This window comes from Erpetoichthys calabaricus, chromosome 3 (assembly GCF_900747795.2).
Source record: "Erpetoichthys calabaricus chromosome 3, fErpCal1.3, whole genome shotgun sequence".
Lineage (NCBI taxonomy): Eukaryota > Metazoa > Chordata > Cladistia > Polypteriformes > Polypteridae > Erpetoichthys > Erpetoichthys calabaricus.
The window spans coordinates 274,421,539-274,543,219 of record NC_041396.2 but is presented as its reverse complement, the minus strand read 5'-3'; the positions used below and the strand labels follow the sequence as shown (position 1 = coordinate 274,543,219).

Sequence of the window (121,681 nt, the reverse complement as noted above, 5' to 3'; positions counted from 1 at the left end):
GGACTCTGGAACCAATCTCCTTGAGAGGGGCTGGACTCTGTACCACTCTGGAGTTGCCCCCGGTGAGAGGTGCCGAGCGGGTGTGGGTATACTTATTGCCCCCCGACTTGGAGCCTGTACATTGGGGTTTACCCCGGTAGACGAGAGGGTAGCCTCCCTCCGCCTTCGGGTGGGGGGACGGGTCCTAACTGTTGTTTGTGCGTATGCACCGAACAGCAGTTCAGAGTACCCACCCTTTTTATATCCCTAGAGGGTGTGCTAGAGGGCATACCTTCTGGGGACTCCCTCGTACTGCTGGGGGACTTCAATGCTCACGTGGGCAATGACAGTGAGACCTGGAAGGGCGTGATTGGGAGGAATGGCCCCCCCAATCTGAACCCGAGTGGTGTTCTGTTATTGGACTTCTGTGCTCGTCACGGATTGTCCATAACAAACACCATGTTCAAGCATAGGGGTGTTCATATGTGCACTTGGCACGAGGACACTCTAGGCCTCAGTTCGATGATCGACTTTGTGGTCGTGTCGTCGGACTTGCGGCCACATGTCTTGGACACTAGGGTGAAGAGAGGGGCGGAGCTGTCAACTGATCACCACCTGGTGGTGAGTTGGCTTCGATGGTGGGGGAGGATGCCGGTAAGGCCTGGTAGGCCCAAACGTGATTTGAGGGTCTGCTGGGAACATCTGGCAGAGCCCCCTGTCAGAAGTAGCTTCAACTCCCACCTCCGGCAGAACTTTGACCACATCCCGAGGGAGGTGGGGGACATTGAGTCCGAATGGGCCATGTTCCGTGTCTCTATTGTTGAGGCGGCTGACCGGAGCTGTGGCCGTAAGGTGGTCGGTGCCTGTCGTGGCGGCAATCCCCGAACCCGTTGGTGGACACCGGCGGTGAGGGATGCCGTCAAGCTGAAGAAGGAGTCCTACCGGTCCCTTTTGTCCTGTGGGACTCTGGAGGCAGCTGATAGGTACCGGCAGGCCAAGCGGAATGCAGCTTCGGTGGTTGCTGAGGCAAAAACTTGGGCATGGGAGGAGTTTAGGGAGGCCATGGAGAACGACTTTCGGACGGCTTCGAGGAGATTCTGGTCCACCGTCCAGCGTCTCAGGAGGGGGAAGCAGTGCAGTGTCAACACTGTATATGGTGGTGATGGTGCGCTGCTGACCTCGACTTGGGACGTTGTGAGTCGGTGGGGGGAGTACTTCGAAGACCTCCTCAATCCCAATAACATGCCTTCCAATGAGGAAGCAGAGCCTGGGGACTCAGAGGTGGGCTTCCCCATCTCTGGGACTGAGGTCACCGAGGTGATCAAAAAACTCCTTGGTGGCAGGGCCCCGGGGGTGGATGAGATACGCCCGGAGTTCCTCAAGGCTCTGGATGTTGTAGGGCTGTCTTGGTTGACACGTCTCTACAACATCGCATGGACATCAGGGACAGTGCCTCTGGATTGGCAGACCGGGGTGGTGGTCCCCCTCTTTAAGAAGGGGGACCGGAGGGTGTGTTCCAACTACAGAGGGATCACACTCCTCAGCCTCCCTGGAAAAGTCTATTCCGGGGTTCTGGAGAGGAGGGTCCGTCGGATAGTCGAACCTCGGATTCAGGAGGAACAGTGTGGTTTTCGTCCTGGTCGCGGAACAGTGGACCAGCTCTACACCCTTAGCAGAGTCCTGGAGGGTGCATGGGAGTTCGCCCAACCAGTCTACATGTGTTTTGTGGACTTGGAAAAGGCGTTCGAGTATGGAGTACCGGACCCCCTGATAAGGGCTGTTCGGTCCCTGTACAACCGGTGTCAGAGCTTGGTCCGCATTGCCGGCAGTAAGTCGAACCCGTTTCCAGTGAGAGTTGGACTCCGCCAGGGCTGCCCTTTGTCACCGATTCTGTTCATAACTTTTATGGATAGAATTTCTAGGCGCAGCCAGGGCGTTGAGGGGGTCCGGTTTGGTGGGCTCAGGATTGGGTCACTGCTTTTTGCAGATGATGTTGTCCTGTTTGCTTCATCAGGCCGTGATCTTCAGCTCTCTCTGGATCGGTTCGCAGCTGAGTGTGAAGCGGCTGGGATGGGAATCAGCACCTCCAAATCCGAGACCATGGTCCTCAGCCGGAGAAGGGTGGAGTGCCCTCTCAGGGTTGGGAGCGAGATCCTGCCTCAAGTGGAGGAGTTCAAGTATCTCGGGGTCTTGTTCACGAGTGAGGGAAGAATGGAGCATGAGATCGACAGGCGGATCGGTGCAGCGTCCGCAGTGATGCGGGCTCTGCATCGGTCTGTCGTGGTGAAAATGGAGCTGAGCCATAAGGCAAAGCTCTCAATTTACCGGTCAATCTATGTTCCTACCCTCACCTATGGTCATGAGCTATGGGTAGTGACCGAAAGAACGAGATCGTGAATACAAGCGGCTGAAATGAGTTTCCTCCGCAGGGTATCTGGGCTCTCCCTTAAAGATAGGGTGAGAAGCTCAGTCATCCGGGAGGGGCTCAGAGTAGAGCCGCTGCTCCTCCACATCGAGAGGAGTCAGATGAGGTGGCTCGGGCATCTGATCAGGATGCCTCCTGGACGCCTCCCTGGGGAGGTGTTCCGGGCACGTCCAACCGGGAGGAGGCCCCGGGGAAGACCCAGGACACGCTGGAGGGACTATGTCTCCCGGCTGGCCTGGGAACGCCTCGGGATTCTCCCGGAAGAGCTAGAAGAAGTGGCCGGGGAGAGGGAAGTCTGGGCATCTCTGCTCAAGCTGCTGCCCCCGCGACCCGACCTCGGATAAGCGGAAGAGAATGGATGGATGGATGGATGGATGTTATTGATTTGTCATTCTGGGGTATTTAGTGTGACTTGATGTGTGGAAAAAAATAATTTAAACAATTTCAGCATAAGGCTGCAACGTTCCCTTGGAACCCAAAACCTATTTCTTTATTTTTCTTTATTTCACACACCTATTGAACACCAAATACAAGCAGTGTTGGCTATACTTCACACTACTGCATAGCATATACCATCCCAAAATACAAGTATGGATGATGTACATTTTCCATTGTTTAGATATTTTTTTAGCATAGTGCTTAAGTGATTTGCTCAAGACCACATGGTGAGTCTGAGGCAGGAACTGGACTAGAAATCTTGTGGTTTGGAGTCTAGTCCCTGGTCCACTACGCCATACTGCCTGCCTGGTATGCAGCAATAGATTTAGATTTAGATAGATACTTTATTAATCCCAAGGGGAAATTCACATACTCCAGCAGCAGCAGCATATTGATAAAAAACAATAAATTAAAGAGTGATAAAAATGCAGATATAACAGACAATAACTTTGTATAATGTTAACGTTTACCCCCCTGGGTGTAATTGAAGAGTCGCATAGTGTGGGGGAGGAACGATCTCCTCAGTCTGTCAGTGGAGTAGGACAGTGACAGCAGTCTCTTGCTGAAGCTGCTCCTCTGTCTGGAGATGATACTGTTTAGTGGATGCAGTGGATTCTCGGTAACTGACAGGAGCCTGCTCAGCGCCCGTTGCTCTGCCACAGATGTTAAACTGTCCAGCACCATGCACACAATAGAGCCTGCTTTCCTCACCAGTTTGACCAGGCGTGAGGCATCCTTCTTCTTTATGCTGCCTCCCCAGCACACCACTGTGCAGAAGAGGGCACTCACCACAACCGTCTGATAGAACATCTGCAGCATCTTATTACAGAAGTTGAAGGACGCCAGCATTCTAAAGAAGTATAGTCGGCTCTGTCCTCTCTTGCACAGAGCATCAGTATTGGCTTTCCAGTCCAGTTTATCATCCAGCTGCACTCCCAGGTATTTATAGGTTTGCACCATCTGCACACAGTCACCTCTGATGATTATGGGGTCCATGAGGGGCCTGGTCCTCCTAAAATCCACCACCAGCTCCTTGGTTTTGCTGGTGTTCAGTTGTAGGTGGTTTGAGTCACATCATTTAACAAAGTCCTTGATTAGGTTCCTATACTCCTCCTCCTGCCCACTCCTGATGTAGCCTGCAATAGCAGTGTCGTCAGCGAACGTTTGCACGTGGCAGGACTCCGAGTTGTATTGGAAGTTCGATGTATATAGGCTGAACAGGACCGGAGAAAGTACAATCCCCTGCGGCGCTCCTGTGTTTTAAATAGGCTTTGCACTGTGCATGAATAAGCATTTAAATGTCAAGTGAATTTGGAATAGCAGCCTGCCATACGAGGTGCGTTTAGCTTTTCATGACATGCACTGTTTGTAGGTACAAACTGTTGGTGGTATGTTTTGTAATATTGTGGCACCATCTGCTTGATGATAACGCTATCATTTTATTGTTAAAAGTACACCAGAGCATTCTGAAATATTAAGCCTCCTTGACGCTGAGCCCTTGGATCACCCAGTAAATGCCAGGGAATCTCACCTGTAGGCTTGGCTCGAGGGCTTACATGTTCTACGACTATGTAATGGCCAGTGTGTTTTTCAACTCTGTCATGTGCTGGGCTGATAACATCACTTTAAGAGAGGCTCACCAAATCTTAGAAGTTCATTAAAAAGGCAGGCTCAATTTTGGAACAACCTCTTAAGCCACTGGAGGTGTTACTGGAGGAGAGATTGAAGACAAAACTGAGTGCCATTAAGATCAATGCTGCGCATCCTCTCTCTGGCACAACAGCATTGGGCATTGGGGAATTTTAACCAACAAATTATTCAACAGTAGTGTGTCAAGAAACACTACTGGGGCTCCTTCATACCTATGGCAGTGTGTCTTTATAGTGCTTCACTATAACTGTATCTGCTCTTTTTATCTTTAGCCAAGTCAGATGTTTTTCTTTTAGTTTACTTTCCTTTTAGTCATTCTGATGTGTATTTGAGAGGGGGTTGTTGTTTGTTATACTGTAGTATAAAGTGACCGGGTTAGACAGAATAGGAAAGGCAGCTTTGAATTGTTGGGGTTTAAGAAGTAAATACCAACAAAAACAGTGCACTGTAGCACAACAAAATAGACAGCTTTAATATCCCTCAAATCAGCATTTTCTCAGGATCATTGAACACTCGGCACAACAAGTCAGGTTCTGTATCTATCTATGTTTTTGTAATTCTCTATGTGAACCATTATGCAGGTCTCTTCCTGCTCATTGTTCAAATCTTCTGTTTTTGATCAGATTACTGTGGTTTAATCCTATTATGAGCACAAGGCTACCAATGTTGTGGGCAGTGATTGGCAGGTGGCCCCTCCTCTTAGGGGATCACTAACAAGACACAAGGAACATAACAAAGGCAGCATAAATACATAGACTAAGCAAAATATAAAGAGTGATGCACATAAACAACATAAATCAAAGTATCAAAAATTAACAAAAGTATAAAGTAAAAATACAACATGAAAAGCCAGCCACCTCCAGTAACAAGCCTCTCTATAGATCCACACAGAAAGTTTAACTGATTCTTTGACCATCTACCATCAGTCTCTCATTCCCCAGATGTTCTAAAACTGCATGATGCTTCTCAGTTCTTGCACCTAAGCTGTGGAGTGAGCACCCATCTGATAACCCATTTGGCTCTCAGTCTACTGATGTTCATGTGCTTCTTGATGAACCAACTCTTTACAAACAATTTTGGAATGGCTTATACTTTCTTAATCTGGGCTTGCATTGATATTTGCATTTATTTTTTGTCAAGCAGATTTGATTATACTGTATTTTGATCTCTTTTAGCAACTTCTTGTTCTTAAAGTTTAATTTTATTCTTTACTACTTAATCTTGTAGTTAGCATTAAAACTGTGTGTGCTCCAATTTTCCTCCTACAGTTCAAATCAGTTGTCTGTTATATTAATTGGTGGCTCAAAATTTGCTTGTTAAAAATGAATATTGGTATGTGTACTGGTGTGCAATGAACTGGGTTTCCATCCAAAGCTGCTTCCTACCTACTAACCAGTGTTGCAAGGATGTGCTCCATTGTCCCACAACTCTGGAACTGGATTAAGTGGTGTCAGAGATCATTTTTCTAGCTTACCTGAGATAAGTAATACCACACTAGGACACAAGCTGGTGCTCTTGCTATTGGTATCGTTTTATTTTCCATCCACAGCTCAAAGAAGATGCCCAATGAGGGCAACTGAATCCACCCCTTCTGGCCAGGTGGCCTCTCAGTTTGGACTTGGGCCAGCCTCACAACAGAGCTCTCAACTGAAGCTACACCACTTACCTGAGCTTACCTGAAATTTTTGAGAAGGCAGTGCAGCCTGCGAGTTTATGTTCTGTTTTAGTGCAACCGTGCCCCTGTTTATTTTGATGATTTTTCCAAAGTTGTTAAAAGGGGTGATTTACGCTTTGGACTGGTGTCATTCCTCGCTCAACCACAGTGGGATTAATAAATTAATTAAAATTTTTAGTCAAAGTTTTTCAGTCCCTTTCTGAACTTTTAAGTTCCTCACTACTGTACCCTACATTTGGCAGATAAGGCAACATTCATTTTTTTGGTTCTATGAAATTAAATGTATTATTATTTCTGTTTATTTAGTAATATTGTTCATTAGTTTTTGTTGTATGTCTCTGAGACCTATATTATGAAATAAAGACTGAAAAATAGATGTTTAGATTTCAATAAAGAATGCAAAAAGCATTCATACAAAAAACATTTATTTGTTTTATGATTCTTTCCAGCATCAATGTTTTGCAAGATACAGTATTTTTTCAGTCACATATACAAGTACACAGAATCAAGCTAAGGATTAAACAATAATCCCAAAACATGTCTTGTTTTTACTGCTTCAGAACCCACTTCTGCATATTTTTAGTGGAGCATAAAATTTACATCATGAGCCAGTAAACACCATATAATAAATTAATAATCTGGCTTTCATCCATCCATCCATTATCCAACCCGCTATATCCTAATTACAGGGTCACGGGGGTCTGCTGGAGCCAATCCCAGCCAACACAGGGTGCAAGGCAGGAAACAAACCCAGGGCGCACACACACCCACACACCAAGCACACACTAGGGACAATTTAGAATCGCCAATCCACCTAACCTGCATGTCTTTGGACTGTGGGAGGAAACCAGAGTACCTGGAGGAAACCCACGCAGACACGGGGAGAACATTCAAACTCCATGCAGGGAGGACCTGGGAAGCGAACCTGGGTCTTCTAACTGCGAGGCAGAAGTGATCTGGCTTTCATTTGGTGGACTTTATGTAGTTGTATGAATTAAAAGCATGAAATGAAAACACCCTTTTTAGGATTCGGCATGATCCAATACTTTTTAGAAATTTGTGACAGATGATTAAAAGTGGAAGTGTGGATTATGTAATCAGTACTGATATGAGTGGTTATTAGCATCAATATTTATGGAAGTAGTTAATCAAAGGTATTTTTAGGATTCTAAAGATACAACAGATTTGAGGGTGTGGGTGAGGCAGCCTTTTGTCCAGTTTCTCATTGAATTATTTTGCTTCCAGATCAAGCGGAGAGAAGGCATAAGGCAGAATCTCTTTCAATGTTGTCTTCTCGCAAGTTCCGTCCAGTTTAACTAAGTATAGATCCCAGTGTGGAGTGAACTGTAATTAGAGACAAGGAAAACATGTTATAAGGAGAAATAGGAACCAGAAATTAAGCCAAATGATTGATATGTCTTTTCTCCGCTGTTTGATCCTTTTATAACATTGGGGTCCCAATTGGGTACAGGGCTGCAATGAGAACCTCCGCATTGTTAAGGTTTAAGAAGACAAGTTATTGTGTCTTTATCTGTACACTCAGTTGACTGCATTATTAGAACACCTGACATGGTCTGAAGTGTTACTTGTTGTGTGGAAGGAACACTGGAACATTAGAAAGACCATTCGGCCCAACAAGCTTTTTGACTATTTGCTAATACACCTGTTCTAGACAGTGGGTGCTGGATCACATTTTATCTTCTTTGATCATTTTTCCAGGTGAGAGTCGTGGCAGCTGGATCTTTTCTTTAGCAATTATACGTTAAACTTTCTGGCCTGTAGTTGTTTGGATCAGCCTGATCACTCTTTTATACAATAGGATAATATTTGCTAGCCTTCAGTCTTTAGGAATTTCACCAGTGCACAGTAATTTTTGGAAAATATGTGCCAAAGGTTTATATCTGTATTCAATAACTTCCTTAAGTACTTGAGGATAAATGTTATATGGTCCTGGTGATTTTAATGCTTTAGCCCATTTAATTTAAGCAGTACTTGACACTCCTTTGTAGTCCCTGTTAATTTTAGGAAGTTATCAACTTACACATACAAATTTGCAAGTTCAAAGAATTGCTGTTTCGTTGTCTTTTTTAATTCTAGCTCAGCCTTACTATTCCTAGTACTATTCACTTAATCCTTGACCATTCTTTTGCTACTGAAACATTGAAAGAATCTCTTTGGGTCATCTTTCACGTCTTCTGCTCTATCCTTTTTAACCATTCCTCTCATATACCCTACTATGAACATTAGAATGGGTAGGATATGTGATTAGTGATTTGGACAGTGGTATGACTGTTGGTGCCACATGTGGTGGCTACAGCATCTCAGAAATAGCTGTCTTCCTGAGATTTTCATAGTCACAGTCTCTAGACATTTATAGAGAATATTGTAATAGATACAGACATCTAGTCAGTGACAAGTCTGTGTGCAAAAACACATTTTTAATGAGGGAGGTCAAGAGAAAATGGTCAGAGATTTTTTTAGGCTAGACCACACATACTCAAATAACAGCTCTTTACAACAGTCATGACCAGATCTACCAGCAGGGTGACTTGGGTGCACACCATAGAGCCCTACTCACAAAAGGGCCTTCGCTTTTGTGAGAGATGAAATGCCTAATAACAGGAAAAGTCCAATTACAGGCCCTTACAGCAATCTTCTATCCAGCACACACCGCTGCCTCACTTTGATCAACATGATTACAGACTGATCTACTCAGACCTATAAATCTTTCAAAGGAAAAATATGAGTCTAGGCTGGTTGACATAGCTGGGGCAAAATCAGAGCTGTCTGATAGGACACTTTTATGACTTTGTACATTTTGTGTTACTTGGCTACAATAAAAAAGAAGTCAACATGGATGGTCATTCAAAATGAGAGCCCAGTGGTGCAATTAAAACAAAAAAATTAAAAAAGATAAGACGCAAAAGACACTGTTTTGCTGAAAACTACACCTAACATTTAAAAGGAATAATGACTTGAACAAGTACATTGAACAAGATATAAATACTGCACTTGAGACTAATGAGAATGAAGTTACCCATGAGAGGGCTGATGTCACCCTTTTAGTAGCTTGCCATCAATTTACAGTCTAGTTCTATGGAGTCGCTAATATAAACAAGAAGAACAATGTGACAGACAACACCACCACTGCAGGAGATAAGATGCACTACACAAGACCAGACCCAAAAAAAGACCTCCGTTCTGGTCTTTTGTTTTATGTGGCCCCAAAATACCCTGTTACCACAAAGTGGCATAGACCTTTTTAAATATTTAACTGATGTCCGCTAACTGTGATATCAAATCACTTGGAGATTTAATGTTGTATTCATCAGTATGTTTGTTACATTTATTGCAACACACAAATGAACAAAAATAAGGAAGGTAAATCTGATCCAATATACAGTTTTGGACTTTATTTCTACTTCAGTCTCCATACATGATTTATTATTGACATATGTAATGTTCATAATTTGTGAATATATGTGTGTGCCTGGTGAGGGTGTCATCAATGGGGATAGTGACATGAGATGAGGAGGAGCCTTTTGAGCTTTGACACCTTGAAGCCTGTGGAGGTCTTAATTTAAACCTGACAACAGTGATGTGCAGATGGGCACCTCTCAGTATGCAATGCACTACATGCTGAAGTGGATAGGCTACAGTTGAAGGGCAATTACTCACAAGGGAAAGGAATGGATAACCAATCCAGAGGACAGCTGATTTTCAATTTAGTGTGGAAAATGTAGCTTCTGTATTTAAACTTCCCATTTGGGTTTGCCCTTTAAGTCCAGCTCATGCTTTTCTCCTTCAGTGTTAACTTGCATTATCGGTTTGGGATGCTATGGACAACTCAGTTAGTACTTACCTCCATTAACACCTGTCTGCATGCACCACATGGCCCGATAAAGTTGTTTTTCATGTCACTACAAAACAGACACAATGTAGAATCTGTGACCTAATGCTACAAATAATACCAGTGACATTTCACAGAGATTAGAATGAGAAACCCCTTAGAGGCAGTCATGTCATCATGACTCAGCCTAGGACACATTATGACTAGCTGCTTCGATAGATAGATAGATAGATAGATAGATAGATAGATAGATAGATAGATAGATAGATAGATAGATAGATAGATAGATAGATAGATAGATAGATAGATAGATAGATAGATAGATAGATAGATAGATAGATAGATAGATAGATAGATAGATAGATAGGTGAAAAAGCACTTTTATCTGTGAAATAGCCATGGCTGAGTACAGTTCTTGATAAGTTAGTGATGTAATGTTACAAGATTCTCTTCTCAGTATATATTGTGAAGGCTAGGGGGTGCCAGGTAGCCCCAAACCCCAAACATGAAGACAGACAGATGATAGATAGATAGATAGATAGATAGATAGATAGATAGATAGATAGATAGATAGATAGATAGATAAAATGTAATTCTTATTCTTATTTTTACAGAAGCTCAAGAAGTATTGTAGCAAACAACAACCATCTTCAAATCACATAAGAATTGCAAAAAAGGTGAATGTTTCTGACTTAGTTTAAGATAAAAGAGCAGTCACAGTCACAGTTCCCAGTGCTAGTGTGTCAGAGAGAGAATATGCAGCATTATTCATAAGTTTTGTCTTCATTGTCTCCTTCATTATTACCTCCAGTGGTTGAGAGTGCAGACTCACTAAGCTGATTTGGATAAAAGTGTGAGTTAAATAAAATAAATAAATGACTGAGTTCTCCTGACATACTTGCTATCATGGCATAAATCCTATAACATCATTGAGAAGTTGCATCAGGCTGAGGATGAGTCACCAACAAAATGAGTTGACATCCCATCATTCAAATGGATTGCTTCAGAATCTGCTGCAGGGGAGCCTATAAAAACTGCAAGCCTGCCAAAAGACACATGAACACCAATTCTAAACCATCCTTCCAAGAACAGCAACGTAACTAAAAGTGACATAAAGAGCAAACAATCCATTGGGTTGGTGCAGGCAAGCACCAGCCTAGTGCTACTGTATGTACAGTAGAGGCCAAACACTTCCATCCACCTTGGCTACAGATATCCAAACTCAGTGTTTCATAATTTCACACATGTCATGTTACTACACCTTACCCATTTTAGGTCAATTAGGGTATCTACTTTATAATACAGAATGTAACAGACAGCTTTATTTCAGCCTTTATTTAGGAAATCAGATTTTCAGTGTGTCAAAGGTTTACATACACCAAGCTGAAGGTGTGTTTCAACAGCATGGAAGATTATAGAAATTGATGCAATTAAGTTTTGAAGCCTCTGATTGGCAGATGGTCTTGCTTGAGATAATTAGGAGTGCACCTGTTGTTGCATTTGAAGGCCCAACCATTTAGAGCCAGTGCCTTGTTGCCTTTGATCCCATGGAAAACTCCAATCAACTCTGCCAAGAACTCAGAATAAAGAGGTGGACCTCCAAATTTCCAATTCGTCTTTAGGATAAATTTCCAAATAACTGTAGGTACCACAAGCTTCTGTACAAACAAACATATGTAAATGCAAATATCTAAGGGCCACACAGATACTTCATCGTTCAGGAATGAGGCACAAATTAATTCCCAGGTATGAATGAACTTTGTTGAAAAAGGTTCAACTAAACCCCAAAAGAGCAACAAAGGAAATGGTGAAGAAGTTGGGAAGATCAGGTGCCAAAGTAGCTACATCCACCATTAAGAGAGTCCTTAATGGACTGTCACAAAAAGTGGAGGCCTCAACTCTAACACCAACATGAAGAAACCAGAGTGAATTCTGTGGGTGATCAACAGGACAAACAATGGTCAGATGAAACAAACTTAAAACTGTTTCGCTGTAATGATTACCACTATGTAAGGAGGAAGAAGTGTGAGGCTTTTAAGTCAAACAACACTGTTTCTATTATTAAGCATGGGGGTGGCAGTGTTGTACTGTGAGTATAAAGGGACTGGGGCACTTCCGAAAAAAAATGGCATCATGAGGAAGGAGGATTATCTAGAACTTCTGAAGCAACACCTCAAGACTTCAGTCAGAAATTTGAAACTTAGACGCAAATTTGCTTCAATCAAAACAATAATGCTACTTATACCTCCTAATGTGTAACAAAATGGCTTAAAGACACCAAGGTGACAATATTGGAGTGGCCATCATGAAGCCCTGACTGGAATCTCATAGTAGATGTGTGGGCTGAGCTGAAAAAGCCATGTTCTGTTGAGAGGAATGAGTGAAAATTCCTGCCACGTATTGTGAGATGTTTGTGGAAGGCAACCCATTTGATTTTCATTTGATTCAACTTAAGCAATTGAAAGACAGTGTCACCAAATACTAACAATGTGTGTAAACATTTGACTCACTAAACATCTGTTATAGTAAAAAAATCTGAAATAAATCTTTCTCTGAGCTATTACTTTTGACATTACCACTTATGGAAATGAGGAAGATACCTTGATTGACTCATCAGAGGGTAACAGGACATGTGTGGAGTTTTGAAACACTGAGTCTGAAACTCTTTAGCCAAGGTGGATGGAAAACTTTGGCCTCAACAGCATATGTTCAAACTTACTACGTTCATTCTTGTGTCATGACCCATTATTTTCTACTATTATGTCTGGTCTGCTTCCATTATGAATACTATACACAGAATAATTTCAAAGGTTAATAATATGCATGTGTTGTCACATACACAATTAGGAGAGAGTTTCAAGGCTCTTTAAATAGCTGTAATATAATGCTGACCCAGGAGGGGGCATTGTTGGTGTTATGCCTTTCTCTTTCTCATACTCGGGACAGCCCTGATGTCATTTCTGTTCCTGCCAATAACCCTGCCTCCTCCCATCATGAGACCTTTAAAACCTAGAGCAATCTAAAATGAATTGGTCAATAGACTCTTGTCTGCAAAGACACTTCATCCAGCCGTCGTGCATGTTTGCCTGTTGTCTATGTTTATTCAATTTTTTCAGTCATTTTGCCATCAGCAATATACAGGTTCACTATCCAGTGCCAATCCATTTATCTTTTTGTGTCTCATTTTGTTACAGTGTCAAAAGCTGTAAACTGGAAAATTCTGGGATATTTTTGAAAAAACCTTATTCGAATGTGCTTGTGTTCTCTATTGCATGAAAAACTGACTGTCCGCACTGCTCCTGCTGGCCATACACCTCCACTTTTGCTTCAGTAGGCAGTGTTAGCGGAGACCAATATTCACTTTATGAGGGCAGATCATTCTGCAACAGTACATTTAACATCAAACTCCAGAGTGTTGCAGCAGGCACTCTAAAAATGATTAAGCTGCAGTTCAAGTTAGGCTGACCTCCCGACTGCATCACAAAGTATAACTTGGAATGACATGCAGGCAGATGGATGGTTGGGCCATCTGTTGTGATCAAAGGGGGGGGTTATGTGCTGGAAGTTGAACTTTGCCAATTTGAGTAGCTCAGTTCACGACTAGCAAGAACTCCCAGAGGTTGTTGCCCTCAAGGATTAGTTTTCCTCTTCTTCATAGCTTACTGTCCCTTGCATACTTTACCAGCATTATATATAAACAGATGTGTGTAATATTGTGAGAAAAATTTTGTGAACCTTTTGAAATCTGCATGACCTCCACTTCCACCACCAGGTGAGCTCCCTGAAGTGCCATGGAAATTCAGATAATTGATGCTGGATACACATCCATAGGGCTAAGAGGCAGCATTGCTAACCATTAGACCACCATGCCATCCTTTATATTAACCTGCTAAATAAAAAGGGTGAATTACCAGTTGATTGCCATGGCACAGAACTCTCTGTAGCCTTCAGAGATGGCTTTCTGAATAGCAGTTCTTTCTGCACACACTGTGAGGCCGTAAGATGCATTCTCCACATTGCATCCTAAGGAATGAAAGAAAAAGGAAAGACATGTTTACTATCAGTGCAGTGGCATTTGGTAAGAAAACATCATTGAAGAATTCTATGTCACCTGCGCCCACTTGGAGCTTGCACGCTTGGGGACTCTTGATTATTAATTAAAAATATGGAATGTCACAAACCCCTCTCATCACAAACTCGACCAAAAACTTGCAGCTGCTATAGTCCTACAGGATCCAAGTTTGACACCCTGATCTACTGTATATCTCTCATGCTTTTAGAGCTTGACAGTGAAAAATGACTTTATCTAATAGGGTGATGCTGATAATCTTTTGTGGGCTGAAGAAATAGGAGATGTAAAAATGAATCAGATAAACTTTTAGTAAAGCTTAACGGCATTCTCTGAAATGGCCAGACAAATGTCATACGACAATCATAGTAACTTACCACTTTGAGTAAGGAACTGAATGTTGCTCATCAAACTTTAAAAGCTTTGTAAAGGACTGGCATTGAGCAGAAGTAAGAGAAACATCCATCCCTTTTCTTAACCAGCTTATCCAGGACATGGTTGCAGGAAAACCACCTGTACAGGGCACCAGTCTATTGCATGGTGATCACGCCCACACACACATCAGGTGGCAATTCAGCAACACCTGTTTACCTAACAGACAGACACAGACACCTAGACAGGCAGGGTAGTGTAGTGGTTAAGGCTTTGGACTTCAAATTCTGAGGGTGTGGGTTTAAATCTCACTATTGAGACTATATAACCATGAGCAAGACCCTTGACCTGCTAGTGCTAAACCAAAAGAAATGTAACCAATTGTATCATAAAAGTTGTAAGTTGCTTTGGATTAAGGTGTCAGCCAAATAAGTAAATGTAACTTGCATGTCTTTGGACTGTGGGAGGAAACCGACCCAAACATGGGGAGATCATGGAAACTCTCCACAGGGAACACCTGGAATATGAACCTCTGTCTCCTTGTTTCAAAGCAGCAGCAGTATGACTATACCAAGTGATACGTACAAGTTTATTCCTTTAAGTAATATAAAAGCATGTCCAAAACCAGAGAAACTACATTTCTATAGTTTTTTTTCTTTAGGCAGCATTATAGCGCACAGGCCTCTATTGATCAGCTTACACCTACTAATAAAAGGAAAAACACTGCACCCTTGTGGTTTACTTCTGTCTTATTTTATATTTCCATCCATTCCTTTTCTAAATTAGCTTTGTCTTATTCCATGTATAATTAGTGGAGCCAATCAGGGTAGGAGCAGTTGTAAGAAAACAAGAAGAATCCTGGATAACACTCAGTCCACCAAGTACACATTCACACTCAGTCCCTGGGCAAATTTAGAATTGTCAGCTAATCTAATACATGCATCTTTGGAATGCCGGTGGAATGAGACCAATCGAAAAAGAAAACAGAGATACGTGCACTGGGAAAATGTACACATCAGACCACTGCCTGTATTTATCAAGTGTCTCAAGGTAAGAAAATTGTAGTAACTGGCTCAAAAATCTCAGAGGACTGTAAATTTAGGAATCTACTTCTAACTTCAAAAGGATTTTGGAGAGCTCGTCCTTAACTGTCCTAGCTCACTAGGAGCTTCCAGAAGTTGATGTTCAGGTAGAGATTGGTTCATACATATCAGGAAAGGTTTTGAAAATGCTGGACAATAACGAACTCATAAAAACATACAGTGGTGTGAAAAACTATTTGCCCCCTTCCTGATTTCTTATTCTTTTGCATGTTTGTCACACAAAATGTTTCTGATCATCAAACACATTTAACCATTAGTCAAATATAACACAAGTAAACACAAAATGCAGTTTGTAAATGGTGGTTTTTATTATTTAGGGAGAAAAAAAAATCCAAACCTACATGGCCCTTTGTGAAAAAGTAATTGCCCCCTGAACCTAATAACTGGTTGGGCCACCCTTAGCAGCAATAACTGCAATCAAGCGTTTGCGATAACTTGCAATGAGTCTTTTACAGCGCTCTGGAGGAATTTTGGCCCACTCATCTTTGCAAAATTGTTGTAATTCAGCTTTATTTGAGGGTTTTTTAGCATGAACCGCCTTTTTAAGGTCATGCCATAGCATCTCAATTGGATTCAGGTCAGGACTTTGACTAGGCCACTCCAAAGTCTTCATTTTGTTTTTCTTCAGCCATTCAGAGGTGGATTTGCTGGTGTGTTTTGGGTCATTGTCCTGTTGCAGCACCCAAGATCGCTTCAGCTTGAGTTGACGAACAGATGGCCGGACATTCTCCTTCAGGATTTTTTGGTAGACAGTAGAATTCATGGTTCCATCTATCACAGCAAGCCTTCCAGGTCCTGAAGCAGCAAAACAACCCCAGACCATCACACTACCACCACCATATTTTACTGTTGGTATGATGTTCTTTTTCTGAAATGCTGTGTTCCTTTTACGCCAGATGTAACGGGACATTTGCCTTTCAAAAAGTTCAACTTTTGTCTCATCAGTCCACAAGGTACTTTCCCAAAAGTCTTGGCAATCATTGAGATGTTTCTTAGCAAAATTGAGACGAGCCCTAATGTTCTTTTTGCTTAACAGTGGTTTGCGTCTTGGAAATCTGCCATGCAGGCCATTTTTGCCCAGTCTCTTTCTTATGGTGGAGTCGTGAACACTGACCTTAATTGAGGCAAGTGAGGCCTGCAGTTCTTTAGACGTTGTCCTGGGGTCTTTTGTGACCTCTTGGATGAGTCCCTCTGCGCTCTTGGGGTAATTTTGGTCTGCCGGCCACTCCTGGGAAAGTTCACCACTGTTCCATGTTTTTGCCATTTGTGGATAATGGCTCTCACTGTGGTTCGCTGGAGTCCCAAAGCTTTAGAAATGGCTTTATAACCTTTACCAGACTGATAGATCTCAATTACTTCTGTTCTCATTTGTTCATGAATTTCTTTGGATCTTGGCATGATGTCTAGCTTTTGAGGTGCTTTTGGTCTACTTCTCTGTGTCAGGCAGCTCCTATTTAAGTGATTTCTTGATTGAAACAGGTGTGGCAGTAATCAGGCCTGGGGGTGGCTACGGAAATTGAACTCAGGTGTGATACACCACAGTTAGGTTATTTTTTAACAAGGGGGCAATTACTTTTTCACACAGGGCCATGTAGGTTTGGATTTTTTTTTCTCCCTAAATAATAAAAACCACCATTTACAAACTGCATTTTGTGTTTACTTGTGTAATATTTGACTAATGGTTAAATGTGTTTGATGATCAGAAACATTTTGTGTGACAAACATGCAAAAGAATAAGAAATCAGGAAGGGGGCAAATAGTTTTTCACACCACTGTATCAATTTCACAGAGATGGAATAATATTCATAACAAATCTTGTATATTGTGTGATTACTCTATCTACATGGAGAAGCCATGCACTGCTGCTGAAATAAAAATGTTGGTAATGTTACGTTTAAATTGACACTTTGCAACAGCAATGATTTGGGTATGTCACAACCAACCATTTCTCAAATTTTGCACCAAACTTTGAATGCCCTTACAATGTATGAGGTAATTTACAGATTCATACATTTCCTCACCACTCCACGTGAAAAATTATTAAAGCAAGCTGCATTCATGCAAACTGGTATGCACATAAAGATCATTGCCCCAAGTGTGGATGAGCATGCATCTGTATCAACACTCAGGTGGTCATGGATGCAAACTGCTCTGTAGTAGCCAGTATATTACCCTGAAGATAGGCAGGGCTGGATGGGTGATTATCACCAAAATGTTACACAGGTACACTGAGCTCAGCATTCCATGAACTTCTGGAATATCTGCATTACACTTTACAAGCCCAGGAAGGTTCAAGAAGGTAGAAAAAGAACCCCAGGACAATCAATAAATAGAGCCTTGTAGAAGTTAAGGGGAGCATGGCATGGCACAGTGGAAGATAATCAGGAACACAGTAAGAATGAATGAGACTTCACAAACAGCATTGTTGCTAGTTTCAGTACAACTTACTTTCCGAGACATTTCCCGTGGCCATAACAGCAAGAAGGTGATTCTTCTGAAAGCAAACATATCCATTATCGGGCTGTACTCTCATTCAGTGTGTGTGTTTCAGTGTTTCCATCTTGGTGACCATTACAGTACTATTCTTAAATGGAAACAATTATATGCAGCTTAGTACAACTGGGCAGAGTGGTGGCTCTGAAGCTAGGGATTTGTGCTGGTAATCAGAAGGTTTCCAGTTTGACTCTCATTAAATGCCAGAAGTGACTCTACTCTGTTGGGCCCCTGAGCAAAGCCCTTAACCTGTAATTGCTTCGTCCTGGGTATGATGTTAATCTGCATCCTGCAAGCAGGTCCTCCAACTTGCAGGGAAAACTTGGGGGTTGGTGGCAGGATTGGCACTCCACCCACTGTAAAAAAAACTCTCAGTGTTCCAGTGTGGTGCTGAGGTGTCACCCATTGTATGGCTGCACTCGGATCTCAGTCTGGGTGGCTTGCTGTGTGGTGGATGTGGCAATGCACTGTAATCAGTGCATGCTCTTAACCTGTTAGCACAAAATCCTAACTTATTATCTTGTCCATTTTCTTCTTTAATTATTATTATTATTATTATTATTATTATTATTATTATTATCTTTGTTGTGAAGTGTTATTATCAGAAAACTATAAAATGTCATCACAATTTCCAAGGAACCTGCAAAATACCTTCATAAATACGACTTTGTGTTTCAGGGTGTGAAAAATTATGATGTCATTCAAATGTGAACTCCTTCTCCTAGTTGGGAGTAAGAGTACAACGCTTTATAAATAATTCACATGTCCTACTCTGGGGTAGGACAAATTGTTATCCTATTCAGAGTTTAAGTGCAATTTCTAGGAATAATTCTGATAAATACGGGCCCAGATCTTCATTTCTGCTCCTTAGAAATGTGAAGCTGCTTCAGTTAACACCTGTGCCATGATACTTCCTTATGTTTAACATTTTGAAAATTGGAAAGAGGTGGTCCTTACATTCTAACCTAAAATTTCATAGCAGTTTACCTCCCTATCTAGTACCTATTGCGCATTTACTTCAAATCCAAATAAAAAATGGAAAGTGGTCATTAATAAAAGAATTCAGTTGCGCCATTAGCAAAGTGTACCATCACTGTGCACATTACCAGTTTAACAGAAAAGAAAGGAAGGGTAAATCAATTGCATGAAATGTTGCACCAGCAACTTCAAGGACACCTTTGTAAGCTAAACAATAAGCATCAAAAGGAGTACAGATGAAAAAAGTGGGGGTAAATTAATGCAGTACATGAATTAATAACAATTCACTCAATACTTTTTGTGCAAAAAAAAAAAAAATCACAAAAATTTCTTATTCAATTACAGTGTATTGGGAAGCCATTGTCTACACCTCAACATCATCAGGGCAGGACACCGCTGTATTAGCTATTATAAATAGTTAAATCTTAGCTTGCTATTTTGTCTTTTGAAAGTGATTAGTGTTAAGTATAGGCGACAACTTCATGGAAAACCCAGTAGATGGTACACTTTGCACAGAATTACCATCAGTACAGAGAGTACTATTGTTAAGGTCAGAGTACGAGGAAACCACACAGTGGAGGTCCTGGCAGCAGCTGGGAGAGGTGGGAGCTTTGACAGATGAGTGACATAAAAGGGTGTCAGGACAACTGCTAGACAAACCTGAAGAATGACTAGTAATGAAGAGACAGTGTGACTGACACTGGAGGACCTTGATCACTCGCAGTGTCGCTCCCTGTGGTCTTACAACTGGAGAATCAAGGTGGTATATTAACATCCACAGCAGGTCACACAATAAAGTGATCATTAACAATTACTGGTATCCCTGCAGCTTTCTTTCTTACCTTTTGGTCATTTCCATACTACAACATTGTATGGGGCACTGCCCACAGGACTGGCTCCAGGCACAGACTCCAGTAACCCCAGACCACCTGGGGTACTGTTTTAAAATGTGTGCATTGGCATCATTAGGGGCTTGTGAATTGCATTGAATCCCTTCATCTAGAACCTGTTTGCCTTGGGAAACCCTACAAGGAGCTTCTGCCCAAAGTAGAAGAAGTTTCTACTCAGTACAGACCAAACACAAATCAATACTACCAACATGCTACTATATTTTACAGATAAAGAACACTGAAAGGGTTGTCATATCTATTGTCTTTTTAACACTATCCATAAACAGATCAATTCTGAGATGAAACTGGGTTTTCTTTCAGTAGAGATGTCGTTTTACAGGCTACCCTATAGAAGATTATTGTATTCCGAGAAGGCTGCATTTAAATAAAGAGAACTGCACAGTTGAGAACATCATTGTGCAAGGAAAGGTGGAGAAGTACTTAGCCCAGACTCTGCACTTTTGGCTTGAATCTGATGCTTGGTGGTGATGCCTGCAAATTCTTCTCCTGTTTGCGTGAGCAGGTTTTTTTTTTTTTTTTTGTCACTTTTATGCTAAAGATTTATGATTTCAAATCAGTCCTGTGTGAGTGCTGGTTTGTGCATGAGTGCTAGGTCACATTGTACATTAGTAAAGATGGTGACTACCCCAAAATAGTGTTGATGTTCAGGCACCTTCTAAGAATTAATTAAGGTATGCCAAAAAATGCTGCAGGGTCCAAGGGCTGACCCAAGCAACCCAGAAACAAACTAGTGGCACCAGGGACAGAGAACATTTTAAATAATCCAAAAAGACATATTTTCTCAGATAAGAAAATGCATTGAGCATATAACAGGAAATCTGAAAAATCTGGCTATATTAACTAAGCTGAGCTTGCACTGTAACTGTGTATGAGCTGAATTATGAAGATCGCTTCTAAAACAAAAGGTGAGTATATATAGAAACTCAGAAAAGAAACAAGAAATTTCATCCTTTCAGATACAAATCATTGAGATAATTGATGAAAATCAAAATATAAATTGGTGGTAATGTGAGAATATAATTTTAAAAATGGGTTCTTTTTGCATTGTCATTGTTAGTTACCAAACTACTGATCCATCTCCCGATAAACCTCCTGTCCTTACTAAACTCTATCACAGGCATCTGTTATACCTCATCTGGAAAATGTTAAATATGCCTTTCTGGAAAGGAACAATAACGTTAGACTTGAAGGTGGTCACTTTTCAGTTTTTAAGTTCATTGCGAAGATACACTTCACTTTAGAAATCTAAATAGAACAGCCATGGCCTGCAAGAACATTGGCCTATGTATTTTGGCCTCAACTCACCTTGAAATATTTTGCCTTCCTTGGTTAGCAAAGCAGCTCCAACTGGATATTTGCTGTATGGACAATAGGCTCGGGCTCTTGCTTGCTGACATTTTAAGATTAACTCTTTCACAACAGGATCTGAATGATAAAACAACAGTGTGGTTACTGCTTGCAGCCATTTTTGTTGTTCACTATGGGGTCTCCCAAAGAAGCATTACAGTAAGTAGAGTATTTTATAAAAACAAACAAATAAACAAATAAAACGCCTAACAAGTTTGTAGGCATTTTCTAGTTATAGATGACCCATAATTATAATGTACAATAGATGCCCAATATCAGTGTATATAATTGGCTTAATGGTATTATTCTGCACATACAGTATGTGCCATTATAATTTTTCTCACATTATACTAAACCCCACCACCTCATGCACTTACTTACTTACTTACACCAAAATATTTTATTGAACTCATTTCTGCTTGCTTAAAATAACTAATATATAATATAAGTAGAATGGTTGGAGGACTGCTTTGCAAAAGTCAAAGATACAGCCGATCATCTATTGCCATGAAAATTTGATTCTATCATTACCATATTTATTTAACTATAGCTATCCATATTACTAACCGAGAATGCTAAACCGGATGATGGACGCAGGCACATCCGGCAATGGGCCGTAGCTGCAAAAAGACGTACTGCGCAGGCGCAAAAAGAGTCCGCGAGAGTCGGCTGAGGAGCCGAGAAAGGCGGACAAAAGAGGGCGAGAGAGGCGGATGAGGGGCCGCGAGAGGCGGACAAGACCACAGAAAAAAGGAGTGAGCACAGGAAAAATGGAGAAATGAGGAAACGCAGGCAAAGCACGAAACACATTGCACACGAGACTAGACCCAAAAAAAAAAAAAAAAAAAAAAAAAAGAGGCTCGCGCACAACAGCAAGGCACCCCCCCCCCCTACAGACACCGGACGGGACACACACCAAGAGGGGGATTCAACAAGCCCATGGAACACAAAAAAAGAACACAAAACCACCCCACAGACCCTACAAGCAAGGGACGGGACACACACAAACAGGGGGATTCAACAAGACACAGAAACACAAAAAGAAAGAAGACGCTCGCGCGACAACAATCCTCAACGCCCCCCCCCCCACACACACACACACACATCCATAAGAAGTGACACCCAAAGCCACATATTCTAAAGTGAACATCAACACCTTCACACTAGACAGCATAGGTGTCAGCATTGGTGGATCTCCTTACAATAAAGCACTATTAACCGTTCAACTGCAGAAAAGGAAACATATTAACAGTGACTGCGATCCTCCTTATTACTTATCCATATTTCGCATGCTGAGAAAGAAACAAGTCATGAATACACGGTCACGGGTACAAAACGAAAAGGAAAGGATAACAGGAACAAACACACGAACACGAAAGAAACAACAAAATAGACGGCTATGCAGCATAGGTGGATCTCATTACAATAAGGCACTATTAACCGTTCAACCGCAGAAAAGGCTCCATATTAACAGTGAGTGCAATACTCCTTATTACTTATCCATATTTCTAAAAGAAAAAATGACTCGACTCCAAAAACGCAAAGCTCAACTAAAGCTTCTAACTAACGATGTACCTAAAAGTAAAAACTTTATGAACTGCATTAGATCCTACAATAGTTCATTTAATATGCACAAATCTACATCCTAGATCCACATGACGCAAACTATCAATCAAAGTGCTGCATCGCAACAGGCACGGATTCAAAACGAAACACCTCCCGTCTCGGACATACGTTAATGGAAGCGAAGGCTACAACGGGCTTCTCACACAGCACAGGCAAATCGATTACAGCTCCAAAACAACACGTCCCAAATACTACACATGCAACAACGCGCCTCTCAAACGGCACAAGCAAAACATACACCAGGAAAATTCATTCGGATTAATGAATGTCATTTGCAATCATTGTCATTCAGTTCACTTCCCTCAAGAAACAACTGGCAATACAAGTTATACATTTACACGTTGTTGTCAAAAGGGTCAAATTACACTGCCTTCTTTACATTCATATACTGAATATCTACAGAAGCTTATAACTGATGATGTACCTGAAAGTGAAATCTTTATCAACTACATTAGATCCTACAAATCGGAATCCACTATGAACATTAACGGTGGCACTGCACGTGACATCCGTCTTGAAAAAATGTTGTTTATTGATGAATGTTCAATGGCATGAACAAACGTTTATGAATAATAATATTCGATTTGGAGGAAAGGTACTTTTATGAGGAGGAGATTTTAGACAGTGATTAGCTATTCTTCCAGATGCCATGCACTCAGCTATTGTTCAGTGCACCTTAAAATACGCAGACAATTGGCATTGCTTTCAAAAGATACAGTTAGTAAAAAAGATACGATGTCCAGAACCAGATCATAACAATTGCTTATTACAACTGAGAGATGGTACACTCACCAATACAGATGGACTTCAGACACATATTATTACAATTCCTCAAGCCTTTATCTGCGACGACTTAGTTACAGAGAGATTTGGAACAGCAATCTCATTAGACCAAATGCCCCTTTTAACACGACGCACTATATTATGTCCAAAAAATATTAATGTGGAAAACATAAATACCCAAGTCATTCCATTACTTCCTGGAAAGACACAACTCTTTCTAAGCTCTGACAAACTTGACTCTGATCACAACAATAACCATCTTAAATGACCTTACAAGTTCTGAGCTGGAATTACCTTTTACACTTAAACGGCATGTACAAAGAAATTTTCTAATAAACCTTTACACTGTGCCACACACTTTATTGTTTGCTTTCTATTTGCATCATCTACACTGTCACACTATTCTATATCTCATTCATACATCACGCTCTTTGTCATTCCCGACACCAGGGGTTGGCGAGCGAAGCGAGCAGGGGGCGGAGCCCCCTAGTATTTACCTAAACAGTTGTCAATCAGCCAACCATGGGATATGGGAAGAAAGCCAAAGCACATGAAGAAAAACAGACATAGAAAAGATAAGACCATACAAACTCCATATAGACAGTGAGGTTTTTGGATCAGTGAGGTATCGCGGCTAACTTGTGGGTCATTACAATTATACAATATAACTGTACAAATCAAATTAAAAAATGTAACTGTTGTCCCCCATTGTTATTACAAATAACAACCTGGTGCGAATCACAACCCCCATTCATACATGCAATTATTCCCAAGAATTTACAGGTAAATCCCTGCACCCTTGAACTGAATAGCGTCACTGTATCCCCCCCCATAAACATAGAAACACTAGACGCCTCATGACCAGCAGCATCGTACATTGATGTCGCCACCATATTGCGAGTGGCACTGCTGTGGAGTGAAGTAATGGATAAAGATGCCTCACGCATGTGCTGCTTGGGATTGTACAAACTGCTGTACTCTCCAAACCAGATCACAGGGATTACATTTCATAGGTAAGGCTGAACAATTGTTTTGGTTATATTTGGCCATTAGAAAATCCCGTTTTATAATCTTAACTTTAGCTACACCAGGCTAAGCTTGCAAAGATATGCATTTATGTGCTCAAGTGAGCCTCCAAACATCGTTTTGGCTAAACTTATTTAGTCACTAACTATGTAGATTGTTGTTAGCTGTTAATATTTCTCAAACTTTGAAAGTTTCCCAAAGAAATCCACCTCAGGAAGCAGTGGGAGGTAGCCCTTAGACTAGGATTTTGAGAAAGCTGTCCTGTGATGTGTGCCATGCTAGTTTGGTAACAGATGCTGTGTCGGCATCACATGATCACAGCTACCACTTGCTCACATTAAAAAACAAAGGAGGTTTGATGATTCCTTCTGAGGGTACAGTCAAGGTGGTCAAAGTAGCTGAGCATGTTATCCGACAGTCGACATTAGGGCAAGCTGTCAGTGTATCTTTGATCAATCAGTTTGTTCGGGCTGAGATTGGTTCAGATGATGTGTTTTTTCTCAAAGAGCACATTGAGGAAACACAGTTTGAAATTGACAACGATCATTTTATGCTCATGTCTTTAGTTGTGTCTGTCTTCCACAAACTAAGGCTGCACCATATTGCCAGACTGAATACTCTCAAATTACAGAGTGGCAACATACGGAAAAAACTATGTAAGACAGTTCTGTTTCATGGATTTTAGATCCTATCCTGTATATATTTAAGTAACCACATTGTGTGTGTGTGTGCGCGTGTGTGTGTGAGAGAGAGAGACTGAGAGAGGAATGAGTGAAATATTTTCAGAAATTATTAAGCCAATTTGTATACAATAAAATTGTTTATTTTTGTCATTGAGTGTATCATTTCACTGTTAAAAGAAACACAAACAAAGATAACTGGTAGTAACAGTGCAAAATTCACCATTGGTATGCCAGTTTGAAAAGATAAGTTTAGACGGTAGTTTTAAATTGTGTTATTGAATCGAGCTGACGAATATGAGAGGGAAGAGAATTCCCGAGTTGAGGAGCACTATGAGAGACGCTCGAGCTCCCATAGAACTGAGTCTGATGTGCGGTACAGAAAGTAGAGCTGCAGATGAGGATCTGAGTGAGCGAGAGGAGTGTAAGTCTGTTGGAGATCAGTGAGGTTGTTGAGAGCTTTAAACGTTAAAAGCAGTATTTCGGTATTGTATTCTGTAGTTAACAGGGAGCCAGTGAAGTTGAGAGAGAATATGTGAAATATGTTCAGTGGATTTAGAACAGCCAGTTATTATCCTGGTAGCAGAATTTTGAAGAAGTTGTAAGGGATGGGATAAGTTTTTGTGGGATGCCAGATAGAAGAGCATTACAGTAATCTATACGTGAGGTGACCAGGCCATTAACCAATACTTCAGTACTGTGTTGCATAAGAACAGGACAAAGTCTAGAAATGTTTCGGAGATGGAAGAAGGCAGTCCGAGAAATGTTACTTATATGGGAGGAATTATTTAATAATAATAATTATTATTATTTAATAATTGTCATTATTAGTGTATAAATTGATATTGCATTTAAACGATTCGCCAAAATCTGTTGTGTGTAAAGGATACTGTTTTAAACGTTATTGTTTTTTCATCAGAAAACCCGGTTTCCACGTTTACCTGTATTAATTTAAATGGCACTTTTGCCACCCGCAATATGGCGGACGCGCTGACGTATCGTGTCGACTGGGCAACACAGTGAATGCGGCGTCTATCTATATATGTCTATGCCCCTCCCAACGGCTACATTACTCTATGAACAATCTGAGTAGGCGTGCCGAGTGAACATCCAACCAGGCGGAAGAGGCGTAAATTGTACAAAGCCAATCGCAAACATGTGGAGGCGGGGCGTATTCCTCATTGTGGAATATACCAAAACATTCATTTAATTTAAAAAAAAAAAAAAAGAAAAAAAAGAAAAAAGAGTTAAAGACCATCGCGCACAACGCAATGATCCTTCAAAACACTCAGATGAACTTTCGATGCTTGCCTTAAGATTCATGAAACGACAGGACATGAAACAAGTGCCCCACATGCCTAAAACTCCTTAATGAACGATGAAGAAACACTGATCGCTTTAATTGTGCGATCCTTCGCCTGTATTATCCTTGTTCACATAGCGGTCACACAGCGGTAAGGAATACATGAAAATCTTTTTCGACTGATGCAGATTAATTATTGCGCATATGCCGTACATGTAATCACATGCCAGTCAGAACAGACAAAAATGCGTATATTGCCACATATCCGCTGTTAACGGATTTTTATCTAGCGTTCCTGGCAGTTGTAAACGTTTTAGGTTAGTTGTATAAGCAATATTATTTTCCATTAAATGTTTACTTTAGCCCACTGCACCCAACACCACTTGCCTAACGACTGCGTGTGACATTATTCAACCTACTGAGTTTTACGTACCTTCCATGACTGGCGCCTCTCGTTACCTCAGCTCCTTTAGCTAAATGAGCACAACACTGTTATACACAGCGATGTCAAAACTTTATGATCTTAGTGAACAAGCCAATGAAAACCAACTCCGGGTATTTCAGTCACACGTTTGAATCAGCTACGTCCGTTCTTTTTTTTAATATTTAACCTCAACATTTATAAGCATTGTAACCTCGCAATAAGTTACATATAAAGCAGGGAGTACTGGTAGAATTATTTAAATGAGAAAAGAAAAATGTCAGCAAAGCAAAAGTCAAGTTTGAAAAAATTTTGGCAAGTTTGCAATTTTAAGAGGAAAGCAAAAAGATGTACATTTTTAGTAAGAAATGGGTACATAGTACATTAATCTATCTAGTGCTTCTCCATTTTCAGTTTTTATTCAAATAGGCTTTATTGTAATGTGCACTTTTACACTGAAGTACAATTTCAAAATCACTATAACATATAATGCATTGAATATAAAAGTATAAATCAACCTTTACTTTATATATTTTAATTTTTTAACTTTTCAAATTCACATTAGAGATGTATATATTACTTTAGATAACATTTAAGAGAAATTTAGTTTTATAAATGAATGAACAAATGGCACAAGGATTGGCACCACTTCCTACAAGGATCCAGGGTTTGAATTCCAGCCCTCATTAATGCTGATGTGAAGTCTACATATTGGTGATGTGTTTTTCCTCCAACACCCTTAAAAGCATGAATGTTTAGTTGATTGGCAATTGGCGTGAGTGAGCCCACCGATGGACTGTCTAGGACTGTTTCATGTCTTCCACCCACAACTAATCCTTGGGAATCTGTAGTTGTAACTCACAGTATCAGTGGTTGAGGGACAACGACACAGATAAAAAAGATATTAATAAAAGCAAAGTGCCAGTTATTTGCAGATAGGGTCAAGTAATTGTTAAACAGAGGTAAATGCTATGAGTAAAAAGCAAAATAAAGTGCATGTGTCTGGGTACAGCATTTACATCAATCGATCCATTATTCAACCCGCTATATCTAACTACAGAGTCACGGGGTCTGCTGGAGCCAATCCCAGCCAACACAGGACGCAAGGCAGGAGAACATGCAAACTCAACGCAGGGAGGACCAGGGAAGCGAACCCAGGTCTCCTAACTGTGAGGTAGCAGTGCTACCCACTGCGCCACCGTGCCACCCACAGCATTTACAGTGGCTCCTGAAATAAACAGTGAAGAAGACAAAAAAACAAAGAATTTTCTTCATCCACCAATAAACACTGAAATCCAAAAAAAAAAAAATTCAAATAGGTACAAAAATAAAGCACATCACCAAAACCCAGACTACCTCCACAAAAATCCCAAATAATCAGAGCTGACTCTAATATCTCTCTCTATATATTGTAAGAACAAGACAGAAACAGTATGAAGGGTTGGGGCAACCATAGGCAAACACTGTATAACTGAAATTGGAAAAAAAAAAAACGTAATTAGCAAGCATTGCAGGTACGTCTTTTCAGACGGGAGTCTAGTTATGATGGCCTAAGATGGTGGATATGTACAAAAACAAGTACTAACTCTAACTAAACCAGCCAAAGGACAACCTTTTGGGGATGCACTACTGTTTCATATGTATAGCCATTGCCTGGTCAATCCTAGTACATGTCTCCTGAGATATACCAGTCATCAGAGACAATGAGAAGTTCATCATATGTCACATTCTAATCAGGTGAATGCTCTCTGTATCTTCATTCATTTGCACATGTGCATGCATGATGCTGGTTCACTCCTACCAGTAAGTATTACCTTGAACTCTCTAAAACATACATAGAATTTTGTTCCTGGATCCAGATATGTTGACAACTAAATAATACTCTTCATCTTTCTTCCATAGCACTGAACGACTGCCACAGCATCAGTCCCTTTAACCCCTGAGGCACACATGGCCAATTTGTAGACCTCCAAATGGCATACATCCTCGAGGGAACTACACGCTGGTGCACATACTCGCACAGCTACCGTGTTGATCATCATTGTCCAAACTTGTTAAACTTCAGATAAATATATTTAACACCAATAACTATTTACAAAGATAACAGTTATTTAAACTATACTTGTATTAAATCTGTGACTGTCATGTCACACACTTGGTCATCATGGATTATCAAATGTAGAATGATGGGCAAAAATGGCAAATCTATTTATGTAAAATGACATACAAGATAATAAACTATGCATAAAGTGAAATACACTCTGGCTTCCTGTCAGTTTGAGAAATATTAGGTGGGGTTGAAAATGACTAGACATACAGATAACACTGGACAATGAGGAGTGTGCTTCCTGTGTGTCTCTTATGGATTTGTACTGGCTGATTAGAAAAATTCTCTTGCAATCAGTTATTTTTGTTGTTTCCTCACACATTGTAAGTAAACATACAGTACAACAATTATAACATTTGTGGTACTGTTACTAGGAATGTAAAATGATATAACAAGAACGGGAATGGTACGGTTGAAGAGTCTTATTACATTAAAAAGAACTGGTCATACCATAATTGCTTCAATGTGTGGCACATAAACCACTTGTTGACCCAACCAAAATATTTTTGCCTCCTCTTCATATAAAACTTGGACTGATGAAAAATTTCCTGAAAGCGCTAAACGAGGAATATGAAGGACTTCGATATTTGAGACAGATTTTTATATTGAATAACTAATGCCAAGATTAAGGAAGGGCGGCACAGTGGCGCAGTGGGTAGCGCTGCTGCCTCACAGTTAGGAGACCCGGGTTTGTGGAGTCTGCATGTTCTCCCCGTGTCTGCGTGGGTTTCTTCTGGGTACTCTGGTTTCCTCCCACAGTCCAAAGACATGCAGGTTAGGTGCATTGGCGATTCTAAAATGTCCATAGTGTGTGTGCTTGGTGTGTGTGTGTGTGCGAGCCCTGCGGTGGGCTGGTGCCCTGCCTGGGGTTTGTTTCCTGCCTTGCGCCCTGTTTTGGCTGGGATAGGCTCCAGCAGACCCCCATGACCCTGTGTTCGGATTCAGCGGGTTGGAAAATGGATGGATGGAAGGTAGTGCAGCCAGAGAAAATCTCATGGAAGGCAATCATGGAGGTTGTTGAGAATTTTTTTAACAGCTACAGGGTACCAGACTAAGTCCAGCTGGTTGACAACACACTTCAAGCATGCAAAACCATAAAGTGCAACAAGTTGCTAAATTATTTTCTACATTCACACTTGGACTTCTTCACTGCTAATCTTGGTGCAGTCAGTGATGAACATGGTGAAAGTTGTCACCAGAACATTGTAATGATGGAAAAGCAGTATCAGGTCAAGTGGAATCCATCAATGATGGTCAACTATTGTTAGATACTGAAATGAGAGGCATCAGATGCTTGGTAAAAATGAAAGCTTTTTAGCTCAGTTGAACTAATGCAAAAAGTCAAACATCTTCAAAAGACTAAAAACACTAAATTTAATGCTTGATTAATTTTTCTCCAAATTTCTACATGATATCGTTAAATTGCAGTTGTCTATCATAGTCATCAAATATTTTTCAGGTGTCAAAACATTTGAAAAACTTTATTATCCAGTGTAATTAATTATTTTTTAATATAGTATAATTCATATTGATAAAGACAGAAGTTTCAAGGTAAACTAATTATTTAAGGTAAAATAGACAGAAGTTTCTACATAAGGTGGTTAAACTCAGTAACTGTGGCACCTGAGAGTTTTAAGGCTTGTTGATTATCATGTGCAACTAAAAATGTCACTGTAATGTGAACACATGACAATCTTCTTCTTCTTCTTTCCGCTGCTCCCATTAGGGCTCACCACAGCGGATCATCTTATTCCATATCTTCCTGTCCTCTACATCTTGCTCTGTTACACCTATCACTTGCATATCACTTTTCTTAGGCCTTCCTCTTTTCCTCTTGCCTGGCAGCTCTATCTTTAATATCCTTTTCCCAATATACCCAGCATCTCTCCTCTGCACATGTCCAAACCAATGCAATCTCGCCTCTCTGACTTTGTTTCCCAACTGTAATGTGAACACATGACAATAATGACCTAATAAACCCTATAAGTGCTGTCCACATTTGTAAATATACCAGTCAAGCCATTATCAAACAGCTAATCCAGTTTAGAGTTAGTGCAATGTAGTAATAGTTTTCAACCACAGTGATCTCTTCTAGGGATGGGAATCGAAAACCGGTTCTCCCACTGTTTCAATTCCTTGGAATTGTTTGCCATTTTTGCAAACGATTCCCCTATCGATTCCAGTCGCCTCGAATGACATCACCACGTTGCGTAGCGTCATTTACCCAGCAGGAAACATGGCGCCTAAGCGGCACAAACGCTCAAAAGTTTGGTTATACTTTACGAGAAAGGATGACAACAGGGCAACTTGCAATACTTACAAAGTAGATATTTCATCAAAGGGAGGAAACACTACGAATATGCAAAAGCATTTGCTCACAAAACACGCGATAACCTTAAATGAATGTCGTGTTTTTGATCCGCTCCGGACTAGTGAATCTCAACCCAGCAGCAGCGGTAACGTTTGCAGGTCCTCTCCCGTTAATACGGCAGGTAACTAATCAACTAACATTGCATATTATGTTAGCGCGATTTGCCTTATTGCAAAACCTGCTATTACTGTGCATTGCATTTAGACGAGAGAGACAGACAGAGTCTGACTGGCTCAGATGCTGGCAGTTCTCGCTGCAGTCTGCAGGGAAAAGTAAAATGACACAGGCCAGGATAGACGAATGTCACCGAGCAGTGACTAAGTTTGTGGTAAAAGGCTTGCACCCATTTGCCACAGTAGATGCCCCCGATTTTCGGTAAGTGAATGTGTTTAATTGTAGGCTAAGTCAGGGAATGTCAAAGTTGCATGTTCTCCTCTTACCAGATGTTTCATCCGTTTCCATTTATATATCTTTTAGAGAAATGACAAAGACTCTGAACCCTAAGTACAAAGCCCCAAACAGAGACAGTTTAACCAACCACTTGATCCCTGTTTGGTATGTGGTTGAAAAGGCAAATCTGATTTCTGAGCTGAAGTATGTGTTGAAGGCAGCCATCACTGCAGATGGATGGACAAGTTTTAGTCAAGATCATTACCTCACAGTAACGCTGCATTATGTCAGGAATGGCCAGGCTCAAGAAAAAGTCCTCAAAACCAAACCAGTGTACCAGGCACAGACAGGGACAGCTGTAGCAGAGGAGATTGATGAGATCTTGGAGGAGTATGGTATCAAAGACAAGGTTGTGGCAGCCACTGTTGATAATGCGGTGAAACTGATGTTTCCCTCATCTTAGTGATTTGTTTGTTTCAATTTACATCTGGTTGTATTGTGTTTTATTGTAGTTTATTCTATTTATTTTATTTATGCTTATTGTAAGTTTAATGTAAAGCACTTTGGCTACAGCATTACTGATGTTGTTTTAAATGTGCTCTATAACTTAACTGACATTGACAATTACATTGAATATTTCAGCCCTGGAAGGTATACATGTTTATCACAGGGAATGTGACTAGGATTGTAGTTGAATCATGATTATGGCAAATGGCCTGGCATGTTGCTGTAAGACTTGACTGGGAGGATTCACGAAAGGAAAAAGGATGGAGAGGGAGAGAGACGGAGAAAAGGACCAGTTTGCTTCACTAGAAGCAGCTGCGTTTATATGGGACATTCCAGTTAGAGAATGCTTGGATTAACACTTATCAATGTGGTCTTTAAAAAAGGGGAGACAGGCATATCCTCCATGTTCCCACCACAGCTTATTGCACTTGGTGTGTCCTAACAATTAATTTTTGGATTTAAAACTAGATGTTTTCTGCTTCAGTTCTAATAACTTTCTTTGTAATCCTGAACAGGCTACTTCACCTTTCTGGGATCAAAGTTCAAATCCTTGGAAAAAGATAGCACTAAAAAGTATTTTGTGGTGACAATCTCTGTGGAAAGGTTTAACCACCCATCTACGATTCAGAAGAGCAGGTTCTGTATCTTGATATCTAAAAAAACACAATCGTTGCTTGTTGTTGTAAAGAAATAATATTATATCACTTATCTTAAAATTCCCAAACATGCTTAATCCAATTTAGGGTCCCAACGTAGCCAGCACTGGGTACAAAGCAGAAAGAAATCTTGGAGGAAACACCAATCCACTGTACACAGGAAGTGTGTGAAGCAAGTACAGATTTATTATATATGTCATTCTTGTGTCATGTACATGCACTTTAAACATCTACCAGATCAGTGAAATGTTAGACGTTAATGATATCACTTGGGACATGCATGCGTTTAAGCACCCCCTTTGACTTTGAGCTCCACTGAATCAATTTGTATGATTCATTCAGGTCATTCCAAAAGAACGAATCACTCACCAGTCGCCCATCATGAGAGCATAGGAATACTTCAGTTTATGCCTGAAGGCCCATTTATACTTGGGAGCAGGCAGCTGCAGACGTGATTGTGCACTGTGGATATACACCCTTGTCTAGGAGGCAAACTATTATAGCCACTTTATACTTCATACTCACAATGTGTTCTCAGAAATTAATGCGACATGTGCGCAAGTAGTACCAGCAAAAATGAGCGGCGTGTGTGTGCAACTTTGTACGAGACGTCGGCATCGTTGTTTACTATCAGCAAGTTACAGCAAGCCACAATGCAGCTCCAACACGATCAATCTGTGTCCTTCGGTGTTTGATGAATGGTTCAATGCGATGAAGAAAATCATCAGACTTAAATGCTGACTCACGCACATGTCGCGTTAATTTAGGATCCTGCTTAGGTCCAATAGGTTACCACCTACTAGGAAAATGAGCCTGGACTTGGCCAAACTCCAAGATCAGGCTGTTTCTAATGTGTTTGCATGCAGTTTGTGTGAGGAACTTGCAGATCTGGGTGTGACTGACAATCCTAATGTAATAAGAAAGACCTTCTGTGACAAAGACCCTGAAGGTTGCTGAGGGTTGTGTTGGTGTTACTGGTGTTCCCAGAAGGTGTTTCGGGCACATCTATCTCATTTAAAATTGTCAAATGTTTCCAGGGCAAGATACAACCTGAGAACGTTGCAATCAAGTTCCAGCCTCACTGGGTCACATGTTTTGGGCCTGCACCAAATTAACATCATTCTGGACAAAAAGTTTTAGTGCCTTTCAGTCAGCCTTGGTGTCACAATCCCTTCTAACCCATTAACATCTGTGTTTGGTGTTCTTCCAGATGGGCTTAAAGTGGAGAAGGACAAACAAACTATGATCGCCTTCACTACACTATTGGCACGCACTTATTTTATTACTGGAAGAATCCTAATTCTCCTCTTTTAAGTCAGTGGGTAACTATTTGTATGGAATGATTACAATAAAATCAATGAAATTTAAAAAAAAAAAAAAAAAGGAGGTGTTTCATCTCGCAGGGCACCCTGGATATCATCAAGATGAGTCGCAGCACACGGCTCAATGGCAATTCTGGACTGTACCGGGAACTGAGAAGGATGGCTGCAAGGGCTCTGAGGGCAGATAAAGAGGTGTTTGTTAGAGGAATCTGTGAGCAAGTGACACACCATCTGTGGTCTAGCAACCCATGTCCTGCTTACAGAAGAATCAAAGCATTCTGCACATCTGAATCTGTTCCTCGAAGTCACAGTCAGGGTGGCTGATGGAACGGTCCTTACAGATGACACTGCAGTTGTGACCCGCTGGGCTGGCTACTTTGAGCAGTTGTTCAAAGCTGATCCTCTGGCTACGCCGTTGGATATCTCTGGGTCCATGGTTCTTGAGGCTGATCCTCCAATTAGCTGGGAACCACCCAATCTCACTGAGATTGCACAGGTGGTGAACCAGCTGAGGGGAGGAAAGGCTGCAGGGATCTGTGGTATCCGGGGTGAACTTGTTCAGGCTGGTGGTAAGGCTGTCCTCCTGGCATTGCAAGCAATCATTGAGGGAGACTGGCATCATTCCAACTGACTGGAAAACGGGACTTGTTGTCCCTATCTGGAAAGGGAAGGGTGATTGCCTGGATTGCAGGCAAGGGGGATAATACTGCTCTCGGTGCCGGGTAAGGTCCTTCCTAGGGTCGTCCTCAATAGGATCCATGATCACTTGCTCCACTACCAATGACCGGAACAGCCTGGTTTTATGCCTAAGAAGTCTACCATCGACCGCATCCTGGCACTGAGGATTCTCATGGAGTGCAAATGCGAATATCGGCAGAGTTTCTTTGCAGCCTTTGTCGATTTTCATAAAGCATTCGACTCAGTTGATTGAGCTGCCCTGTGGGACATCCTGAGGATTCACAGGATCCCCTCGTGGTTGCTGGATATCATGGCTAGCCTATACACTGGTACTGTGAGTGCTGTGCAGTGAGGAGGTAGAATCTTTGTGTTTTTCCCAGTTGATTCTGGGGTTCATCAGGGGTGTATTTTTGCTCCTACTCTGTTCAATGCTTGTATGGACTGGGTTTTGGGCAAGGTCGTGGGGTCCAGCAGCTGTGGGGCTTCTGTTGCTGAAGAAAGATTCACGGATCTCGACTTTGCTGACGATGCTGTGATCTTCGCGGAATCAATGGAGGCTCTGATCAGGGCATTCAAGAGACTGAGTGAGGAGTCTGAGTGTCTGGGCTTGCGAGTGTCCTGGATAAAAACCAAGATCCAGGCCTTTAATGACCTCTTGGGCACAGACATCAGCAGTGTGTCTGTCTGCGGAGAGAGTGTCGAACTTGTCGAGAAGTTTACTTACCTTGGCAGTGACATTTATGTCTCTGGTGACTCTTCCTATGAAGTCAGTAGACGGATTGCTAGAGCATGGGGGGTCATGAGGTCGCTGGAAAGGGGTGTGTGGCGCTCCCGATATCTATGCAAAAGGACAAAGGTCCAGGTCTTTAGAGTCCTGGTGCTTCCTGTCTTGCTATATGGTTGTGAGACATGGACGCTATCCAGTGACCTGAGACGAAGACTGGATTCCTTTGGTACTGTGTCTCTCCGGAAAATCATTGGATACCATTGGTTTGACTTTGTGTAGAATGGGTGGTTGCTCATTGAGTTCCAAATGAGCCACATTACCTGCATTGTGAGGGAGCATCACTTATGGCACTACGGCCCTAGGGTGATCCAGCTCGTAAGATCCTCATTGTTGGGAACCCGAGTGCCTGGGCCAGGCCAAGGGGTCGCCCATGTAACACATGGGTGCGGCAGATAGAGGGTCATTTCCGGAGGTGGGGACTGGACCGCGTGTCTGCCTGGGCGGTTGCCAATCGGGATCCTGAGTTGTTTCGTCGTGTAGTGGGTGTGGCAATGCACTGTACCAGTGCATGCTCCCCAACTTGACTTGACTTGACTTCTGAATAAAAATTAAACATGCTCAGGATTGTTTAGTGACAGTCTGAGACATATTAATTTTCTCATAATCTTTTCACTAGCTTTTCTTTAATTTTTTATATTTAGTCGTATTTGTCTCTCATTTCACTCTTGATATCATGGGAAGCACAATGTTAGCTAATGACTAAACTGTTACTGGGCTGTGTTGTGTTATACAAGATATCAATCAAATTAGTGATGAGACAGATCAGAGATTGCCATAAGTCAAAAATGAAAGTAAGGGTCAATACCGAGTGACAGAGTGCAAGTATTAACAAAGCCAAATGGTCAGACAAAATCAGGTAAAAAATGGGGGAAGCAAGATTAAATACCAGTAGGTCAAAATAGAAAACAGCAAAATAAGACGCATGAAAGGGTTTTTGTGTCCACAAACGCGAAACAGTGAACTTGCACAAGCGGATGTCCATTTAATCAGGTGCGTTGTTAGCGTCAGGGTTGTGACTCCACCTCTAACGGCGCTGGTGTCTTACCAATGGGAGATCAAAACAGAGATGCCCATCAAAACCAAAATGGTAGCAGAAATGATAAAAAATAAATTATGATACTCTAAACCACACGATATAGCAAGAAATAAAAAAGAATTAAATTCCTTGCCTTCTAAAACCCCATATGGAATGTCTGAAAAATGCAGAAAGTTAATACTAAATGAGCAAAAAAACAATTAAATAAACCATACCACAAACCATTACAGGCTGGACTCATGATCTATCAATTAATTGGACAGGTGGGTCTTCAAATCAAATGCTTGGTCATGTTTGAGGATGTTGTTTTAGTTCACGAGAGTGTTTTCCAAAAGTGGTTTATTTACTAATATTTAGGTAGAAATGCACGTGTTTGTGATGTTGTGAGCATACAACTGGATGAATTGATATAAGGATTACACAACATGAGGAATACATGAGAAATGGATGTTTCTGATATCGTTTCCTGTTGTCCAGCGTTAGTTAACCATTGATGCCTACTTTACCAGAAACTTTGTTATCTCCACTTTGCATGAAAACATAAAGTTAACAGTTTTTTTTTTTTTGCAGCATTCCTTCAAATATATTGCAGCTCAAGCAGTTCAAGAGAACAGGGTATTATAGTGAGTCTATGATAAGGAACTGTACAGATAGCTATGTGAATAAATTGATCACCAACTCTTGAAGGGGCACAACAGAGTGGTGGTATCTGGCTTAGGATAAGGGGAGAAACACATGAATTTGGAGTTCCTTCATGTCCCCAGGAGAAATTTCATATATTTTAAGAGTACACCTCTTAGGGTCTCTGATTTGGACTAAGCAGGCTTCAGAATATAAGCACATGGATTTCCTACAGGATAATTGGAATGAGAATGAGTTTAAACATATTAATTAAGATTGAAGGATGTTTTAAAAAAGAAAGGAACACAAAGTACAACTCAATAAAAGCACAAACCAAAATCCTGCTAATTTACTGGGCTGGATGTTAGTAGAGCATTTCTCCATCTGCCAGTGAGCATTTACCCCATTTTATCTTACAATAGTAAAAGCTGAGTAATCACCGAGCAGTATTTTATATTTTTCCTATGGTTACTTCTGTAGATTTTACATTTGCCATGCCATTTGCTTGCAAGCAGCCAGGCACTCTTGAGAAGCTTCACTTATTTTCTAGGAATGCTCCTGGCACTGGTTCAGTTCTTTTGTTAGTGAGTCATTCAGGTCAAGTTCCTTTTTTGTTAATCATTTTCCATTCTCTCTTTTTTTAAGCCTTTTACTTTCATTTAATGATAATACATTTACATATTTTTTTTCTTTAAACCTGCTAGATGCTTTGCTTGCTTCCTTTTTACTTGTGATCTCATTGATTTTGTCCATATTATGAATGTTGGCGTTAGGTGGGCTGGTTTAAGTGTTTCTGCAACTGGTGAACTCCAAAGATTTTCATGCTTAATGGTCTCCAGAGTTTACTCAGAATGGTGAAAAAAACAAACAAAAAAATATCCAGTGAATGTCAGTTCTGTGGATGGAAATAACTTGTTGATGAGGGAGATTAGACGAAAATCATCAAAACGGTTGGAGGTGACAAAAAGGCTACAGTATCTTAGATAACCACTCTGTACAATTGTGTTGAGTAGAAAAACATCTCAGAATGCACAGCACTTCAAACTTTGAAGTGGATGAACTAGAACAACAGAAGACATTATAATGCACCATATCATAAAGCAAAACTAGTCTCAAACTGGTTTCATGAACATGACAGTGAGTTCAGTGAATTTCAGTGGTCTTCCCAGTCACTGGATCTGAGTCCAATAGAACACCTTTGGGACATGGTAGAACGGGAGATTGCCTCATGAATGTGTAGCTGACAAATCTGCAGACCAAATCATGTGAAAATGGACCAGACTCTGGAAGGAATGTTTTCAACATCTTGTGGAATCCACAAGAATTGAGGCTGTTTGGAAAGAAAAAAGAGGCCATACCCAATGTTAGTATAGTGTTCCTAATGAATTGCTCATTGAGTATATATAATAAGTGAGCTAGTGGTAGGATATGAATCATTTAATTTGATAATGTCGTTCATGCTATTTCAGGAGTGACAGTCTTACTACCGTACTTGGTCTTAAAAGTTATGGTTACTTTATTATGTTAAGTCAGAAAACAGTATTTATTAGACATTGTATGTATATCCAATTAAATATTTCATTAACTATATGTCTTTGTAACTCTAATGGAGTGTTTCCTCAGGGGTTCTTCTTTATCATGTTAGTGCATTATGGCTGTACAACCCTCCCAGCATGAAACACGAAAAAGATGGTGCAGGACTCAAAATGATCAGTCAGCCCACAGCTTTACTTTGGTCTGGCACCCCACTGTAGGCCTTACCACTTGCAGGCAAGCCCAAACTCAACAGGTAAGCTTCATGCTGGCCTAAGTCCAAAACAGTGCCAAGGCTTTAAAATAGTAAAACATCAAAACGTCCAAGAAAGGGAAAGGAGAACCATTAAAAAACCTCTAACACCAAAATAAAACAAAACTTCTTTATGTAATGCTTGTGCAAGGCAACAGCACTTTAGAGAGAAAAAGGAATTGGAAGATAGCAAGAGATGTCTAAATACATTCAGGGGTCGGGGCTGGGAAGACGAGAATTAAATGTAACCCGTATCATAGTCACAAAACTGAGTGGTAAATAATAAGCCAAAAAGGGTTCATGTAAGTACAGCCAAGAAACACAAGATGTAAATCATAATTAGAGGACAGTAAAGAATGTTGTAAAAAGTAGAATCAAAAACTTACAACAGAAAATGGCGCAAAGTATTTTTCTTTTAGGCATACAATCCTGGATGAATTAGGTACACATGGAGCCAGTTTTTTAAAACGGTATGCTTTTGATGTCATGACATGTGACCTTCAAGAACAGTTTTTCAGAAACACAACCTAGCAGCCAGTCTCCAGCATGATAGCGTTCATACAAAAAGCAACATGGTGCTGCAGAAGAACGTGTATTATTTTTAACAAACCACCACTAGGTTCCTGTCCTCAGAAACTCCAAAAACTATATTATGACACTTTAATATTTAGATATTTATTCAGATGATTTAAAAGGGATTGGAGAAAAAAAGGCAGGAGCAAAAACGCTACAATCAATAGGTTTGCCATTTGGGAAACGAAAAGTAAAAAATTCCAATAGATTGCTAACCAGATGGCAGAACCTGAAAAATAATGGAGTGCTCAAACGAATGGCCTGACTGAACGATTTAATAAAATCCTAAAACAGATGATTTGGCATGTGGCCCATTACAATCCAACCTCCTGGGATACGGTAGTACCTTTCCTCCTGTTTGCTGTACTGGAGGTCCTACAAGCGTCCTCTGGGATGAGCTCTTTCGAACTATTGTTTGGCTGCCGACAATGCGGGGTGTTGGACATTTTTCAGGAAGAATTAACATGTTTGTCGACCAAATCGTTTCACTGCAAGAGCAGATTACCAGATTGTCCTCTATTGTGGTGGAACATCAGCAGCGCAAACAGGAGGCACAAAAATGGAATTAAAACAAGATGAGTAAACTCTATGAGTTTAAGAAGGGGGATCGTGTGCTGGTGTTGATCCCATCCGATTAACATAAATTCCGGGCCAAATGGCAAGGGCAAACAGTGATAGAAGAGCGCATGTCCCCAGTGAATTATAAAGTCAGAGTTCCCGGGCAACGGAAACCCGTACAAATTTTTCATATTAATCTTTTAAAGGAGTGGCACAACTGTCACGAAGTCCTGGTCATGGCCGCCGTGGTCCCCCAGACCGAGATTGCCATTGGGGATGATTTAACTGACACCCAAAGAGCGGAATTGCAATCACTAATTGAGGGGAACTCGGATGTCTTTTCGGTAGTGCCTGGCCGGACGACAATCGCAGAACAGAAGATTGTCAATCCGTCCGGTGTTACTTTACAGGTTGCCCCTATCACCTACCAAAGGCAACAAGGAAAGAGATACACGAGGAAATCCGACAGATGCTCCAATTGGGCGTTATTCGGCTGAGTAAAAATGAATGGCGAAGTCCAATTGTAATTGCCTGAAAGCCAGATGGTTCAGTTTAGTATGGCTCTGTATTGATTTTAGGCGTTTGAATAAGATTTCCAAGTTTGATGCATACCTGATGACATGTGTGGACAAGTTGTTGGAAAAGCTTGGGCAGACTTCTTATATCTCCAACCTAGACCTCACGAAGGGTTATTGGCAGGTCCTCTTGGAGGAGTCTAGTTATGAGAAGACCATGTTCGCCACTCTGGACAGGTTGTTTGAATTTATGGTGCTCCCTTTTGGTCTCCATGGTGCACCGTTGAGCTTTCAGCGAATGATGGATCAGATCCTGCATTCCCATTCTGCATACGCGGGTGCCTATCTTGACAATGTAGCCATTATCAGTAACAATGGGAATCTCATCTCGTCAACCTTTGGGCAGTGCTTGACAGTTTTTTTTTTTAGCCAACCCTAAAAAGTGCAAGCTGGGTATGTCGGAAACCCATTATCTGGGATATTCCAAGGAGAAGGGTTTACTCAGGTCTGAAATGGACAAGGTGGGCGAGGTGCTTGCGTATCCACATCCCGAAACACAGAGGCAGGTTCATGCCTTCCTCTGGCTTATGGACTACTACAGTTGGTTCATTCCCAATTTTTCACATCGAGCCGCCCCCCTCACTGACTTTACAAAGGGCAAAAAGAATCATAGTGTTGTCTGGACCGACGCCTGTGAGAGAGCTTTCTCAGACCTAAAAGCCGGTTTATCATGTTCCCGGTTCTGTGTAATCCACACTTTTTTGAAGGAATTTATTCTGCAAATAGATGCTAGAGCTTTCGGTTTAGGACCAGTGCTCTCACAATGTTTTGAGGGGGAAGAACACCCCATGATGTTTCTCAGCAGAACGCTGCTACCCACGGAGCATAATTTATTCAACTATTGAAAAGGAGTGCTTGGCGATTAAGTGGGCAGTGAAGGCCCTCCGTTACTACCTCTGTGGATGACAATTTACCCTGGTGATTGACCACAGCCCACTGCAATGACTGTACAACCAGAAGGATATGATTGCCCAGCTCAATCGGTGGTCTATTAGTTTGTAGGCTTTTGCTTTTGATGTTCTCCACCGTCACATGGCTGCACACATCAATGCTGACGTTCTCTCCCGCTTGGCTTAGACGGTCGCTTTGCCCACACCGGTATGGACCAAGCTGTGAGGTTTCTGAAATCTTTTGGGACACCCCCAAATGGGATGACATGCCAAGTGCATCCCGAAGCGCTATTATCACATCTGTGGAAGATTGCTTGTCCGTTGCCGTGAAAGCAACTCTGAGCTGATCGTGGTTGCGCTATAAGCTCCTGTCATCGATGGGTGATGAAAGGAATATTATAAATGCAGGGAACAGTATTACTGGGCCACTAAACTGGCTATGACCCTGCTTGACTGCTGTGTTTGTGTATAGGAGATTGGTAGATCCCACTACAATAAATAGTGGTGTTGTTCCTGTTTCAAGCTGAATAAAGCTGGTTTTGCTAAAGTACTGAGACTCAGCCTCATGTTTTGCGGTGCAAGACAGTCACTCATGTGTCACTATATATATATTGACTGGGAAAGCAAATTACATGTATTACAAAGAGGCCTTGAGTAGCAGTATTTTTGTTGTTTATTGTGTTATTTTTTGTTTGGACGATTGAAGTAAACAGGGATGACTGGGTTGGCACCCCAACATTTATTTTGTGTCATGAGCCATCCCACACTTGGATGACCACAAACTGCACAAGTGTTTTTTGATATATATTGTCTAATGTTGTGTTTAATGTATGGTGTTGCATAGTCCTACTGTCACTAGTCATTTGGAGACATACAGAAAAGAGCTACATTGTACTTTGTACACATGACAATAAATTTGAATATGAACTTGAAACTGCATTTTTCATTTCTGTGTTATCACAGCCTGTTCTGGCAGAATGAGGCAGAAGGCAGGAATTGACCATGGATAGGCACAATTAAACTTGATTTTACTGATCACTTACTCTAATCTCTATCTCTTTGGGATAAGTGATAAACCAATAGCATTTAGAGGCAGCACAAATTTGAATCCACAGATTGTGATGCAGCAATGCTAACCCATTGTGCCATTCTACAAGTAACAATACATTTATAAATTAAAAATCAAAACAAAAAAAAAACAAAATGCGGGCATCATCACTTTTTTATTAGGACAAGATAAAAACTCAAAAGGGCAGAAACATCCTCTTTGAGCAATGCACCATACATTTACTTTAGTCTCCATAAACTTAAATTTTAGCATTCCGTTAACTAATTTTGCATTGCCTAAAAACTCAAATGGTCTTACATTCCACTGCCTTTAGAATATTTTGATTGTTATGCCAACTCCCTACCCCCACCCCCCTGCAAACTGTTTTCCATTCCATCTGTGACTATGGGGTAGTCCTCTTTATTTGAATTAGAGGAGGTATGCTGGATGAATGTCACACACAGCTACAGTATTTTGCTTAACACCTGGATCTCGAGAGGCATAATTAGTATACATCAGCAGGCTTGCTAATCAAATTTTAGGTGCCATCTGTGCCAACTTTTCCATGGCATTGTCGTCGATGCGCATTTCCTGCCAGCCCTCTTTCTCCGTAACATTCTGTGCACCATGACTCTTGTAAAAATCTATAGAAGGCTTGTTCCAGTCCAGAACAACAAACTGAAGCCGAGTGCATTTGTTGTCCCAGCCAATCTGCACAGCAGAAAGAAAGAAAGAAACAGATAGGGAATTCTTTGTAAGACAGCAAAAATATGAAATGAAAAAGTGAAAAAAGAACTGGGGGACAATCTAACCAAATAACAAGTCTCATAATCTTTCAAGAAAGTGATAAATATTCTTGAAATAGTTTTTTTGTTCCAACCAGTTTTTAAAATTGGAAGCTAATCCTACTTGTGTTATGTGATCTTCTTTTATAATGAAATGGTGTGTTTAAAACCTTGCAAAACCTGTACATGTGTGACTCAGCAGGAATGGAGGCTGAGGTATTTTTAATTAAGCCATGAGTTAATAAACACATTTTTTTGGATTTTGTGCAGTATAAGACACATTTAGTCATTGACACAGAGTAGCGCCCTTCAATTGTCTCTCCACACACATAATAATAAATCTAAAAGCATAAGCATTTTACAATGAATTATATAAAGGTGATGCAATGGAAATTCTCACTTTTTCACATGATTTGAATATAGCAATCCTACATGGGAAACTCTTATTCGCTGCTTGTACTTGCCATCTTTTTTTTCATATGGGTTGAGACCATATGTGAGGTTTGGGTTGTGGACTGACTAGTAAACTGAAAGGCTTAACTCCCAGCTTCATTGCCAGTAAAACGTACAGAACTTCCATCCCTAAAAGAATCCACTGCTCAATCACATGATCACCTATATCTTCATTAATGATCCTGAGGTACTAAGGAATTAAATACAACAGGGAGAGGGAGAGGGAGAGGTGGATCTTCAATTCAAGAAGTCATTCTCATGAGCCTTTAGGTTCCTGTTTATGATGTGCACTCTGAGTACTCTGGAGGAATATGTTTAACATTATTTTGAGCATAAGACTGCATAACTGACATGGATTTTGTGATGCGAGTAACGTGAGATTTTTCTTCTTTTTTCCATGAGTGTTTTTCACAATGTTTGCCATTGTACAGTATTGGTTACTATTGGTTCTATTGTATCATCAACTTTTTTCTCTCCACTTTACATAAAATCACAAGATTAAATTTTTTTCTTAGTCACCGCTACAAAGTACATGGGGTAAGTAATATTTAAACTCCTCCATTTGGATCAACTGTTCCCACACATCTGCAGAGAGCAAGCCACTGTTTTCCAGGAGAAGATGGTGGCCTTAGATTTGGACATGCTAATTTTCACCCTGACTGTGTCACACTCAGCTGAGAACAACCCTGTTGAAGAGGAAAATCATCTGATAAAAAGCAGAGGTTTCCAAAGTAGAAAATATCTGAAGATCTCCTAGAAAATCCTAATTAATACAGAAGAAAGGGTATATGTTCACTTTAAAGGCACTTGATTTGATGCCAATACATGGTCCAAATAAGATACTGCTGCAGATTATGAATCTAATACTTTTGTTTCACTTACCAACAGTTAACCACTGCTGTACTCAGTCATAAGCCATGTTCAAGATCCTTAAGCATGGCATATCCTGGATTGGCAAGGAAAAGGAGCACCCTTATTGCTATTATTATACATTTAGCACACATGTTAATCCAAAGTGACTTCAAATATATATATACATACATATATATATTGTGGCGGGTAGCTGAGGGCTGACGACTAGAAGGGCCGGGAGAGGGACTATACCTCCCTCAGACCATGAGAGGGCAGCCACCCTGGCTTGTATGGGGGCTACGGGAATTGAGCATGGAAGCTCAACCCTATAGGGGCCTGTCAGGACGATTGTGAAGCCCTGGACATCAGCACCTCTGGGTGTAGTGAAAGAAATACCAGGGACACCTGGAGTGCTTCTGGGTGCTCATGCGGCACTTCCGTCACAACAGGAAGTGCCACAGGAAGCTCATCAGGAGGCACCTGGAACATATCCGGGTGGAAATAAAAAGGGGCTGCCTCCCTCCAGTCGTCAGCCGGAGTCGGAAGGAAGAGGACGAAGCTTAGAGGTGAGGAGTGGAGGCAGTGAAGCAAGGGAAGGATCATTGGAAGGCCCGAACTTTGAGGGTGATTAGTGCAGTGGCACTGTGTGCTGTGCAGGACTGTGTTGGGAACTGTAAATATTGTAAATAAAATGTGTGTGTGTTGGAACCATTGGTGTCTGACTGTCTGTGTCCTGGCTGAAGTGCCACAATATATATATATATATATATATTGATCTAATTTAATTTTTTTACATTTGGAAGGTAGGCACTTTGGTACACACTCAAATTAATCAAAAGCGCAGGGGATTACAGCAGCATGTACAGTGGATTCAGAAAGTATTCAGAGCCCTTCATTTTTTTCACATGTTGTTATGTGACAGCCTTATGCTAAAATCATTTAAATGATTTTTTCCCAACATCAAGCAACACATTATACCCACTATGACAAAGTGTCAATACAATTTTAAAAAGTTTTGCAAATATATTAAAAAAAAAAGTTGAAAAAGCACATTGACATAGCTGAACAGATCATTTGCTAGGACACTTGAAATATGGCTTAGGCGCATCCCATTTTATTAGTCACCACTGAGATGTTTCTACATCTTGTTTGAAGTACAGCTGTAGTCAGTTCAATTGACTGGACATGATTAGGAAAGGCCCACACCTGTCCATAGAAGGTTTTATAGTTGACAATGTGTATCAGAAAAAAACAAGCCACAGGGTTAAAGGAATTGTATGCAGGGTTTAGAGACAGGGGTGTGTCGAGGCACAGATATGGGGAAGGCAAAAAATAATTCCTGCAGCATTGAGGATTCCCAAGAGCAATAACTCTTATATAGAACTAGCAAAATACCCGCGCTTCGCAGCGGAGAAGTAGTGTGTTAAAGAGGTTATGAAAAAGTAAAGGAAACATTTTAAAAATAACGTAACATGATTGTCAATGTAATTGTGTTGTCATTGTTATGAGTGTTGCTGTCATATATATATACATATACACATATACACACACATATACACACATATACAGATATATTATATATACATATACACATATATTTTTTATATATATATATATATATATATATATATATATATATATACACATACATACATACATACATACATACATACATACATATACACACATAGATGCACTTACAATAACATAGAATTCAATATAAACAACATTAACATCATTATCATATGAGAATATGAAGTAATATATAAGAAGCACATTTCATATAAATATAAATTATTAAACAGTAAAATCTTCTTCTATAATTTGCTACCGTGGCTTTTCGTTGGTCTGTCCAGGATTTTAAATCACCTGTAGCTTGCAAACCGTTTCACCTATTGACTTGAAATGTGGTACACATATAATACGTCACGTCTGCTATCCGCTTTATGGGTGATGATTGTATTACTCTTTTTATGTTTATTTTATTTTAGAATCAACTCCTATCTGCGCACACCAGGGCGGCCGTGGGCAGATGCGTATGGTGTATTCACTCCATGTTATCGTGCATTGCGCTGTCACTGGTATTTTGATAAAAGAATTTGAACAATATATAAGAAGCGTATAAATTATTACACAGTAAAACATTAACATTTAAGAAGTAAAGTTATGGTGTACTTAATAAGTACTAATTATCCCAAACCATCATCTTTGAATGTTGCAAGACTTTCGCCTTGTATGTAGATCGGGGTAATTACATTCATTGCATTCCTAGTCTGAATCACAATCTGATTGTATGGGTGGTTACCTGGCACTGTAGGGTTGCCACCCGTCCTTTAAAATACGGAATCGTGCCGCGTTTGAGAATGAAATTGCGTGTCCCGTTTTGAATCAATACTGGACGGGATTTATCCCGTATTTTTTTTATCATTTTTTTTTTAAAGCAGCGTGTCATGCAAATCATCCCACACGCATTTTATGAAGATGCCTCCTTTCCTACTTTTGATTGGGTAATACTTGATGTCATCGTTAGTTTGATTGGTCTTTTTAACTGTACAGTGAGGAGGGCGTGTCTTTTAAGTAGAGTCTGCAAAGTGTTGGCACTGAGATGTGGCGTTAGCGCCATAGTTGAAGCCCCTAACGTTGTGGTCAGCAAGTCGGCTAACATCCGCCATGTGCCGTCTTTCAGTTGCGAGAAGCAGATCATAGAATGGTTGAAACTGTTGCCCTTAACGTTGCGCCACGGCGTGTGGTTCGTTTATACCTCGTGTCTTCTCATTAAACTTTTATCTCGCGAATATGTTATTGCAATCCGCAGCGGGAGCGTTTCTATAAACTTAATTTAAACTTACGTTTTACACCGTGCTTTGTTTCCCTTATGAACATGCTTGTATGCTTCACTCGCTCCGTTCTCAATTGTTTAATTAATTTTTTGCTCTTCGCTGTTTGCGGCTGTTCCTCCATTTCCCCCTACTTCGTTCTTTTATCTCGCGAATATGTTATTGCAATCCTTAACGGGAGCGTTTCAATAAACTGATTGAAAATATTTTTGCATTTACCTTTTTAGTAAAAGGCGAGCTTTTAAGCCTGAGAAATCGCCCCGTAAATGCACACGTTTAATTGCACATGTGTTAATATGTATGCTTACACAGTATTAAAAGACAGTCAAAAATTAACGTCATTTACCTTCGTTCCCGCGTGTGACTCGTGCTGTAAATCTCTTCCTTGTTTTTAGTTCACGTGATTACGTAGGAGGCGTGATGACGCGATACGTGACTCCGCCTCCTCCATTACAGTGTATGGACAAAAAATATGTTCCAGTTATGACCATTACGCTTTGAGTTTCGAAATGAAACCTGCCTAACTTTTGTAAGTAAGCTGTAAGGAATGAGCCTGCCAAATTTCAGCCTTCCACCTACACGGGAAGTTGGAGAATTAGTGATGAGTCAGTCAGTCAGTCAGTCAGTGAGTGAGTCAGTCAGTGAGGGCTTTGCCTTTTATTATTATAGATACATTTGGAACAACCAGGACTCTTCATAGAAGTAGCCACCTAACCAAACTGACCAATCATAGAAAAGGCCCACGGTATGAGAGGTGACCTAGAACTCTATAGTTCCTCTGACTGAGCTCCAGAGAACCTGTGTGAAGATGGGAGAAACTTGCAGAGGAATAACCATCACTGCTACACTCCAATTATCTGGGGTTTATGCACAGTGGCAAAAGACGTACCTAAAGAATTCTCAGACTGTGAGAAACAAGAGTATCTGATCTGATGAAACCAAGATTAGCGTCATGTCTGGAAGAAATCATGCACCGCTCATTACCTGGACAACACCACTGCCATGGTGAAGTATGATGGCTGCAACATCGTACTGTGGTGTTGTTAGTTAATAGCAGGGACTAGGAGAGTAGACAGTGTTGAGGGAAAGTTAAATGAAAGAAAGTACAAAATTATCCTTAACTAGCAAAATACCCGCGCTTTGCAGCGGAGAAGTAGTGTGTTAAAGAGGTTATGAAAAAGTAAAGGAAACATTTTAAAAATAACGTAACATGATTGTCAATGTAATTGTGTTGTCATTGTTATGAGTGTTGCTGTCATATATATATACATATACACATATACACACACATATACACACATATACAGATATATTATATATACATATACACATATATTTTTTATATATATATTTTTTATATATATATATATATATATATATATATATATATATATATATATATATATATATACACATACATACATACATACATACATATACACACATAGATGCACTTACAATAACATAGAAATCAATATAAACAACATTAACATCATTATCATATGAGAATATGAAGTAATATATAAGAAGCACATTTCATATAAATATAAATTATTAAACAGTAAAATCTTCTTCTATAATTTGCTACCGTGGCTTTTCGTTGGTGTGTCCAGGATTTTAAATCACATGTAGCTTGCAAACCGTTTCACGTATTGACTTGAAATCTGGTACACATATAATATGTCACGTCTGCTATCCGCTTTATGGGTGATGAATGTATTACTCTTTTTATGTTTATTTTATTTTAGAATCAACTCCTATCTGCGCACACCAGGGCGGCCGTGGGCAGATGCGTATGGTGTATTCACTCCATGTTATCGTGCATTGCGCTGTCACTGGTATTTTGATAAAAGAATTTGAACAATATATAAGAAGCGTATAAATTATTAAACAGTAAAACATTAACATTTAAGAAGTAAAGTTACATTGAGTACTACTGCAGTGCCTTCGGGTATACCTCATTTTTTCTTTGCCCATTACATGCTTAAATGTATACATTTTTTGGTGTACCTACCCGAGAACACGCGACATATAACCGACCGTGGGAGAAGCATGGATTTTAAACACGCGTTGAGTTCATCTGCTGGTCTCCCTCGTGGAATAACTGGTAATGTTTGACTAAAATGTACAGCGAGTAAAACGACATTACCTCCTTTTTTTTTTTTACGATCTCTGAGATCTTGCTTTTTTCGGTTCAAGGCTTCATAAGCTCTTTTATGTTCCATGGTGTACTTAATAAGTACTAATTATCCCAAAACATCATCTTTGAATGTTGCAAGACTTTCGCCTTGTATGTAGATCGGGGTAATTACATTCATTGCATTCCTAGTCTGAATCACAATCTGATTGTATGGGTGGTTACCTGGCACTGTAGGGTTGCCACCCGTCCTTTAAAATACGGAATCGTGCCGCGTTTGAGAATGAAATTGTGCGTCCCGTTTTGAATCAATACTGGACGGGATTTCTCCCGTATTTTTTTTATCATTTTTTTTTTAAAGCAGCGTGTCATGCAAATCATCCCACACGCATTTTATGAAGATGCCTCCTTTCCTACTTTTGATTGGGTAATACTTGATGTCATCGTTAGTTTGATTGGTCTTTTTAACTGTCCAGTGAGGAGGGCGTGTCTTTTAAGTAGAGTCTGCAAAGTGTTGGCACTGAGATGTGGCGTCAGCGCCATAGTTGAAGCCCCTAACGTTGCGGTCAGCAAGTCGGCTAACATCCGCCATGTGCCGTCTTTCAGTTGCGAGAAGCAGATCATAGAATGGTTGAAACTGTTGCCCCTAACGTTGCGCCACGGCGTGTGGTTCGTTTATACCTCGTGTCTTCTCATTAAACTTTTATCTCGCGAATATGTTATTGCAATCCGCAGCAGGAGCGTTTCTATAAACTTAATTTAAACTTACGTTTTACACCGTGCTTTGTTTCCCTTATGAACATGCTTGTATGCTTCACTCGCTCCGTTCTCAATTGTTTAATTAATTTTTTGCTCTTCGCTGTTTGCGGCTGTTCCTCCATTTCCCCCTACTTCGTTCTTTTATCTCGCGAATATGTTATTGCAATCCTTAACGGGAGCGTTTCAATAAACTGATTGAAAATAGTTTTGCATTTACCTTTTTAGTAAAAGGCGAGCTTTTAAGCCTGAGAAATCACCCCGTAAATGCACACGTTTAATTGCACATGTGTTAATATGTATGGTTACACAGTATTAAAAGACAGTGAACAACGTCAGTTACCTTTGTTCCCGCGTTTGATAAAAGGTGAGCTTTTAAGCCTGAGAAATCACCCCGTAAATGCACACGTTTAATTGCACATGTGTTAATATGTATGCTTACACAGTATTAAAAGACAGTCAAAAATTAACGTCATTTACCTTCGTTCCCGCGTGTGACTCGTGCTGTAAATCTCTTCCTTGTTTTTAGTTCACGTGATTACGTAGGAGGCGTGATGACGCGATACGTGACTCCGCCTCCTCCATTACAGTGTATGGACAAAAAATATGTTCCAGTTATGACCATTACGCTTTGAATTTCGAAATGAAACCTGCCTAACTTTTGTAAGTAAGCTGTAAGGAATGAGCCTGCCAAATTTCAGCCTTCCACCTACACGGGAAGTTGGAGAATTAGTGATGAGTCAGTCAGTCAGTCAGTGAGGGCTTTGCCTTTTATTATTATAGATAAAAACCTGCTTCAATGATTTCTGGACCTTGGCTGAAGTTTTACCTTCCAACAGCGCAATGACCCTAAGCATAAAGCAAAGACTACACAGAAGCGGCTTAGGTATAACTCTAGGGATGTACTTATAGTAAGTTGTCCATCCAGAGCCTAGTCCTGAACTCAATTTAACTTCTCTGGAGAGACCCAAAAATAGCTGTCCACTGATGAAAGGACCTGAGAAGATCTACAGAGAAGAATGGCAGAAAGTCCCCAAATTCTTGTGTGCCAGTCCCAAGAAGACTCCAGGCTATAATCTCTGCCAAACGTGCTTCAGCTAGTGAGGAAAGGGTCTAAATACTTGTGTCAATGTGTCAGTCTTTTATTTTAACAAATTAGTAAAAATTTCTAAAATCCTGTTTCCACTTTGACAATCTGGGATATTGAGTGTTGCATGATATGGGAAAAAAATGAATTTAAATAGGTTTAGAACAAGGCTGCAACTTGGCAAAATGTGAAAAAAGTGAAGAAAACCTGCTGACTTTGGGATGTAGAAGGAAAACTGAAGTATTCAGAAGAAAAACCCATGCAGAAATGGGGACAAAGTGCGAGGTCTACACAAAAAGTGACTGGCCACTGTATTCAAACCAAGAACACTGACTCCATACAACTACACCATCATGCTGTCCTAAACAGAAGCATTTAGACAAATATGTCAGTTATCACTAATACAAAAGCAAAACAGCACAAGTGCAATGAAATGAAATGGAATTTGTGAGTTTGGGTTATTTGCTTTTTATCTTTCTTTTTATTAATTAAATGTGCTAAAATCAAAACAGTCTAAATAACATTTTGTTTAAATAAAGAAAGAAAGAAACTTACCTTTGCAATACCACACATCAAAGCTTTCCCAATTCCTTGACCTGCCAAATAATGAAAAGAAGAGTACAGCTAAATAAATGGTCACTTAATAGAATTCCACTCAACCATTTTCTGGAGTTATTCATTAAATTACATGTTTATTGTGGGCTACAGCCTATTCTCGTTGCACTGGATACAAAGAAGGAAACAGCCATGAAAGGAACGCCAGTGCTTTGCAGGGCAAACTAATTTTATGAACCTGTTTAGGGTTATCAATCAACTTAGCTTGTACATTCTTAAGATGTGGAGAAACCAGAATAAACAAAGAAAAACTACATAGACACTGGGAAAACAATACACCCTTATTATATAGTCAAAAGAACTTGACAGATGAGAGGAGACCATTCAGTACATCAGGCTCATTTGGTTAGCTAAAATATATATTTTCCCAAAATCTCACCCAGATACTTATAAAAGATGTTAATGTTTCAGCTATGACAACATAACTCTGCAGTTTCTGGTAGACTGTCATAAATCATTTTGTAAAAATTGTTTTCTGGCTTGGGCTTTAAATCCACATCATCATTTGAACCAGTGTTCCTGAATTGGTATTTATTTTAAAAAATCTGCTGGGTCAGCCTTATTGATGCCTTTGAGAATTTTGAAGACTGGGAATTGATCCCCATATAGATTATCTGCTTAAGACTAAAAAGTTTAATTCCCTGAGCCTTCAGGAACAGAACATGCCCCCTAGTCCGGCCTCTACAGCTGCTATTTCTTTCTTGTAGCACAGTACCAGAACTGGACACAGTACTCTAGAACATAATACAGTATGAGCACAATATCCCTTGATTTACAGCATGTTTAATAGTGTTTACAATAAAATCTACACCCTACCATCTTTTGTCCCGATCACTTGCCTCTGCACTGCACTATACATATCTTGTGTGTTGATTGTCCATTTGCTTTTTGCTTCTTACAGTTTTGCTGAGATTCATAACACTTGTTTCGACTACATTAACAAAGTTACTGTGGTTAACACTGTTGCTTCAAAGAACCAGCATCCTAGGTTTGAATCCTGGGTCTAGAAAATGTCTGTCTAGATTTTACATATTCTCTTTGTGTCTGTGTAGGTTTTTTTTTAGATACTCTACTTTTCCTCCCATGTCCTTAGGAAGGTCATATTAAGTTGACTGTCAACTCCATATTAGGTCCTGATAAGCTATCCAGGGCTGTTTCCCACTTTGTGAACACTGCTACTAGGAGAGGCTCTTTCTCATCATAAGAAAGAGTTAGATTAAATGAGTTAGGGATGTAATGTTATGCACAGTTGTCGATTATTTTAACTTTGCAGTTGCCACACACAGGCATTTCCACTCCACTGGTCAAACTGCCAAGATCTTTCATCTGGCTGAGTCACACATAAGAACATAACTAATTTGACAAATTAGACCATTCAGTCCATCAGGCTTATTTGTTTAGCTAATTGCTATCTTTCTTGATGGTTGTCAAGGATTCTGTTTCAACTCCATGACTTAATAGTTTGTTCCAAATTCCCACAATTCTCTGAGTAAAGAAGCACTTCCTGTCATTCAGTCCTAAATGCACTTCCTCTTAATTTCAACAGGTGTCCTCAAGGAGACGATTCACTGGAATTCTGTTAGAATCATCATTTCATGAGTTTGCTCTGTTTGGACATCAGTAGTGGTACCTCTTCATTGAGACTTCCTGACCCTTTAGCCTTTATTTATTTTAACACACATTTCCTCACTGGCAGAGTGACTCCAGCAACTTGCCAACAATAGCACTAATATTTTAATTCTTAACTTATAGGTTATTTTCTGCTTTCTAGCAGAGCACACTGTCACTGTCTTCAAACGTCGTCTGAAGACACACTTCTTTAAACAGCACTTGGGGGACTAAAGTCCCCATATTTTTTTCTACCCTTTCTCTTTAAAAAAAAAAAAAAAAATTTGTACTAAACTTACTCTTTTCTTCTAGCATGGTTTTGTGTACAACTTGGTCAGCGGTAACTTGTTTAATGACAGTAGATTTAATCCTAGCCTAAAAAGACTGAAGAACAGTCGTAGACTACTAAGCACTGTTGTAAGTCGCTCTGGATAAGAGCGTCTGCTAAATGTTGTAAATGTAAATGTATATACAGTAAACAACCCTTCTACCCCTCCACCCATTTTGTAAACCTGCTCATTGCAGAGTGGAGAAAATAGTCTCAAGTTATGGTACAAGGAACCTTATCAGAATTAGGTGATGTCCATCATGAATAAGAAAGAGAAAACATTTTCTATTTTCTTATACAGCAAATTACATAGTAGCATATAAACAGCATATATTTAAAACCATCCATCCACTCATTTTCCAAACCTCGTCATTGCAGATTATGGCTGGAGACCATCCTAGTAGCACCAGGCACCAAGCAGGACACACATCTGGACACAATGTCACTCTATTGTTGAGCACACAAACACACAAATAAGCACTATTTCATATTGGGCAAATTTGAGCCAGGAATCAACTTGGCCTGCAACTCATTGGCATGTTTGAGGGAAAAAGAGTACTGAAAGGAAACACACATGAACACAGACAGAATGTGCAAAATCCACATAGAGAGTCGCACTGTCTCCTCAGAGACAGCGGCACTATTTGTTGGGCAGTCATAACATTCCACGAATGAGCTAGACAGTCACTGTTAAAATTTTTTAGGACTCACTTGAACAAACTCTATTAAAGAAGTTGAGCTCACTGCCTCATATACAGTGGCACATAATGTCTGGAAACATATGGAGTGTACAGTTAAGGGTATGTGATTGCCTACCTCGGAAATTGGGCATCACGTACAAATCTTCCATGCATATTGATCGACCTTTCCATGGGCTGTAAGCAAAATAGTACATACTATATCCCACAACAGTGTGTCCTGAGAAACAAAACAAAAAAAACAAAAAGAAATGAATGATCTAATGTGCCGGCTCACATTACTTGCTTTAATCTTAGAAAGTAAAAATATATACAGTATATTATAGATTAGTACAACCTGCCAATTTATCTTTTGACCTTTTTCTGAGTGATCGAGAGTTTACACAAGAGACATGGTAGTGTAGTCTAGTGGTTAAGGCTTTGGATTTCAAACCTTGAGTTTGTGGGTTCAAATCTTGCTACTGGCACTGTGTGACCTTGAGCAAGTCACTTCACCTGCCTGTGCTCCAACTGGAAAACCAAAAGAAATGCAACCAATTGTATCATAAATGTTGTAAGTCACCTTGAATAAAGGCATCAGCCGAATAAGTAAATGTAAATGAGACACATGAACTCTGTTATATTTACTGTTGTCCTGTGGGATGATGTTGCCCTGACATTTGAACCCAACATGTGGATATAGTTATTGTGCTTTCCTGGGGACAGCTTGTTTAAATTAATTCATAAAAAAAACAAGTGTATAACACAAGGAATCAAGAGTAAGACAATCAAAACAACATAAAACACTTACAAGCCCTGAACAGAAGTACCTTTAATTGCTGGATTATTTTCTCTGATTTGACAAAATTTTATGGTTTTGCTTTGTTTTTTCTCTTTCATACTCAAATTTCTGACTACTCTTATTTCCTTGCAGAGAACTGTTATCTTCCTATTAAGTGAAAGGTGAGCGAACTCCGAGCCAGCAGGTTATAGACTCTAATATAGAGCCCTCTAGTGGCTGCTTGTATCCATTAATTCATACTCCAACCAAAGATTATATTTTCTTTATATGTAACTTACCCCATGTATTTTGTAATGGTTTCCAAGAACAAAAAATTAAACTCATGTTTTCTTTAAGAAAGGACATAACAAAGTTTCTGATTAAACAGAAACCATTAACAGCTGTGACTTACAGATGGTCTTGGTGGAAAACGGTCAAACAAACTGTAACTGCCTTTATTACACTAGTAGCATGTAGACTTATCTTGCTCACCTGGAAGAATCCTAGTCCACCTCTGTTAAGTCAGTGGGTAACTGATGTTATAAACTATTTGAAATTGGAAAAAATCAAATTCTCACTTAGAGGATCTGTGTAGAACTTTTTCAAAACCTGGAAGGATCTAATCAATAACATTTCAGAATAAGCTTTTATATTTGGGAAAAGGATTCTCCTCCCTCTTTTCTACTCTTAAAATTTTACTCTCGCTGTTGGCCTTCCTCTTTTTCTTGACTTGTTTGCATGGAATGTTACTTGCTTTTAATAAATTCAATTAAAAAAAACACAGGACCATAACAGCAAGCAATATCAAAAATGTTAATGAAAAAAATCTCACATTATTCATGTTGCATAATCCACATGTCAAGTCATCCACAAAATGAAAAACATGTTTATTATTTGCTTAAATATTGCTAAATAAATAACTCTGGAATGTGAAAGTAATCCACAAACAGGAAGCCCCTTCACACGGGGTCACACTATTGAATTGAAGATCTGTCTTTCCCCCTTTCCAATGAATGCAGTGGTTAGGTGGGTCTTCAATTCAAAAGTGACTTCTGACCAATGAATCAGGGGGGATTCTTCAATGAAGAATTCTAAAAGTGTGCCCACATGTTTAAACTTTGCTCAGAAAGTAAGGTTCTTTTTTCTCAATTTCTTTACTCAATTTATTGAGTTGTAAAATGAAAAGTGTGATATGTTCAATTATTCCTGAACTAATTTAGAAAAATGTATTGTTAATGGTGGAGCTCATTTGAAAAATGTTATTTTAAAAATGTTACATAAGACAAGATAAATAAACTGCATTGATTAATTGTTTTTTGACTGTTCCATTCCTTATCCCACCCCTGACGTAAATGACCATCCTCTCAGAAATCACCATATCTTCACGCTGCACCTCAAAAACTGATTTTTCAGCTTTACAAAAGCTTAAACTAAGCATTTACACTGGCAGTGATATATCTCAGGAATTTATTTCCTATTTTGAATGATTATTGTTGCTTTACTAACCATATGTTTTCTCTCCACTTCTCTCATTTAGTAATAATTATGTGAGATATATGCTCAAAAGGAAACAAAAACATTTACAGTTTTTATTATATGGCAACTGTTATTTGTCATTTTTATGGTTCTAGTGTCATTATGGTGATATTTGTCTTTTTGGGTCCCAGTATTTTCCTATTTTTGTCATCAGATTAAAAAGGTTAAGAACCCCTGCTTTACCCAGTAGAACTCACTACTCTAAATTAGACTTCCAGACCCATAATGGGACCAGCTACATGGAGTTTGGAGGCATATTATTACTATTATTGCAAATAAGGTTTACCCCTTTATGCAAGGTGACTTACAAGATTAGGATAAAGTACAATTTTTAAGGTTCTTAGTTTGTGGTGTTGACAACTAGCAAAACTAGCAAAAATAGTTACCTTCCTTAGTTCTTTTGTCTTCTGGGACTTCAGCTACCAAACATTTAAAAAATGGGTTTTCTCCAAATCCATCTACTTCAAGCTCTGCAAGAAACAATTAGATATAAAACCTAAAAAAAGACCTGATGCTTAATTCATTTCTGGAACAGCCCAACCTGCAGGGGAAAAACAAGTTTGAGTTTTGAAGGTCCCTAAAGTCCTGCTGTCTACTACACTACTTCCATGCGTCTGAACAACTTCCTAATGTTGGTGTGAAATCTATCCTCTTTCCATCTGTGCCCCCGTGTTGTTGATGAACTCAGCGTGTTATAAAGCTTACTTATAACCTCCTTTAACTTTAACCCATGTTAGTTTGGAATAATTCAAAATTTTGTTTTAAACCACTTTATTTTTGAAAACAAATTATCTCCATATAATTAGATTATGACAGCATCAAACCAAACTCTGGAAAGGGTGCTAGATCATCCATCCATTTTCCAACCCGCTGAATCCGAACACAGGGGTCTGCTGGAGCCAATCCCAGCCAACACAGGGCAGGAACCAATCCTAGGCAGGGTGCCAACCTACCACAGGACACACACAAACACACCAAGCACACACTAGGGCCAATTTAGAATCGCCAATCCACCTAACCTGCATGTTTTTGGACTGTGGGAGGAAACCCACGCAGACACGGGGAGAACATGCAAACTCCACGGAGGGAGGACCCGGGAAACGAACCCAGGTCCTCAGGTCTCCCAACTGCAAGGCAGCAGCGCTACCCACTGCGCCACCGTGCCGCCGTGCTAGATCACTGGAGTGCAAAAATACACACCTACATTGACTCACACTGGGCCAATTTAGAGTCACCAATTAATTTGTTTAAGGGTATACTCTAAATTGAGATTATGAGGGGAAATGTGCTAATGATTCTCAACAATCCAGCTTTTTGTTCTTGTCATAACTGCATATGTGTAAACTTACTGGACATTTCGTATTGACTTGAGTTTTGCGTGGTGAAGGAATAGTTGATTTCCTAGCCACTGTCAGTTGTCCAATCCACATACTATTTCAAGCTCCCGTGAAGTGTACAGTGGCACAATGGGCAACACAGCTGTATTGTGCCTATGTTAGGCTAGTGGTCAAATGCTACCCAGTAATTACCAATGTGGAATTTGCACATTCTCCCTTTGTCAGTAAAGATTTTTGTAAGCATTATGGCTTTCCTTGCATATCCTAAAGTTGTGAGTGTTTGGTGACTCAGTGACTGTACAAACCTCCATCATAAGTAAGTATATATTTGCATGATGGTGCTATCCTGTGTTGGCTCATGCATTATGTGCAATTCTTCATCCTGAAAATTCAACCACAGATTGGACAATGCAGGTTCTGAAAATTGACATATTTTTGTAAAGTTTATGCATTGGGTTGATATTTTTGACACTTCATAAAGAGTCATGAAAATGTCAGTGGGGTAATTTAATTATTGATTATTTTCAAGCTTTACCGAATCCAATGCAGAGTCCGGTTGATGGTGCCTATCCCGGCAACAAGAGACCACGCTCATGAACTGCAACAATTGAGAATACACCATTTAATGTAAAGTGCACCATTAAGGAATGTGGAAGAAAATGTGAATAAAACAATACATTTTCATAACTCTCAGAGAACCTGTGGAAAGACCAGTAGGGGGGAGGCAGCTTGATGGCTGAGATCTCCGGGACTCTGAACTAACCTGAATCGTATTATGTGATATCATCTACTCTTGCATTTTGCTCTGTACTTGTAATATTACTACTGTATTATTGTATTGTACTGAGGATTACTCGTGCCCTGCTCTGTGCATTGTATTGTATTGACCCCTTTCTTTTGACACCCACTACATGCCCAACCTACCTGGAATATCTTTGAATTGCCTTTCCTAAGATTTCTTCCATTTTTATTTTCCCTACTAGGGATTTTTTCCTGGTATGATTTTGGGATATACAAAAACAAATTGTATTGTATTGTTTTGTATTGTAGAAGCGAGTCAGCTAGTGAAGACAAATCCACTAGTGAATAATATTAAATCAGCCAAAGATTCCAGTTATAGTCTACATAAACTTTAACTGCTTTTTCTGGTAAATTATATTCCATGTTTTGTTACAATCTATATATATAAAAATGGAATGGGTGGGTCGTCGGGTGGGCCTTTTTTTCATTCCGTCGTTTTTTCGACGTTTTGAAAATGTAGAATGATTATTTGATTTTTTTGTTTTTATTTGATCGTGTCTATGTAGCCGCCGTCGTAATAAAGTATCGCTAAAATCGTCATTTATCGTAATTTATTTTTGACGTATAACGTCGCCGTCGTCGAGGTCAGTGATACCAGTGCAAAAAATCTGCTTACGGTTGAAAGACACGCCCTACTCACTGGACAGTTACAAACACCAATCAAACTAACGATGACATCAAGTATTACCCAATCAAAAGTAGGAAAGGAGGCATCTTCATAAAATGCGTGTGGGATGATTTGCATGAGACGCTGCTTTAAAAAAAAAATTATAAAAAAAATACGGGATAAATCCCGTCCAGTATTGATTCAAAACGGGACGCGCAATTTCATTCTCAAACGCGGCACGATTCCGTATTTTAAAGGACGGGTGGCAACCCTACAGTGCCAAGTAACCACCCATACAATCACATTGTGATTCAGACTAGGAATGCAATGAATGTAATTACCCCGATCTACATACAAGGCGAAAGTCTTGCAACATTCAAAGATGATGGTTTGGGATAATTAGTACTTATTAAGTACAACATTGAACATAAAAGAGCTTATGAAGCCTTGAACCGAAAAAAGCAAGATCTCAGAGATCGTAAAAAAAAAAAAGGAGGTAATGTCGTTTTACTCGCTGTAGATTTTACTCAAACATTACCAGTTATTCCACGAGGGAGACCAGCAGATGAACTCAACGCGTGTTTAAAATCCATGCTTCTCCCACGCTCGGTTATATGTCGCGTGTTCTCGGGTAGGTACACCAAAAAATGTATACATTTAAGCATGTAATGGGCAAAGAAAAAAATGAGGTATACCCGAAGGCACTGCAGTAGTACTCAATGTAACTTTACTTCTTAAATGTTAATGTTTTACTGTTTAATAATTTATACGCTTCTTATATGTTGTTCAAATTCTTTTATCAAAATACCACTGACAGCGCAATGCACGATAACATCGAGTGAATACACCATACACATCCGCCCACGGCTGCCCTGCTGTGCGCAGATAGGACTTGATTGTACAATAAAATAAAATAAAGATAAAAAGACTAAAACAATCATCACCCATAAAGCGGATAGTAGACGTGACGTACTATATGTGTACCACATTTCAAGTGTATAGGTGCAACGGTTTGCGAGCTACAGGTCATTTAAAATCCTGGACAGACACACAAATTGCCACGGTAGCAAATTACAGAAGAAGATTTTACTGTTTAATAATTTACGAGCTGTATATACCCGGCGTTGCCCGGGGCAGAAGTAACCTAATCGGTCAAACACTTACATATATACCAAAGTAAACCTAATCGGTCAAACAGTTACATATATAAAAAAACCGAACCTAATCAGACAAACAGCTTCATATATACAGAAGCAACCCTAATCGGACAAACAGCTAATCTATATACATAAGCAAACCTAATTGGTCAAACAGTTACATAAATACAAAAGCAAACCTAATCGATCAAACAGCTTCATATATACAGAAGCGAACCTAATTGGTCAAACAGTTATGCATGTGCAGAATGATTTTACAAACATTATGCGTGTTAACAATCATGAAAAACAAAAGATTGAGGAACTGTTCTTCTATATGTGATGAAGCCACTAATAAGACTGATTTTTTTCAGGACCCAGCTGTTTCATAACTAAACTACTGCCACCCCAAAGTAATGCCTAATAGTGGTTTTTCGGGTAGCTGTGGAATAAAAAGGGTGTTTTTTAGTCAGTAAGAATCTGACACTACCCTTCAGTACGGGCTGAAGGGTGCCTATGTAAGGTTTTACATCCTTCCCGTATGGAAAAAAAAACATACTAAACTTTTTTTTCATCATTACAGATAATCTCAGTCAAATGGAAGTACGCATTCTCAATTTATTTTTATGTAATTTTTACTTTTTCACAAAGCCATCCCATTCCAATTTGTATGAATAAACTTTTGCTACAGAGTTAGCAAAAGTTTATTCATGCACATATTTTAATACGGATAATCTATCTCTAATCAAGGTTCTCATTTTCATTCTAATTTAAAATAATAATAGATACTCATTTTTTTCTTCTGTTTTAGAAAAACCAATCTATGCCACCTACGTCTTCGTCAAGTCAGCTTCATCCAGCTTCATCACATATACAAGAAGAGTTCCTCAATCTTTTCTTTTTAATGATTGTTAACACGCATAATCTTTGTAAAATCATTCTGCACATGCATAACTGTTTGACCAATTAGGTTCGCTTCTGTATATATGAAGCTGTTTGATCGATTAGGTTTGCTTTTGTATTTATGTAACTGTTTGACCAATTAGGTTTGCTTATGTATATAGATTAGCTGTTTGTCCGATTAGGTTCGCTTCTGTATATATGAAGCTGTTTATCCGATTAGGTTCGCTTTTTTTTATATATGTAACTGTTTGACCGATTAGGTTTACTTTGGTATATATGTAAGTGTTTGACCGATTAGGTTACTTCTGCCCCGGGCAACGCCGGGTATATACAGCTCGTATATAATAAAACTACAAAGATAAATCTACATAGTAATTGTACAAGGATGTAACTCTTATAACTTTTAGCACATAAGCTAAAGAATAAAGCATTGAACTCAAGCCAAAATCCCCAAGTGACAGAAACTTTTATGGCTGTAAATCTCTTTTAAGAAGGCGATATTCTAATCTCAACATGCTGTTATCACTAGCTAAACAATAAAATTCACTATAAACTCATTTGACCGGTCCCACCCAAATTTACCACACCAAAGTAAAATAAAATGCCTCTTATGGCAACAACACACACTGTATCCTTACAAGACCTTCCCGCCACAGGTGCCAAGTATGACGTCAATATTTGGAATCTGTTTGGGAGAGAAGCATAAAAACCAAAATGTTTGATGCAAGTTTTATTCATACCTACAAATTTGAAGTGAACAGACAAACAGATAAGCTTTGGCTCTTTGTAGTCACTACTTGCCATTGTCGTTTAGTACATTATGTGCTGCCAAAGAAAACTTGCGGCACTGAATATTATCCCACAGTAGGATTTTGTTTTAGTAATGCGAGTTACAAGTAATACATAAATAAACACATAATGTACAGTCGTGAAAAAAAGTAAGCACACTGATTTTTTTCTTTTTTATGGAGATATCAAAATTTGATCCTCATTCAAACAATATCTGTAGATAAATATGATATAATTAAATAAACTAAATGCCACATTTACATTTTGTAGTCTGTTCAATAATTTGCATAAAGATAAATGCAAAGTTTGCAGGTGGAATAAGTAAGTGCACCCTTCCATTTATCACTACTTCAAATACCTCAAATTAAAATCAAGTGCACCATATCAGGTGTAAAGGACTGCAATATCATTAGTGAGAATCTTGTCTGAACTCTTTTTTAAAACTCAAGACATTTTGTTTGGGTTGCTTCTTGTTGTTAAAGTATGAGTTACCACCATACGAAGATTAAAGGGTGCTTTTGAAAAATGTGAGAAAGTGGACCCTGCAACATGACAATGATCCTAAATATACCAATAAGCCCACCAACGAATGGCTGAAAGTACAGAAATGGAGGGTTCTAGAAGGGCCAAGTCAAAGCCACGATCTGAATCTCATCGCGATGTGTGAGGGTATTTAAAAAAAGCGTTGTGCATGCAAGACACCTCAAATATCGGAAAACTGAAAAGATTCTACATGGAGCAATGGGAAAAACTTTCTTCCAGTCAATGTCAGAGACTATTATGCAATTATACGAAAGGCCTATGTGAGTTTATTTCTGCAAAAGGGGGGCAATATGCGCTATTAAATCCAAGTGTGTGTTTATTTTTTCTACAGACAGAATTGGCATATCTTTTAATTTTTTGTTGATTAAAATATTGTAAAGTTACATTATTTTTTTTAATTACATCACTTTATCTAAAGGTATGTTTAATGCAGCCACCCCGGTGCACCATATAATCATGTGCCTCCCTGTACACCACACCATTGTGTCACACTCTGTTCTGCATCCCTCTTGGAGCATGGCGGGGGGTCCCTCATCAAGTCTCTATCGCTTTGAAGCAAAGAGGGGGAAGGGGAATCCCCATGATGTCTCATTCAAGTCAAGGAAAGTAAAGGATCCCCCAAAAAGCCTTGATTGTGACAAAGTAGGGAATGGGACCATCAAGTCTTGAGCGCATTGGGGGTGGGGAGAGAGTGGAGTTGAGAAAATGAATGTTTATTACAGTTACCAAAAATACTGATACCATACTGTTTTTAAAATTAGGTACTTTTTCAGTACCAGTATACTGTATAATCCTGCTGGGTAGTGACTTAAATAAAAGTAATATTTGTCTATGAGAAAATGACTCAAGTAGAAGTCGTGAATAATCTCAAATTAAGTATCAAAATTACAAGTAAATTGTAGGATTGCTCACTGTTTTATATATGTAGTCAAAAAAGTCTTTATAAACATTATCTTGGCTTATGAGACATATTACAATAACTAATGTATGAGCCATGTAACTGCAACTTGAAGCAGTGACATTCATCACAAGTGTACATCTTAATCATTGGGTCCTAAATTATTGAGCAGGGTGCTAATTGTAAAGGTGTACAGGTTTCTCCTGATTTAAAGAGCTAATCCATTCCTTAACATACTAGTAGAAAGTAAATCTTCACAACCTTATTATAATTATTTTAAATGAAACCATTTTTAAGCATTCTCTGGCCCTAAAAATGGCCAACATTTTTGTTTGGATAACAACAAACTGCATGGAATTATAGATTCAGCTGAATCAGAACATTAGTCATTAAACTAAACACTATTAAGACATTGCCCTTCATTAAATAATGTTTGACAAAGCTCTTTATCTAGGCTTTATCACTTCTAGTTTCACATTCAAAGGAATGGCCTTATGGTTCATTTTAGGCTTTTACAACTTTTTCATGATATGTTTTGGAGCTATTATGCCCAGGATAATGTTAGACGATGTGTGAGCAACATATGTAACAAGATGTCACTGCAATAATGGACCAGCCCATCAAGTCTGGCAGACTGCTGTGAGGACAGTGTCTGAATGCAGCAGCAGCATCTGATGTGGGAATAACTGAGATTGTGCATTGCAAACATTCAGTCCTGACCTCAAACATCCAGTCTTGCCCCGTTCTACAGGACATGGCAAGGTGTTTTTGGAATGTCTACAACATTTGATTCTTCATGCAGTATATGTGAATTTTCATTAAGTGATTGTTGCTAAAGATGATGTCATAGACATTATGAGAAAGGATAATGGATAAAAGGCTAAGAAGTGCGATAACAATAGGGGAAGAACACTTTGGATTTATGCCAGGAAAAAATACAACAGGTATGATTTTCACCTTGAGACTAATTATGGGGGTGGCATGGTGGCGCAGTGGGTAGCGCTGCTGCCTTGCAGTTAGCAGACCTGGGTTCGCTTCTCGGGTCCTCCATGCGTGGAGTTTGCATGTTCTCCCCGTGTCTGCGTGGGTTTCCTCCGGGTGCTCTTGTTTCCTCCCACAGTCCAAAGACATGTAGGTTAGGTGAATTGGCGATTCTAAATTGTCCCTAGTGTGTGCCCTGCTCGGGGTTTGTTTCCTGCCTTGTGCCCTGTGTTGGCTGGGATTGGCTCCTGCAGACCCCTGTGACCCTGTAGATAGGATATAGCGGGTTGGATAATGGATGGATGGACTAATTATGGAAAAATGTAGAGAGAAAAAGAAAGGACCATACATGGCATTATTTAATTAAGAGAAGACATATGATAGAGTTCCCCAGCAAGAAATGTGAAGAAGTATGAGAAAGAAGGAAGTACCAGAGTAAAATGTAAGGATAGCTAATGATATGTATCAGGGTGCCTACACACAAATGAGAAGCGGTGTAGGAATAACAGATGGATTCGCAGTTATGGCAGGGTTACATTAAAAATCATCATTAAGCTCATGTCTTAAAAGTTATGAATGTTATTACCAGAGGAATAGTAGATCAGGCCCACTGAAAATATTGTGGGAAGGAAACTGGAGGAGCAGAGGAGAAGAGCTATGGAGGGCAGAGGCCTTAAGATTACTTGAAAAAAGAATATTTAAGATTTAAGGGACAACAACATGGTGGAGGAGTTAACCACCAGGGAGAAAAGAATAAAATACAGTAGTGGGTACATTCAAATATCTTGGATTAACACTAACAGTGGAAGGTGAGCAACATTTAAAAATAAACTACTGAATGCAATCAGCTTAGAAAAACTGAGTGAACTGGGGACCTAAGGGAGAATGTGGTTATAGATGTGGAAGTATACAAAAAATGAGAGTGGAGAAGGCTGGTTGAATATAGCGACCCCACATGAAAAGAGGGAAAAGCTTAAGAAGAAGAAGAAGAAGAAGAAGAAGGATGTTCCTAAAGTAGTCGAAGCCTGTATTTTAGATAAGTGACTGAGTATAGCATTGTGTGTATATGCTGAACCTATTTGTTTTCTGGTATAATATTGCAGAAATAAATGTGTCTGTCAAAATCTAGAGTAAAAATAGTGATTTGCATTGGAATATCTAGTGAACTAAAAGTGAAAGTAAAAAGACAGAAAGTTTTATACTTAAGTCAAATAGATATACTCTCAAAACATACTCAAGTACAGTAAGAAAATACTTCTACATTACTATACAAAATTGCAAATACAAACTAAATAACCTTTAATGTGTTTTATAATACTTTTCCAAAGTTAACTCTTTGTAGTGTAGTAGACAGATAAGTGACTCACCCCAAACACAGAAACCCAGTGCAACTAAATTAGTGATCTCTAAATTTACAAATGTATCATTGAGTCTTATGATACTGTAAAGAGTACCAAAGATATTTGATTTTATCTGCACGGAATACCTTTGTGTGTGATATTAACCTGCTCTTCCAATTTCTCATATACTGACAGCTCCTAGAAAAAAACACAAAAAATAATAATTATCAATACATTAAAAACTTTACATTTGCATGTGAATTAACTTTTATTTTATATATTGTTTACCAGAAGCATCACTACAATATCATAATCTATTTTTATGGAAAATATGGTAATATGAAATAGTAAAAACAAATTGTGTAAAAATTACATGTTCAAATAAATTAAAATTAACATCATCCAATGGTACAATACAAGTACAGGTTTTTTCTTTGTAGATTTGCCACAAAAGTGTGATTAAGTGGTTTGCTCATGGACAATGGATTAAACTGGGAGGGTGAATGCATTCCCACTACACCATGCTGTCAGGAAAGAATAACTTTCCAGCTACACTAGAGGTGACATAAACTCATTACAGTATGGGCAATGAACTGGGGAAATGTAAATGGCAAAGGTGAGTGATGGTGGGATGCTAGTTCATATCTTTTCTAATGTGTACATTACTTTGGAGCAAGGGAGATACACAGAGTTCCTGTTCTTTAAATAACGGACAAGAAGCAAATCACTGCAGAGCAATTAGCAATTAGGATTAGCAATATGAAGCTGAAAAATATCACAAATAGGGATAGACATGTGATGAACTGTTTACGCAAGACACGTTGGAAGTGTTGGCTATCAACAAAGTCTATCCATCTGTTTGAACCTGCTTTTGTAGTATAGTTACAAAGAACTTGAGGTGACTGCAGCAATAACCTTCTCTGGACAGGTCTCTAGTCTACTGCACAAATGGACCACAGGAGAACACTCACTTAATATGAAAATCTATTTAAGTTTTACACTGAATCCAGTTGCACTATAGAGCTGCCCTCATAAAAGTTCTGTTGATCGATTGATCATGCCATCCATCAATTTTCAAATCCCCTTAATCCAATTTAAGGTTATTTGGCCACATAAATGTTCCATCCATCCATCCATCCACCTTTTACTTTTCATACCCACTTAATTGAATTCAGAGTCATATCTCCCCAAATTATTTGCTATATAAAACTATATCACCCTTCATTATTGTATAGACTCTTCATGGCTTCTTTCCTTGCGTTGAATGAACTTGGTTCGTTTCCTTATTTTATTACTTTAAATTAAATTCTTGCTTGCTCTGTAAGCCACCTTGAGGTTGTTTACTTGATGAAGAGCACTATATAAAATGAAGATTGTTGTATATATTACTGATTTTTTAAATAACCTCATCTCCATCACAGGCATCACAGTCACCATCAATCTAAAAATGTACTTCCATTTGCTTTCTTTTAAAAAAAAGGCCAAAGCAGGATAATGAAAGTGTTTTATAGCTAAAGTAATTCAAAAATTAAGCAGTTGTCATTGGGCCTTACGTGAAGAAACTAAAATGTAAAATATTAAATTAACTGGCTCTCCGTTCATCCAGTGCCTTAATGGTAGCATACATTCAGGTGTTAACTAGATCATTCATTTGTATTCTAAATCTGAATGCACCCAAAAGCATTTGTTTCATTCTTTGTGGAACTTTAGCAAAGTATCATTTTTGATGCAAACATGTACAAGCTGTGCTGCTTGTTTTTCCTTCAAACACTAGCAAAATCTAATTACATAATAACATTATTAATTACACTTTTTAAAAAAGCAAATAATTCATTAATACACAAAGGATTCAAAAACTTGACTGATGTAAGCCTTAAACATTGAGAATTGTTTGCGACCTTGAGTATCAGAAACAGCACTACCCACTGAGCCACCTGTCCTGAACGGGAACTTTGGAATATGCTGCACAGATTTTGATTGAGAGATATAAAACCTTTAAATATGCTATTTCTCATTTGAGGTAGATAGCAACACATTGTTAAAAATTGGTTTGACTAAAAACTTTTAAAGCTACACATTGTGAACCCTGTTTTGATAAACTTGACCGATTTGTGAAGCCGCTTCGGTTGCGATATATAGAACAAAGTAACAATGAAAACGGTATAGACATATATGAAATAATAATAATTACTTTCAGTGTAAATATCAAAAACATAATACATCTTACCACAATTAACCGCATAATTTCACGACAGTCCTGGGGGCCGGCATGTCTTATGGTGTACTTCATTTTCTTTTCGTTCCTGGATTAAATTCGAGCTACCGGTATGTGACAGTAAAGCAGAATATTTTGTAATGAGCTGGGATGTACCAAGTGACTCTTCTGACAAAAATTGTAGGGGTGATTTTTAGAGAGTGTATTTTATTTTGGAACGAAATCTGTGCCTATCCATCCTAACTTAACTAATAAATATATATATATATACATATTTAAATGTTTTAGATTATGTAGTATCAAGTTTTAATTGGCGAATTACTACTTTGTGAGTGCTCTTTTGTCTATAAGCTTAACCCCTCTTTTTAATGATTGGCGTGCTCGCTTCTGACGATCCGACTCATTTTACAGAAGGTCGCTAAACAAGCAGGTTGTTCTGCATTTTTATCATACACAATATTGAGGTGAATCGTCAGTTAATTAGTAAAATCTAGAGCTAAAGTATGTCAGAGGTACAGTAATTCACCAGTACTTATAATAATAATAATAACAACATTACTAATACTATTCACGCAATGGGTCTTTTTTCAATCAAAGCTTTCAAATAGTAGTATCTTATGTCACCAGTAGCCTATATATAGGCCTACAAAGTTCCAATCACATATTCGTCTACACACGCTCATCTCGGATCAGTTTGTAAACGCTAGTTAACCTGCACGTCTTCTGAATATGGAAGATAACCTTAATACAGTACTAGAAGAAAAAAAATCGCAAGTATTCGCACTAGGGAGCTTAAGTTACTGAACTCGGACCCAAAAGCCTGGTCGAAACGCGTAGATAACGGGTAGCTGGATGTGATCTCCCTACTTCTCACATCGTTAAGGCTCTCGCATTGTTTCCTCGCAAAAAAAGATCGGAAGTTCTTGTCAAATGGGGTATCGGTGTGTACGACTCGAAATATTAATGCAGAGGTGAGCCCAAAACGTGGTAACAAAGCGAACAAACGATAACTTAACGTTAAAATAAGTGGGGGGTCATAAAATAAAGAAGTGAACGTAGTTCGAGATGTAGGGAGCCACTATTTAAGCAGTGTCAACCGCAAAACAGGAACCAGATGTGGACAGGGTGCTAGCCAGAGACAAATGTGTGTGTGTGTGTGTTTTTGAAGATTAACCGCTTAAATAAATACTCACGAAGCAAATTTATTAACACTTCTATACCTGCGTATCCATGTTATATCTAATCCACCAGTCATGTGGCAGCAGCACGGTACATAAAATCATCCAGATACAGGTCAAGAGCGTCAGTTAATGTTCACATCAAACACCAGAATATGGAAAAAATGGGATCTTGGTGATTTAAGCCATAGCATAACTCTTGGTGCCAGACGTCATATTGCAACTGCTAATCGTTTGGAAATTTCACTTTCAACAGTCTCCAGAGGTTATTCAGAATGGTGCGAAAAACAAAAAACACCAAATGAGTGACAGTTCTGTGAACAGAAGTGCCATGTTAATGAGAGAGGTCAGAGGAGACTGGCTAGACTGGTTCAAGTTAATAGAAAGGCTATGGTACCTCAGATAAACTCTCTCTACAATGGTAGTGAGAAGAAAAGCATGTCAGAATGTACAGCACTTTGAACCTTGAGGCGATGGGCTACAACAGCAGAAGACCATGTTGGATTCCGCACCTGTTCCCCAAGAACAGAAACCTGAGACTGCAGTGGCACAAGCTCACCAAAATTGGACAGCTGAAGACTGGAAAAAAAGTTGCCTGGTCTGGTGAACCACAATTTCTGCTGAGGCACACAGATGATAGGGTAAACATTTGGCTCACCCAGCCTACCTTGCCTCAACAGTCCAGGCTAGTCCAGCCTAGTAGTGGTGGTGGTGGTGTATTGGTGGGGGGGATGTTTTTTTAGCATATACTTTGTACCCATTAATAACAATTGTATTATCATGTAAATGCAATTGCCTGTTTGACTGTTGTTTCAGACCATATGCATCCCTTCATGGGCACCATTTTACCCATATTCTGATGGTTACGTCCTGCATGATAATGCACCATGTCACAAAACAAAAGTGATTACAAGAATTCTTCACTGGCCTTCCCAGTCACCAGATTTTAATCCAGCAGAACACCTTTGGGATGTGGTAGAACAGGAGATTCACAGCATGAATGTGCAGTTGAGAAATCTGCAGAAATTACATAATGCAAACATGTCAACATGGGACAGAATCTTAAAAGTATGCTTCCAACATTTTGTGGAATCCACGCCATGAAGAAGTAAGGCTGTTTTGAGAACAAAAGGAGGTCCTAGCCATTATTAGTACAGTGTTCCTAATAATTTGGTTAATTAACATATTTTTCCATTTTCAGAACCCAGTTATTTCAATTCAGGGTTCTGTGGAGTGGTGGAGTCAATCAAAGCAGGATTGGGCACAAAACTGGAACAAGATGAGGACATGTACAGTCACGCCATATATATAGAGGGTCAATTAAAATTGTTGATAAGTCTGACAGGCACACTGTTTTGGAAGATAGATAGATAGATAGATAGATAGATAGATAGATAGATAGATAGATAGATAGATAGATAGATAGATAGATAGATAGATAGATACTTTATTAATCCCAATGGGAAATTCACATACTCCAGCAGCAGCATATTGATAAAAAAATATTAAATTAAAGAGTGATAAAGGAGTGATAAAAATGCAATAACTATGTATAATGTTAACATTTACCCCCCCCCCCCCCCCCCCGGGTGGAATTGTCACATAGTGTGGGGGAGGAACGATCTCCTCAATCTGTCAGTGGAGCAGGATGGTGACAGCAGTCTGTCGCTGAAGCTGCTCCTCTGTCTGGAGATGATCCTGTTCAGTGGATGCAGTGGATTCTCCATTATTGACAGAGCCTGCTCAGCGCCCGTCGCTCTGCCACGGATGTCAAGCTGTCCAGCTCCGTGCCTACAATAGAGCCTGCCTTCCTCACCAGTTTGTCCAGGCGTGAGGCGTCCTTCTTCTTTATGCTGCCTCCCCAGCACACCACCGCATAGAAGAGGGCACTCACCACAACCGTCTGATAGAACATCTGCAGTATCTTATTGCAGATGTTGAAGAACGCCAGCCTTCTAAGGAAGTATAGTCGGCTCTGTCCTTTCTTACACAGAGCAATAGTATTGGCAGTCCAGTCTAATTTATCATCCAGCTGCACTCCCAGGTATTTATAGGTCTGTACCCTCTGCACACAGTCACCTTTGATGATCACGGCGTCTGTGAGGGGCCTGGTCCTCCTAAAATCCACCACCAGCTCCTTGGTTTTGCTGGTGTTCAGTTGTAGGTGGTTTGAGTCGCACCATTTAACAAAGTCCTTGATTAGGTCCCTATACTCCTCCTCCTGCCCACTCCTGATGCAGCCCATGATAGCAGTGTCGTCAGCAAACTTTTGCATGTGGCAGGAGTCTGAGTTGTATTGGAAGTCCGATGTATATAGGCTGAACAGGACCGGAGAAAGTACAGTCCCCTGCGGCGCTCCTGTGTTGCTGACCACAATGTCAGACCTGCAGTTCCCGAGACACACATACTGAGGTCTGTCTGTAAGATAGTCCACGATCCACGCCATCAGGTATGAATCCCATCTCTGTCAGCTTGTCTCTAAAGAGCAGAGGTTGGATGGTGTTGAATATAGACACGTGAAGAGTGTACAGCATTTGGGATACACTTGCACAGACAGAGAGCAGGCCAAGTCAGTGAGCAGGCAGCATTACAAAGCTCTGCACCAACACATCTTCCTTAGTTAAATAAAAATTTTAGTTTGCTTTAAATATATTTTTCATACTAAACATTACAGAAGAAAAAAACACTGACACTGTTTAAGGACATGTCTAATGAAGTCTGCCATTTACTTAAGAGTGCTCCTTCTATATTTACATTTATTTACTTAGCAGAGGCTTTTGTCAAAACAATTTACAAAAGAGGTCAACATAATAATTAAGTACACATAAGCCTGGGGGCTGTTTAGAAACAAGTATTACAAGGCAAGGTTACAAAACTTATCACCATAAGTTAAAAGCTTTAAAACAATGAAAGTTAGCTACACTTATCAAATCTATTATTAATTACACAAACTATCAGAGCAAGAGTCTTCCGACATTTCTTTGACACATTGAAAGAGTTAGCAGTTTGGACAGAGGTGGCATCAGCAGACGCTGTACACCAACACTTTCTATAATACCAATATGTTGTAGAGTATAATTAACTACTGAATTCATTCATTATTTTTTTTCAAACCCTCTTATTCCAGTTCAGAGTTGTGGGGAGTCAAAGCCTATCCTAGCAACATCGAGCAGCAAAGCTGGAATCAATTAATATTTGTTCACAATACAGAAAAGACCCCAAACAATCAAAATGGACTCCATCCATCTAGCTATATCCTAACACAGGGTCATGGGGGTTTGCTGGAGCCAACACAGGGCGCAAGGCAGGAACAAATCCCCAGTCAGGGTGCTGGCCCACACACTAGGGACAATTTAGGATCACCAATGCACCTAACCTGCATGTCTTTGGAAGGAAACTGGAGCACCTGGAGGAAACCCACACAGACACAGGGAGAACATGCAAACTCCACACAGGGAGGACCTGGAAAGTGAACCCAGGTCTCCTAACTGCGAGGCAGCACTGCTACCACTGCGCCACCCCTAAATGGACTCAGAATTTCTAAAAAGGGATATTTTACAGACTATTCAAAAATACAAAGGAAGGCTTACCCTTATGGAGAACACAGAACAAAAAATACAAGAAATCAATAAATATTCTCCTCTATAAGCCTACCTACACAGGTTCTCCCCAATCTGTGTGGTGTGTTTAAAGCTCTCCTCTTTTACCTTCCTGTTCCTCTTGAACATGTGGCCTCTCCTGCTATTTTCTTCTTAAGTACGACTGCATTCAGGTCCTAATTTGGGATCCTGAGGTGGTTTCGTTGTGTATGGCAATGTACTGTATCTGTGCATGCTCTCAACCCCTCTCTCTCTCTATGTGTTTTGAACTATAAATGAGAAATCTTCTCACGGAAGGCTCCAGGACCAGTACTGGGGATTGCATTGCTCTAGGGATCTTCTGAAGTTCCACGACTAGAGCTCCACCTTGCAGTCTCAGGCTGCTGGCTTCCAACAATTCCTTAAAAGGCCAAGCAGGTTACCACAGGTTATTTGTATAACAAATGAGGTGAAAGGAGTCAAGTCAAGTCAAGCTGGGGAGCATGCACTGGTACAATGTGTTGCCGCACCCTACACACACTACATGACGAAACAACTCAAGATCCCAGTTGGCAACCCCCCAGGCAGACACGCGGTCCAGTCCCACCCTCTGGAAATTACCCTCTATCTGCTGCAGCCAGGTGTTATGTGGGGCAACCCCTTGGCCTGGTCCAGCCACTCGGGTCCCCAACAACGAGGATCTTAAGAGCTGGATCACCCTCGGGGAAACGTGCCACATGGCCATAATGCCGTAACTGACGCTCCCTCACAAGGCAGGTAATGTGCCACATTCAGGACTCCATGGGCAACCACTCATTCGAAACAAAGTCAAACCAGTGGTACCCAAGGATTTTCCGGAGAGACACAGTACCAAAGGAGTCCAGTCTTAGTCTCAGGTCACTGGATAGCGTCCATGCCTCGCAACCATATAGCAAGACAGGAAGCACCAGGACTCTAAAGACTTGGACCTTTGTCCTTTTGCATAGACTAGGTGGCTGTGCCCCCTGCTCGCTTCGCTCGCCAACCCCCGTGTTTGGTTTTCCGGATACACACTTTTAGGATTTTTTTTCTTTGAAATTTCATTAGTTTGCAATTTCATTAGTTTCACTTTTATTTTAGAACTTATGTAAAAACAATATTTGGAATCTTTCTAGCCCCAATATGCTGAATCTTTTAAATGAGGTCAGTGAGACATGTGTTTAATGACTTTGTACCATAATTCAGGATAGGTTTCTCTGTTTGGAATTTCAGCACAGACAAAACGATCCACATCATCAGCGGTTAATAATTTTGTTTGCAAAGTAACCAATAAATGCATGTGAGGTAAAACACGTTTTTGAAATTCTCTGACTTAAACTTCAAAGCCTTACAATATTTACATACTTCTGACATATCACCTGTGTCTATATATTCGATCTTTATTCACCTTTTAGTTACACTGCCTGGCCAAAAAAAAAGTCGCCACCTGGATTTAACTAAGCAAATAGGTACGAGCCTCCTGTTGGATAATTACTGCATGGGCGATTATCTTTCAGCTGGCAACAAGTTATTTAACCCCAACTGGTGCAATGATTTGCTTCTCATTTCTTAAACAACCATGTCGAAAGACACATCTCGTGGTCGTGGAAAAGATGTTAGTCTGATTGAGAAGGGTCAAATCATTGGCATGCATCAAGCAGAGAAAACATCTAAGGAGATTGCAGAAACTACTAAAATTGGGTTAAGAACTGCCCAACGCATTATTAAAAACTGGAAGGATAGTGGGGACCCATCGTCTTCGAGGAAGAAATGTGGCTGGAAAAAAATCCTGAATGATCGTGATCGGTGATCACTTAAACGTGTGGTGAAATCAAATCGAAGAAAAACAACAGTAGAACTCAGGTCTATGTTTAATAGTGAAAGTAAGAGCATTTCCACACGTACAATGCGAGGGGAACTCAAGGGACTGGACTCTGGAGCAATGGAAGAAGGTCATGTGGTCTGATGAGTCCAGATTTACCCTGTTCCAGAGTGATGGGCGCATCAGGGTAAGAAGAGAGGCAGATGAGGTGATGCACCCATCATGCCTTTTGCCTACTGTACAAGCCTGTGAGGGCAGTGCTATGATCTGGGGTTGCTGCAGTTGGTCAGGTCTAGGTTCAGCAACAGACTCTACCATCATCAATGTAAGATCTTGGTGAAAAATTAATGCAACACTGAATGGAACTAAATCTTGTGACATTGCAGAAGCTTATCGAAACAATGCCACAGCGAATGCATGCCCTAATCAAAGCTAAAGGCGGTCCAACGAAATATTAGAGTGTGTGACCTTTTTTTTTTGGTGGTGACTTTTTTTTTGGTGGCGACTTTTTGGCGGCACGGTGGCGCAGTGGGTAGCGCTGCTGCCTCGCAGTTGGGAGATCTGGGGACCTGGGTTTGCTTCCCGGGTCCTCCCTGCGTGGAGTTTGCATGTTCTCCCCGTGTCTGCGTGGGTTTCCTCCGGGTGCTCCGGTTTCCTCCCACAGTCCAAAGACATGCAGGTTAGGTGGATTGGCGATTCTAAATTGGCCCTAGTGTGGGTGTGTTTGTGTGTGTCCTGTGGTGGGTTGGCACCCTGCCCAGGATTGGTTCCTGCCTTGTGCCCTGTGTTGGCTGGGATTGGCTCCAGCAGACCCCCGTGACCCTGTATTCGGATTCAGCGGGTTGGAAAATGGATGGATGGATGGACTTTTTTTTTGGCCAGGCATTGTATTTCTCCAAATAATAATTTCTCTTTTTTTGCGCAATTGTGATGTTTACTTTCTTTTTGTGACACTGTCGTTTTTTTCTGCTTGCATATTCTGTATCTTGCTCTGCATGTTTCACGCCTACGGTTTTTTTTTGAGTCTTTTGAATTCCAGTTCTCATTATCTCTAACCTGCTCTGCATGTGTTTGGCCCCTTTGTTTTGTAACGTCTTTATGACGTTTTACTTTGTTTTCTACTCTCTTTTATTTCTGACCTCGCTTTGTCCTGCTTTTTTTTCAATGACACCTGGTCCGTGGTGGTTATTTTCCCTTTTTCGGGTAATAATTTCCGTTTGTTTGCACTACTGCGATCTTTACTTTCTTTTTTTTTATAGTTTCTAATTTTCCTACTTTCATATTCTTTAACTTTTTCAACATTTGTATCGCGCATACGTTTTTTTTTTTGAGCCTTTCAAATTCCACTGCTTTCATAAACTGCTCTGCATGTATATAGCGCCAACGTTTGTGAACATCTTTATGAAGTTCTACTTAGTCTTTTACTCTGTCTTTTAATTCTGAGCCCGATTGGACGTGCTTGGTTTCAATTCCACTTGTTATGAGCTGATAATTACTTTCCTTATTTTCTGAATTTGCACCTAGATAATTTTTTCTTTTTTGCTCTTTTTTCTCTCCAACGTTTTTGAGTCTCTTTTCTCCGCACTGCATTCTTCTTCACTTAGTCAACGTTTTATTTCTAACGTATTGTTCTTATACGCTTTATATGTGCTGAGACCCTGGATCTGTGTGTGCTCAAATCCTTCATAAGACTGAATGTTTTGCTGCCCCGTTGTCTTATTTGATATTGATTGTAATTAGGGCATGTCCTGCAAGAATCTCATGTTCTACGTCATCGCGAGACGGTCTTGGGTCAATCTCTTGGCACAATGTCTCATGTTCAAGGTCCTTGCGGGTCTTTTAACTGTCTTCCATGATCTTGTCTCGAAGCCCTACTGTTTCTCTCCAGGATTTTTTTTTTATAATAGAGAGTTATCGGGAGCACCACACACCCCTTTTCAGCGACCTCATGAACCCCCATGCTCTCCCAGTCCATCTACTGACTTCATAGGAAAAGTCACCAGAGACATGATTGTCATTGCCTAGGTAAGTAAACCCCTCAACAAGGTCGACACTCTCTCCGCAGACAGCCACACTGCTAATGGCTGTGCCCAAGAGGTAACTAAAGGCCTGAATTTTGTTTTTTATCCAGGATACACGGAAGCCCAGACACACAGACTCCTCGCTCAGTCTCTCGAGTGCCACAATCAGAGCCTCCATTGACTCCGCGAAGATCACAGCATTGTCAGCAAAGTCAAGATCCGTGAATCTTTCATCACCAACAGATGCCCCACAGCCGCAGGACCCCACGAAAGGAGAAAGGAGGACGTATATAAATTATGATATCCTTTTTCTTCTCCTTTCTGACCCGAGAGAGTCTACAAAAGTAGTAACTAATACCTGGAGAGTTCCTAAATTTGGACATAGCACTCACTATCTGTGTTTCCATACTCCCACCAGGGCATCTTATAGACAGACTCCTGTCCTGCATTAACCCCATTAGTTCATCAGTTGTGGTTGCTACCAGTCCCTCCTTTACAACAGATAATAATACTAATAATAAATGTGATCATACAAAAAGAAATGGGAGCACAGGGCACAGTGTATAAGTGGGTACAAAACTGACAAAGAGTTTCAGTGCATGGAAGATTTTATTACAAATTTTGTGCTTTTACAGGTGATGTCCATCAGGGATCAGTGGTGGGACTGTTGCCTTTTTCACAATAAAGTACTCAAATGATCTTGATAAGAATATAAGTAATAATCAGGTTAATTTTGCAGATGATGCTTAACTAGTGTAGAAAAGGCACTATATAGGCGCCTGACCCAACACAGACGGACACAGAGGCACGTATAAAACAAGGACTTTTTATCTTTCTTCTTCACCCGTGGGCGCACGTCTTCCCTGTGACCCTCAGGCATTACACAGTCCCAAAAGCACTCTTTTCCACACAACAATCTTTTCTCCTCTCCCACCACTCCTCCGCAAGCATAGTCCTCCTCCTCCCGACCCTGGCTCTCTGAGTGGTGGTGGCTGGCCCTTTTTATAACCCACCCGGAAGCATTCCAGGTGCTTGACCACCTGGTTCTAATTGCACTTCCGGGTGGGGCTGAGGAATCGACCAGCCGGGCTGCAGACTCCATGCAGCTCCCCCTAGCGGCTATCCGAGCCCCCAACCAGGCTGTGGAGGACTCCATCTCCCCTGGAGCCATGCGCTAGGCTGGGGGATCACCATCCGCCAGGGAGGCTGCTACCAAGCGTCCCGGGGGAGGCATTGAGCTGCCCATGGTGGCTCCCCTGGAACACTTGCAGCAGGGGTGTCCCTGCCGGGCATTGGACCCGGCTGTCCTTCACACTAGGTAGAATGGCAAATTTAGAATCAGCTGAATTATTACAGATGGACCTTGATAGAACTTAGATTTGGGCATATTTGTGGCAGATGAAATCTAATGTGAGTAAGTCTAAGGTACCACAAGTAGAAATTAAAATGTTAGATCTGAATACACAATGGGGGTCTAACACATGAAAGAACCCCTTATGAGAAGGACCTAGGAGTATTAGTCATTTCCATTTTCATACTAGAGGTGTATGAGTTATCCTGAAAGGTTTGAGACAAAATTCTTCAGCCTTTGCCAAATTATTCTGAAAGGAAATATGAGTCTGCAGTACTGTACCTTAGTCTGAAAGATGACTGCATCAGTTTGCACACTCTTTGGCAACAAGGCCCGGAAATCGTGGTTCACCGAAAAGTGGTAAACAAGACAGATAGTGTTATTGATGTCTATGAAAATGGAAATGTGGAAACCAGGCTGGATTGCAAACAAGACCAAATATAAGAGACTGTGGATGATTGTGGGTTCGCTTCCCGGTTCCTCCCTGTGTGGATAGCGCTTTGAGTACTGAGAAAAGCGCTATATAAATGTAATGAATTATTATTATTATTATTAAATGCAGCAGACATCCTTCACCAACCATTTTCTTTAGCAATGTCTGATTCTCCAACAATATTTATGACAAACAGTGCTGAAAAAGAGCTCTGAGCATCATCAACGCACAATCCTCTACCAGTTGAACACTTGGAGAGAGTTGTAACTTCTGAAACTATCCAATTGTTCAATTTCAAGCCCCTTTCACCTCAATTCTGAACCCTTAAGGTGCCCTGTCTCTACAAAAAGTGTTCACCCCTTGGAGGTTTTCACGTTATTGTTATACAAAATTGAATCACAGTGGATTTAATTTGGCTTTCTTGACATTGATAAGGAGAAAAATACTCTTAATGTAAAAGTGAAAAGAGATCTCTGCAAAGTGAACTAAATTAATTACAAATATTAAACACATAATAACTGATTTCGTAAGTATTCACCCCCTTGAAGTCAATAGATGCACCTTTGGCAGCCATGAAAGCCTAAAGTCTGTGTGCACTGGTCTCTATCAGCTTTACATATGTGGACACATTTTTCTCCATTCATTCTCCATTCTTTTCCATTTTCTTCATTCTTCTGTACCAAACTGCTCAAGCTCGGATAGGCTGTATAGAAATCATTAAGTGAACAGCCTTTGTCAAGTCCAGTTACAAATTCTCAGGTGGACTAAGATCTGGACTCTGACTCAGCCACTTGTTTTAAGCCATTCCGGTGTTGCTTTGGCTTAATGCTTGGGCTTATTGTCTTCATGAAAAAGAAATCTCCTAAGGCACAAGTTTCTTGCTGACTGCATCAGATTTTCCCCTCATAAGCTTTCAAGGGCCTGCTGCTGAGAAGCACCCCACAACATGATGCTGCCACTGCCATATTTCACAGTGTGGTAGGTGTGATTTTGATCATGAGTAGTGTTATTATGATTATGCCAAATATGGTGTTTTACTCTGATGGCCAAATAAGTTAATTTTGGTCTCAGCAGACCACATAACTTTCTCCCAACTGACTTTAGAGTATCAAATGTAACTTCCAACAAACTCTAGCTGAAGTATCATGTGCATTTTTTTAAATAATGTTGTGACTGGTGAAACATCTGGGCAACAGTTGTTGTCTGTAAAGCCTCTCCAAGGTTAACCACTGTAGCTTGTAACTCTTTCAGAGTTCTCATAGGTCTCCTGGACCTCCCACAGTAAACTTCTTCTTGCCTGATCACTCAATTTATGATGGCCTACTCTAAGCAGATTTACAGCTGTGCCACACTCTTCCTGATTTTTAAGGTTTGATTTAATTGAACTCCATGGATATTCAGTGACATGGATGTTTTCATGTCCCCATCCCCTGACTTGTGATTTTCAATCGTCTTTTCACAGAGCTGCATTGACTGTGCTTTTGTCATCATTATGTACATTAGCCCACCTTACTGACTCGTCACAAATTGGACCTTCAAGATAAGATGCATTTATATTACAATCAATTGAAACCCCAGAGAAAAGATCTCAATTGAGTAAATTCTGTGACTTCTAAAACTAATTGTCTACACTAGTGATAATTTAAGTGTGTCATATTAATGGGGATGAATACTTTTTCAGTTATTTTGTACTTTATAATTTAAACTACTTTACAGATGTGTTTTCACTAAAGAATCTTTTACACTTATCAGTGTAAAAAAAAAACCAAAACAAAATAAATCTATTGTAATGCAATGATGTATAATAATAAAATGTGAAAACCTCCAAAGGGTTGAATTCTTTTTATAGGCACTGTATATCAAATTATAACACTGTATAACACACATTGAAATGTGCCTTATGTCAAGAAATTTGCTTTCCTTTATTTTGTACTTTCTGCTTAATTCTGTTAATATATGTTTTGCACATCACCTGTTGTCTCTGTCTTTCTTTCTTTGTACAGTTGTATCACTTGCACTACTAACCATTTAAGAGTTACAGCTGTCAATTTATTATTTATTATACTACATATCTGACACTAAACATGACCTTGAACTTCAGAGAAGCATTTAACATTTTAGAAGGAATAAGCTGAAACATTTGTACACCTTACTGTTTTGTAGTCTGATGCCGGAGCCTAAAACTGGATTAAATGTATCCCAACAACAGCTGGATAAATGGAAAGATTTGTTCAAACAAAAAATACTTACATCATGCCACAAGACATAATTGAAGACCTCAAGACAAAATTGCAACACACAGCTTTGAATCATTGGTGATTTGCATTCTTCTAAAAAATAATTTTATTATATACAAATAAGCAATAATCAACCAGTATTACAGTTTTAGATGTTGATTAAGCTATTAAAGGAAGTGCAATACACAGCGTTTCAAATTATTACGTAAATTGTATTTAAGTGTCATAAAGATTAAATATTTTGTTTTCAATTAAACTGATGGATGGTATTGTGTCTCAGGGCTCTTTTGATCACTGAAATCAATCTCGGACACCTGTGATAATTAGTTTGCCAGGTGAGCCCAATTAAAGGAAAAACTACTAAAGAAGGATGTTCCACATTATTAAGCAGACCACCATTTTCAAGCAATATGGGAAAGAAAAAGGATCTCTCTGCTGCCAAAAAGCATGAAATAGTTGAATGCCTTGGACAAGGTATGAAAACCTTAGATATTTCACGAAAACTTAAGAGTGATCATCGTACTGTTAAAAGATTTGTGGCTGACTCCGAGCACACACGGGTTCGTGCAGATAAAGACAAAATGAGGAAGGTTTCTGCCAGACAAATATATTGGATTAAGAGAGCAGCTGCTAAAATGCCATTACAAAGCAGCAAGCAGGTATTTGAAGCTGCTGGTGCCTCTGGAGACCCACGAACATCAAGGAGCAGGATCCTCCAGAGGATTGCAGTTATGCATAAACCTTCTATTTGGCCACCCCTAACCAATGCTCACAAGCAGAAATGGCTGCAGTGGGCCCAGAACTACATGAAGACTAATTTTCAAACAGTCTTGTTTACAGATGAGTGCCGTGCAACCCTGGATGGTCCAGATGGATGGAGTGATGGATGGTTGGTGGACGGCCACCATGTCCCAACAAGGCTGTGACGTCAGCAAGGAGGTGGCGGAGTCATGTTTTGGGCCGGAATCATGGGGAGAGAGCTGGTTGGCCCCTTTAGGGTCCCTGAAGGTGTGAAAATGACCTCTGGAAAGTGTGTGGAGTTTCTGATTGACCACTTTCTTCCATGGTACAAAAAGAAGAACCGTGCTTTCCATAACAAAATCATCTTCATGCATGACAATGTACCATCTCATGCTGCAAGGAATACCTCTGCATCATTGGCTGCTATCGGCATAAAAGAAGAGAAACTCATGGTGTGGCCCCCATCCTCCCCTGACCTCAATCCTATTGAGAACCTTTGGAGAATCCTCAAGCAAAAGATCTATGAGGTTGGGAGGAAGTTTACATCCAAACAGCAGCTCTGGGAGGCTATTCTGACATCCTGCAAAGAAATTCAAGCAGAAACTCTCCAGAAACTCACAAGTTCAATGGATGCAAGAATTGTGAAGCTGCTATCAAATAAGGGGTCCTATGTTAATATGTAACTTGACCTGTTAAGATGTTTTTGATTGAAATAGCTTTTGATTTCAGTAAGTATGACCTCCTAATGCTGCAAATTCAACAAATGACCATTTTCATTTCTTTACAACCTATAAAATGTTTTGAAACTCTGTTGTGCGTAATAATTTGGAACAGTGCATTTTAAGTTTTTTATTTTTGAAAAACATACCGTTATCATTAGGAGGTTTGTTCAGTAACATTCAAATTATACTCTAATGGCTGATGACTCAAAAATTATGCTGACTGCCACTTGCATCCACTATTTAGGAAAATCAGAGAAAAATATCATTTGCATAATAATTTGGAACGCGGTGTAGTGAAGAAGGGGTATCCTTCAATATGGAGAATATAAAAGTGTATTTGCCTTTACAGTCAAAAAACAAATCCTGACCTTCTCAACCAGATGGATTTTGGGCAGATATCCCAATCCTTTAGATGGCTTTCCTGCTTTGTGTTGTTTTTCATTGTGTTCCCAAACCACACAATGATAATTCTCAGGGTACACAATAAAAGTTGAACAGCCTCCTCTTATTCATCCAAGATGTCTTTTGATGTCCTAGAACTTGAAGGCCATTCACGCCTTTTCACTTTTGTTTTAACAGGTCCAACAGTGGCCATCTGGCCCCTCTAACATGCATGATGTGACTTTACTTGTCTGTGAAATTTTTTAAGTGATTGCTCAATCTTTTCCTTAATTATTCCTTCCATTAATTTACATGATGAACACCAGATGAAAGCTATACAGCCAAAATAGTCAGTCAGTCATTATCCAACCCGCTATATCCTAACACAAGGTCACAGGGGTCTGCTGGAGCCAATCCCAGCCAACTCAGGGCAGGAACAAATCCTGGGCAGGGCACACACACATCCACAAACCAAGCACACACTAGGGACAATTTAGGATCGCCAATGCACCTAACTTGCATCTCTTTGGGCGGAAACCGGAGCACCCGGAGGAAACCCACACAGACACGGGGAGAACATGCAAACTCCACGCAGGGAGGACCCAGGAAGCGAACCCAGGTCTCCTAACTGCAAGGCAGCAGCACTACCACTGCGCCACTGTGCCGCCCGCAGCCAAAATATTGTGTCTTTAACTTTCTTTTTCAGAGTGGAAATAACCTTTAACCCTTTTTTTAGAATACATAGAATATGGAATATGTTGCCTTAGAAAGGTAAATAGTATTCTTCTTGAGGTCAGCCATTGTGCACAGTTACTTTTTTAATCTTCTCCACTTTGGCAAAAAGTACCTCGTCATTAGAACCTGCCACACTCAACTCAGGGCAGATTTTATCTGCAGGCTGTATGGTTGCTCAACAGTCAGTCATACTGACAGCTGCAGAAGTGGTTTTTACTTAAACATTGTAACAAGGCGCTATATAAGTGCCTGACCTGACACAGATTGGACACGGGAGGCATGTATAAAAATAAATAAACTGTTTATTTTCTTCAGTTGGAGGGCATATCTTCCCCATGTCCCCCCAGCCACAACACAGTCCCAAGCACAAACTTAAAACACACAAGGTATAGCACACTCCTCTCTTCTACCATCACTCCTCCACAAGCTTTGTCCTCCTCCTGACTCTGGCCGTTGAGTGGTGGTTGCTGGCTCCTTTTATGGCCCACCCTTAAGTGCTCCAGGTCCTTGATCACCTGTTTCCGGTTGCACTCCCAGGTGGGGCTGAAGATTCATCCACCTGGTCTCAGGAGCCCATGCAGCGCCCCCTGGCGGCCACCCCAGATCCCAACAGGGCTGTGGAGAACTCCATCTCCCATGGAGCCCTGCGGGAAGCTGAGGCAACATCGTCAGCCAGGGAGGGGCGTCTGCTACAACATGTAATATCTGATGTTGTGTTATTACATGGTGCTGCATTGAACTACTTTTAGTGGTCTGTGGGAGACGTGCAAATATGAATTTCATTGTATTTTGTACAAAACACCTTAAACTGACATGATTTTATTCAGTGTTGGTTAGCTAGACCTTGAAGCATGAGGTAAAAGTTAGGAGTTTGTTCTGGTCATACACAATCACACTCACTTACACCAGTCACTATACTAAACAGCATGTCTTTAGATGAGAGAAAGACAGGAGCATTCAGAGAGAGCACATTTTTAATTTCCGACCTCTGAAATTGTGGTGCAATAGCGTTAACAACTGTGTCATAGTGCAGCTTTTAACAGGCAACAATAAATAAAAAACAAACACAAAGTGGAATATATAGACACACCCTTCTTATTATGGCACTATAAAAAGTGTGTGTCTACATTTGTTAATGAACTATATATTTTCTTTTCATTGTTCACAAACTGCCCTTGCATTAGAGAAAGACTACACCTTATTGCTGAGGGTAACATTTTGGTGCCTCCAATAATCTTGCATTCTTCCAGATTCTGAATATTTGGATTGTTATGCCAAATTGTCCAGGTATAAACCTTTTTGCCATTTCAGGGTGGAGCTGTTTATCTGGATTAAAGGCAATGGACTTCATGAATGTCACACACACAGCTACAGTATAATCCTTGCGATTCACAATGAGTATTTATCAGCAGATCCGCTGCTCATATTTTTGAGCCAGCTTCTCCATAGCATTGTCATTAATTTGCATTTGGTGCCGGCCTTCTCCTTCCATCACGTCCTGGGCATCATGACGCTTCTAAAAATCTATGGAGGCTTGGTCCACAACAACCGTCAGGAGCCGAGTGTAATTTTTCTCCCTGCCTATGTACAGCACAGAAAGAAGGAAACAGAGATGGAATGATGGGGAAATTTTTTTGTCATGCTGCTATAATGCAAAAATGACATACCTGCTGTTATGGTGAAATTGGGTGTTACTTGGACTAAATAAGGAGTCTTAAAACCTTTTTTTAGAGAGCTGCAGATTCTACAGGTTTTTGCTTGAACCAGTTTTTAATTACTGTAGAAGCTATTCTCTGCTGTTAGATGAACTTTTGTTTTAATTAAATAGTGTATTACATCATACATTTTGCATAATCTGTTGCATGTGATACTACAGGAACTGAGGTTGACATACTTGAAGTAATACCCATATGAGAGGAGAGATGTTTGTTTCGCTATTATGCACCTTCATTAAGCTCAATCATTAATATGTAGAGGGTGTCCTTGGGTTGTCTCTCAGAACTCAGTAATAAAACCAACAGGTCAAAAATATAAAAGTAATGAAAATAAACTTTTTATCAGTCTCCTTTTATTTCAGAGTTTGAATCCAAAAAACCAACATGGGGACCTCTTGTTGGCTGCTTGTAATGACAATTCTGCTTTTTCAGTCAGGACTTTACAGCAGGTGAGAAGGAGGATTAAGATGTGAATTTACTGGTAAACTGAAAGTTTTGTCTGAAAGTTTGTCTCTTGCTTTGCCACCATTATCCACTACAACATGTGCTATTTGCTGCTGCTGCTACAACATCTATTGCTCAAATCCACAAACACCCTAAACTTGTGAACCCAACTCAGAGATACTTAAATATCTTCATCTGGAGCAACTTTCCTTATTAACCTATAGAGAACATGCCAATATTTTCCAGGAGTAGAAGAACACCTCAGATTTGGAGGTGCTTATTCTTATCATGATTGGGTCACACTTGGTCATAAGCTGATCCTGTTTAAGGAGGGAATCAACCACAAATGACAGAAATGCATAAATGGAACAGTTTGAGAAGATCATCAAAACAATTCTAAACAGTTCAGGAGACAAGATATAGCCTATATAAGCCCATTGTATTTGCCATGTATGGAAACACAGCTGTTTCTCCAATTCATAGAGTAAATGGCATGCTGCTGCATATCCGGAACCCCATAATCTTTTCGCACTTTACATATCATAGTTACCGGCAGTATCATGTGCAAGGCAAGAACTAACCTTGGAGTGGTCACTACACACACTAACTATGGGCCATTTTGGCATAATACATGAAGTTAACATGCATGTCTTTGAGCTGCAGACAGAAAACCAGAATATGTAAAGAAAAGCCCATACAGAAATAGGGAGAATGAGCAAATTCTATACAGAAAGTGACTGGACAATGGATTAAAATCCAGAACACTGAGTCTGTACAACCACAACACCATGATCATAAATAATGAGATAAATATCTAAATGAAAACCATTACAAAAGCAATAGGGCACAAGCACAATGAAATTCATGGCTCCATACTATACAACAACAACAACATTTATTTATATAGTACATTTTCATACAAAAAAGTAGCTCAAAGTGCTTTACATAATGAAGAAAAGAAAAATAAAAGACAAAGTAAGAAATTAAAATAAGACAACATTAGTTAACATAGAATAAGAGTAAGGTCCAATGGCCAGGGAGGAAAGAAAAAACAAAAAAAAAACTCCAGACAGCCTGAGAAAAAAATAAAATCTGCAGGGGTTCCAGGCCACGAGACTGCCCAGTCCCCTCTGGGCTGCCACCACGAAGAAACCGGAAAAAGAAACAGAAGAGAGAGTAGGGGTTACTACGGATTTTAGAGCCACCATGAATAGTTATTATAATGAATTGGATATGCAGAGTATCAGGATTAAAATAAAGTGAAGTTATGAGAAAGCCATGTTAAAATAATGTGTTTCCAGCAGTTTTTTGAAGTGCTCCACTGCATCAGCTTGGCTAATTCCTATTGGCAGGCTATTCCAGATTTTAGGTGCATAACAGCAGAAGGCTACCTCACCACTTCTTTTAAGTTTTGCTCTTGGAATTCTAAGGAGACACTCATTTGAAGATCTAAGGTTACAATTTGGAATATAAGGTGTTAGACATTCCGATATATAAGATGGGGCGAGATTATTTAAGGCTTTATAAACCATAAGCAGAATTTTAAAGTCAATCCTGAATGACACAGGTAACCAGTGTAGTGACATCAAAACTGGAGAAATGTGTTCGGATTTTCTTTTCCTAGTTAGGATTCTAGCAGCTGCATTCTGCACTAGTTGCAAACAATTTATGTCTTTTTTGGGTAGTCCTGAGAGGAGTGCGTTACAGTAATCTAGTCGACTGAAAACAAAGGCGTGAACTAATTTTTCAGCATCTTTCAATGATATAAGAGGTCTAACTTTTGCTGTTTCTTAAGTGAAAAAATGCTGTCCTACTGGTCTGATAAATATGCAATTTAAAATTCAAATTACTATTCATCCATTCAGAAATACAAGTAAGACATTGTGTCAGTGAATCAAGAGAATCGGGGTCATCAGGTGCTATTGATAAATACAGCTGTCTATCATCAGCATAGCTGTGGTAGCTCACGTTGTGCCCTGAGATAATCTGACAGGCAGTAGTGGTGCTTGTTGGATTGGGTTGTTAGTTTTTCTCATTTTTTCTAATTGTTCTATTTGTTTATTTTTTTTAATAAAGCAAGTAAGCTAATTAAAAAAGTCAAACCAGATTATCATAAGACTAATCAAGACTTACCTTGGCAATACAAAATATTAGAGTGTTGTCGATTCCTTGACCTGCCAAATCATGAGAAGAAAGGTGTATCTGGATAATTATTTAATTAAAACTCCAATAATTTCTTAAATGTACTTACTCAAATACATCATTATGGAGGGTTGCCACCTAACCTGGAACCACTTAATGCAAAGTACACTCGTAAAAATATAGGTTCTATAATGGCATTTAACGGTTCTTTACTGGGTTGTGTGGTTCCTCACAGAACCATTGCTTGACAAGGCACCATTTCATTCTGGGAAGGGTTTTCTGCATATGAAGTTGGTTCTTTGTGCTTTGAAAAACTTCCTTAGATGTAGAAAAAATTGAAATCTTGAATGTACGGGAACTTTGCCAAACTCATCAAAATGTATTGAAGTCAAAGGGGATTAAACCAAACTAGTTTTGAGTGGAGTATAATAGTGCAATGGTCTTTTAACTGCATCAAATATCTAGGGAAATGTCTATCAACTATGCTGGCCCAGTTATTGTGGCCAAACATGTGATATGAGCTGTGAGGCAGCAGAACTAACCATTGTCCCACTATGCCTTGCGGAGATAAAATTTAAAGAATTAAATGCCAGAACAGTTAAATTTCTTTTACAGACAGTAGAAGACAGGAAATATGAATTCGCTAAGGCTTGCCCCCATCCCACAAATTTGACAACAGGTACTTACCTCTCGAACCGAAACGTACAGTTCTTTTTTACCATGTTGCTCATTCACTACTGCTGCACCTACCACATTAAGTGCAACACCGAAGCTCATGGATTCTTTACTTCTTCCTGTTTGCATTAACTGCACAACATTCATAGTAATATTAGTAAAGGTTTAGGCTAACATATGATGTACAGGTCACATATGAGTCCATACAAAAAGACACAAATACAGACACATTCCCAGTTTACTTCTGCGTGTGTCTTTTGCATTTTTAGGTCACTAGAAGGATCAGGGGTCTGCTCCATCCAGCACTGGCTGTTCCAGCTCTGCAATGTTAATCTTGTCTCAGAAAGCATTATGGAGCACTAGGAACAAAAACAAATGGTCTGAACCAGCAGCATGGTGAATTTCCAGAAAACACAGCATATTCATTATGAAAAACACTTTGGAGAATTTTGTCAATCAACACTAGTAGTGACCAGAACTACACACAGCACTCCAATCACAGTCTAACTGGTGCATTTCATAGTCTGAGTATAACATTCCTTGATTGTATATTTAATATAAGGAGAAGGTGGGAGCGGAGGATGCCATCATCTATATGCTACATTGATCCCTCTCCCACTTGGACAGGCAGTAGTGCTGTAAGAATTATGTTTCTAGACTTCTCTGGCGCCTTCAACACAATCCAGCCTCTGCTCCTTAGGGACAAGCTGACAGAGATGGGAGTAGATTCATACCTGGTGGCATGAATCGTGGACTATCTTAAAGACAGACCTCAATATGTGCGTCTTGGAAACTGCACGTCTGACATTGTGGTCAGCAACACAGGAGCGCCGCAAGGGACTGTACTTTCTCCGATCCTGTTTAGCCCATATACATCGGACTTCCAACACAACTCGGAGTCCTGCCACATGCAAAAGTTCGCTGATGACACTGCTATCGTGGGCTGCATCAGGAGTGGGCAGGAGGAGGAGTATAGGGACCTAATCAATGACTTTGCTAAATGGTGCGACTCAAACCACCTACACCTGAACACCAGCAAAACCAAGGAGCTGGTGGTGGATTTTAGGAGGCCCAGACCCCTCATGGACCCCATGATCATCAGAGGTGACTGTGTGCAGATGGTGCAGACCTATAAATACCTGGAAGTGCAGCTAGATGATAAATTAGACTGGACTGCCAATACTGATGCTCTGTGTAAGAAAGGACAGAGCCGGTTATACTTCCTTAGAAGGCTGGCGTCCTTCAACATCTGCAATAAGATGCTGCAGATGTTCTATCAGACGGTTGTGGCGAGCGCCCTCTTCTATGCAGTGGTGTGCTGGGGAGGCAGCATTAAGAAGAAAGGCGCCTCACGCCTGGACAAACTGGTGAGGAAGGCAGGCTCTACTGTTGGCATGGAGCTAGACAGTTTGACATCTGTGGCAGAGCGACGGGCGCTCAGCAGGCTCCTATCAATTATGGAGAATCCACTGCATCCACTAAACAGTGTCATCTCTAGACAGAAGAGCAGCTTCAGTGACAGACTGCTGTCACTGTCCTGCTCCAGTGACAGACTGAGAAGATCGTTCCTCCCCCAAACTATGCGACTCTTCAATTCCACCTGGGGGGGGGGGGGGGGGGTAAATGTTAACATTATATAAAGTTATTGTCTGTTTTTACCTGCATTATTATCAATCTTTAATGTAATATTGTTTTTTGTATCAGTAAGGTGCTGCTGGAGTATGTGAATTTCCCCTTGGGATTAATAAAGTATCTATCTATCTATCTATCTATCTATCTATCTATCTATCTATCTATCTATCTATCTATCTATCTATCTATCTATCTATCTATCTATCTATCTATCTATCTATCTATCTATCTATCTATCTATCTATCTATCTAATAGTTTTGGCAATATAAAATCTAACATTTCAGTTTACTTCTTTGGCATTCTTAATTTCTCCATCAAGTAAAGGATTCTGCATCACACTAGCTCATTGCACCTCTGATTACATGCTTCTATACTGCACCTCACAGCTCTTGATAGCTGACTTTTCATTATGACCATACTTTGCCCAGAGACCCTCAGTTTGTGTTCCAGAACTGTCACAGTCACATATATATCATTATTTTGTTACAGTTCACAGCACTTACCATATTAACAGAGTTACTGTGTGTAGTGAAGCCGCTGCACAAACCCAGAGTCCTGAGTGTGAATCCTTTACCTTCCCAATGTTTGCATAGGGTTCACAAGTTCTTCCTGTGTAGGTTTTTCAGTGGGTGCTCTAGTTTTTCTACCATATCTGTTAGATGTTCAAATTAAATCAACTGAAGATAATAAATTTGACCCCTTGCAAGTAGTATCTAGGGCTGTTTCCCACCATTATGAAGAATGTTAAATCACACACAGCTGTCCATTTATTTTCTCTGCAGCTGTTGCACTTTTCTACTCCACTGGTCAAGTTGCCCAAAACCCACATCTGGCTGAGTGACACAGTTGTTACCTTATACGCCTGCACTTTCAGGCCCCAGGATTTGGGCAGCAGCAGTGCTAATGTCTGACAAAGGTTTCTTGACTCTTCAGTCTGCATTTCTTTTTATATGCATCTAACCACTGATAGGACTCCAGCACTTTGCTAAAAAAGAACCAATCTGTATAATTGAAGTTTACTATAATTTATGAATAATTTCTGCTCTTTTGCACAGCAAGTTATATTTCAATACATAATCCATCCATTATGTAAACCTGCTCATTGCAGAGTGGAGATGGAGACCGTCATAGTAGCCTCGTGTTATGGCATTAGGAACCTTATCTTAAATTAAATGATAACATAGTGAATTGCTGTGTACTTACACAGCAATGAATCTCAGTTCTCAGATCTTAAGTATATTCCACCAAGTCTGATGTTGGTTGTGATCTCAAAGGCCATGCAACATATACGTATATACAGAACAAAGGCAAGACAGGTAAAGCTCTATACTATTGTTTTGTCTTGGTAGAGTAACATGTTGCTCTACTTTCCCCTTTTGTATTATTAATAAGTAGCCTTTGTCAGAATGCCTAATCTAACAGACTTACCACTGTTTATAAGGTATTATAGTATATAACTTATCCCCACCTTCCCTTCTATATCTATAGGCAATTAGGTGTAGTAAAAAGACAAGCAGGAATTAAGTTACACATAAAACAATGTATTATTGGTAATATTCATAAATAATAACAATATGCAAAGTACATTTGAATATTGGCAACCATACAACCTGATTAAATGGTGATGTGTAGTTTCAGGCGGCACACAGACTTGTAGTTATTTAAAATGTCTCTAGTTAAGGCACCATTGGTGCTCAGCTTTCTTCAGAACAGGCCATATGCCTGTTCCAATATGGCTGCTAAACTGTGGTCTCCATTGTGTTGTCCTTTCAGTTCATGGTATGATGGTCTTCATCAGTTGTTGGTTAGTAAGAGAGAGATACTTCTTCATCATATGTTGGTTGGTAAGAGAGAGAGATTGTAAGGTTAAGCATGTACATTTATAGATGTTCTGTCTAACCCCTAGAGCCAATAAGACATCATGGTACTTAAAAGCTTCTGATCCAAGCCTATTCCAAACATCCATACTTCAGACCAATGGGGGAAATAGAACATCTTAACAACTGCCCCCAAACCATATGTTAACGTAACCTGGGTTTCTTGCGGGGGTTGAAAGACTTTAGCAATGAAACACTCCCCAAACTGGTTTAAGGCACATCCTCTCCCAACTCTGTCATAAAATTCAAAGAGACTCAGTCGTAAGGGGGTAAACACTAAATTACATTGCTTTGCCTAAATTACAAATAAAGACATACAAAATATTTATCAAGTTATATGTAAAATCTCACATCACAACAACTATAGATAGAATAATAAATAAACAAACAAACAAACAAATGATAACTAAGCAAATAGATAGTAATAATTTGAACTAGATAGCAATTAATAAATAATAACAAGAACAACTAACAACAATAATAAAAAAAAAACAGTAGTAACATTAATAGTATACTGCATATAATGCTATGAGAAGCAGATCTGAAGGCAGGGGGGCAGCACAGAGTTCAGCAACCAGACAACCAAGAAGCTGTTGCAGACCTTGCTAGAACTGATTTACATGCTACAGGACCTTCTGCCAGATCATAATGCCATAGGCTTTTTGGATGCTTTACGGATGCAACTGTTTATAGTGAGGTTCTTAATGGCGGTCAGAAAGGTCCCAATGACCTTTTCTACTGCGTGCACTATCTGACCTATGACAGACAGGTCTACCACTCACAATTGCTCCTGCATTACACCCAGTGCCATCAGGACAGACTCCCCTTCCCACACCTAAACTTTGGTGGTGTAGCTAGGGGCGGGTAGAGAGGGCGGTCCGTCCCGTGTGGCACATTTTTGGGAGTGGTATTATTGGCTAAAAGGCTCAGTACAATTCATGTTTAAGCAGCAGGGTTCAGAAAAATATCACTCCTGAATGAAAAAAGTAAAATTAAAATTCTCCAAGTTTTATCCACAAATGCTTCAAAAATAATTTTCAGACTGTCTTGTGACGGCATCAGACACAGCATTTGAAATTTATGAGGCAATAACAAAAATAAACATAAACATTACACCAAAAATAATTTCTAGGAAGATAAACAACTAATTTACAATTTATAATTTTGTTTCGTTATTAATCCGAATGCGTTCTTGCTCTGTGTAGAAAACATCCCCACCCATCACTTTTACACTGTACTGGTTCTGGTTTTCACAACGTAATTATATTAAACTAATAATTAGAACATGGCTTAACAGTGCCTCTATATTATATTCTTGTCTAGTTGATACTTATAAATAATTATATGTGAAAAATTATTGCTTCTCTATATATGAATAAATCTATGCAAAATTGATCTTAATTTTTCTCTATACATTATTTTAATTTTCTATGTAAATAGGTTAACATATTCAGAAATGTTGGAGGGCGGTAAATTGAAGCACCGCCCCGCCCCACCCAGAGCGGCATGAACTCTAGCTATGCCACTGCTAATCTTGAATTGGTTTAGAAAATATTCAATACAAGCATTACATCTTCACCACTACGGAGGAAGCAGAAAAGAGTTATGAAAGTTGATCCCGACACTATTTTGAAATACGATCATGAGTCGCATCCTGTCATGGCATGGCTAGAAGATATTACCTGCTGTCTGATCCACTTGCAATGGTATTGGTACCATAATTATACATCCTTTTCTCTTCTCAGCCACTTTCTGTTTATGTTTTAATTACAATTATAAGTATATATGTGTATGTATGGAAGAAATTAAATTAGTAACATTTTTTTTCTTTTTACTATTCTAAAGGAGACTGTTTAACATCATATTAACAACATTAATTCAGACTACTTTAAACTAGAACGTGGTACCAGACAAGGATGCCCCTTGTCACCACTACTTTTTGCAATCGCCATTGAGCCACTGGCAGTTCACTGTCGAAATGCTTATCAGATAAAGGGAATTATCAGAGAAGGACTTGAACAGAAAATTTCTCTATATGCAGATGATATGGTACTGTATATATCAGACCCACAAAACACTGTGCCTGCAGTCTTAACAGCAGGTACAGAATTTTCAAAGATTTCTGTTCTCAGAATTAAGTTGAATAAAAGTGTACTCTTCCCAGTGAATCCTCAAGCATACAATATTAGATTGGACACCTTCCATTTTATCATTGCAGATCAGTTTAAATACCTAGGAGTAAACATCACAAGTAAACATAAAGCTCTTTATCAACAAAATGTCAGCGTCTGTATGGAAAAAATTAAGCAAGACTTGCATAGATGGTCAACCCTTCATCTCACTCTAACTGGAAGAATTAACGTTGTTAAAATGAATATCCTTCTTAAGCTTCTCTTTTTATTTCAAAACATTCCAATATACATAAATAAATAATTTTTTTAGCAATTAGATTCAACCATAACCTCATTTATTTGGAATTTAAAACATCCACGTATCCAAAGAGCGACCCTACAAAGACATAAGGCAGAAGGTGGCATGGCTCTACCTAACTTTCAGTTTTATTACTGGGCAGCAAACATACAAACTATAAAAACCTGGACATGGACTGAAATAGACAGACATACACAGGCTTGGTCCGCAATAGGAATAAAATCCTGCATTACTTCTTTATATTCCCTGCTTTGTGCCCCTATAAATGCAAGTTATCGCCAATATACTAACAACCCAATTATGCTTCACTCACTCAGAATATAGAACCAATGTAGGAAGTATTTTAAGATAGAGAAGCTTTTTCCTGTGGCACCTCTACACGAGAACCACCTTTTTCAACCATCGTAAACATATGTAGTTTTTAATATCTGGAAAACATTTGGGATTAAATCACTTAGAGATCTGTACATACACAACGTCTTTGCATCCTACGAACAATTACGTTCCAAATTTAACTTTCAAGCAACACATTTCCTTCACTATCTTCAAATTAGAAACTTTGTTAAACAAAACCTGCCCGATTTTCCTCATCTCCCATCTTCCTCTATGCTGGAAAAAATATTGCTCAGTTTCGAGGATTCAGACAGCATTTCTGCAATATATAAAAACATTTTACAGTCCCTCCATTTCAAATGTCCAAGAGGACAGTGGAAAAAGGATATCTCACTCAGCATTTAAGAAAAGGAGAGGAAGGTAGCAATGCAGAGCATTCACTCGAGCTCCATATGCGCAAAGCATATACTGTAATTATTCAACTCAAAATTATATATCGAGCACATCTGTTTCATTTAAAATTGTCCAAAATGATTCCAGGGCAAGATCCAACCTGTCAACGCTGCAATCAAGTTCCAGCCTCACTGCGTCACATGTTTTGGGCCTGCACCAAATTAACATCATTGCTGGGCCAAAATCTTTAAATGCCTTTCAGACAGCCTTGGTGTCACAATCCCTCCTAACCCATTAACAGCTGTGTTTGGTGTCCTTCCAGATGGGCTTAAAGTGTAATCGCCTTCACTGCACTATTGGCACGTAGACTTATCTTGCTCAACTGGAAGAATCCTAACTCACCTCTTTTAAGTCAGTGGGTAACTGATGTTTTATACTATTTGAAATTGGAAAAAATGAAATTGTCACTTAGAGGATCTGTGCAGAACATTTTCAAAATCTGGTAGGATCTAATCAATAACATTTTAAAGCTCTTAAAGTACTGAGGAAGCAGATTCTCTTCCCATTTCTTTTTCTTCTCCATTTATCTTTATCCGCTTATTAAACTTATCAATTTACTTATTTTTACTAGCTTTACGTTTTACTCTATTGGCCATGCTCTCTTTCTAAGGGGTGGGGGTTAATTTGTTTTCAATCCTATTTTTGTAAAAATTGATCTATTTGTATGGAATGATTACAATAAAATCATCCATCCATCCATTTTCCAACCCGCCGAATCCGAACACAGGGTCACGGGGGTCTGCTGGAGCCAATCCCAGCCAACACAGGGCACAAGGCAGGGAACCAATCCTGGGCAGGGTGCCAACCCACCGCAGACAATAAAATCAATTAAATTAAAAAAAAATTTGAATGAATCATACAGCACAGCTAAAAACATTTCAGTACTTGCCACAAGCAAATTCCATTTGAGACGTTGACCTTACTGGTTCATTTGTGGGTGGACAGGGTGTAGAGTTAGGCCCACAAATGAGCTGTAAGCAAAAAAGTACATGTTATACCCCACCCACGGTGTGTCCTAGGAAAGAGAAAAATATAAAATTAAAAATGCACAGCGGCTTCTCACAATTTTTAAGTGAAATGTTTTATCTTAATAATAATAATTCTTTGCATTTATATAGCGCTTTTCTCACTACTCAAAGCGCTTAGCAATTGCAGGTTAAGGGCCTTGCTCAAGGGCCCAACAGAGCAGAGCTCCTTTTGGCATTTTACGGGCTTCGAACTAGTGCAGATCCCTAGCCTCAGAGCCACCACTCCGTTAGAAGCGGACAGACAGGTAGACATGGCTATCACAATAGGTGCTTCACGCATTGACCCCCTTCTTTTGACACCCACTGCACGCCCAACCTACCTGGAAAGGGGTCTCTCTTTGAACTGCCTTTCCCAAGGTTTCTTCCATTTTTCCCTACTAGGTTTTTTTGGGAGTTTTTCCTTGTCTTCTTAGAGAGTCAAGGCTGGGGGGCTGTCAAGAGGCAGGGCCTGTTAAAACCCATTGCGGCACTTCCTGTGTGATTTTGGGCTATACAAAAATAAACTGTATTGTATTATTTGCAAATGCGCCTACATTTGCTGCAAAAGAGCCTGTTGTGCTGAAAACTATACTAGACATTTAAAACAAAAAGTAAGTAAAATAAAAATTGGAAAAATACTGTAAAAACCAATCATAGAATGTTAAATATTAATTTTAAAATGCTCAAAAGTGTTTTTTTAATCTGTTTACAATGTGAGTTTCTCATAACTACGTAGATAATGGGTGGTTCTCTTTAACACCTAAAGCTAACTTGTAATATTCAAACCCTTACCCCTGAAGCCTATAGGAGTTCAGACACATAGATATTTTGCTTTGTACAGGCAGTTTACTTTAAATATAAAAGCATAATAAGACCCTGGAGAATAACACAAGGGAGTAAAAAAAAAGCACAATAAGAAACATAACACACACGCCTGGAATGAAACTCTAAAGTTTAAATGTTGTTTGTTGTTCTTCCTCTTTTCTGTCTGAAATATCTGACCACTCTTCTTTCCAGGCAGGCAGCTGTTGTCTACCATATTTAACTTCTGAGTATAATTACAGAGTACTATCAGCACATCTCTGTATGGACTAGAATCAATTTGATAACTATAAACTAAACTACACAAGGATGGGGTAGATCACCAGCAATAGATCACCACACAGATCACATTAAATGTATGAAATTCCAACTCTTTGCACATTTAGAATCCTTAGATTTATACTTGATATCACTTTCATGATGAAATGCATTAAAGTATGTATGTTACATTTTACAGATAAATCGTTAATTTCGTTTAAATCAGTGCTCCGCAACCGGTGTGCCGCGGCACACTGGTGTGCCTTGAGCCGATTCAGGTGTGACGCGGTCAAATAAGACAATTTTCTAACTAAATAATATTTCAACGGTCCTCCTTTGAAACACAATAACGAGAATACGTGCAATGAAATATTCGCGTAAATAGCCTTTTAAAGGTTTCATAATTTTATGTGTGATTTCTCTGAAATAATAAATCCCATCGCCTGGCGCCTGTAGCCTACGACGTAGGCCCTACGTAGTCGCCAGACAACTCCGTAGTATGCTTTGATAGGCAGATCGCTCCGTGCCCTCAGCTAGATTCAATTCAAGCCGACGTATTAGTCGTGCTACGTCGCATTCACTCGTCTTGCGACAGTAGTTATCATTTATTACTATTAGTTGTGTTGCTGAATTGTGTATGGTTAACGTTCTTCGTGTGATTCATATTTAGTTTTATACCCCTTTAAATATGGATAAATTTTTACGTGGAAAAGATTCGTCTTCACGTACAGATGATGAAGAACCCAGCACAAGTGTTGCAAAAAAAAACCAAAGAAGATTGTGAAAAGGAAGTACAACGAGGACTACATTCGATACGGATTCTCGTGATGTGGTGACGAAACGGCTCCAAAGCCACAATGCATCATTTGCGGCGATCAGCTATCAAACGAGGCAATGGCACCCAGTAAACTAAATCGCCATCTAAATTCAAACCATCCCAGTTACGCCAAAAAAGACAAACAACTCTTGTGTTAATTAAAAATGATAAGCGGTCATGCTTAAAAGATCTTGACCAAGAACTTCGGGTTGCGCTGTCAAATATTGAGCCGAATATAAAACTTTTGTGTTCATTGAAACAAGCGCAGGTATCACATTAATCAGTCATTATGTTATAATAATTATTAAGATTGCATAAAAGTTAATATAGTATAGTTTTTATGTATGTATACTTATAATAAATGTATACTTATAATAAAAAATGAAAATTTATTGTAAAATTTGTGTATTAAATTCATATCTATATATCAGTGGCGTAGCTGGAGATCATGTTGCCCGGGGCGGTGAAAAATTTGACGCCCCAAAGCTGAAAGAAATTTTTTTTTTTGCGCCTCCTTAAGGAACAAAAAAAAAAGAAAGTACCGTAGTTTGGACGCCCCTAAATAGCTGACGCTTGGAGCGGACCCCCCCCCCCAGCTATAGCGACGCCACAGCTATATATTTTAGCTTTTGACGTGCCGCGGAATTCTAGGAAGAACTTTGGTGTGTCGTAGGTGAGAAAAGGTTGCGGAGCACTGGTTTAAATAATGAATACTGTTAATAATTACACACATGGTGGTGACACGGTGTTGGAGCGGTAGCAGTGCTGTCTCGCAGGGAGTCACGTCGCTGGTGTTCTCTGCCTGGAGTTTACATGTTTTCCTGCTGGGTTTCCACAGTGTGCTCCGGTTTCCTTCCAAAAATATGCAGATTTGGTGACACTAAAATGACGCCAGTGTATGTGAGTGCTTGTATTTACCTTACGATGAGCTGATGCCCTGTCTAGGGATTGTTTCTGCCTCGTGCCTAATGCAAGCTGGAATGGGCACATCCCTGGATTGATGGATTTAATCATTAAACATCCTTTTCAGATATACTGCGGCAAGGTGTCATCGGAATTTAATGGCTGTTCCAGGCAATTCACAACACAGCGAAGCTGAACCTGTTTTCACTGTGATAATATCTTGCACTGCCACCTGGTGGATTCTTCCAGATTTACGTAAAGTACACGTACAAGTATAAACAGTACAACGCTTGCGTAGCAGGAGTGTCCGCTGGAGCATGCGTCGTGTCACGTGAAGTATAAACCTGGCCTTAGAGCTCAATCTAATTTCTCAGCTTGTGTAACAGATTAGCATGGTCAATGGTATCAAATGCTGTGCTTAAATCTAACAACATAATTACTGTGGAATTCCTTTGGTCAGAAGATATCAGGATGTCGTTAGCAACAGGGATTAGTAATGCTTCTGTATTATGACTGGTGCAGAAGCCAGACTGGAGTTTCTCAAGTAAATTATGTTTTGTGAGGTGAGACTGAAGCTGCATGATGACCACGTTTTTCAAGAGTTTTGGAAAGCAAGAAAAAAATTTAAATTGATCTCTAACTGTTAAATGTATGAGGGTCTAGCTGCGACTTTTTAAGTAACTGATAACTGAAACGTTTAGTAACAGTGCCAGTCAGTAAGAGTAGGTGCTGCCAGAACATCCATTGAAGTTTGTTAGGAATGGAACTAAGGGAAATGTAGTAAGTTTAATTAAAAAAACGTGGTATGCACAAGCAAAGGAAGGGTTTGACAATGCAATATTTAGTTTGTGAAGTGACACAGGGATCTTATATTGTTAATTTTATCATTAAAGATAAATAAATATTTAAATATAAATATCATTAAATAAAATCTGAACTACTAATGTCTGTAGGTATTTTGAATTGCAGTTCTGAATTATGTTATATTAGCAAATGTTCTAAACAATACACAAAGATTATTACTGATGTTATGTGTTAATCTAGAATAGTAGACTGAGTAAGTCAGGGGGCCTAAAACCATCAACTAGTCACACAAAGGGCAAAAAAGAATCTGTATCAAATAAAATAATTTCACAAAATGCTCTGTAAACCATTGAAGCTCAGAAGATCACAACCCAAAAGATACAGAAGACAAAGCCTTCAAAACAGGCAATCCCAATAGCAAACAAAGTCCCAAAACAAAATCCAAGAGTGGTCAAAAAACAGAGCACAGATGTCAAAAGTCCAGTAATTCTCAAAAAGCACAGAACAATCAAACTAGAAACTCATCAACACCACAAATGCATTCCCAATGAACCACAAGGGACTGTTTTTTCTCTCTCCTGGGGGCAGTCCTTTATTAGTGATGGGCAAGTGGCCCCTTCTCTTGGAGGACCACCTAAAAAACAAATGGCACATAATAAAAGGTGCTTACACATAAAGGAACTAAATAATCAACAATGCTAATGTAAACAATTTACAAAATATGTAATATGTGACAAATATGTGACAATTGAAACCCTAGGCGGGGGGGAAACCTTGGCTGAAATAGGAGTCATAAATAGAGTTTTTCTTTAATATATTTTAATAGTCTCAGTTATGATTTACTGTATTAAAAATGTATTACTCCTTAGATACATTTTTCTTACAGTTTTTGAAGATGGTTTTGAGGGTTTTGGACAATGAACAATCAAATCTCTTTGCTATGTTTGCTGTTTGAATATATATTTGCCAAGATCGGTTTTTATTTTTATTTTATTAAATGTTTACCACACAACCATTTTGTTTCCTTGTGGGTGCTGCCATTTTGTGGGGTGGTTGTCAAAATGCAACGGTCTTTTGTTAGCTATGTGGCTTTAGAAGGTGTGTGATGATTGCATCATGAAAGTGATGGTATAAAAGCCTGCAACAAATATACTGTACAATCTTTATTCAAGACTGTTAATAGTAACAAGAGTGTGATGTGTTAATTTATGATATGGAATTAAAAACATTAGTGTTTCCTTTTAAAGGTAGAGTTTGGTTAACATTTGGGCTTTGGAAACAATAATTTTAACTTGCTAGTTTATACATTTTTGGTGGCAGTAAAATGTTTGATTCACCTCCTGGTCTACTTATAAGTTTAAATCTGTTTGGGTCAGATTAAAATTGGGCCCTAACATGGTTGTGCTTTTAGAAGAAATAGACTTATTAAGAAAGAAAGAAATTTTAAGGAACAATTAGGAGAACTGACTTCTACAGTAATTTTTAACATGGAAAATATAGTAAGGTTAGCAAAAAACCTTGTTAAGTTACAAGGGAGGGAAAAACACAGTTAATCCTTTAGAAGAAAGCCAATGTTTAAAGAAGGTCTTTTGTTTTCTTTGTGGGGATTCAGGAGATATTATTTTTATCTCTCCTAAGCTAAAGAATAAACAGAAACATCAGCTTCAATTTGGATTGGGGGGGGGGGGGGAGGAATTGGCATTAAAAATTTGTTTAAAAAGTCAGAATTACTTGTGAATTTTGAGATTCAAGATTTAATAGAACTTGGAATAATAGATTAGCGCTAGAATGCTGCAAGACCCCCAGAATTTATCACAGAGTCCTTGAGTGGCCCAGCCAGAGACCAGACTTGAATCCGATTGAACATCTCTGGAGAGATCTTAAAATGGCTGTGCACCGACGCTTCCCATCCAACCTGATGGAGCTTGAGAGGTGCTGCAAAGAGGAATGGGCGAAACTGGCCAAGGATAGGTGTGCCAAGCTTGTGGCATCATATTCAAAAAGAATGCATCAAAAGGTGCATTGACAAAGTATTGAGCAAAGGCTGTGAATACTTATGTACATGGGATTTATCAGTTTTTTTATTTTTAATAAATTTGCAAAAACCTCAAGTAAACTTTTTTCACATTGTCATTATGGGGTGTTGTGTGTTGAATTCTGAGGAAAAAAAATGAATTTAATCCATTTTGGAATAAGGCTGTAACATAACAAAATGTGGAAAAAGTGATGCGCTGTGAATACTTTCCGGATGCACTATATATAAGATTTCCATCCAGTTTGCAAACATTGCATTTTCTCTTTTGATTCTTTCTTCCCAAAGCATTAGTTTTTATTTGAAAGCGTTAATTTTGTCAGAGGAAAATAAAAATATTTTCACAATCTCCTTGCATACTTTTATTAAGTGAAAGACTGAAACCAATCAGCAAGAAATGCAACTTTATTGCATCAAAGCTCATCACTGAGAAAATCATCTAACTCAGATTGTTGAGTTGTCAAAAAAAAGTTGTATCTTCCTCTTTTAGTTCATAAAATCTTGATAGAGCTCGACCATGTGATAACCACCTAACGTCTGTATGTAATAACCACTGCATGTGAGAAGCTTTCATTGAGGAACACAGTGGTGCAAACAATCTCTAGTAACAGAATTTTGACAGTCTCATCTAGTACATTTTTCAGGTCAGGTGCCAATGATTTTGACACTAGTACATCTCTGTGGAAAAAACAATGAGTAAAATTAATTATAAGAGTCGAAATAGGCCCTTTTTTTCCGTCTCTGTGGCGGAGTCAATGGAGGCTCTGATCGAGGCTCTCGACAGACTTAACAAGATGTCTGATTGTCTGGGCTTGCGAGTGTCCTTGATAAAAACCAAGATCCAGGCCTTTAATGACCTCTTAGGCACAGACATCAACAGTGTGTCTGTCTGCGGAGGGAATGTTGACTTCGTCGAGAGGTTTATTTACCTCGGCAGCGACATTTATGCCTCTGGTGACTCTTCCTATGAAGTCATTAGACATACTGGGAGAGCATATGGGGTCATGAGGTTGCTGGAAAGGGGTGTGTGGCGCTCCCGATATCTGTGCAAAAGGACGAAGGTCCAAGTCTTTAGAGTCCTGGTGCTTCCTGTTTTCTATGTGGTTGCGAGACATGGATGCTATGCAGTGACCGAGGACAAAGACTGGACTCCTTCGGTACTGTGTCTCTTGGGAGAATCCTTGGGTACCGCAGATTTGACTTTGTGTCGAATGAGTCCCAAATGAGTCACATTACCTGCATTGTGAGAGAGCGTCCATTAAGGCACTACGGCCATGTGGTGCAATTCCCCGAGGGTGATGCGGCTAACAGGATCCTCATTGTTGAGGTCCCGAGTGGGTGGACCTGGCCAAGGGGATGCCCACTTAAGACCTGGCTGCGGCAGATAGATGGTAATTTCCGGTGGGTGAAACTGGACTGTGTGTTTGCCAACCAGGATCCTGAACTGTTTAGTCATGCTCCCCAACCTGACCTGACTTGACCTGATCTGTGAATATGGTGTGTGTGTGTGAGTTCATTAGTGTGTGTGAATGGCCATTGCAATTGACTAGAATATTTTCCAGGACTGTTTTCAAGCTTTTGCCCAACCTTGGTGAGATAACCTTTGGCCCCCACAACCCTGACATAGAACTCAGTCCATTGAAGGCCACAGTGTCTGCACAGTCCCCAAATGGTCCTGAATGTTATGCCATGTGTACATTTTCTTCTTGTTTATTTTTCTTTTCATTGCACCAATGGGTTCTCATTATGAATGACCATCTATTTGGACATTTTATCTATTTGCAGCACGGTAGCACATCAAATGTACAATCTCATAAGAGTGAGTGACCTATGAGACTCCTGCTTTGATCATGCCTCACTCATGTCAGCCAACCAGGACTTATATTTTGTGTTAAGCTTTTTATTTATATCTTATTGGACAGGTTTATAATTGTGAAGATTAAATGTGGTAGGGGTGTATGCTGGGTAGGGGATTGCTGTGTTTGCCTGTAATGTCTGTAAAAACATGGACTTTTCCTGTTATTAGGCAGTTTTTTCTCATATATGCTAAGGTATGTTTGAGACAAGGGCCACAGGGTGTGCACCCAAGTCACCCTTATGGTATATCTGACCATGCATGTTTTTTGGAATATAGTATTACTAACTGAACTTCTTATAGAAAAAATGCCTTTTAAAATCAAGAAATTAGATGAAATTGAGGGGTTATTATCAAATATTGCTATTTAATTTCAACCATATAGACTGTTTACCTTCATTTTCTTTAGTTATACTGGTCTCTATAAATATTTCATAATTTTGTGGTTGACAGAATGTTTGGCCCCTCATCCTCCCCCACTCCCCGCAAACTTTTCTGCAGACGTCCAGGATTGCAAGGTGCAATTAGTCAATGAATTAATAAATATAACCAACCCACTTATTCCAGTTCAAAGTATATAAATATAGATATTTTCCATATAAGCTTGGAATATTAAAGCCTAATAATAATAATAATAATAATAATAATAATAATAATAATAATAAACCATTCCTTATCCAACCCGCTATATCCTAACACAGAGTCACGGGGTTCTGCTGGAGCCAAACCCATCCAACACAGGGCAGGCAGGAACAAACCCCGGGCAGGGCACACACACCCACACACCAAGCACACAGTAGGGATAATTTAGGATCGCCAATGCACCTAACCTGCATGTCTTTGGACTGTGGGAGGAAACCGGAGTGCCCGGAGGAAACCCATGCAGACACGGGGAGAACATGCAAACTCCACGCAGGGAGGACCCGGGAAGCAAACCCAGGTCTCCTTACTGCGAGGAAGCAGCGGTGCCACTGCACCACCGTGCCGCCCCAATAATAATAATAATAATAATAATAATAATAATAATAATAATAATAATAATAATAATTTATTTTTATTATTATTATACATGTATTAAATATAGGCTCACAGTAGTTCAGAGTTATACAGTAATTCATAAGTTATACTAATGAATCTGGATTTAAAATACTTCTAGGATTCTGGATTATGTAGTACAAGTTTACATTTAAGCTACATAAAGCTCTTTAAAGGTCATATTTGGAATTCTGTGCACACTTTTGGCTATCATATTAGATAGATAGATAGATAGATAGATAGATAGATAGATAGATAGATAGATAGATAGATAGATAGATAGATAGATAGATAGATAGATACTTTATTAATCCCAAGGGGAAATTCACATACTCTAGCAGCAGCATACTGATACAAAAACAATATTAAATTAAAGAGTAATAAAAATGTAGGTATAACAGACAATAACTTTGAATAATGTTAATGTTTACCCCTCCGGGTGGAACTGAAGAGTCGCATAGTTTGGGGGAGGAACGATCTCCTCAGTCTGTCAGTGAAGCAGGAAAGTGACAGCAGTCTGTCGCTGAAGCTGCTCCTCTGTCTGGAGATGACACTGTTTAGTGGATGCAGTGGATTCTCCATGATTAACAGGAGTCTACTTAGTGCCTGTCGCTCTGCCACGGATGTCAAACTGTCCAGCTCCGTGCCTACAATAGAGCCTGCTTTCCTCAGCAGTTTGTCCAGGCGTGAGGCGTCCTTCTTCTTAATGCTGCCTCCCCAGCACACCACGGCGTAGAACAGGGCACTCGCAACAACCATCTGATAGAACATCTGCAGCATCTTATTGCAGATGTTGAAGGACGCCAGTCTTCTAAGGAAGTATAGCTAGCTCTGTCCTGTCTTGCACAGAGAATCAGTATTGGCAGTCCAGTCCAATTTAACATCCAGCTGCACTCCCATGTATTTATAGGTCTGCACCCTCTGCACACAGTCACCTCTGATGATCACGGGGTCCAGGAGGGGTCTAGGCCTCCTAAAATCCACCACCAGCTCCTTGGTTTTGCTGGTGTTCAAGTGTAGGTGGTTTGAGTTGCACCATTTAACAAAGTCCTTGATGAGGTTCCTATACTCCTCCTCCTGCCCACTCCTGATGCAGCCCATGATAGCAGTGTCGTCAGCGAACTTTTGCACATGGCAGGACTCCGAGTTGTATTGAAAGTCCGATGTATATAGGCTGAACAGGACCAGAGAAAGTACAGTCCCCTGCGGCGCTCCTGTGTGGCTGACCACAATGTCAGACGTGCAGTTCCCGAGACGCTCATACTGAGGTCTGTTTGTAAGATAGTCCACAATCCATGCCACCAGGTATGAATCTACTCCCATCTCTGTCAGCTTGTCCCTAAGGAGCAGAGGTTGGATGGTGCTGAAGGCACTAGAGAAGTCCAGAAACATAATTCTTACAGCACCACTGCCTCTGTCAAAGTGGGAGAGGGATCGATGTAGCATATAGGTGATGGCATCCTCCGCTCCCACCTTCACCTGGTATGCGAACTGCAGAGGGTCGAGGGCGTGGCGTACCTGTGGCCTCAGGTGGTGAAGCAGCAGGTCTTCATCACATTTGACGTCAGAGCGACAGGCCGGAAGTCGTTCAGCTCACTAGGACGTGATACCTTTGGGACTGGGGTGATACAAGATGTTTTCCAAAGCCTCGGGATTCTCCCCTGTTCCAGGCTCAGGTTGAAGATGTGCTGTAGAGAACTCCCCAGCTCCAGCACACAGGCCTTCAGCAGTCATGGCGATACTCCATCTGGATCCGCTGCTTTGCTGGCATGAAGTCTCCTCAGCTCTCTGCACACCTGTGCTGCTGTAATTGTGGGTGGGGATGTCTCTCCTATGCTGGTATCAGCAGAAGGATGGGTGGAGGGTGCAGTACTCCGAGGTGAGAGTGGGTTAGGGTGGTCAAACCTGTTAAAGAAGTTGTTCATTTGGTTTTCTCTCTTCACGTCTCTCTCGATGGTGGCACCCTGCTTCGAGCTGCAGCCAGTGATGATCTTCATCCCATCCCACACTTCCTTCATGCTGTTATTCTGCAACTTCTGCTCCAGCTTTCTCCTGTACTGCTCCTTCGCTGCCCTGAGCTGGACTCGGAGTTCCTTCTGTACGCGCTTGAGCTCATGCTGATCACCGCCTTTAAAAGCCCTTTTCTTCTGGTTCAAAAGGCCCTTGATGTCACTTGTAATCCATGGATTGTTGTTAGCATTGCAGCGTACTGTTCTTACTGGAACTACAATGTCCATACAGAAGTTGATGTAGTCAGTAGTGCAGTCAACAACCTCCTCAATGTTCTCACTATAAGATCCCTGCAGGGTATCCCAGTCCGTACTTTCAAAGCAGTCTCTCAGAGCCTGCTCTGCCTGAGGGGACCACTTCCTGAATGAGCATGTGGTTGTAGGTAGCTCCCTCACTCTTGGTTTGTAGTGAGGCTGAAGTAGAACCAGGTTATGATCTGCTTTCCCAAGCGCAGGCAGCGGGGTGGCACTGTATGCATTTTTAACATTTGCATACAGTAAATCAATAGTCTTATTTTCCCGGGTTTTAAAGTCCACATACTGGGAGAAGGCAGGTAATGTTTTGTCCAGCGTCACATAGTTAAAATCTCCAGAGATTAGCACAAACACCTTGGGGTGCTGTGTTTGTAGTTTAGCAACAGCACAATGGATGATGTCACTCGCTGTCTCCACGTCCGCCCGAGGAGGGATGTAAACAATAACAACAATGACGTGTCCAAACTCTCTGGGCAAGTAATACGGATGCAAATTTACGGCCAACAGTTCGATGTCCCTGCAGCAAGTGGAGATTTTGATGTTAACATGTCCAGAGTTGCACCATCTTGTATTGACATAGACAGCTACACCTCCTCCTTTGTGCTTCCCACAGGTACTTGCGTCTCTGTCCGCTCTAACTGTGCTAAACCGGGGTAGCTCCACGTTAGCATCTGGATTTGCATTATTACAAGGATGTATAGCAATAAATACATCCCTCAGGTAAGCTAAAGGACATTTTCCATGCTAGATTGGTATAAGTTATTCTGAAGACTGAAGACACAGTTCTTCAGCTATAGCAAATCTCTCTATTATAAAAAAAAATCCTGGAGAGAAACAGTAGGGCGTCGAGACGTGATCTTCATGTTAAGATCACGGAAGACAGTTAAAAGACCTAAGAGGACCTTAAGCATAAGACATTGGGCCAAGAGATTGACCCAGGATGTAGAACATGAGATTCTTGCAAGACACGCCTTACTTACAATCAGTATCAAATAAGACAACAGGGCAGCAACACATTCAGTCGTGTGAAGGATTTCAGCACACACAGATCCAAGGTCTCAGCGCATATAAAACGTATAAGGACAATATGTTATAAATGAAACGTTGACGACTAAGCGAAGAAGAAAGCAGCATGGAGAAAAGAGACTCAAAAGCGTTGGAGAGAAAAAAGAGCAAAAAAGAAAAAAATAATCTAGGTGCAAATTCAGAAAATGAAGAAAGTAATTATCAGCCCGTAAAAAGTGGAACTGAAACAAAGCACATCCAATCGGGCTCAGAATTGAAAGACAGAGTAAAAGACAAAGTAGAACTTCATAAACATGTTCACAAACGTTGGCGCTATACACATGCAGAGCAGATTATGAAAGCAGTGTAATTCGAAAGGCTCAAAAAAAAAAAAAAAAACGTATGCACGATACAAATGTGGAAAAAGTTAAAGAACATGAAAGAAGGAAAATTAGAAAGCATAAAAAAAAGAAAGTAAAGATCGCAGTAGCGCAAACAAATGGAAACTATTACTCGAAAAAGGGAAAATAATCACCACGGACCAGAGGCCTCATGTATAAACAGTGCGTATTCACAAAAATGTTGCATACGAATGTTTCCACGCTCAAATCGCTATGTATGAAACCTAAACTTAGCATAAAGCCACGCACATTTCCACGGTAGCTCATACCCTGTCGTATGCAAGTTCTCTGCTCGGTTTTGCAGACTGTGCTACTGAAGCAGTGCTACTGTTCCTGTGTGATCATCCTTTCTTTTCAGATCCACATCCCTGACGCGGCTTTATAAATACACTGAAATTAACCACATATTGTTTATTAGTTTAATGCATTTGATTGTAATTAACCAGTAACAATATAATGGTCCACAGAATGGCCAAACTATTCCAAATACCATAACTGCTTTAGCACTGTTACTCTCACTGCACCTTCTTCTTCTTCTTTCAGCTGCTCCTGTTAGGTGTTGCCACATCGGATCATCTTTTTCCATATTACTATATTAGCACCTATATTTATATCACTGTATCTGAGTGTGAATCACAGCTGTACAGCAGCTGATTGGAAAGAGAGTTATCGGTATACAGCATCAAGCACACACTGCCTCAGCCATTCGCTATTTGAACTGCTCTCATATGACAAATGCTTCAGAGTCTTTCCTGTACGGACCTCGCGGTTCACAAGCAGTTTCATCCCAAGAACTCTAAACGCACTCAGTCAGTCCATCAAGTGCTCCTTGTAGAACTGTTTGTACTTATAAGTACAATTACCTCACTGTAAACTTGCGATACAGTTATAATATTGTACAACCTGAGCCACTTTATAAAGCGTGTATTTTCATTTGATGACGATATCATTTTTAAGATGAAATGCAGCAAAATATGTTTATTATATTATACAGATAAAACTTTAACTTTAACTACACTCGTTCACGGATTGTTCCTGCCTCACGCTGTATTCTTGCTGTGGCTGGTGTGACACTGGAAGGATAGATGGATAGAATAATTAAACATTACGAAGATATTTCAATGTTCCTTAAAAGTTTTGAAGAATCAGCGTTCTAAGCTTACAGATGGCTTAACGTCTATTACAGAGCTGATTGTGTGGTGATTGGGTATTTGGAGAAAGAAAAGTAAGGACAGGAATTGGGGGGTTAGTACATTTGAAAAGGACAGTACTTCTGTAATAAAGCATTTCATCGAAGGTCGCGCATGGCGCAGCAAGCATCTTGCGTGAGACATGAACAATCACTGTGCCACAGTGTTCCCATGTTTAACAACATACTTTAACTCCTATCATCATGAAAATGATATCACATATACTTCTCAGTATTTTAATTATTCAGAGAGCTGTAATATTATGTATGTAATGGATTCTGTGTCCTGTCGGAGGAAGAGAAAGCCCGGAAGCACATTGTGATTCACCCACATAGAAGATCAAATGCAATTCAAAGCATTTAATGTGCTACTTTAGTTATGATGGGATTTGAGAAACTAGTAAATTAAGCGATTTTAAGATGAAGTTTATGATGTTCTACTTTAATGACAAAATAAACTATTAAACTGGAAATTTTGAGATTGAAGTTGACATTTCATGCTTTTTTCACACTGTGTGCCTTTTTTTTTTCTCTGTACCCTAATAAGCTTTCATATGACACTCAGACGGTGGGCTATGACTCGCCTTTTCACGGCGACTTTGATATCTGACAACTTCTTTTTTATTTCGGGCACTGTATGACTTTGTGAACTTGAGCTTTCGAGTTTCTCCGACACGCTATGTCACTCGATCAACTTCCTTTTGTTGTTTATACCAGTTTAAATCAACAAATAGTACGTTTTTCTTTGCCTCCACTTGGTATTTGCTGAAATTCTTCTATTTTCCCTCGTATTTTTGCCATTGTCTTTTCACAGAAGGCTGATCTTAAGGGCTATTTATATTGATTTGCATATTCAAAGAGGCGTAATTCTGGAAGGAGTTGGGGCGGGACAGAAGGTGTGTGCACGTGCGTTAATTTTCATGCTGACCGGGATTTAGCAGAAGAACGTTATAGTGTGAATTCTATGTACGGCGTTATGCATGAGGCTCCACGTGTCGTTGAAAAAAAAGCAGGAGAAAGAGAGGTCAGAAATAAAAGACAGAGTAGAAAACAAAGTAAAATGTCATAAAGAGGTTACAAAACAAAGGGGCCAAACACATAAAGAGCAGGTTAGAAATAATGAAAACTGGAATTCAAAAGACTCAAAAAAACTGTAGGCGCGAAGCACATGCAGAGCAAGATACAGAATATGAAAGCAGAAAAAAACGACAGTGTCAAAAAAAGAAAGTAAACATCGCATTAGTGCACAAAAAGAGAAATTATTACTTGGAAAAATAACTAAAAGGTGAATAGAAATCAAATATATGGACACAGGTGATATGTCAGAAGTATGTAAATATTGTAAGGCTTTTGAAATTTAAGTCAGAGAATTTCAAAAACATGTTTTACCTCACATGCATTTATTGGTTACTTTGCAAAAACAATTATTAACTGCTGATGATGTGGATCGCTTTGTCTGTGCTGAAGTTCTAAACAGAGAAACCTATCCTGAATTATGGTACAAAGTCATTAAACACACGTCTCACTAACCTCATTTAAAAGATTCAGCATATTGGGACACGAAAGATTACAAATATTGTTTTTACATAAGTTCTGAAATAAAAGTGAAACTAATGAAATAGGAACAATTCAAAGAAAAAAAAAATCTTAAAAGTATGTATCCGGAAAACCAAATACGGGGGTTGGTGAACGAAGCGAGCAAGGGGCGAAGCCCCCTAGTTAGATAAAAAGATGAGAAAAATATTTAATATTTAAAAACGAATAAATTGAGAAAGTTATACTGGCTGGTCCAGGACTGTTTCCCTCTTTGTGTATGGTGTGGCGCCCAGTGATGATAAAGAAAGATTTAGCTCAAAAATGTTTCCATTATGCTGCTAGACATCAGTGAAGTCTTTGCTATAGAATGTTACCACATATCCTATATTGATGAGTTACATTTTTCTAAAAATTGATTTTATTATATGCAAATAAACAATAATCATTGTTGCCACAGATAGAATATGGAAATGGCAGAGTCTGTGGTTATTGTCCTTTTTGTCTAAGGGATTAATTAGGAATTACATTTATTAAAATGACAAAAGGAACAGTAATAGGCTAAAGTTGCTGGTTTTTGGTGACACATTTTTAATTTGCATTAACACCAGAATAAATACAAGGAAGATGAATTATAATATGAGATCATCCTCAAGCATTAATATCCACTCCACCTACCCACTCCTGTGAATGACAAGACAAAAGTGTCCAGCTGAGTGATTTAGAGGCTTGTATATTATATATAGATATAAACATATATATATTGTGGCCTGCAGGGGGACACTCCGGCTCCCCAAACCTGACACAGACAGGCACAGGCACAAATTCAGCAACATAGACTTTTTATTTAGCTATTATTTTATAAACTCTTCCCAAACATTTCCCACCCAAGTACAGTACACAAGCACAATAACAGCGCAGCATACAGCAACTCTTTCTCTTCTTCCTCTGTCTCTCTGCCTCCAGTCCTCCTCCAGCAAGCTTTGTCAGGGTGGCCAGGGTGGAGAGGCAGACATATACATTGTGGTGGATGGAAGGTGCCCTTGCCAGGCCAGGGTGTCTTCTTAATAGAAGGATTGGGGGAGAAAGTATGTTCAGGGCATTATCTCGACCAGATCGCAAGACGGCAGTCGCCCTGGGTTACCACAGCACCTTGGATTCCCACAGGGCATGCTGGGACTTGGAATTTGGTGGCTTAGCCCTATTGGGTTCTGGGGAAGTCGCCAGTGAGTGATGCAGGGACTGTAGAGCCCTGTTTCAGGCTCCCACCTTACCTGGAACTGCTTCCAGACCAAGCCTATGGAACACCAGAAGCACTCTTAGGTATTACATAAAAGGAGCCAGCTGCCACTGCTCAAGGAGCCAATGTCTGTCTGTCTGTCTGTCCACTTTCACAAGAGAATTACTTAACGGACTTAGATTGGGTTATTTTCTATATAATTTGCTTAAACATTCTGGTTGATTTTGCGACTTCTCTCATTTTGCTATGTATCATAGTTCACTTGCGGTACCGATTTATTTGCGCGAATTCTAAATCCACGCAACAGGCCGAGGGGGGAGAAGCCTTCCTCACTCACTTGCCAGCTTCGGGGCATGTTCCTTAACTCCACTTACCTAGCGAATGAGACAACAATTGAATTCAACTTTGTTTGATATTTAAAATAAAGTGTTACTTAGGTCCTGATGAGTTTGAGTCTGGATATCCTCTTAAGTGTATGCCACATTGAAAAGATAGATTGCAATTCAGATTGTGGATCGTGATTTTGTGTTAAAAGGATCGTGATTTGATTTTTTGGAAAGATTTCCAACCCCTAATTTGACTAATCAAGTTTTCAAATTTTTGTTGGATTCATTAACCCTTTGGTGAGCTACTTGGAAAGGGGTTGCGAGCGACGTGTTGGAGACCCCTGCTCTAGAGAGTGGGACAATCTAACGCACCACATCCACCATTTCACCACAATACTAGCAGTAATCTCACAGAGAAATGCGTCATGCTGGTTTATCCAAATGTAGGTTGCCTGCAGAAGAAAGTGAAAGGAACAAAGTTCGGCGAAGCTCAAAGAAGCAATTGCTTGCCAGGCACGATAATGATGAATTTAGTCAATTATGTGCAACTGATTCAATAAGAAAAGTGTTTAGTGTATATTAATCCCCACCCCCCACCTCCCCCCCACCAACACACAGCTTCATCTTATCTGCAGCCTTGCGTAAATGATGAAGTGTGGACTACAATTCCCATCAGCCAGTGTGCTGCTCCAGGCAATTTCATCAGCACTCACAAAGTTTAAATAAGAGCATTAATAAAAGCCCCAAGAAACTTCTGCATTCTATTTTTCCTCAGTCACTTTGGGATAACAATTTCATCATCTTGTTGGATTATAGTGTTTATCTTAGAGTGGTGTCTTTTAAAGTTTATGGCCTTGAGACCCAGTTTTACCTTTTCAATGCTGCATTCCATCTGATCTGGGAAGTCAGAATTTCCATGTTTGAAGTATGAACTTGCCCCCACAAGTTGGATTTCCAACTGAGAAAGTTGGAAGAACCTCACAAACCCCGACCCCACAATTCAAGATGGCTGCACCGCACTTCAACAGAAGTGAAAGCTATGCTATTACATTGTTTATTAACACTTCTGTCTATTTATACCTCATTAAATCAGTCAGTACGCACAGCACTGTCCAACTTCGGTCTGTGGACATGTTGCTACAGTGTTTGAATGTGCAAAACACAGCATAATGCATTGTTATCAACTTGTTCAGTAGTTGCCTGTATTCCGAAAGAGCAAGCACAACAAAGGTTCTCCTGAAAGCATCTTTATTGGTTTAGTTTTACTATAATGTGGTCAGCTCAGGTGTGATGTCATTCCCAGCTCTGACATCAGACTTTCAAGATAATTCCTTGATAACCTACAAGCACCATTTGAAGGTGGGAGAGGAGGGTTCTCCCTTCATGAAACAAGTGCAATTAGAAGAGTGGGGGGGTGGGGGGGTTGGGGGATCCCTCGGTGAATAGTACTGCGTTGCTTTCAGCACATGGAGGTGTGCCACATGTGACAATAACTTTGAGATAAACTGATTGCATTTCTTAATCAAGGCATTACGTTTTTGAAAAAGCCAACACTTGACCATTTGCACATTGTCATTAAATTCACAACACCAATCAACAATCGCTGTTAAGCTCTTTTTGAAGTTAAAAACAAAAAACCAAATGAACCAATGGAGCTTAGACATGATTAAACAGAACAAAGCACACTGTAGCCGATGGAGATTTATCCAAATTCACTCTAAACTGAGCCAGTACTAATTTTAGGCTTTGATGCTAATGAAGAGTCAAGATTTTTAGCAGTTTTTACCTTTGAATGAATCAACTTTAAACCACCTGTGTAACATTACCAAATACTGCTTTAATACGGAGTTGTGCTGCAATCTCTTTCACACCACCAAAGACTGTATGTAGCATGTTCAACAGTAAGCAACTCAAGTCAACTAAAAATATTAGACCCTGGTAAATAAAAAAACAAATATTGTATACAGAGAAGTACTTAATTACATAGTATTTCTGATACATCTGATTAACCAGTGTCACAGGCCCATTGACTTAGAAAAGCAGGGTAACATTGCTAGTTTATTACATTTGGAAGCACTTGTATTTAAAGTTATGTTATCTATAAAAGTGCTGCTCTTACACAACTATGCAGGAAATTAATGCTCTGTATTACTTGGCAACACATAGCATAAGAGCAGCATCCAAGTTTTTATGAAAAAAATTAGTTATGGCATGGAAAAATACAAATGATTTAAAATATCACTTATGTAATATATTGCAGTAAACTTGAAAAATTTACAGATTTACAGATGGATGGCCTTTACCTCCCCCTTGTGGGAATTCAGTTTTTTTCAGGAATGTTGAATACATATTCTGACATGATCAATCAGTTTTCAGTTTGTATTTAAGATATGATGAAATATATGAGAAAATCAGAAGGGACACATTCTGTGGTGGCCCTTAAAAGTTGCCTTAATTCTTTGCATTTATATAGCACTTTTCTCACTACTCAAAGCACTCAGCAATTGCAGGCTGCAATAATCAACAAATATCAATTGAGGTCAGAGATTAACGCTAGAGAGTATTCAGTGTGTACGTATTTTGAGGTAAAAAGAAAACAGCGACTGACGCTATCATGCAATCAGTTTAAAAATCTGAACATTTTATCATAGGCGAGCAGCTCTGTTCCACATCACGTGTTCTCCTACATCTGTAGATCCCCATAGACTTGCATGTAAAAAAGTCAATGCTGGAAGTATTTAGCTGATTTTCATCTATCCACTTATATCGGCTTCCACACTTTTGGGTATGTCTTATGGATTCTGGACTGCTGATTACAAAAATCATTTTCTCATAATCACAAATTTAAATTTTCCAGTCATGTGCTGTTTTATTGTAATTGTCTATTTTTGTGATGTCCTGTGTATGGTGTGCCATTTGTACTTGCTTTTTGTATGTTTATTTATTGTGCATTTACAGGATGCCAAATGTAAAAATTCTCTCCTTTTTCTTCAAGTGTGTGTGTTTCTGAGGTGCAAAATGTGAAATCACTTGTTTCAGTGGCTCACATGTAAACTGTATGTTAAATGCCACTACTAATTGGTAAAGCTCGAACTCAAATGCTAAATGTCTGATTTAAATTCTAAATGTCTCCCTTAAATCCTAAATATTGTGGTACAATACTAAATGTTGTATTTAAATGGTAAAGATCTAACGTAAATGCAAAATGTTGTAGTTAAATGCTGAATATTGGACCTAAATGGCTAAATGTTGCACTTGAATGATAAACATTCAACTTAAACACTAAATGTCCAACTTAAATGGCTAAATGTCACACTTAAAGGACTAACTCTGGGGTGTGCAGGTTTTTGCTCCAACCCAATTGCTAAATAAGAAGCACTTACTGCTCAAGTAACACTTCTGCTTCACTTTAGTTGTCTTGCTTGTTAAGACTTTGAAGCCTTATTGCTTATTTTATTTTTAAACAGCTGTAGTCGAGGTTTTTAATTGCTCCTTATTAGCAATAAGATGCAAATGACCAAATACACCAGTATTTCTCCATTTAGCTGTTTGTTTCCATTTACACCTGTGTGTATTTCTCATGCACTGTTGGGTTTAATGAAATACTTGGAAGGAAAGTGAAAAGAAAAAAGTGAAGCACTGAGAATAACTCATCCATTTTAGCCTTCAAATCATTTGGATGATATCCTTAGAAAGGGGTAGAAAATCTAGGATATGAGAATGACGTGACATGGCAAGCCATGAAATTAAATAATTGACAAGGATTGATTTTTAATTAAGCAACAGGGTTGGAGCAAAAACCTGCAACCACTGAGGCCCTCCAGGACTGACTTTGCCCACCCGTGGACTAAATAGTGCACTTAAATGTCATAATTAGTCATTGGCTGTTAATGATTCTATATAAACAGCAAGTTTACTGTGTTAATGTTGCCTGTGGTACATAAAGATTTGTTTTTATCTTTATACTCAAACCTTAAACTGAGAAGTGAGTCTAAACGGCAGAATTATCTGCAAATTTGACTTGTCATATATAAAAAGGAAATACTTAAACATTCAATGACAAAATTCGAAGCCAAGTGTTACACAATATGCAGATTGGTTTTGTCCACTTTCTTCTACATCTGCATATCTGCTTAGACAGGGCATGCTAATAACAATAAAAAAAAGTACACACAAATCTAATCATAGCACACAACATTCAGAGGTACCATGGCAGATCCACGGGAATTAGCAGAAGTCATTGAGCTTGCAGTAGCAGTCAACCTGAGATCTGCTCTGTTAGCTCAAGCTGATACCGGACCAAGTCGACTTGTAAATCGCACAATGCGATATTTGTCAATGCCATCAAAACATATGAAGTTTTTTTTTTTTAACCATATTTCTTGTCTCACCCTCTCACTTCCCTTTTCAAGTGCGTCTAACCTTAAACCAAATCAGTTTTCTATTTGATTTTCATTCTGTAGTCTGTGCATTTAGATAGCGTAGAACTGATTAATAAAAATCTATATATTAAGCCTCACTTTGAAATACATCTAGTTAGAAGACATTTAGCCATTTAAGTGGGATATTTAGCTTTTAATTTGGATATTTAGCATTTAAAAGTGACACTTATCCATTTAAAGGTGACATTTAGCCATTTAAGTGTGACATTTAACCATTTAATTTGAACATAGTCAAACAAGTGTGACATTTAGTATTTAAGTTGAACATATTGGCATTTAAATGTTTCATTTAGCATTAAGTAAGTCAGCAAAATGAACTTAAATGTCTAGAGAAAGTAGTTTGAATGGTTATTTTAGTGACTTTTTTGCTGTTGCATTGAGCATGCACAAGTTTTACTTTACATGAGAGCATTCCTTTTAAGATAAATAAAATAAAATCACTTCTTGCACTAAAGGAGACAAATATTCTGATCATGATTTTGTGCACCGCAAGTACGGCTTGTGCACAGCACTTGATTTATTTAAGAAAAACTGCAACTTTACTCAGGCTAATTGCATATGATAGATAGATAGATAGATAGATAGATAGATAGATAGATAGATAGATAGATAGATAGATAGATAGATAGATAGATAGACTTTATTAATCCCAAGGGTACTAGGGTGCTGTACCGTGTTAGCCTTTGCTTGGCTTTTCTCTTAATCCCAAGAGGAAATTCACAATCATTTCGTCTGGCCTGCTGTATTGTGAACTTCTTTGCTCTACTGCTTCTTTGTGATTTTAGATAGATAGATAGATAGATAGATAGATAGATAGATAGATAGATAGATAGATAGATAGATAGATAGATAGATAGATAGATAGATAGATAGATAGATAGATAGATAGATAGATACTTTATTAATCCCAGGGGGAAATTCACATACTCCAGCAGCAAAAAATATTAAATTAAAGAGTAATAAAAAAATGCAGGTAAAAAACAGACAATAACTTGAATAATGTTCAACGTTTACCCCCTCTGGTGGAATTGAAGAGTCGCATAGTTTGGGGGAGGAATGATCTTCTCAGTCTGTCAGTGGAGCAGGACAGTGACAGCAGTCTGTCGGTGAAACAGCTCCTCTGTCTGGAGATGACACTGTTTAATGGAAATGATTTTAGTTATGATTCATTTTGACATTTAAATGTTACATTTAGCATTTAAGTCTGACATTTAGAATTTAAGTTGGATACTTAGCATTTAGGTGTGGGAGCACTGCTGCCTTGCAGTAAGGAGACCAGGGTTTGCATCCTGGGTCTTCCCTGCATGGAGCTGGCATGTTCTCCCCATGTCTGTGTGGGTTTTCTCCGGGTGCTCCTGTTTCCCCTCCACAGTCCTAAGACATGCAGGTTAGTTAAATTGGTGATCCTAAATTGTCCCTGTTGCCCTGTCCAGGGTTTGTCCCTGCCTTGTGCTTTGTGCTAGCTGGGATAGGCTCCAGCAGACCCCTGTGACCCTGTGTTAGACAATGACTGACTAGCGGACTATTTAGCATTTCAGTATACCCTTTAACCATTTAAATTGGACATTTAGCCACTTAAATCAGTTGATCCTTAATGGCATTTCTCGTTGTTTTTTATTCATTTACCTAAGATTTAGTTTTGGTTTGCATAGGAACAGATATATATTCACTTTGAATTAGCCCAAAAATCAGTTTTATTAGTTATGTTGACAAACTGAATTATATGCTTCTCATTTGTTTCATTCTACTCTGCAAAATATTTAAACATATGGTGTAAGTCATGACATACAAAAATATTAATTTGTGTGAAAGGTTCCTTCCAATGTTATTATAGTTTTGCCTTTTTATATTAGTTTTAATTTTGATTTTAAAGTGAGAGAAACATTGAAAAAATTGGGGCAGATATTTTAAAGCATAATTCTGCTACTGGATTATTTTCACAATATCAGGTATTTTGAGTTGTGAATACGAACTAAAAAAGATAAATTAATAAAAATAAAATAAATACAAAAACAAATTAGTATGTTTAGCTTTGCACCACTTGGCAGACTCTCTTCCCCCACCTACCTGTAGTTCAGTAGAGACATTAGCCAGGTTTCCATCCAAGGAGTTTTTGCGAAAAAATATTTAGCGCTTCAAATTTTTTACCGATATAGCTGATGGAAATGCTAATTATCGATAAAATGTACATGTCGACATAATATTTTTCCGTTTAACTTTAGCGCATAAATTCCATGTCGATACTTCAGATGTCGCAAAAACTACATTGGAAACAGTTTTTGTCGGAAAAAAGGGCTTTAACGCAAATAAATGTGTCACATTTTCATCACGTGCAATCAAAACGAGAATGGCGGAGCGGTTCGCATGGTCTGATGAAGAGAGTTTTTTTTTTGATTAAACGTCGTTATTTTGTATTAATTCAAATTTCAGTTTTAATTAAAAACCTTAAGGGAAGCAGGTTAATTCAGTTGTTATCGCACTGAGAAGGGATGTTGAAAGGTAGGCTCACCTGTACAGATCTGATGCTGCAAACACAGCTGCATCATCGGCACTTCCAGAAGTGCCAACGCAAATGTCTCGTATCATGCACCTGTCATCAACAAGGGCCTGGAGAACAATAGATGGCCACCCTTTGCGATTAATGTAATCGCGGTAGCCTTCCGTCGGGGGAAGAATAGGCACATGCGTGCCATCCAGCGCACCGTAAATCTGTGGCACAAGATGCACCAAGGAATTGCGGTGTGCAATTTCATTGGCCTCCGCAACAGTCGGAAGTCTGATATAACGGCGCATTAATTTTTCTTTAATAGCGGTGCACACAGCATATACACATCGATGGACGGTAGTTTTACTAACCCCGAAAGTTTCTCCAACTACTCTATACTCGGCGCAGGTTGCCAGCTTGTAAAGGGCGATGGCAATCTGCTTTTGGGTTGGAACCGGTGGTCGGTGGCAACCTGTGATGGGCGCAACATCAGGACTGATGAATCCACACAACATCTCAAACGTCGGCCGTGTCATTCTAAAATGTTGCAGCCAGAGATTTTCTGTGAAGTGTCTCTCCACCACCTCCTCCCAGAAGGTCTTATTCCGTCGTCTCTCCCATACCCGTGGGTTTCGTCGCACTGGGGTACTTTCTTCGAGCTCTAGGGCTATCAGACAAGCAACTGCTTCATTCTGCTGTCGTCTTCGGATATTATGTACAATTCCAATTATTTGTGAAACTGAAATAACAGTAAGCTGGCAAATTAAAAAAAACTCTGAATAATCTCTCCATTTCTTTGTTTCTTTGTTTAGTGGAGGGGGCGTAACGTGGAAAACAAAAGGTAGATAATTTGCGACATACACAAAATTATGTATGGAAACGGCTCAAGGGCAGATTTTTTTCGCGATACAACAAAAGTTATGCGACAGTTCGTTTTGGGGGGGGGGGGGGATGACGTCATCACGCACACCATTTTATCGATAAAAAGCCAGTTTGATGGAAACAGACTGGAGACAGCAAATTTCGCACATTTGTTTTACGTATATTCTGTTTGTCGATAACAAAACGTCGCAAAAAACTGGATGGAAACTTAACTATTGCCAACTCAGGGATTTTACAAGGTTTGTATCACTTCATTGTTAAACAATGTTTTTTAAGCAAAAGTGATTGGTCAGCAACAATATGCTGATCTTGTATGCTGACCTTGTCAGTCTCTCGATCAGTGCCGTTTTATTTTCAAAAATCGGGGAGTGGTCTCCCCTCGACTTTCTTGTGTACTCAGATATGGGGATGGATATTTGAGGAGTA

General features: G+C 39.7%; 2 protein-coding genes across 2 annotated transcripts; both read right to left on the bottom strand.

Moving 5' to 3' along the window:
• Positions 1–6,575: 6,575 nt before the first annotated feature.
• On the bottom strand, positions 6,576–27,287 carry LOC114648970 (cytidine deaminase-like). Its single transcript, XM_028798333.2, has 5 exons — positions 27,142–27,287; positions 21,249–21,368; positions 13,929–14,040; positions 10,030–10,087; positions 6,576–7,511 (listed from the first exon to the last, which is right to left on the bottom strand). The coding sequence occupies exons 1-5, from the start codon at positions 27,146–27,148 to the stop codon at positions 7,398–7,400; spliced, it is 411 nt and encodes a 136-aa protein (XP_028654166.1). The 5' UTR covers positions 27,149–27,287; the 3' UTR covers positions 6,576–7,397.
• Positions 27,288–43,196: 15,909 nt separating this feature from the next.
• On the bottom strand, positions 43,197–69,156 carry LOC114648969 (diamine acetyltransferase 1-like). Its single transcript, XM_028798332.2, has 6 exons — positions 69,049–69,156; positions 66,968–67,019; positions 57,873–57,956; positions 55,309–55,410; positions 52,497–52,537; positions 43,197–43,745 (listed from the first exon to the last, which is right to left on the bottom strand). The coding sequence occupies exons 1-6, from the start codon at positions 69,109–69,111 to the stop codon at positions 43,566–43,568; spliced, it is 522 nt and encodes a 173-aa protein (XP_028654165.1). The 5' UTR covers positions 69,112–69,156; the 3' UTR covers positions 43,197–43,565.
• Positions 69,157–121,681: the final 52,525 nt, after the last annotated feature.

What these genes read in the sequence shown, in the direction of transcription:
- LOC114648970 (XM_028798333.2), bottom strand. An exon ending in GGAAGGCAAAATATTTCAAG is followed by an intron (nt 14,041 to 21,248) that starts GTGAGTTGAGGC and finishes TTCATTCCTTAG; the next exon opens with GATGCAATGTGGAGAATGCA. An exon ending in GCAGACAGGTGTTAATGGAG is followed by an intron (nt 7,512 to 10,029) that starts GTAAGTACTAAC and finishes CTCTAATTACAG; the next exon opens with TTCACTCCACACTGGGATCT.
- LOC114648969 (XM_028798332.2), bottom strand. Translation starts at nt 69,111, where the DNA reads ATGAAGTACACCATAAGACATGCCGGCCCCCAGGACTGTCGTGAAATT. An exon ending in AAATTATGCGGTTAATTGTG is followed by an intron (nt 67,020 to 69,048) that starts GTAAGATGTATT and finishes GTTTTTTTCTAG; the next exon opens with GAGCTGTCAGTATATGAGAA. An exon ending in TGATGTGTGGTATTGCAAAG is followed by an intron (nt 43,746 to 52,496) that starts GTAAGTTTCTTT and finishes TCTGCTGTGCAG; the next exon opens with ATTGGCTGGGACAACAAATG.